This window comes from Pezoporus wallicus, unplaced genomic scaffold, assembly GCF_028554395.1.
Source record: "Pezoporus wallicus isolate ANWC-B61680 ecotype Strahan unplaced genomic scaffold, APGP_CSIRO_Pwel_v1 contig_3058, whole genome shotgun sequence".
In the NCBI taxonomy this organism is placed as follows: domain Eukaryota; kingdom Metazoa; phylum Chordata; class Aves; order Psittaciformes; family Psittacidae; genus Pezoporus; species Pezoporus wallicus.
The window spans coordinates 6,423,993-6,552,348 of record NW_026641153.1 but is presented as its reverse complement, the minus strand read 5'-3'; the positions used below and the strand labels follow the sequence as shown (position 1 = coordinate 6,552,348).

The window sequence follows — 128,356 nt, the reverse complement described above, 5'->3', positions numbered from 1 at the left end:
GGGGACCTGCAGGCAAGATAAGGTTTGTTAATAGGGATAGTCATTAATCCCCAGCCTTTGGATTTTTCTGCTTGGTCAGAATTACCTGCTGCTACTTGCAACCAGCAGAACAAAGTAACCCAGAAGTAGCTTTAGGATTCAAGAGGCCTAAGAAGAGCAGATAAACCAGCTGTCTGGCCTGAAGGGACAGCTTGGCTTCAATTTCCCTTCTGTTTGTGGGTCTTAGACCCTGCCCCTGAGCTTCAATGAATGTTTCATCAATGATTCAGGAATCCCAAAGGCATCTTGAGAGGTGCCCAAAGCTGCTCAGGCACTGCTATCGCAGGGTTGGGTGTCTGTATAACAAAGAAGTGCAGTGGCTACAGTGTCCTCATGAGGAACCAATGGAGCCCAAGTGTTCTGGGGTTTGGATTTTTTTCCCCTCATTGTTTTTAAACAGAAAAGTGTAATTCCTTCCCCAGTAAAGAACTTGATAAAAATGAGAACATTTGAGTTTAAAAAAAGCCAAATACACAAAAATCCTTTGCTTAACCATTGGACGGGGGTGCAGTTCCCAGTTCCCTATGGCCAGAGAAGAACCCTGTGGAGCTGCTGCCTGAGGTCCAACACAGCTATTTGCCCCTCTGCTTGTGACTGCTTCACCCACTGTGGTGTCTCCACCAGCCCTGCATCATTGTCACCTTGGCCACCCAGCTCTCAAACCAGCCCCTCCATGTGTTGAGCAGCAAAACACCCCATGGGGCAGGAGGCAGCAACTGTCTGATTGGGTCAGGAAATGCCGCTAAATGGTGCTTTCATTGCATAGAAAACTGCTGTCCACCTTCTACAACCAGCCCCGATGCGCTGCTGTAGTGCAGGAGCCAGAACATCCTTCCTCTCCCTTTCCTGGTTTGCAAGTGAAGTTGCTAAAAAAGAATTTGACCAGGAGACCAATGAGACAGGGCTGGCAACAGAAAAGGGATGTTTCACGCAGAGACCAGCCAGACGTACCAGAAGACCCAGCTCAGTGATTACTGCTGAACTTCACACTTATGTATATAGAACCATAGAATGATTCAGGTTTGAAGGGACCTTAAAGCTCCTCCAGCTCCAACCCCTGCCACAGGCAGGGACACCTTCCACTAGAGCAGGTTGCTCCAAGCCCCTGTGTCCAACCTGGCCTTGAACACTGCCAGGGATGGGGCAGACACAGCTTCTCTGGGCACCCTGTGCCAGTGCCTCAGCACCCTCACAGGGAAAGAACTTCTGCCTTATACCTATCCTAATTCTACCCTGTTTAAGCTTGTTTAAGTTAAATGTGCATCAATGCACAAAACTGCCCCCAAGCTCCCCCAGAAAGCGCACATCCACCTCCCAGCATCACCACACTCCTGCCAAGGCCTCCCATGGATGCCAGGGCAGGTCCCATCTCCTTATCCATGGCTTTTTCAGCCAAGGAGCAATGCAGGGCAGCTGTGTGTCCAGGCACAATCATCCTTCATGAACCTGGAGAACCAGCATAGAGCCTCAGAGCCCTGGGCACACTCATGCTCAGTGGCAGCTACCACAGCACCCTGCTCTTACCACTGCCCACGCAGGTCACTTCCCTCTCTGATTCAGCCTCAGAGCTCTCCTGTAACGGGATCACTCGTTTCCTCAGAGGTTTGGGGAGGTCAGCATCACCATCAGATGTTCCTGATGTACTTTTCCCTGTCATGCCAGCGGAAGCTCTCCACTCTTTGAGCTGTTGTTATTGTAAGCACCAGAAAACTGTGCAATCTCTTATCTGTCCTCTGCTTGCTTATCCAAGCCATGAGGAAGGGCAAAGGCTGTGCTTCCCAGCCAGGAACCAAGGACAATGATGTCAAACCAAGTAACAAAGAGCAGCGATGAGCCTGACCTTTGGTGCAGTCTGATGCACTGATCCTGAATCACGCTTCCTCTCCCAACACCACACCTACTGCTCCGGAGCATTTAACTGCCAGCACAGGAATAAACTCAGAGCCTGGAAGCTCAGACTCACGTGTTCAATGAGTTGTTCGTGCCCTGACTGAAGATAAGCCACACGTTGTACTGATGCTGAGGGTGGGATGACACCAGAAGGAAAAGAGCATTCACAGAATCTGTCACAGCAGGAGAGAGATTATTTCTTCATATTTAAGCATCTATTAGGAAACAGCTGTCAGTGCATCTCTATTTCCAATACACAAGCAGGCACAAAGGGTAGAGGATCAACAGGGTCTTCAGGCTTCACGACACAAACTTCATTACTGTGGAACATTTCCTGCCTCCTAAATGGATTGAGTTTGCCTGATTAGGTTTCACTTTTATTTATGGCATGAGTTTTCTAGCATGCTCAAGCCCAGGGAATGGCCCACACTGTCATTCCTGGTTCTCATGCAATAAACCCCTGGGCTCTGTCAAGAACAGAGACGCTCCTCTGCAGCAGTGATGCTTCCTCCGAAGCCAAACCTGGTTTAGTTTTATGTAAGGTGAGACTGTCATGGTTTAAACCCAGTCAGCCATAAATCACGCAGTCGCTCTCTCTCTCCCCCCCTTTTCTTCCCCCAGCTCCTGGAGGGATGGGAAGGAGAATTGAAAGAATGTAACTCCCACAGGTTGAGATAAGAGCAGTCCAGTAACTAAGGTATAACACAAACCACTACTGCTACCACCAGTAATCATAATGATAAGAGAAATAACAAGGGAAGAGAATACAACTGCTCACCACCTGCCGACCTATAACTCGCCCCACCCTGCCTGACCGAGCACCAGCCGATACCTCCTCCACCCCCACAGTCCTAGCCCTTCTGGGTAACTGCCCCCAGTTTATATACTGGGCATGACGTGCTGTGGTATGGAATACCCCTTTGGTCAGTTTGGGTCAGGTGTCCTGTCTCTGCTTCCTCCCAGCTTCCCCTCCTCCCTGGCAGAGCATGAGACTCACAAAGTCCTTGGTCAGACTAAACATTACTGAGCAGTAACTAAAAACACTGGTGTTATCAGCTCTGTTGCCAGGCTGAAAGTCAAAACCACAGCACTGCACCAGCTGCTAAGGAGAAAAATGACTGCTACTGCTGATCCCAAGACAAAGACTCACAGCCAGTAGTAAACCTGTAGTTTCATGGGGCATGGAACCTGAATAATAAACCACAATTACACTGCTCGGGCTTTACCATAGGAAAGGGAGAGTTTGTCTAAGTGCTGCTGTCGGGTCCATCTTTCCCCTGGAAAGGAAAGGCTGCTGCAGGAGGGATGAGGAACGTGTGTCAGCCTGGAACAGCCTGTCTGAACTCCCGGAGAGAAGTGGACTGGACTGATCCTCCCACCCAGGCCGACTGCCGGCCTTCCTCCCAGGAGAGGGCTCTTCCTGCCAGGAGCCCGAGGAGGAAGCCGGAGCTGCCGCCACGGCATGAGAAGGGATAAGAAAAGCCAAAGCCACCTGTGAGTTGCCTGTCACTGCTCCATTACCTGGGCTTCATTTCCATCACTCCAGGGATGCAGTTTAATAACCACTTACTGGATTAATGCACGAACACTGTGATCAAAAATCAAGCAAAATCAAGTCTCTCGTTACCACTGCTTCAGTGTTCCTTCTCCTGCAGTGAGATGACTACAGTCAGAACAACCCAATTCATGTGCTCACGTGTTTTTGTGCCCCAGCATACCCTGTCTGAGCCTCTGCTACCACAGAGAAGGACACAGGTCTACCCCAAGCCCCATACTGCATCTGCTTGTCCCACACAGACACTTTGGGTCACACATCCAGATGCCCCAGGCACCCACAGGATTCAGCTTCAGATGAAGGCCCCTGAATTTTGCTGCCATGCACAGATGGGACACCTGGTTCCCACTGCCACAACAGAGACCTCACCAATGACACCTGGGCACAGCAGCTGAGTTCATCCTAAAGAAAACACCTAGAAGCTGCTGAGGCTTCACCAATCCCATCTCCAGCAGCTGTGTCAGGACTCTGATGCCTCACACACATCACAGCCAATGTCCACAGTCAGGCACCCATGAGATACAAGAAGGAGCATGTGAACAACTCTGCATCTCTGTGAGGCTCTCTAGGTACCACGGGGCTTGTTTTTAGTGGAACCAGCAGGACACAACACATCACTCTCTGCAGCATCACTCCCTGACTGGCCACAGCACCTTTGGTGGTGCTGCCATACAGCTTTCTGCATTTTAAGGTCTTCTTCCAGTTCATTCCTATTTTGAGGAAGAGCAGTGCACAGGGGGAGTCTCCTCATGCAGACAGAGCTCAAATTCCAGCATCTGGGAAGGAAATTTACAGTCTCAGCTATCTAAGTGGGAGGATACAAACTCCTACAAGCTCTGTCTGCCCGAAGTGAGGCTCCTCACCTCTGCCACTGCAGGATGCTGATAGTGATAGAAGAGCAGGGATGACTGAACAACCATCAGACGATGGAGCTGACTTAGGACCAGGCAGCACAAAGAGTGTCTTAGGTGCAAAGATAACAGCCTGCAGTAGTGCCTGGAAGGGGAGTGATAAAAAAACCTCAAGGATTTCACACCATGAAGATAAACTTCAAGTTTGTATTTTTTCCCAAAACTTCAATAACTTACATGGAACCGATGGAGCAGAGCATGCAGCCAGGTCCCCACCACAGCCATGTGACCCAAAACAGACACCCCGCTGGTTTCCTCCTCGTGCTGCTGATACTGGAGCTGGATGGTACCTTCAGAGGAGAAGAGCATCACCAGCATTTGAGATTGATCCAGGTCTTGCTCATGAGCATTAGGGCTGTGAAACACATGAATAAGTGCACAACAGGGATGTCCTTCCCAGGACAACCCTAAGGTGCTACCAATAAACTGCAAAAAAGCCCCAAACTAGAACAATTAAATGGTAAATGTAGCCAAGTTTTCAAGCTCCTGGGCTGCCAACCAGGACTTGTTCCCAGCAGGAAATCTCAAAGAACAACTAAACGTCAGCAAACTCCAAATTTCTCCCTCCTTTTTAAGTGTCTTGACCATTTTTTAACTTCCTGATGGCTTGGATCCAGGTAATGGAGGGAAGGAAGGAAGGAAGGAAGGAGGGAGTCTTTTATTAAACCACTGTTTGTTCTTCCAACAACGGTCCTAACACCAACCGTTTTAATGGCACAATCATACCCCGACAATAATAACTTAAAAGCAAAGTTTATAGTTTGAACAATACAAGTAAATGTTTTGACGTGTACTCACTTGTTTGATTCTTGCCCAAATAGTTTCCTACTCCCAGTATGCTGGGATATCCTTAGGAGGGGTTGGAAAAAGCCTATTTATAGTTGAGTTCTGAGGAGAGACAGTGAAGCGTCGTCTCGGACGAGCATCTTCAGTGCAGCAGAACGGGATGTGGCTGAGGGAAAACCTCAGTGTGGAAAAAATCTGTGATGAAGCTCAAAAGGAAAGGGAAAAATAATGGATTTATTAGGGGCAACAGCAGGTTCATGGCATGGTTATTTTTGTATTTATTTTGATAAGTCGCTCACCTGGCTGGGCTGTGGGGTCTTAAAACTACAGCACCACTGTGGAGGGACAGTAGTGATTAGCAAGTTTATTTACTCACTTTTTCATTTGTCTGCTGTCATTTTACCCCCTGACATTAAAGCACAATGGCCATTTCAGCAACAAGCGTGTGGCCAACAGCAGCTCAGTGACACAGGTTGGACAGGGCTTGGAGCAACCTGCTCTAGCAGAAGGTGTCCCTGCCCATGGCAGGGGGCTGGAACCGGATGAGCTTTAAGGTCCTTTCCAACCCAAACCACTCTGTGATGCTCTGACCCAGCTCGGGCAGTGCTGACACTGCTGCCAGTCCCACCAGCACCGCAAGTCTTTCAGGTTGAACATGCGCTATGGACTACTAACTGCTCATCCTTGGCTGCAGCACTTCCGAGTTGGATCTGTGGGATGGGCTTGGAACAGCTGCACTGCCATCCCCCAGAGCCCATTCGGAACTATTTCCCAGGTCAGCACTTTTGATCAGTGCTGCATTTACTAAAGTCAAATGTATTCCCATGTAAAGAGAAAGCTGCATCAGCAAACTGCCGGAGCCTAACGCGGCAGCTCCTCGCAGCTCTCCCTGTGCTGCTCTGCCGAGCACACAATGATGGCTTTGCTGGAAAGGGCAAATGAAAGAACATGAAAACTGGAGCAAATCAGGCAATTTCCACAATACAGGTGGGGTTTGCTAAGCCTTAATATACATCAATTTACGTTATGTGTGTGTGCACTGCACTCTATGTGCAGCAATGGATTTGTATACAGTATTTTTAGCTCTATAACAGAAACAGCACAACGGGCTTCTTTCTCCCAGGGCCTGGAAAGTTAATAAAATTATAGCAAATGAAAACTCTGCAATTCATGGAAAAATATACATATTTATACCCTTTCTTCTTTATCACATTACAGCACTGCAGGGTAGAGGAAGATGGTTAACAGTGCCAGCAAGATGTTGCCTGAGTGCTGACATTTCTGGGTCAACTTTCTGATTTCAGAGCTTCCCAACCACCTTGGCTGCATCCTGGAGCATGGATGAACACAGTACCTTGGCCCAAACGGGCTGTCAAGTGATATGCCATACATCATATAATGGGTTGGGCTGGAAGGGACCTTAAAGCTCCTCCAGCTCCAACCCCTGCCACAGACAGGGACACCTTCCACTAGAGCAGGTTGCTCCAAGCCCCTGTGTCCAACCTGGCCTTGAACACTGTCAGGGATGGGGCAGCCACAGCTTCTCTGGGCACCCTGTGCCAGCGCCTCAGCACCCTCACAGGGAAGAACTTCTGCCTAAGAGCTCATCTCAATCTCCCCTCTGGCAGGTTAAAGCCATTCCCCTTGTCCTGTCCCTATAGGCCCTTGTCCAAAGCCCCTCTCCTTTCTTGCAGCCCCTTCAGGCACTGGAAGCTGCTCTGAGGTCTCCCCTTAAGGAGCCTTCTCTTCCCCAGGCTCAACAAGCCCAGCTCTCCCAGCCTTTCCTCACAGGAGAGGTGCTCCAGCCTCTGGGATGTCCCAGGGTGCATCTCATCAGGTCCCATGGAGTTATATTTCTTCAGGTTCCTCAGGTGGTCACAAATGTGATCTCCTACAACACGAGGGGCTTCAATCCCCCAGTCCCTGCCTTAAGCTTGAGAGATGCAGGAACAGATACTACCATCAAAAACTGAAGCAAGAAAATCACTGAGTACAATCACGCAGCACGTTCTCTGGTCGCCAGCAGGGCAGCTCAATGAGCCGCCCAGCAGTGAAGACGCAATTGCAAATGACCTGACTTTAGTCCAAATTCTTTCCAAAGAACGATAAGATAACAGAGATCTTTTACGCAATCAAGGACATGGAACAATTTCTCCTTCATCTATGTTCATTTTCCCTGATTTAACTACTTCCATGCAGGCTCAGGAGTGCTGCTTTGGAATAAGCCTTTGCAAGAGTGCCTTATTTTTAGACTGGAGCCTGAAGTCAGGGAAATCCCCAGCTGACCCCAAGCTCTTTTCAGCAAATAACTACATAAAGATATTCCCATTGATCCAAATTCCATCCAAGGCATTAGACTGACACATACAGAACAGGGCTAATATTTCATTTTTATGCAGTTATTCAATTTGGAAAATTAAATGCTTTTGAAACTAAGCAGCATGTTGAGAAAAGGAAGTTGACTTCAGCTTGAACCCCAATTAGATGCTTAATTCACCATTAGGAATTGACGAGCATTAATCATCTGGGAATAGACATTCCTGGAGGAGTGCAGTTACAAATGTGATTAAGAAATGTACCAAAGAAATTTGACATGGAAAAAAATTGATATGAAAAGAATCACACAAGACCTGAAACAAAGAGCTGGTCTGCCTACAACATGCTATTCACTGGAGGGCCTGTGCATCCCACAGCACTGAGAGCACCTCCTCCAAGCACAGGGACAACTGCACACGGAGACAGTTGTGGACATAGGAGTTTTGGGGTACTTGCTTCCTTACATGTGATGGTATAAAAACTTTGGGCTGCCCTCTGCAGACTGGAGCATGAGCAGCAACATCCTTGGACAAAATGTGTTCCAGCAACTCCAGAGCTTCTCAATCCTGCACTGCTGTTACAGCACGTTAACAATAGGAGCAGACCCAAAGCTGTACACCTGCAGTTTCTCCACTCTTGGTGCTCAATTCTGTGATTAAAGAACACAACTTTAAGTAGGTATCACAGAATCAGCCAGGTTGGAAAAGATCTTTAATATCTTCAAGTCCAACCATTACCCAGCACTGCCAAGTCCACCACTAACCCATGGCATTGAAGGCCTCATCTACATGGTTTGTGAACACTTCCAGGGATGTTGACTCCACAACTGCCCTGGGCATCTGCCCTGGTGCAACTTGAGGCCATTTCCTCTTATCCTGTCACTTGTTACTTGGGAGACCGACCCCCATCTTGCCCCATCCTCCTTTCAGGTAGTTGTAGACAGCGATAAAGTCCCCCTGGATTGTTCATGTGTGTTCTAAAACCTTGAATTCTCCTTTCAGAAGCAACACTCCTTGTTTTGACCCAGGCCAGTCTGGGGGTTTGTTTCACCACATGGCTGCACAAGCCCTGGCTCCACACAATACAAAGAGGGCAACACAAGGCTGTGGCAGGTGAGGTGGTGTTGATGTCCCATCTTTCATAGCAATTGTGTGCATACAACAGCTTATGCTACAGGAAAGGACAATTGCAGTTTCACAACTCCTTGCTAGACAGCAAGGAAATCTGGCATTTACTAAGCACATTTTGAGTGTTTATCTTGGGGCAGGAATCCTCCTGCCATCATAGAATGGTTCGGGTTAGAAAGGACCTTAAAGTTCATCCAGCTCCATCCCCCTGCCATGGGCAGGGATGCCCCACACTATACCATGTCACTCAAGGCTCTGTCCAACCTGGCTGTGAACACTGCCAGGGATGGAGCATTTGCCACTTCTTTGGGCAACCTGTTCCAGTGCCTCAACACCCTCAGTAAAGAACTTATAGTTGTGTCTGTGTTGCCTGTATGAAGCACTGTCTTGAGCTACAGCCCCACTATACACCACAAACTCTTCAAAACCTCATTTTAAAGAACATCATCAATGTGAAAAGGCAGACACCAATTGTAAAGTACAACACTTTATTGCAGCATTGGCAAAGGTCAGATTTCTGAAGCTGGTGAAGATCGGGCAGCATTTCTGTATGAAATGTTACAATTTTACAAGTCTCTTCCTACATGCAGAAACCCAAAACAGTGGTAAAAAGGATTTTAAAAGAGCTAGAAAAAAGAATTAGTAACATACAGATGAGCTCCTTAACTCAATTAACTACCTCTACCTGAAAGCAAACAAAAACCTATGCTAATAAATAACAGATTGTCAGAAACAGACCAAGAAACCTCATTTCTACTTAGAAAAAAATAAAAATCCTACTTGTTTCCAGACTTGAATCTTTTTTTTTCTTTTTAAACTTTTTTTGTTGTTTCAATAGACACAGAGGCTTATCAACCCATGAAGATCAACAAAATATCTGGATCCACCCCTTGACATCCTCCTGTTATGCTGACTGGCACGGTTTGGTTTTCAATGATACATACAATGGGCTCAACTACATCCTTGTCCTCAGGCTGGTGTCAGGCTGTTCCAAACAGTACGAGTCAACACCCTGTGCTCATCAACTTCACATTCTATTTTAAACCTCAACAGACATTTAACCTCCTTGGCTCTGAAGTGTTTCACCCCTCCCCACTCCCTCTTTCTTGCTCATCTGGCAGCAAAAGGGTATTTCTTAACCACAGACTTTCTCGCTGAGGAGTGTTTGATAAGAAGTTTTCCTCCGTGTCAGGGTTTTCTTTTAGACCTCACTGTTTGCTCTATGTTTTTCTACTGTAGCTTTGCAGCCCCCAAAGAAAATCCTTCCAACACAAAGCACTCGATTTGGAGATAACGCAACTTAAGTCAAGTTTAGAACTCTGCTCTCCCACATACTAAACTGGCAAAAGACCTTTTCAGTTCCAGTATAATCCATCTGAATTTCAGGTTGATCTTCGTTTTCACCGAGCTGCTCACTGGTCAAGTTAACCATCTCCTTCATTTACTTCTGCTCTCATGAGAAGATTGACCCTCAAGGTGGTTCCTGTAACAAAAAGCTGCTTTTTTTATATATTTTATTTTTATTTTTGGTAGGCCATGACTGGAAGCTTCCACTTGTTCCATGAGGGTTTGGGGGGGAAGAGGGGAGGCGGTTGTTCTGCCCCACGGCCCCAGCCTGTCCCATGTTTCGATTCTGAACGCTCTAGACTGACATGCTGAGATGTGTCCACTGCTCTCATTTAATCGCTGGAGGACTCCACTATCCACAACATCAGAGATACAGGACCTAATGAAATGACACTTGCTGCTGGATCAACGTCTCCTAAGAAGAAAAAGGAGAAGAAAAGAAATAATACAACATTAGATATCCAACACTGATGACCTCCCTCTTTTGTTTTTGTTTTAAAGAGTACAAGAGATAATTGAAAATGACGGCTAAAGATTGTGCAAGCTGCACAATGAACTAAGAGGTGGATCTGTGACTTCAAGACAGTGCCATGACAACACCAGAATGTCTGGATTGAAGTTAACGACAGTGACAGGCTACAACAACAAGCTAGACTCAGACCAACAGAGAAACTAGATTTATGCTGCTAAAGATTTCTGGTGTATCAGTAAGAAGTGAATTCAAAGCTTCAAAATATAATGGACACCAAGTACATAGTGGATGATGTATAAAGTGTGTTTATCCAGTAACTGAAACAGGAAATCATGTTAAAGTCACATTTCTCCTTATTATCCATACTCTGATTTTTCATCATTAATGCAATACTCTATTATAAGAATATGTTACTAATAAAATCCTAGCATCCTGTTATTAACCCTTATGCTTCATTTTTCTTTATTAAATGGGATAAAGAGAAGTCAGATGCAAATAGGAGAACTCAAACTACCAATTAAATGGAATATGATTTAGTTTGTAAGCTTATGTCTACATCCCAACCGGCCTTTTGACGCAGACAGGTCCCTCTTTCTTCACTATACTTTGAGAACAGCAGTGAGTTTTGAGGTCAGTGCTTTTAAAAAGGAGAGGCTTAACAAGATAATGAACCCCTTGGTAAGGCCTGTTCTCCATAGTCAGGTTTCTCACTGCAGTTACTTGATTCTTTCTTGGCAATCAATGTTTTTAAATAGATTTCATAAAATGTGGCTTTACTTCACTTTCTAAGCAAGCCATTTATATAAACCACTCTTTTGTGAACGACAGGCTGTTCTGCAGAACTGCAAAAAGGGTATTTCCATGTCAATCTCATCACTGAAAAGAATTACTTTTGTGAATGATGTGTTTCCTGAAGGGATCAGTTTAACAGCTCCATAGCCAAAGTCCTCTGTTAGGGCCTAAGTGCTACAGAACTGGAAGCAAGAGTGAAAACTGTTGCCTTCCCAGTTCTCCTGAAGCAAATCAAGGAACCCTACCTTTAATGGAATCACAGTAAGTTATCTTTAAGGCCAATCAGCCTTAAATGTATGAGTCCCAAAAACAATCTCCTTCTTGCAGGATTAGCAGGTCTTAAAACCTGAGGCTATACAAGGAAGTGATTATAAACAGCAATAAACTCCACTTTCTGATCCAGCATTTTACACATGCTAAATAACAAGAAATCTGACAAAGCCTGTGTATCTCCCTGCATTGAACTCAATACAGAAAAAGGACATTACTAGATAAAAAATAAACACTGCAAAAGATTTCTCTCTAGTTTAACAAAATGCATTCTGTACAGCCACAGCCACTACTTCATTCTTCCACTCACAGTGGGTTTATCATAGGCAAAGGAGGCAACACTTCTGTGGGGTTTTTTGGGGGGACTGTTTTGGTTTAACAACCCATTAGACTAAAACAGAATCACAGAAAACTTTAAGTTCCAAGAGCCCTCTGGAGGTCATCAGGTCCAAATCACAAGGCAAGACCCAGTTGTTCAAGGCCAAAACCATACAAGGACACCACGCTGCTTTCATCACTTTCTGAATCATCTGTTGTGATAAGTAGATTTAGATTTAACTTCCTAAAAGATACTTGAAACATGGTGCTTACGACATGTTTAGCAACACAAGAGTTCTCGGTTTGTGCATTACAATGGAATCAACTGGGAGGTGTAGTTACTCAGATGATTCCTAACCTCAGGAAATTTAGAATAAAAAGTTGCATACCTTAAAGAAAGTAACATGCATCACTACTTCCCATAAGTTTGAGTTACTACTGCAAGAAAACAACATATCTTCTTCATATACAAAGAAGAAACACCACAACACAGCTCACTCATCATCTAAGTGATAACATCTGTAATTATACAAATTGCTTCTATCACGTAGGAAAGGGAAAACTCCCAACAGATACTAAAATTAATAGCTCAGTTCCTATTTGCTCTTGGCAAATAGGAAGATACTCTAGTGCCCTCAGAGTCTGTGGGGTAATTTCTTCACTAAAACAGGAGGGCAGTCTGGGCAGGGACTGCAGTTCACACTTCAAAGTCAGAAGACAACCCTCAATATATCCTGTAAATCAGAAGCTGTATAACGTAGGTGACAGACAATCCATTTCAGATGTGGTAAGCCACAGACTCCAATAATATTATCTCTGCTAAAATGCCTAATTTCAGTTAGAGTTAAGAAAAGTAACGTTCCCTCAGTACAGGCTAAGATGGCTCAACTGAGGCATGACTGCAAGCCTGAGCAGTCACTATACAACAAATAAATATGCCTGCTAAAACAAACTTCCTGGTCCCTGCTTTAAGGAGCTTACAGATTAAATGGAACAAAGAGTGAATTACATAAAACAAAACTACATCAGAATTGCAAGTGCATGGCACAGCTATTTGAACAAGCAAACACTACTTAAACTGTTCACTGGACAATGCCTGACCTAGTTTACAGTGAACAGTTTAAGTCAAGTCCTAAATTATATTCTCCCAAAAGAGTTGAAAATGAAAAGCTTTCAAAAGAACTACATTTGAAGAAAAACAATCTGTAAATATCACATCTAGTGATATGGCTGCTGTATATAAAGAACAACTGCAGCGCTCTCCTTGTAAAGGTTGCAAGGCCTTTGGGAAAGACAAGAAGGCGGCAACTGTATAGTTATTTCTGAAACACCTGCAAGTATTACAGCAATTCGGTGTAACCAAATATTTTGTACTTCTATAACAGTATTGGGCCACAGTGGTATGAAACAACTAAATGTACAGCACTGCTCATTTTATTATTACATCTGGTCAATACTTATTTTAAACTGCAGTCTGTTTTCCAAAGAGGTTTTTTTTTGGGTACAGTCAGCACCTGTAGAGGGTCTCAGTGGACTGAGTGACCACCGGGAAGTTATTAAATGACTATAAGAATGTACCACAAAGTAGTAAAGAAGTTGGCAATGCTACTGTAGCGTAGGATTAGTACATTAACAAAGACAGACCCATTAGTAGGTAAACTCTCCCTTCCCAGTTGCTGCTTCTATCCAGCCACCTCCAAAATTAACTTGCAAAGAAAAGAGAAACATGAAAGCAGTCTCGTGTTTCACCTGAAACCATTTATTCAAATTTGTGCTGCAGGGCTAATTTAATGGCTTATTTTCAAGCTTACCCCAAGTGAGAAGAGACACACTGAGATATATTAAAGCTGTAAAATGTCTATTAGGCAATCCGGAATGACTCTTTTCATGTTAATACTGGTTTTGTTATGCTCTTGCACACCACATATCTAAGGTTCTCCTCCCCCTTCCCCACCTTTACTATATTTACTTTCCATTCAGAGCTTCGAATTCAGAGGTATAGCTCTCAAATTCACCAAACTGAAAAAGCACAATGGGAATTTCTCTGGATACTCAAAAATATCCTCTCCCCCTCTCACAGAGAAAGCAGGACTTGCATCTTTCACCCTACAAAAAGGCTCAGATGCTACCAGCCATTTAGCAACTGAAAGATAATCCTCTGGCTTCCAAACCTCAGTCTAGCAGGCATTTACAGACACTATGCTAGAAGCACAAACCACTGCTCAGTGTTTTAACTGAATGCTTTAGAAAGGAACCTACTACCAACCGCACTTGCATTACACAGATCATTACTGGTTTCCAACATGAAGGTAATTACTTACTTAGAACCAGAATTACCACAGTTAAAGGAATATTGTCCTACCTCCCACCAGTCTTAAAGATTAGATCCGCATTAGGTGCTCCCTTTGGATGCTGGTACCGAGGCCGCCGTTCACGATTAGTATTTGCTGGAGCTGGACGCTGTGCCAGAGACTGCAACATTTCTGTAAGTTCATAGAGAACAAAGTGAAATACATATTCTATGCATGAGGAATTTACACAAGCACATTTCACTGCCATAAAGAGACACCTTGTTTACACCTTGCTATGCTTCAGGGTAACACTCCTCAGTTTATTCCACAACAGCTAATTTTAAAAGAGTTACTAAATTGCACAGACAGCTTTGACGAATCCAAACTACCCCATAATGCAAACTTGCATTTCCAGGTGTTCTCTGGAACAAAAAGAACTGCCAGGGATGGTTTTTATCACAGGTGCTTAAGAAAGGGGCTGTGAACTTTTATTTCTAAAGATATCAGCCACCTCTTTCTTTATCAATGATCAGGGACAAATCTTCTCAGCAGTAAAAGAAGCCACAACATTAAACTACCCTGAAATAGTAACACCTGGACAATGTTGCTGCCAATTAAAGACTCAGCAAGAAACCTGTCCTAAAATTAGGGATTGAGAAGTCATTTATTTAAGCCTAAGCTACCCATAATAGGATCCTGTTACAGAGAAGGCAGACACCTGAAGATGTGACTCAGCTGACCTACATTACACTGTCCTGTGGATCACATTTTCACTTTATGATCAGTTGGGAAGAAACAGGTGGGTGCAGAAAGAAGCCTACGCTACACAGTTTAGCTCTGGATATCTAACTGTTGGGCAGTTTAAGCTAGGTAAGTATTGTATTTTGGCATTTAGTGCAACTTCATTTCTAAAATATGATTTAATGATAAAATGGTTCTTTATCAGGCCGAGTTACTGGTTATGAAGTACCCACTATAATTACAAACACATCATAGGAACTTCCATGTAACCCCTTGCCCATATGTTAGTGCATCTAATGAAAGTATTTCTGACAGCCCATCCTGTGCAGGAATCTACATTACTCAGCAAAGAGACAGATGGAATAAATGAAGAGGAAAAGCAGAATAAACTGTTAAACAGATTATGTTTGAAAGTCTGCTCTGTCTGGTTCTCTAATCTCTGGTAATCTCATTGGCAACACATACCCATCATCTGCTAGAAATGAACTTCCACTACTCTCACAATGACTTGCAGAACTAGAGACTAATGAGATTCTCTGACCACTTACGAAACAAAGTTTTTGGTAAGTTATCTACCCAATCTTTAAGGACACTGGGAATCTATGAATGACTTAATACACAATATTGGTGTCAACAGTTAATAAACCATGTATTCATGCTCTGTATATTCCTCTTTCAACACCTGGAAAAGGGCAAAGCAAGCCCTTCAACACACTGATAAGTCCAGCGTTGTAAACATCATGAAATACCATCCTTCAAAACAATTCTGTATGCCAAGGGAGAGCTCTGCTGGCAATGACAAGACTCAGTAAAAAAATGAGTTTATGGTTCATTGCCAGCCAGGTGCAATGAAGCATTAAGCATGTGCCTGCCTGTCTCTTGTTTTCCAAACTGCAGGTGAAAGAAAATATCAGGGTTTGTGAAAAGTCAGTAACTGAGAAGTTGAGTAATGGAGAAGATAACAGAAGGAAGACATGGCAAGGGAGGACCATGTATTAGCTCGGCTGAAGGCATGTCACCCATCTTTGGTTTTTGTGAAGAAAATAAGTATCTACACAGAAAAACACTAGTCTAGAGTCACCCAGTTCCAAATACTTCTTTAAGTTAGAAATGTTTGTAATACTAATAAACATTGCTGAAGTATAAAATAACCATCTGATACTACATTGAGTGGTGAATTTTCATCTATCAGCTACCTTGTGCAGATGAAAAGAAACCCCCAACCCAAATGTATGTGCAAATGATAGGACAACTCTGAGGCATTCTTTCAGAAATTAAGATTTCTTCCTCCCTTGCTAACTCCAAAGCTTGAAACAGAAATGTAAACCCAACTCTTTCTTTCAACGGGTACACGCCAACTACAGGAAAGCAACAGGGAACTGCACAAAACAGAAATAAAAAATAGCTTCAAAGAGGAATGTATTTTGGTCTGTTTAATTTAACCTGATTAAATGGTTCCTTTTAGTTTGGTTTTATTGTGTATTACCCAAATTACTAAAAACCAAATCAACAGCTGTTTTAAAAAATGGATGTCAATTATGGGAAAACCTACTTCTTCTATGTTGATTTTCCTCCTATTTTAATTCTTTGGACACAGCACCTGGAAAATCTATGAGAAAGTTAAAAAAATAAATGGTTTATTTGCAAGCTGACTTGTTCTCAATGGGGATCAGTTCCTGATTCACTTCTCCTGGACAAAACCAGTATGATCCTTGTTTTTGGATAAGAAGCACAATTGCTCACAATAAAATCTTATATTAAACAAAGCAATTTTAAAGATACCAACAAAGTCATATGACAAGGCAAAAAATCCAAATGCCCTGAGCAGCAGAAGTATCAGAAATACCATTAATGAGGAAAACCCACAACAAGCCTGAGAAAAGCACTGTAATGTCTAATTCTAGAGTCTACTGTTTCTTTTCCTTTTTCACAAGTGGGCTTTATTAGAGGGGAGTGCCTCAGAAAAGAAGTTTTTAAGCTGATTATAATGTTTAATACTAAGAATATATTGTGTTACCATTCCAGAGCTCTGTAGACACTCTGGAAAAAGACCCCTTTTTAGCTTACAAGTTTAGTTGTTGTACTATCCATGTTCTGAATAGATTCCATAGTGGCTTTAGAATTAGAGCTGTTTTAATTTAAATTTCCCATTTCTTGATGAATAATGACCTTTCACTAAATACCTTAAATGAGATTTCCTGCTAATGAACTACTTATACTGTAATTGCCACCTGACTGCAACACCTTTACCAAAACAGTGGAGATGTTAAATGGAAATGCTAAGAGCTGAATACCATGGGTTTTATTGGTCTGGCTTTTGTTTACTATCTGAGTAAGCCAGACAGTAAAAACAATACCAAAAAGCCAAAACAAACCACCCCACAACCAAACACAGCAAGCACACAAACCAGTTTAGGGCTGTATAATCTGTTGTATTAACCATTTGTGTCAGTCTGTTCAGGTTCCAAAATGCCAGACTTACCTATCTTTACAAATCAAATTAGGTCATATCAATTTGTATGAAACATTCACTCTGTTAATATAGCCTTGTGCTCCAGATTTGTAGCACCCCTACAATCTTTAGCAATAGGAAGCAGAGACAGTTTTTATTTCTCAGGTGAAGGTTACCTCTTAGTATCTGCAAGTCTCAGCAAGACTGATGAAGATCCTGAATACTATTAATATCTAAAATACCTATCAATATCTAAAAAGCAGAGCTTAAGTTGCACAGAATTAATTCCTCTTGTATCCTACTCAGCTGTCTTGCAGTAATGGAGACAATGCCACAAACATCAGATTAATTTTGTGTTATCTTATTTTTAAGGTAACAACCTCCCTTTTTCTCCTTTCCCAAAATAAATGGAAATGCTGAAATTTCAGGGCCACTTGAAAACTCAATTTCATGGAAGAGCTATACAAACTCCTTCAAGCACAGAGACAAGGGTGTAAATAATGAATGACAAACTAAAACACAGGTTTTCCATGAAGTATTACAAACCAGTGTTCAAAACTTGCACTGCTAATTATCACAAAGCGTATTTTCTGTAGATCTGCAAAAGTTCCTCAGAAAATAAAGATTAAAGACTTGGTAATGTTCTTACCCTGGTAGTCCTCTTGCTCTTGCCGTTCATTGATATCCAAAGTGAGCTTTTTCATCCTCATTCTCTCCTCCTGTTCAGCTTGCTGTTGGTTCCAGTGGTTTGCAGCGAGTTGGGAAGACATTGGTACATTTAGGATCTTAAACTGCAAGTGAAAATAAGTTTTAAAGTGCTCATCACAGAAAAACCCACAAACACAAAACAATCCAAAATACGGAAAGGTTATAGGTATTTCCAGGTTATTGGAATGAGATGCTTTCTACCGAAGTTTTACTGGAAAGTGTGTTGTTGGTTTAAAACTGTATTTCACATATGGATGCATGAGGAAATACAAGACATCCAGCCCTCCTAAAGATACAGAGAACATACACAAGGTTGATGCACCGCTAAGGCAAAACACTAGTACATACAGTATTTATAGAAAAAAAACCCTAACTTTCACCAGGAACACGTAACTATATGCTTACTTTCTTATATATTCATAGAACCCAATACCCTCAGAGTGAATTACATTGGTCTTGAGATAAAAGCACTGCAGCTGGCTCAAAGTTGCATCATCCTCCAAAGGTCTCTACCTTCCAAAGACATGAAACTCCTGAGCAGAGTTTCTACTGTTACCTCTTGTGGTAACAGAGGAGAAGTGTTTCAAGCATTTCAGATATCCCACAGCACTCCTTGGCTGCTACTTTTCCTTTTAGCAATGATTCCACCTCCACAGTGCTTATTAGTCTGGAAACAACTGTGGTGTCAAATTTAACCTTTTCTTCCTCCCCCACACTCAAACATCCACACTATACACTCAATACATTATCTGATTTGCCATAAGCTACATGAAAGGTAAGCTTGGCTCTACTCCTACAAAAGTACCCGCCACACAACATAGCTGAGATTTTCAGAGAGGAGTAGGGAAAATGCTTCCCCCCCCACCCCGACTCAGAAAATCCAAGTTTTTCTTTCCATAGAATTTTGCTTTTAATTGTTCAAAGAAAAAAAAAAAAAGCAGGGATTCTTAATCTTATTTGCAACTGAAAGAAGAGTTTTCAGAAACCCCTTAATGCTGAAGTTAGTGAACACACTTAGAAAAATGTAACTTCTTCATTCAGCTGCATGTCTACTAGAAATAAATATTTCCATGCTGTAAGCAGGGTAATGCATTTAAGGATAACTCAATATTCCATGAACTACTCTGAATCCTGCTGCTTGCTCTTGTCATCTGAAATCTGTTTCCATTGACATAAAAGTAGAGCAGATTTCTAAGTGTTCTTTTCTGCTACACTACCAAAAGCTGCAGACAGATACATTACGAAAACCTCTACTGAGAAGATTTATATTAAAAGCAAAATCCTCACTGCATATGGTTAGTGTTTAACACAATAATTAGTAAGCAGTTTCAAGGTATCTGTTATATAGTAGTGCCCCACTAGCAGCAGATGAATGATGAGCGTAGGACACCACTACTCAGACCCAGCATTTGAACATAAACTGTGGCTGAAACAGTTAAGACAGACTCTTGCAAAGACTTGAGATAACCCTGGGTACAGAAAGCCCTGCCAACTAGAAGATTTATCTAGATGAGACAAATCAGGCAAAAGATTACTTTTTGGGAGGTATCAGCATATTATATTGAACATAAATACAAACTTGTTATTAAGGTATGTAAGAATAAAAATGAAAGTTCCTGAAATTCCAACAGGAAAGCAAGCTTTAGTTACTTATTCTCGAGCACTCTATGCATGTTCTCAGGTCTTGTCGAATGAGCTTTTCACAAGCCACACAAATAACTGATTAGCAGCATTTCATGATAAAAAGAATTCCTTAGCTTCACCATGAAGCTCCTAATCCAGCTTAATATGTGCTTTACATTATATCTGTTCTACGGATTTACCATCTTAATGGGATTGGTGGATAAACCACAATGCCATAGTCTGATCTCCAATAACCATGCTCTGTTTTCCTGTTACTAGTTGTCAGTTCCATCATACAACTCTTTCTGTGGGTGAAAAACCCAGTGATCTACTGCAAGACATTGGCCTACCCACTATCCTTCCTACTGCCTGTTTCCGTAAATCACAGTATGACAATAAAGATAAAATATGGTGTCCCTGTTACTATGAGGCTGCAATGACTTTAATTCGGGTTACATGATGCTGGCCAATAACAGTCAGTTGTTTTTGTGTTTCTTAAAAGAACTCTAGTTGACAATGCTCCACTAAAACCTGGCTGAACACTGGCATGTGAACTGAGTGCTTAGTGACTGGACCTTAGCTACCCTCCTACCTCTGCAAGGAAGCACAGCACATGCCATTTCCATCAGCGACTACTTTCTTACAGTGAATGCTTCTAGCTTCAGCAGCAGCAGCACCACCGACAAAGAACAGAGACCAAACCAATTACTAACACAGCAACTCTGCACGCATTCTGCTCATGCAGATTGAAAATAAAGTACTGTAAGAAGGAATAATTATTTTCGTTTCAACTCCACCTCTTCTTTCTGCTCACTTTTTATTAAAACTGACTACTAAGACTTTTTTTCCCCTGGACACAGAATATGGACAAAGAAGCCTTTCACTGACTCAAGAACTGAAGTTGTCTATAAAGCAACTGTTTTCTACATTTCTAGAAACACTGAGAGGAGTTTGGGCAGGAAGAGCCTACTCCCAAAACCAAATACTGGGGGAGGAACAGGGAAAACTCCTGAACAAGTTCTGCTTTCTTTTTAAGCCACATGTTGGCAATATTTTCCCCTCACTCAGAAAATGAAGATACTAAAATTCCTGGTAGCTACAGATACTCCCAGTAAATTATCCTGAAGAAGCTGAAAAGCTTTTTTAAACAGCATTCTCTTAAATCTCTTTTTAGCCTAACAACAACAGTTAAAATTCCCCACTCAAAACTTCTGTAGAACTTTGTAGACAACATTCAAGTTCCAGGAAAACAGAGTAACTTAACTAATATAGTAGGGAAATCAGTTAATCATCACTAGTAAATGCAAGCATGTGTGTGCCCACTCAAGTAGGTATTGCCACTTACACAAAGCACTTGCTTAGCACAGCACACATTCACTAGTTCAAGTGTTTCATGAGATGAGACCATCTCACCTTCTACATGGAATTTTTGAAGTGTCTTTCATGTGAAGTAAGAGAAAGACTCTGCTTCATGTTCATACACCTCAACTGTTACACTACGGTCACAACCAAAGTACTACACAGATCCAAACACTTAAAGGCACAGATGCAGGGAACGAAACAATGCTTTGGGTTTGCTTACTGATTAAGCTAAATCATTAATTTTCATCACCAATTTATAGAACCAAAATGAAAAGTTTTTTTTAAAAACACCTAAACCATGATGAGAAATGTATCTGGAATGCGTTAGGTATTGATTTGTATACTATGCATCTGCTGACCTAGGAAAATTCAAATATGTACTAAAGAAAAGAGCCAAGACAAATATATAGCTTGGCTGCATGAAGCAAAGAGCTTATTTGTTTTATCAACCTGATTTACATTTGAGTTTCTCTGAGAGATTCACTCAGTGCATTCTGGAATAATCCCCTAAAAATCTTCAGAAATAACTATATTCTTTGCAAATTGAACAAATTCAGCCAAGTGGCAGTTACTTGGGAAATGGAATTTAGCAAACACCATAGATCTTGACTTGAAGCTGAAAGTGTTTTCAGAAAATCTGTAGAATTTTAAAGATTCTGAAATATTCCTTTTTTTCCTCCGACTCCTTTCAACATTCAGTTGCAGTCCACCAACTGCATCTAGTTATCTTCCACATCTGTATTTCAAATCCATGTAAGACATACCTCTGTCCTACTGGTGTAACTGCCAAACATGATTAGTAATGGTATAATTTAACCACAAAGCTTTTCTACATGATTTCTATTAGCAACCAAGATTCCAAGAAACTATATATGGTATTTTCTATGTATCAAAACTGTTTGTATCCCCTTCTGAGAAAAGGATGAAGAAATAAAAAATCCTGTGACTTCCAGTCACAGTGCGACTTTCAAAAGAGGTTTTGTTTATTAAACAATACCTTAAGTAAAACCTTACCTGCTGCTTGTTGCCTTTTCGTGTTAACATGACAAATGGCATTGTGTCTCCAGACTCAGATTCTCCTTCCCCACCTACAAGGGGGGGACCCTTCTTGAGCTGACTTTTCAGATGGAGAGGAATAGCAACATCCAGCTGATGTACTTTAACAGATTCACCACTCCGTTGCTATTATCAAAAGAAGTAAATTCTATGAATGATCAGATGCTAAACATGTCAGTCAGTCTGGTAACATTCTTATTTTCATGACTGAAAAAAGGTATAACCTTCCAGGAAAACAGTGTAATATATAAATACATATATTAGGCTTTATTACATTTTCCTTTGGTTTCCTTTTTTGTGAAGAAGAAAACTACAGGGACAGAATACTTCTTAAAGGAATTCTGGATAACAACTTTTTAAGGAAGGAAATCTAAAGAGTTGGTTAGACACACTTGTGAATGGACATTATACATTCAAGAGGGTTTTTTCGTAGCATCTTATTAATGCACTCCTCATCCAGGGCTTGCTTTACTCAAATATTTACCAAATGTGACTGAAACAAAACAAAAAAGGACTTGAAGGTTATGTGCATTTAAATGCAGATACATTATAAATATGTTAAAACCTAGGCTTGGATAGTCTAGGGTAAGGTCCAAAGCACTGCGCAGTATCTCATGGAGTTATTCATCCAGTAAAATATGTCAGCATGTCATATATTCACCGGGCAAATACAATAAACAGCTATTTTACTAAAAGCTACTTATCCAAATATGTCAACTGCAGAGAAGAGGCCACAATTAAGAGAAAAATCCATGTTCTCTAATATGGTAAGATAAGCATTAATCACTTATTTACTTAAATACAGTTAACTGGACAGCAGATTATATTAACTTTAGAAAATAAGTATTTATACCTGAAGATTTTCCAGCATCATTTTATCCAATGCCTGAATGAAGTCTTCATCTTCTGCGCAAGGGACATGCTTTAGTCCTCCTCCTTTAATCATTACCTCCTATTGCAGTGGGAAAAAAGCTTCTATTACAATAATTTCAGAAATATAAATATTCAGACTAGAAGTGGGAAAATATCAGTTTTGCTTCCCTGACATACAGAACCAAAATCTTGAAACAAAAACTGTTACAGTTTTCAGCCTGGATTATTTCCTTGAAGACATATTTTCTGATGTTTATAGCATCAATTATTACAAAGGCTGCCCACTCAGTATTCTGACATACAAGTGTGGGTGTATAGAATCACATGTACACATCCTAGATATGGCAACAATGTAAGGAAAATCCCTACCACAACTAATTTAACTAATTTTTTCATTAAGTTCCATAAAGTTAGATGGTCTTTTCAAGACAAAATATTGTCATTCTGTATCTGGAAAGCACAACATGACAGCAAAAATGTTTAAACACGTTCTATACTTTCGTTACTTTTCAACTGCAATTCAGGCTCAACCAGATGGGTTCCTTTGCTACAGATGTTACAATCTGCCAATCCCAAATTCACATTTTAGGAATTCTGAACTTCTTGGTTTACCTTCTTCTCAGTTTTGAGATCTAGTAGAGTATAAATAGTTTACCTTACTGTACCATATCAGTTTGCTACCACTGCTGGCATTGCAAAACCACCATTTATGCAATCTTTTTCCATTCTAGCTACCTGTGAAAGTGCACAGTCATGTGAAAACACGTTGTGGTAAAAGTTGAAAACATAAATATTTTCAACAGGTAACAACAGTAATTTGCAAAAAAACAAAAATAAGCTCTAAAATGTATTTGAAAGAACAGCAGGGAGTGTTCTAGCTGTGTTTTCCCACTCATAACAGCAGCACTGGCAAAAAACAGTCAGTAAAGACAACTAAAAGATTCAAAACTGAATACACTTATCTAAAGCTACAACACGTACTGTATTCTCCTCATCGGTTTCATTTTCCTTATTGGAGTCTGTAAGATAATCTGTGTTTTCTTCCTCCTCTTCTTCACCTTCTTCTTCCTCATTGTCTGAGCCCTCCTGAAATATTAGATGAACAGCTTATGACTATTTTAAACCAAAAAGACCACCTGCATCCCATTCCTCATACACATTCTCTGCACCTTTCTCTCCATCCAAACTTGTTCAGTTCAGTCTTTGTAAACTTGCTTATGTTTTGTAGTTAATGTTTCTGCCTGAACTCACTGGGCTTTATCCAGCATTTTCACAAACATATAGCAGAAAACTGGGAGTAGTGGCTGATGACCAGATGGTTGTGCTGCCACTCGGGGAATTTAATAAGCCGGAGAAATGGACTAACAAGAACTCCTGAAGTTCAACAAAGGGAAATGCAAAGTCCTGCACCTGAGGACTGATAATCTCATTCACTAGTACAGGCTAGAGGCTGCCCATCCAGAAGGCAGCTCACAGAGAAGAACCTGGGGTCCTAGTGGACAACAAACTGACCAAGAACCAGCAATGCACCCTTCCAGCAAAGGTAGCTGACTGCATCCTGGGCTGCACTAAGAATATGTGCTGTTGACACGTCAAAGGAGGTGATCCTGCCTGCTCAGCACTGGCAAGACTCATCTGAAGTCCTGCACTCAGTTCTGGGCTCTCCAGTACAAGACAGATATGGACATAGTAGAACAAGTCCAGCCACAAGCCATGAAGATGATTAAGGGGTTGGAGCACCTATCACAGGAGGAGAGGCTGAGAGAGATGGCCTTGTTTAACGTGAAGAACAGAAGACTCAGGGTGGGGGAGATCTTCTCAATTTGTGTAACACCTGAAGTGAGGGAGCAAAGGGGGAGTTGATCTCTTCTTGGTGACAGACACAGAGGCAATAGATACAAATTGAAAGATTTAATTTAAATTTAATAAAAAAAGGTGCTTCTTTACTATGATGGTGTTTTACCACTGCAACAGATTGCCTGGAAAGGAGCCTCCATCCTTAGGGATATCCAGAACTTGATTGGATTCAGGCAACCTGCAGTGGATGACCCTGCTTTGAGCAAGAGAGGTTGGATAAGATGATCTCCAGTTTCGTTCCCCACACCCCAGAATTTATGATTCTAATGATATTACTAATTTGTGGACAAAGGCAAAAAACCAGCATAATTCAGGAACATGAATGCTGAGAACAAACCAAACAAAACCAACCAACCCAAGCAGAAGGAGAAAAAGCGTTTCCTATTTCCTTGATGAACTGATTTTCTCATAACACAACCATTATCACATCAACTTTGGTGTGTCATAGTGACAAAGTAGAATTTCTATGTACAGGTCTTTCCTTTATTGGCTCCACCATTACTGATAGAAAATATTATTGGCACAGTAAACAAGGAAGGTTGTTATGCTCCATAAATCTTTTGTTTATTCACATTAAACAGTCATACTCTGAATATCTGTTGTTTTTCCAGCATGACTGCTTTGACATCTAGTCAATACATTTGCTCCTACAACAGATGAAGAAAATTATCTGAGCGTTTCCATGCCAGAAAATAACGGCATCTCTTTATTGAGAGGCTTAAATGCATTTATGCAAATGCACAGAGCATGGGGAACAAACAAGAGGAGTTAAGAGACATGGTATCATGCAGACATGGTGGGATGGCTCCTATGCCTGGAGTGGGGGAATGGAAGGACATAGGCTCTTCAGGACAGACAGACAGGGAAGACAGGGAAGGGGTGTTTCCCTCTGTGTCAATGACCAGCTGGAAGGGATGGGATGGAGTTCTGCCTAGAGATGGATAAGGAGCAACCAAGAGTTTATGGGTCAGGATTAAAGGGAGGGCATGAAAATGGGACATAATAGCGGGGCCACCCAACCAGGAAGACTGAGTAGATGAGGCCATCTACAGACACAGAGGAGCAGCCTCACATCCAGAAGACGCCACAAAGATGCTCAGAGGGCTGGAGCACTTCTATGAAGACAGGCTGACAGAGCTGGGTTTGTTCAGCCTGGAGAAGAGGCGGCTCTGGGGAGACCTTAGAGCAGCTTTCAGTTCCCAAAGGGGGCCTGCAAAAATTTTGGAGAGGGGCTTTTTACAAGGGTGTGTAGCAACAGGACAAGGGGGAATGGCTTTAAGCTGGAAGAGGAGAGATTTACATCAGACATGAGGAAGAAGTTCTTCCCTGTGAGGGTGGTGAGGCACTGGCATAGGGTGCCCAGAGAAGCTGTGGCTGCCCCATCCCTGGAAGTGTTCAAAGCCAGGTTGGACACAGGGGCTTGGAGCAAGCTGCTCCAGTGGAAGGTGTCCCTTGCTGTGGTAGGGGGTGGTGGAGCTAGATGATCTTTAAGGCCCGTTCCAACCCAAATCAACCTATCATCCTGAGTATCACATTCCTTGAGTAAAGTTGTCAGGTTAAAGCTTCTGACATAAGTTCTCTAGAATAAGCCTCAGATACTCTGTATTCAGTTTTCCATATATACAAAACTAGGATCTAAATATCCTCAGAGTACTGATTGGGCTGTGTACACCCACATTTCACCTTTTAACTCAGTGACATAGAAGGTATTGAGGAAGTGGTGTTTTCAATATTTTGATTACTCATTTTTATGCAAGGCAAGGTAAATTATTAAGTTTACCTCTTCTTCTGGCTCATTTACTTCACTTTCATTTCCAGATTGTTCCTCTGTCTCTGCTCCACCTTCTTCCTCCTCTTCATCCTCTTCCAGATTCTCTCCTTCTGTAATGGAGTCTTTGGAATCTTTGTCATTCACAATTCCTGAAATTTGAAAAAGAGAAAGAATTAGAACATTAGAACTCACATAACTGCTCAAGTTGTATGTGGAAGATCATCTTGAAAGTCCATTTTCACTGAACACTAAAGCTTCCAATGGGTCTTAATATTCAACTCCTAAATATAATAATATAATTTCTATATAGTCACCTTACCCATAAAGAGTAATAGTTTCCCTGCCAGAAAAGGAGGAAAGTATTATATAAAATATTTAAAATCTCCCACAGAACAGCAATCAAGAAGCTGTTCTATGTGAACTGCTTCAAGAATAGCCTCAAACTAAACATGCAACCTTACCGACACTTGCACTGAAATAGGAGCACTAAACTACAGACACTCTACAAAATCAGCATAACTCAAAAGATATCAATCCCCTTCAGTCTTGGATCCAGTACTTCACACTGCTGCTAAATAACAGTTTTGAAACCACTTTACAAACCCAATGGCTGTTGAGGATTTCAGTTCTGTATTAACACACTACTCCTCCATATTTCAGAAGTTTCAAAGCATTCTTCTTAGCTTCACTATTTTTAAACACTGTGCACTTCAAAATATGTGCTGCTCCATAATCATGCAAGATTCTTTTGAATCATTATATTCTCACCAGTACAAAATCACCAGAGCAGCACAGGAACAAACAATCAGTCCCCAGTGCAAGATCTGCAGGCAACAAACTACTGTTCTGCCTAGAATTCACTTCTGACTGACAAAGAGCAAAGCATATTATGGTCTTTAGCACAATAACTTCTCAGTGCTACTGTCCATGGGCAAAGAAACTGCAGGGACAAACTGATCAAGAACTGTGGGTTGACTAGAGCTTTTGCTGAAGTATTAAACACTTGCTTCCTTCAGATATGCTTGTACCTATCATCGTAACCTTCAAAGATAAGAAAGGTAGATGAGGATCTTCCTGAGATCACCTTCAGACAGTCCCAATAGGAGGACCAGAAACTGTTAAACTGACGTTTAACAGCAAGCCAGTAATATCAGTATCAAGAAGAGCAACACACTTGGGGGTGGATGGACATGACGCAACCCCCTACAGTAAAGGCTGTACTGTTGATGGGCTTTGCTTGTGCCAAAGCACACACAGTAAGATGTTCTCCAACACTCTCACATTTAGTGACCGCATATCTCCCCCTTAACTGCACCTAATCCAACTGCTGTAGTGGTAGCAAAGTTCTTATGATTTGTAGGAAGTGCTGAGTATCTTTCAGAAGAGTATTACTTCATGTAAATGGTTGTTACTACTTCATTATAATTTTGACAGCATAGAAGCTAGTAATTTACATCACACCATAAGGAAACTTTAATCTGCATTTCAGTTACTACATAGGTAATTTTAAGGCATGTCATTAAATGAAGGGCATATTAATAAAATAAATTCCTTCTAAAACAGAAGTTGCTACATTTTAACTGGCAATGACATGTCCTCATCATCACTCTAGATTAAAGGATTATTCTTAAAAGTTGAACTTGTGCAACTCTAAGTGCTATGAAGGCTCTAATTTACACAAAGTGTAAAATTTACACATAAAAACTTTTCATGAACAAGCTTGTCTTCAAATAAAAATGGAAGGTTTGAAAACAACTCAATTTTTTGAGAAATGAGCGCAACAGTATCTAATAATTGGTAAGAACTGATACGTACAAAAGGTTTAAAAATTAAGATGATAGTACATTTAGATACATGCCAACCAGTATCTTGTCAACTGAGCTGTGCTGCAAGACTTTTCTCCTGAAATTAACTGATTTGTAACACAGCAAGATCTATATTTTATTTATATATATATATATATCTTACTGTAATCTTAGCAGGAACTACAAGCCAGCATGCAACCTAGGTGACATACATTTTGAGAAGAAAAACCCTGCTTTAACTCATAAAAGTAAATTATCCTCTGGGCTCTACTGAAAGGTAAAGCCCATTCAGAATTATTCCAAAGGAAGTGTAAGGCTCAAAGTACCTGACAGTGTTTTAAAAGCAAAACACATTACACCTTTTACTGTAGTCTTACAATAACGCTTGCTTTGATAGAGCACTTTTAATCAGTAAGAACTGAGGAAGGAACAGAGTTGCAAGCAACTAATCTACCAAAATGACCAAGCTGCTTCCACCAGTGCTTACCAATCAACAGGCTGCAGTAATCAGGTGTGCAGATACTCCTTGCTTTTCATACTACACCATGCTTCCTAAATTCTTCTGATGAAATTTTATTTTCTTCCTCATCATTTGCACCTTACTAATCCACATACGAATATACACATACATTACTCTTCAAATACTACTGTATTACATGTGTACTATATATATGCACATTATATACTACTATACTAATAGTATTCATATTGACTTCTTTTTGAACACTCAATCACTTTAGAGTTATGGTTCTATATGATCTCTACGGTGATCAGAAAAATGCAATGTTGGAAAACTATGTTATGAGAATATAAAGGTTATATGAGAACAACAGTCATCATAACACAAAAGAAGTTTAACACAGGAATTGTCAAAAAGGCCTCATTTCTTTTGCACATTTTCTTACCTAATTTTATTAAGAATTCTCGTTCCAAATCCTGCACCTGTCTGACAGCTTCTTCCAGAGAATTGCAGAGCTTTATCTTTGGTCTCAACAGTTCCAGTGTATCACTGATCATATAGTCTATGTCTATAGGAAATGGGTGGTCTTTTGTCCAAACATCCAGACTTTTTTTCCACCAGACATACCGCTAGAATACAAAATATTCAAATAAATTACATCCACACTGGCATTTATAAACTATTTAACTTAGGAAATTTGCAATGCTCGCCCATGTTTGTACAACAGGAAATGCAAAAGACTTTACATCACTATTTTCCTATTTCATACAACTGTTACATATTTTGATATCACTAAACACTGTTTGATTCACTGGGTATCATAAATGAAGAATATGCTCCTTTTATTATAACAACTTAAAAGTATGAAGACTAAGCAAAAGAAAATAGCACTGAAAAGTGCCTTCTAAGAGTAGACACTTTCTATGAGAGATGTGCACTTCATCAGCCAGCTTTCAATTGAATTTTCAAGAAAATTAATTCTCTCCAAGGCACTTGCTTTTGCACTAATGGCGCAGAAGTTAATGTAATGTTCATACAGTTCAGGAGTCCCAGCTCCATTCCTGCAAAGCTGCTTTCTAAGTAGTCAGTGCCAAGCTATTTTGCTGCATGGAGCTTCTCCATCCCAACTAGAAGACCTGTTACCTTTGCTGGAACTAAGAAGGTTTCAGCCCATTCTTCCCATTGCTGAGACCACATGAAGGGGGAAACCTAAACCCTTCAGTGAATCAACTGCTACCCCAGTGCTCTGCAAGTTTGTTGGAACAACAACATCTACATATAACTGAACATATACATCACTTTAAAAGAAAAGTATCAGACAGGATTCTGAAAATTACAGTGCTAGAGAAGAATGTGAGAAATACACAACATTACATTAGCTTTTTTAGGAAATCTACAGAACTATATAAAATTTAGTTTAGAATACCTGAAAATATACAAGGAAGCAATCAAGTTTTCGTTTGCTGGATCCTCTGTCAAAATACTGCCCACAGGTATCAAGGATAGTACACACTAGTCTGATTCTGAAAAGGTGCTCTGGAGGGTCCAGTGGACTAGGACTACCATCAGGGTTCACACCAAACGATGTGAAAGAATAGAGAGTTCGAAATATTACAGCTGATTCCACCATTCGATAATTATAAAGCTCTCCTAAGAACTTTGCACTGCTGATCCGCCGCTGGTTAAACTTTGGCTGGTTCACCTTTATCAAAAAAAGGAACAAAAAATTCACTTTACCACACAGACCCAAGAGAATCTTTGTAAAAGGTTTGTTGTTTGGTAAAGAAAAAAGCAGTATAGAAAATTTGACAGAATTCATTATAATAAAAGTTGGTTATTTATGGCTACACACTTCACACAAAAAGTAGATATGAAAGCAGGGCAACTTATAGCTATTATAAAGTTTAAATACATTTAGCATAAACTCTTAAACTTGTGATGATTTTTCATTGTCCAGAGAATTCTTATAACATCTATCAAAACAAAGTTGCATGAATCTGACCACACTGAAGAATAAATTGTGTGCCCTTACTATGACAAGGGAGGGCAAAACAATCTATTGGGGTTTTTGGGGGGGTGGGGGTTTTAATTTAAAATAACCTACATAAACAACTGAGGTAGAAAAATCAGATAAAAATCCAAAATCCAAGGATTCCCTTCTTTAAGCAAGGTTGTTTTACTCTTTTCCTTTCAAAATAAGTACAGCTTATTGAGAACGTTGGTTGGTTACCTCCATTCCTAGTCGAATATCCTCTAGCACTCCATCCACCACATGGATTCCAACATCTTCCTGATAAAGGACCAACCCTGCTAAAAGGTTGGCTACACAGTGAATACTATTATATTTCACATTCCAGATGTTGATCATGCAGCATATAACATAGTCTTTTACTTCTGTGTCCTGCCAAGGCAACTTGCGCATCTGTCTCAGGACCTAAACCAAGTTTTAAGACAAGCTTAATAATGCAGCAAGCAAAATATGAAAACACTCAGTGTCATTCCCAGTCTCTCACTGTTGGGATGAAATCCCTTTAAGCACCTACAAACAACCTTTTTCTCTTTGTCAAGCATCCTCCAGATCTGCAGTAGCTACAGAAAACTTTATATATGAAACCCAACTGCTGTCCTCTAGCTACTAATCAAACTGTTCAAATCTGTTCCATAATTGCCTTGCTCTTACAGGATTTAACTATAGTCTTGTCTCTTACTAAGAGCACAAGATACTTAGCACAAGACTCTCACTTCATTCTCTTCATTCAGCACTAAATGCTCTGGCAAATGCAGGTCCATGACTGGAGCTTCTATGCATTACAATAAAAGAAATGAAACTATCCTGACTATCAGGGATACAAAAAAGATCCCTCTTCTTTGTAATTAAAACTGATAACCTTCCCCAAACCCTTCAGCAGTTAGTACTACATAATTTCCAGTAAAATCTGTATTAAAGATTTCAAAAGGATTTACCTTCTCTGTGGTGACCTTGGAGAGATCCTTGTAAAGGAGCTTACGAATATATTCTTGCAAAGGAGGTCGTTTTTTCTTCACAGTTTTTTCAGCTGGAGGAGGGTTACAGTAGTAATAGGCATTTTCTACCATTGTAACATAGCGTGCATCAAGATGCATTGCTTGTTTCTTTCTCATCATTTGCTCCTGGAAATAAATATAAATGATCATTTTAAAATAAAGATGTCACATTACATTTTCAAGCCAAAGGTCTTTATAGTTACATCTGGGATAAAGGAAACACGAAAGGTTGGAGAAAAGGAAGTTAAAAACTTCAGTAGAAAGAAGAAAAGGACAAAGCATATGGTTCTGTGTTGCTATTTCCAAGGTAATTTTTCTTTACAATCCTTGTTTTTATAATGCTTCACCTGTGGTGAAAAAGCTTCCAGAAAAGTATTTAAAGTTCAACTTGAAATCTAAATGTTACTGTTTAGATAAATGGTTAATGAGATTATGGGCAACTCTGTTCAAACCAGGATTTTATTTAACTGAAATAGCTGAAATCCTTATGTCTTGACACAAGCACAGTGAATCATCACAAGAGTGGCAATCTACTCTTTACATCAGCATGCAACTCCAGAGAGTTCACGGTTTTGTTTCAACATGAATTTTCAGTGTTTAAGGCAATGGCATTTCCCTTATTACATGTTCCATTGTTGCCGCTTACCCAAGCAGAACAGACTGCAGGAAAACCATCTGAAAACATCAGACAACTAAAAGGTTGCTACATCAACATTAATTACTATGCTTCACTGTCAGGATTGTCCTAGCTTCCCTCACAGAATACAACTTTTCCTCCATACTTCATTTTGGATACATACTTTCTTATTTTGTGGGGTTTGAAATTGTCTTGTATCTAAAAATTCTGTACAACTAAGGTAGCAGTTGTAAGCTGCTGCTTCTTACAGCAGAAGATGGGGGGATGAGCTTAACTCCATTACAAAAGAATTTTTTATATGCATGTGTGTATTTATGTAATTCTGTAAGTTGCATTAAAATTTTATGTATACCATATGATCCCACATATTCTAAATCACTCCAAGGTGGTCAAACAGGAAAAGAAACTGCACAGGTTTAGACTTTATTTAATAGAGGTTGGATACACAGTAAACTACAGCATCAAGCAGATGAACAAAACTAACACGGAAGTACTGTTTTATCACGGCACATCAGTGTTGGGATATACAATCATGCAGTGCAGTAAACTCATGTAAAGAGTCTAAACCTTCTTTGACCACTGGTAAAGCAGCACAACTTTTCATGCTGGTGGACTTTCCACTCAACTTGAATAATTTGAAGTTTCTTATACAAGGCAGTGGTTCAGTTCAATTGAAACGTAAACATACTCAAACAGCTCCTGAACCTCAAGTTTCAGCTGTTAATTCAATAAGGATGAGTAGGTTTGTGTAGCACAGTAACCCAACAAATAACATCATTTTCCTCCTAGATGGTATGAATCTATTGCCAGGAAGGTCTCAATCTGACATCAACCCTAAGGCATTTCATCTTAACCTTTTCCATGACACAAATGGCCTCCCCCTTGTTTCCTTAACTGAGACTGTTCCTTTCCAAATGGCAAATTTCTGCCAAGAAGTAGTAAGTTTACCTACAGGTACTTAACAGATGCACAGCACTTAACAATTGAGTATGTAAATTGTTTGATGTGGGGGGGAATAAACCCCAGCACTTACAGTAGACGGTACCAAAAGCTCACTGTGTCATGTATGTTAATACTGCCTTCAAATTTTAGACCTTTTCTAGATAGATCAGGAGAAAAAAACATCTTTGCTACCTTAGTGACATTTATCATGTTTTACTATAAACTAAGAAAATTAAGTGAAGCAAAGTAAAGCATAACAGACAATATGGCAAAAGGGCTTGCAAATAAAATTCACCCCCTCCTGAAACTACACAATTTGTATATTTGCCTGTTAAAAGAAGCTGCATGTTATGCTCTAAATAATGGGTTATAATTACGTTTCTTCCCAGAAGAGACAACATGCACTACCCCAAGACTCAAAATCACTGTCATTTATAATTTTTTGAGCAATCCCAAGTATGTATCCTAACTGTAAGTAGATGGTATTGGTATTAGTCTTAACCTCCACTAAAAATCATAAAAATTTTAAACAACTGTGTTTATTTCAACCCTTTTTCACTTAAGGCATCAAGTCAGATGGAGAGGCAGGAAAGAGAAACCATAGCAGTATACTGCCTAGAATAACAAGAACCTTTACAGATTTCAGAAGGAAAAAAAAGGCAAGATTTGCAGTCGAAAGCACTTTAACCTTTAACAACTTTGGGTCTCCATTTTACTAGGCTGAAATGAAGATTCACAAAGATAAAGCATTACATTTGAAGATTACGTTTCTGTTTTTTCCTTTGATAAAGAGAGATCACAAACAACATTGAAATGTCCAAGTCAAACGGTTTGTTTTTTCTTGGTGAGTAACAAAATCTCTCCTTTTGCAAAGCAGCACCAAAAAAAAAAAAAAATTATGTCAGTCATGCTGAAATGCTTTTCTGACTTGGGCTTTTTGATATTTCAGTTATCAGGCTGCAATAAGCTACTGAAACTGTTCAGCTCCTTCTCCCCTTTACTACCCTGCTACTTGTCCCAGCAGTACAAAAATCACAATTTTAAGTTTCTTGGAAGCACACTACTGTTACAGTGAATTAACACAGTCTCAATCTAACCACAATGACTCTGCCACAGCTTTTGTCCGTACAAACAATGCTCTCCCACAGTTTCAACTCCATCTATAAAAGGAGTCACCTTGAGAAACGAGCCACCATGGAGCTCTGTATGTACTGTATGTTTATAAATACAAACGATCTTGCCCTAAAAAAGACAATGTCACACAACTGTTTAAGTTAAAGGATTAAAAATGCATCAGAAAGTTCTTCAAGGAAGATTTGCAGGCTTGGTATTAACAAGATCAAAACAGCATGACATAAGAATTTGATATTTTAACATTCATTAGGGACTGTAGTGACAGGACAAGGGGTAACAGGTTAAAACTTAAACAGGGGAAGTTTAGATTGGATATAGGAAGTTCTTTACTGTGAGGGTGGTGAGGCTCTGGAATGGGCTGCCCAGGGAAGTTGTGAATGCTGCATCCGCGGCGGTGTTCAAGGCCAGGCTGGACAGAGCCTTGGGTGGCATGGTTTAATGTGAGGTGTCCCTGCCCATGGCAGGGGGATTGGAACTGGATGATCTTAAGGTCCCTTCCAACCCTAACTGTTCTATGATTCTACGATTACGTTACAGAAACGTAGATCAACATAATGCTGTTCTTCCTTCCAAAGCACCAATTCACATAATCCATTTATCAACAGACCAATCCTAAAGTCAAGTGAGTTTTACAGTAACATTCTAAATTACATGAAGGACACAAACTGTCAAAAGCTCGTCAGGAAGAATAATTAACAAACAGCATCGCTCTGATGAAAGAATTATTAAATCATTGCAAAACATGCCAGCAGTTCTACAGAACCAGAATGTGTTCATTAAATGTTTCTTTCCTGCTAAGTTTGAAGCACTCTTACAGCACTGCTTTACTACTTAATTTTCCCTTAGTTACTTTCAAAATAAATTCTTAGCTTTCTTCCACACCAGAAAAAGCAGTATTGTCTCTAACAGGAGACAAAGAGCCTGCTTGGCATACTATATCATCAGTATGTATTAAGTCAAATAATTATTTGGAAGATCAACAGACCTTAATCCTACCCCTAAGAATCATTAGTAAGATCAGCTTTACATTTACTTAGATTTGTACTACAAGATCCTAATTAGTGTGCTTTGGGAACAATCTTTTCTACAAATCACACTAACTGGTACCATAAGACTATGATCGAACTGGTATAAGACAATTTAAGTCAAAATTAATTGCTATAGTTTTTGTAGGGCAACATTAGAAGATTTAGCTATTAAGACGTTTGTAGAACATAAATCTATAGGCAATTATACATCTTAGTCAACAGATATTCCACACTTAGTGCCATCTCTCTTCTCCTGGTTCCTCAATGCATAAGAAAAAAATGACTTATACAAAACTGTGTGAAGTTTTGAGTTACTGAAACAGTGTTTGTGGTTTCTCTTGCACTTCACAGTTAAATCACATTTAGTGCTCATCCAGCAGGTTTCAGAAATATACAGATCAGTGGCTTTGTAGTGCATAGAAACAAAAGCAGTCAGTTACAAAAGGCAGCTTTAATAAAGGTACTTCATTTTTCCTGACTTCTAAAAAGTTTTAACAACTAACAAAAAACATGGCAGCAACAGGTAAAGTGTCTTTTAAAGATATTAGAACATTGTTTTCAGGGGAAAAATACTTGGTTATGGAAAGGAACATATTTAACAATAAAACCCATCAGCTGGCAAACCTTTACAAAATTGAGACATTCCAACCTTTCAAGACTCAAAGTACACTTCAACAAAAAGCATGAGCCAAGAACCTGCAGTTAATTTGCCCACCTCTTGTGACTAAACCACCACAATAAACGTTAACGACATTCAAACAGATTCAGAAAGAAACAGCATTTTGAGAGGAAGAAATTGTACAGCAACATAACCAAATGCGCAACAACCGCTTCTCCATTAACTAGAGCATGTGAAGAAAGACTATACATTCAAGAGAAAGGCCTGTCAAGAGTAAGCCTGTGCTCTGGTAAGAAAGCAGATAAATACAGCAGAGACAGTGATATTTCACAGCTTAAGAGCTCTGTTTTTAGGAAGAGATTCTAAACATTTAAATTGCTCCTTTCCAGAAGGGCAGACACACAGACTTTCTTTACTGCAGATGCGCACCTCTATTCTTTCTGCAGTACACAAATTTGAAGGGAATATTAAAACATCTAGTCAGGCTTCAAATACAATAACATGGTCTATTAGTTGGTCTGTATCTGCTTAAGCTGCTTTTAATCTAATGCCATTTCCTACTGCTAGTATCCATCTTTGAAGGATTTCTTCAATCATATTGGACTCAGTCTCTTGCCTTGGACACAAGAGATTTAGGATAGTCTCAAGCCAGTAAACATGTTATTCAGGGCTCATACACTAAAAAAGACTCAAAGATAACCCTTGTTATTTTTGAATCTAGACTTACAGATACCACTTCAACTCTTACCCTAATTACCGAGCTCTACTTCTAAAAGCTATTTCTGCAGTGTCTTCATGAACTTCTCCTTCAAATTTGGAACCCCAGATCATTACACAGCCACAGAAACCACTTCTTTCACAACTGTCTTCACCTTGAGTTGAAATATCTCCAGCTCCATTCACTACCATTTTCCCCCTCAAATAGCATTTCAGGCACGTACAGGTACACCTATTAGATTCTTTCAACCTTAGCCTCTGGTTTTGCTCTATCTCCAAATTATTTGTAGTTCAAAAGCAAAGTCTTTTGCTTCAGAAATTCAATTCTTTATTTTTTTTTTTTTAAGTCATGAACAGATTTATAGGTCAACTGGAGCTCTCCAGAATACTTTCAAATAGCTATTCTCACAGGAGGTGCAATCTCAGAGCTGAAACAACACTGGACATGCTATAAATAACAAGATGATACAAGTCCACAGGATTACAAAAAGCCTGATAGCATCAAAGCAGCCTAGGACTTGAACATAGGTAACACCAGTCCATCATTCCACAATGAGGAGGTGAGATTTCAGGATAACAGATTCATTGTCTTCCCATACTTGTCTGTTTGATACTATAAATGTTTGATACTGTCTGATACTATTAAAGTATCAAGAACTTTATCCTCCCTGAGCATTCAAGATAAAACCTAATGCAAGTTTTCACTTACTGTGCTTGAATGTTGTAACTGACAATTGAGATGTTAATCACAATCATCATTATGGTGAGACCACATCACAAAGCCAAAAAATAAAAGTAATCATTGGTTTAATTTGGTGCATGACACCCCACCCCATAAGACAACAGGTTTTCTCTTACCAGAAGAACACTGGTTCTTAAGTGAGATTCTGGTGATCTGAAGAGGAATCTTCCACAGGTTTCCAGCAGAGTACAAGCCATTTCAATATGGTGATGAGAAAAATCTGACAGAAGCATCTGGTATATATTTATATAAAAACACAGCATGTTAAACATCTTTTTCAACTGCAGAAAACAGTAAGTTACATCTACCATACAGTACACTACTATGGTGTTCCATGTTCTTTAAGGAAAAAAAATGCAAATTAATTTAACTGGTCAGATGTTAACAAAATTATAAATATTTCTCATTAAAAAGTATTATAAGAACAGTCTGGAACCCAAATTAAGGCTCCAGAAACCTGAAAAACAGGATGCTTCCTCAGCCTAGCATGAAGAGACTACAATATTGAAACAAACTCTTATAATCTTCCTTATACCCCTTCCAACTCTGTTACATCTGCTTTAAAATTCCTGTTGCTAGACTGGAAAACTACAAAATAATACTGCACAAGGACACAATAACCTCAACGCACATCTAAATTTAATTGCATTAAGTTAAGCAGCAGGTGAAAATTAACAAAGCTTTGCACTTTTCAATATTTTATAGATGGGAGAAAAAAAGAGAGATAATCAGATCTCTTTTTAAGAATTCAGCTTTGATACCTGAGTCAACAAACACAAACTCTTCCCACAAGAAGTGATCTTAACCCCTGTGAGTCTTCAACCACCTTTATAAAACATGCTTTTATCTTTTAAAACCCATTTTTAATCTGGGACTTGACCTCAAAGACAAGTTTGAATGTTTATCAGCATGCAAACTGAGATGATATGCCTGAAGGTTAATGCTTTCCAAAGGTTTAGTTTGTTCTTCAATGAACAAAAGCACCTGCTAAAATGGCATATAAGCCTCTCCTTGCATCACTGAAAAGCTTTCCATTCCTAATGCCTTCCTCTTACTGTTGTGCTCTCTGTAGAAACATTAATTGTAATCAACATAATGAAATCTTTGCAATGCATAGCAGATGAGTAAGTAGCAATGTTTCTACAATCACAACACTAACCTTTAAGCAGTGGAGAGTATCGTTTTTGGAGAACATCTTAAACTTGGTAAGCTCACCAATGAATCTCACAGTTTTATTCTTTGTTTCAATGTTGATCTGGTCCTTTTTTCTTACCTAAAAAAAGAATGCATTTGAATGCAGGCTCTTAAAAATACCCACCTCTTAGAATTTACTTCAACACAAATCTGTGTAATAGTTTAGGAATTAGGCAATGTTTGGTATTTGTTTAGTTCCTTATGCTCTACCTTTAGCTATCACCAGGTTTCTTAAAGTCTCTCTACAACCCTGTTTCTTCAAAAGCTTTCCAATTTCTTTCCCCATCCCTCCACTCCCCCCCCCAAGCCACCCACCACACATTAACCTGTCCAACCCTCTTTACCACAATGAAGTAGTAGTTATGTATTCTAGATTCTGTATTTTTAGAATCATTAAGTAGTCTCTAAATGACTAGGACCACCTAGTCCCTAAGAAAATATTAAATACTGACAGCTTTTCAAGTCTGGTTTAATAATGTGCAGACTACCCCTTACCCGTCCTTTCTTTTTTTTTCTTTTAAAATTACTGATATCCAGTATAATTTTATTACCAATGTACAAATCTATGTCTAAACATAACCCGTAAAATGCAAACCTGTAGTTCTCCCCAAAAGAAATAGCTTTTCCCGAGTACAAACAGTTAATTTCAGATAGTTAGACTTAAATAAGTCTGTATCTAAGAGCAATTCATACACATTCTAAATGTCAATATAAGAAAGAAAATCACCACAGTGATGATTCCTTCACTGGTTTCCAAGTTTCATGCAATATTTTTATGCCATATAAAACCTGGAAACCAGTGAATGAATCATCACTGTGCACCATAACTAATTTCATTAATAAACGTAGAACAAAATGAAAGAAACAACACTGAAAACGTGTTTGTGAGGAAAATTTTGGTTGATGAAAAGAGTAAAAAATAACTGACTTAAGCGCTACATTACAATAGTAAATACTAGATTACAGCAGTAACCTTGTAGTGGGGAAAGTTTTGTTAGAAAAGGTCAATTCTCATTTTAAATGCAAGTTATTAATTTACAGAAAACTCTTAACACAGTTGGAGCACAGTTTAACTTTTGCAATTTGGTTTAGCTGTTGTACAGCTCATTTTAATATATATATATACACACATAAATACATATGGTAAATTGTAAAACAATTTTGTTTTAAAATGTACAAATGCAGTATTTGAGAATAAATCCACTTGGATGATAGAAAAACATTCACTGAATTTCAAAATCAGCAAATTAGCACCTACATAATACCAAACATTATTTACTCCCCAAAGGATGACTATTATCAGATTGGTTAATCTGAATGCAAACCACTGAATCAACAAAACATACATGAAATCTGAAGTCCCCTTTCAGCATGGAACAAAGATCCTCTGCTACATCAGACATACAAGGATGCAGTGTGGCAACCAGTCTTGCATAAAACGGTAGCAAATCCAACCTGCAACAGAGGAGATGATAGAACAGACAAGCAATTCATAGACAAAAAGGTATTTATGTCTGTAAGTATGGTTACAATTTTACTTGTGAAAGGAATGAGTGTGCATATACCAACAGAACTACTGCTACACACAATTTTATGTGCTCACACTTCCAACTGCAATACTGTTTAAAAACAGCAATACAAGAAGGTATGTTACCCCATCCTACTGGCATCCTTCACAGCTCATTTCCTTTCAAAACTACTGCCTCGGGTGAAATGCCAAACACCATCTCAGCTACGGAATTTGACCTATAAGAAATTACCAGATACAAAGAGAATCCTGATGCCTCTCAACAAGCAAAATGAAAAGTTCTTACAGATGACTCCATTTGCTACTGCTTCTATTTCTCTTCTCTGAGTATCAGCAGACATAACCAGAAAGGTAAGAACATCTTTATTTTTAAGGCAGTGAACTTCTAAGTGAATGTAGTAGTTATTACATAAACCAAAGCTCAGCAGATGGTAATTTGTGCTCTCTTTAGGTTATACTTTGTTTCTTTCCATTAAAGACTATCTCATTGTAAAAACCAGATAAATGCCCTTAAACCTGGTTTGTGGCATCATGTAACAGGACACAGAATATAACACAACTGCTTTGCATAAATGTGCAGGTATCACTTTTAAATACAGAGAAACCAACTGCCCTCTGAGGCCTCATAACAGCATTTAACAAATTGAAGAAGGTATTTTTAGTTTACTTTCAGAACATAAGTAAATGCTGTCAACAGATGAACCATAAAACAAGTTTTAAGTGGAGAAACACATCTTAAATTTGCATGTTACAAGCGAGAAATTGCCTGTAAGGGAAAATGGATCTGGAATTTACACTTTATGAAGGGTTCAGGTTTTCCCTTACTGCTAGGGAAAAGAAATGAAAAAGAAAAAAAGGAAAAGAAGAACTCTAAAAGCACAGTTTTTAGATGTAAATACATCTTGCTCTGGCACAAAGTAAAACCAGAAAATCATCAAGTCAAAACTAAAGCATGCACAACTGCCTCCCTTCTCCTTTCTACAGCTATGCCACTAGAGCAGATTTCCAAGATCCCCTAATATCCACTCACAGCAAGAGGGCTAATTATGTTGATAATCTGTGGATCAGAAGAATCAGCATATACTGCCTGAAAGAGGCAGAGTTAAGCAGCCTCCTCGTAATCCCTAAAACTCCTGGTGAAACATTACAGGTATGCCAGTTACCTATTTAACCTTTTTCATTCTCTCTTGTTAATCGATAACTGAAGCAGTATTTACATTTTTCAAGCCTGTTGGAACACACAGTCAAGGGTGACTAGCCATAGCAAATTACTGTGATGTTATTAAGCATTTAGCCATTAACTCTTGGAGAAGGGAAAGTCTTATTACTTCACATAAACAAACAAAAGCTGAACTAGAGAAAGGACTTGGGCTGAAAGGAGGGGATTTCTGCATGGCACATCTTTTAAGACAAGTAGCAGAAAGCTTTATGCTGAACAAATACCTGCCTTCTGAGAGCTAATAATTTCATCTCTGTAAACTGAACATACCCAGGGGAAATTAAAGTCTTAGAGCACATTGCTGTTATTCACTCACAGAACACAAAAGGGTTCTTCATGGGAATGAATGCTAAGATTGGGTGCTTTGAAATAGATGAAATATAATAAGGAAAAACCTTGGGTCAATTACTGTGAAATTGGCAATCGGAGATGGAATCCATTCCCTTTCACAGGGGAGACAAAAATTCCTGCTCAGAAGCGGAGAGATTGCAGTATCAATGGCACCATCTACTGGTACCTGCATTAAAGCCAATCCACGTTTTCTATTTTCTCCAAAAGCATTTCTCTTTCTTGAGAAGTTGGGCAGAAATTAACTAGGATGACCACAAACCCCATAGTGTTGCTTTCTCTTCCTGCTCTTCTATGTTATGAAACAAGACCTAGCATCAGTAAACTATCACAGCAAAAGAACATTACTTCTGACCATTGCCATTTTGACCATATGCCTTGGATTGTAATCCAGTCAGTTCTGGACCTCTGGATCACATGGACTGCACTTCAGTGAAATACTTAAGAGCACATCTTTTAAAACCCAAACCACAAAACTTTGCTCAATTAAAGTCCTAGCTGCAAACTCTCTAGAATGGTTGCATCCAAAATTTTATACCTAGGAGTGAAGGGGGCATCTTGGACATTTATTAAATGGGATTCTACCAGAAAGACAGTTTAAAGTATGAGGTAATGGAGCAAGAACTGCTGCCTCACAAGCAAATCCAAATCCAGACAAATGCAGTGTATTCACTGGGCTTGAACAGGTACAAACTGCCATCAACAATGCTCAGTGAGAAGAGATGGATGTTGTGGAAGTGGCATGCTACCAGATAAGCACTTTTTCCTTTTGTTTTGTAGCTGTGGCATGAACTCTTTGATCTCCAGCACATCTCTCAATTTTATCATTGAATGAGACAGGCCACTGAAATACTGATAAGTTCAACTGAACAGAAAGGACCTTGCTACTGAGGATTCTCAGGATAAAGAGCTGAAAGGGGGTTTACAACTTCTGACTTAAAATGCTCAGAACTATTTAAACACTTAAGCTGCAGCCAACTTCTGAATTAAGAACCAAGGATAATGCTAAAACCTTCTGTAAGATGAACAACAGATCTCTTACTTAGTAAATGTGCAACTTCACAGATCACCATGAATGGGGATGGCAAAAAAATGAGAAGCTGCAACAGCTCCTATCTGCTGTTTAGCATTTGCTAGAATTGTTTAGAAGTTAAGGCCTAAAAAGAGATTTTAAACTGCAAACTGCAGTATGCAGCTAGACAGATCCATGTGTATCTGTAGAGGAAGATAATGCAGTTCAACAGCAAAGAAGTACACATAAATGCCTTAAAGCTGTGAGCAGTATATGTTAAATTACTGTGCTGTCACTTTAGTGCAAACTATATAGTCCTGAATTAAAAGGTTAATATTTAGTATTAAACCAACCCTCTAATACAAACCTGAAAGCCACTTGTATACTAGCACTGAGAAGAAATCTTTTTAAAAGGCTTTCTGTTCTGTTGAGTTAGAGGTTCAAATCACAGCTGAAAATGTAAATGCGATCCATTCATAAGTATTCAGCAGAGTAGTGCAATGATGTTGTTTCTAACACTAATCCACAGATAGTTGAGGAAAAAACATCCCCTTTTGTCAAATTAAATTTTCTGTCTCTGTATTTGTCCCAGTCAATCCAACTTTAGTGGAAGCAAGAAACTCTACAGCAATACTACATGACGACTTCAACTTTACAGTGTCTTCATCACTCCTCAAGCACGAAACCAGTTTGTACTTTCTTAGTAAAACTGTTGTGCCTGCATATATTATTTCCTAAAACTGATCTCTCAGGAGAAGAAACAGAACTTACTCTGTTACTGAAACATCTTCTTATGGCTGATAACATACTATCTAGACTTCAACAGCATTATCTGATACGCTTGAAGACTAAACACTTTTGGAAAATACACTGCTTTATCTACATCCTATAAGGATGCTGTTCCTCTGAACCTTTTGCAAAAGGAGCCCCAAGAATCCCCTAAAGAACACAACCACAAAAAGCTTTCTTCTCCAGTGGTATCCTGGAGAGAGACTGCAGAAACTACTTGAATTTATACTAAAAACTAGGATGCAACAACAATAATGGAAGGCAAAGTCGTATAATATGGCTCAGTGAAGAGATACACAAAGCAAAACCATAGTTAATGCAGAGTATACAAAGCTTAGAAGCAGTGTTTTATAATTTTCTAAATCAGTTTGTAGCATTTTATAGCAACCATTACTACCATGTGCCATATACACACCTGGAGTTTTTCCTACAAGGATTATAAACAGTGATTTCAAGACAGAAAGCAGAACTGCTCCTTCACCAACTGCAGAAATAAAGCTAATGTAAATATTAAGATAGACTGCCCTTTAAAATCATGTGCATCTATTGGCAATTCAGCTGGTACTTCCACTGCAACTGTTTGTGGCTCAGGACAAGAAGCTCAGTCAACATCCTATTTCTCCTGCTTAGTAGCCCAGAGATGGGCATCACTACTGCAGACAAGAGAAGAGGCAGATATACAAAACTGAACTTAAGATCTTACAGCTGGAAGCTGGAGTATTTACTAGCCCAGCAGGTCTCAGAGCAGACAGCAGAAAAAGATATTAAAAATAGAATTGTACATGAAATATTAATATTTCTTAATAGTAATAATTAATATTTATAAGAAAAACCATGAGCAATCAGCTGAGCCATTCGCTTCAGTATTAGTTCCAACTATGAGAGAACAGAACTGTCACAAAGCAGCTCCTTGAGGCAACCACACCATCTATACTAGTCTGAGTTCCTACAGAACTGTAGATGCCCTAGGCTATGAAAAATGTTCTCAAATTGTGTTTCGATGCATTTCATGGTTAACATTTCTATTTATTAGCCTGCTGGTATTTCCTCTACATCGTAAAACTGGACTGAAGAACACCTTGTTACCTCTAACACAGAAGATACTCAACTCCCTACCTCCTCTGTCAGTAACTCATTTTTCGGGCACAATCAGGCCCCTGTCAAAGTCTCCAAAGACTGAGGTGTCAAAACCGTAACATTTTAGAGAAAAGAATACATGAAGAGAAAAGATTAGTTGCAAAAGCTAGTATCAACATAGAGTCAGGTTAACGCATATAGTGAGCAAACAAACCACTGGTTTATACCCAGCAAAGAGAGCAATGCTACTAGCACAGCAGACCCTTATTACAGATGGGATGTACAAATAAGCTAGAATTAAGGTTGAAAACACAGTGCAAGAAGTGATTAAAAGTAATGAAAACAAAACACCAGAGACTGTTTATTCAAAGCAGTTTTCTACACAAGCCTTCAGACAACACAGACACTCAAACTGTACTTCCACACCCCCCACTAGTGTTAAAAGGCATGGAATCAAAGTGGTGTGAACTCTTAACAGGAAATACAAGATGATGATGAAACACTGAAACTAAAAGCAGCATCAAAACAACCTCCCAGGAGAAACAGGGTGAGGTGGAGCAAGAAAAGCAACTCCCGCGTAATTGCACCTATTTAAATTGCGCCTCTTTAAGGTACAAGTTTACCGGAGAGGAAAAAAATACATTATTCTTCCAATGAATTTAAAAGTTTCATTTTAATATTTGCACTCATTTTTGTAAGCAAGGCTATTTTTCTGTGTGTAGGGCCCTCACACAAGGAGAAATAGCAAAACTCTACAAGGACAAATCTACGTGGACAGAAGAGGCCAAGCTCCAGCTTTTATACTCGCTTTCTCTAAACTGGCTGGCCTAGAACCAGTGCTGCTCCAGAAGATGCAAGATACATATTCTAGAAGATACATAATAGCTATGTAATACATCAGAATTAGCGTATCACAAGAAATCCTCCTTCCCGAACTACATTGTGCTCTAACTATTCATAGGTTCTTACACAAAATAAGTGCAAGTTCTCCTGAACAAAATACATCCTCTTTTGCTACAAGGTAAGTTTTGCTGTTGTTTTCATGGTTAAAAAGTCATGAAAAGATCCACTATAAACACACAAGTACCAGAAGACAGAAACTAATATTTAAAAAAAGAAATTATTAAAGAAAATTTACACTGGTATGGCAAAATACTGTGGGGAATTCCTTGATCATTAATGCATAAATCAGTCCTGAAGTGCACCTCAGAAATGAACAAATGCAACTTGGAATATACACTGGTTTTCAGTAACTTAAACAGTTAAAAATCATATACATATATATGCTAAATAACCAAAGGGTGGAGCTATCTTATTCTCCTTCAGTTCTTACCTTTGCCTAGGAACTATGAAAAGTGCTCGTACAAGTTTTCTTCTGTTGGCTTTTGTATTCATATTCATGCAAAAATCCATTGCTGCCTGTAAAGAGGAAAGTCAATGAAACACTTCACCTTTACTGCAGTGTGTTTTTATTTAAAGTAATACAGCATGCTTTCCAAAAGCATCTTTATGGAGTTATTCCTGTTACATGCAGCTGCTTTATGAACAGCCATAAAGAAAAGCCTTCCTTTATGTCTAGAACTGACATATCTGCAAAACGAGTCCAGTTGATTTTTTGGACCAACACAAGGAAGAAAACAGCTTTAGGCAGATGGGGAGTAATCTGTCAGAGAGGAATGGGAGGAAAATTGGAAAAAGCCAAGTCTACTTCTAAACCAAACTGACACATAAGAAAACAGGCAGACAAAAAAATCAGTATCACATGGTGTCTTGGCAATTAGTGATTAAGTGAGGGATAAAAAGGTTTTCTCCAAAGTAATTACTTTAAATATAGTTCAGCTCCTGACAGACTCAAAAGCTTCAAATCTTTGCTTCCAATCTATTTGATCTAGCATTATCTTTAAGAGTAGATAAAAATGAAAACTATACCTTGTCTATGAGATCTCTGTTGACACAGTTTGGAAGCTGCTGAAGGAAAGCATCTACTATAAGTTTTAAATGAGATCCAGTACTGGCTTCTTCATCCTCTTGTTCTAACAGAGTGAAATAAACAAGCAGCACACATCTTTAAGCTATGAAATATTGCAATTTATGATCGTATCACCCAAACATTTGTAATGTTTAGCTGTTAAATATTCATTCACGGATTCAAACATATATATATAGGGATAATATATAAAGATGAATATAAAATATCCTTTTTAATGAAGAAAAAAAAAAATCCATTTATTGCTTTTGATAACAAAAGTAAAAAATAAACTTGTCTTCCTATTCATGAAGTTCCCTGCCTCCTACTTTATACTGTCAAGAGCAACAACAAATCTATATTCCTAGAAAATTATCATAATTTCTTTAGATGACAGAAGGATGATCACAAGAAGGCCCAAACATGGGGGAAAACAAACCAAACCACCTTAATGCAACTGTAGACTCTACATTTTCTGTATGTTTGTCCTGCAGGAGAAACAGGATTTTTGACCAAAAGCATCCATTAAGGCTTTCATCCAGTATGTTCTTGACATCTTTTCACTTTAGGCTGTAAAAGCTAGAGGCCAACTCAATTCCTTCAGCAGTGCTGAAAACAGAGCCTAGAACCATAAAGCAACATGGATGGAGGGCTGATCATGCAGCAGCTGCAAGACAAGTGGTAACTTGTTTTTCAAGCAGGTGCTTCTGTGGAATTCGCAACACAGGAAGCAGCAACAGTGACGTGCGTCTACTGATTGAGTCCCTAACACTACTCAAGTAGAAGACTGTAGGACAACTCTACCACTGGAATTCAGTTTTTCTGACATCTGCTCTGAAGACCTCACCAGAGCAATCCCCCTACAGTTATCCTCTAATTGCAAAATCTGTGGTATGCTTACAAAACTCTTCCAGATTTTAGTAAGTCCTAGAAAAGAGTTTAGTTTCCTTTATAGCACAACACAAGCCAAAACAACGAGCTGCAACACAAACACTTGGGAAAAAGTCTTCATTGGCCAAAGCAACACAGAAGAACGCTGCTTCCTGAAAAAGGAACATGATGAAGCTTGGGTTTGTTTCAGTTTGAGGATGTTCAGCAGTAACAGGAATACCCAGGAAAGCATTCATGTGGTGGAAAACACACCCAAGTAACCTACAAAATACCTGACACCTGGTAAATTCATTATGTCTTTAAAGGCTACATGGTAAGATAAACCAGCATGAAGACTCAAGTTCATTTTTCAAGTTGCTGAAAGGGAAGGAGATAACTGCTATAAGGGAAAAAGATGGTACATTGTAGGACCATTTTTTTTTCTTGTTCCTGGAAACTGTTAGGGGCAGGGGTTGAACTTAAGCAGAGAAATGCTAAAATCTGTTTCAAAGAACACTGCAAGCTACCCAGTCTTGAAGGTGCTAGAGGTTAAAGCAGGTGGCATCACTTCCTCCTCCTCTCTGACTAGAAGTCAGAAGAACAAGAGAAGGGTTCACTAAGAAAGGAGAGGGAAAAAAAAAAAAAGGAAGCTGTTCCAGATGCTCAACAAGAGGACCATGATGTTTTAAATGGTTAATGGAACCCTGACTCTCTCATCACCCATATACTCAGACTTCACTAGGATGCATACAACAGCTCAAACAAAACAAATTTTAGTAGCAAATCTCATTTTAATGCATTCTTCCATTTAGGTATTTACAGCCACACCTTACTGTCCGCCTCTAATGTTCTTTTATCTTCTCCTTTTTCCTTTACAGCAGTTAGCTGTCTCACCTCAATCTTCTATTCAAACTGACTCACGGTTCTTGAAATCAGTTTAAAGCAGTCTTTGACATTTCAGCCACTATTCAAGGCAATCTTTCAAAAGTCCCTGTTATCACACTGAATTTCAACAGTTCCCAAATGTATCTCCCCTTTCACTGGTCCTCTCCTTCACTGAGGGCCAAAGATACTCTCACATTGTATTTCTCATCACAGCATGTGGATCCTTTCTAAGTGGAAAGGCTCTTTTCTTTTAGTACCTGAAGCAGGTCTGAGACTTAAGACAGAGTTTTACAGTGACAGGAAATGAAACAGCCGGGGATTCCCAGTATGCAATTCATGTGAAAAAAAATCAGTTAATTTCTTGCTTTCACTTTGATCCTCTTGAGTTTCAGTTTTTCGGTAGCAGCACATTTCAAAACTGCATTACCTCTTTTAAAAATTCACTACAAGTAGTAATGTACAACCATTACTTAGACTATTTGTAATGGTCTATCTGGGTGCAGATCAAGTCATGCAGCATAATCACTGTAGACAATGAAAGAAAAATTGTGTTTAAACACCTTTATATTTACCAGAAATTGATGTAATGATGCAGTTTCCAGGGAGTAGAACTGAGGAAGCATCAGAAGATGCTAAGGACTTACTGAAGTAATTCTCCTGCAATGATTGGTACCAAACAATCTTCTGCTTCACCAAAACTAGTTGTTTGCCTTCCCCCCTCCCTACACACATACCTTCTGAGAGAGCCCTGGCTCCTTTCATGTCAACACCATCTTTTCAATTTACTGAACTATAACCCTGCAGAGGGCTTTCTCCTCAAAACCCCACTCTGCCTGAAAGGTTCAGTCTACTTTGTATAGTGTCACCCAGACAATGGAAACAAGGCAAGTGCTTTTGTAATGTCTGGAGCTATTCCTTTGTGAGACAAGATTCTGAAATGAATCTGATCACAGAGGAGCCCTCGCATCCTAATGGTACAAGCTAAAAACATGAGCAAATGGTTGGTTGGATCCCCCTCTCTGCACAACACTTGGCATAAGCATAGTGTTAAACATCTTGCTGAATAAAAGCCTGAGGAATGTATTCAGAATCTAGTCTCACAAGTCAAAAAAAGATTTCTTAGTTAATAACTTCAGATCTGTTTTTAAATTCCTGCTTTTCTGATAGGAACTCTGCTAGCTCTTTAAACAGTGTAGCAAAGTTAACAGGGTTGTCTTCATACTCACTTCTACACATTGTTTCTGCTGCTGACAAACCTTACAAAAACAGGCACTAGGTATGTATTAATATCAGATGAATCCTGCTCCCGGTACCCTTGATGGCTTCCACCCTGGCCATTCCTTACTTAACATCTTTGTCTCCATTCACACAGCTTCATGTTTAACATTTTATCTTCTCTTTCAAAAACAACCTCAAAACTCACTTCTTTCAGCATGTTTGAGGTGACTATTTGCAGCTCCGGTGCTATCTGCTCCCCTTCTCTTCCCTGAGCATATTGAAAATAAGAAAATTAAGATTCACTCAAAGTTAACACAATAGAGAAACAAAATAAATTACCTGAATTCCTAGTAAACAAACCTCTTCAACTAAGTGCATCATGTAAAACTTTCTTTTTATATGGCATACCTTAAACTTAGCTGATTATAGTCTCTGACCTTTAAGAAGTAAGTTTAGGCACAAGCACTCCAGTGCTGTGAAGGCTGCTACACCAACAGAGACCTGCTTTGAAAACACACGTTGGAAAACTGTCTTGTCTCCCTCATACTGAGCTTCTTCAGCCTGGAAAGGAGATGGCTCCAGGGAAACCTTAGAGCAGCTTCCAGTGCCTAAAGGGACTGACAAGGAATACAGAGAAGGACTTTTGACAAGGGCCTGTAGGGACAGGACAAGGGGGTATGGCTTTAAACTGAGAGGAGAGATCTAGATGAGATACCAGGAAGAAATTCTTTTACTGTGAGGTGGTGAGGCGTTGGCAGAGGGTGCCCAGAGAAGCTGTGGCTACCCTATCCCTAGTAGTGTTCAAGGCCAGGCTGGACAGGGCTTGGAGCAACCCACCCTAGTGGAAGGTGTTCCTGCCTGTGGCAGGGGGGTGGAACTGTATGAGCATTAAGGTCCCCTTCCAACCCAAATCAGTCTGGGATTCTATGACTCTATATTTGGACAGGCAGAAAAGACTGAAATGACAGAAGGTGATGCAGAAGTTACAAGAGATATGCAGTACCTACTATGTGACTAGATTGTCCCTCCTATCCTATTTCCCCATCTATAATTTACTTATTCCCTCTGCTAATGAAATCCACACCACCAAATTATCACAATACTCAAAACAACTTTTCTTCATCTTGGCCCTTGTGCCATGTTTGATGGGTCTCTGAGCAACTTGATCTAGTTGAAGGTGTCCCTCATTGCAGGGGGGTTGGACTAGATGAGCTTTAAAAGTCCCTTCCAACTCAAACCATTCTGATTCTATGATCTAAGTCCCTGCTATACCTCATGCATCCTTCCTTTCTACACTCAAGGCCCATGTCAACCCACAAATCCCCTGTTTTATGTCTGTATGTGTATAATGTGTGTAATGCAGTGGTTTCATTCTTCACTAGCTCTGCACAAACATTACTAACTTACCTCAAGTACAGATGGACAAAAAATTCAGTACATATGAAAAGAAGTTAAAGCGGTATTTTGTAGCTGAAGGACACCCCGTTTTCCTAACTTCGAACCCAAGGGAATTTTACTTAAGAAAAAGGCTGGGAAAAAAAGACATCTTCCAGTTCATTAGATGGAAACCCATTACAGAACTTGAAACACCATCTAAATTAAGATTTTTGTTAATTAAGTATATCTGGTGCTGCCAACAAGGGGTGTTCAGAATTACACACACCTCAAAACAATCATTGTGTTTTGCTGTATGTTTCAAGTAAAGTAACACTCACATGCTGCTAACTTACAGCCTAGTTTTCCAGCAGAACAAGGATTTACCAATTATATCTATTTTAGTTTCCATCATTCATTTCTGAAGTTACTTGCCAGTATCAAAGCAATTTGACAGGGTATGGAATTCCCAAAGACACTAAGTTTTCACCTGTTTCACAAAAAATAAACTCATGAGCAAAGACAACCAGGAAGCAGCAAGAAAAAGCCTACAGGCTGAACCAAACGATTTCACCTTCACAAGCTAGAGAGCAAAAGGCTTTCATAAACAGTTAGCTGTTTAATGAGAAAAAATAAACCCTATTCTGACATATTTTAGATTAACCTTTCAGATAAGAACATGTTTAATGCTTAGTCAACAGCTCATTTAAAAACAGAAACTAGTACTGATCATTGTTAACATATGATGATGAAACCTCCTATAATCAAGAGCATAACCATCAATTCCCTCTGAGCTACTCAAGCTGGTATTGCCTCCCAGAGACACTGGACCTTCTATATCTCATCTCATCTCCTGTTATTCCTTCCTCACTTCTATAGGATCTCACTTTCATGTTATTTGTCTTTATGTTCAAACTAATCTTCATCCTCCTATCAAGACAATAATCCCTTTCAAAAAAATCAAGAAATATTTGCATTCCTTTAGATGTCTATTGACAAACTATTTTGGTCTATCTAGCAGGCTGTGAGCAACCCAGAATGAGCTGCTCTTTTTCCCTTTGATTCCAAGGGAACATCTAGGTTTACCACCCTTACAGACCGTTAGAACTAAGCTCTTCACTGGTTTTCTCAAGATCTCTGACCAGAGGATAACAGCTCACTAAAGGTGAACATCCTGCAATTAAAACTTAAATTCTTACCCAGCTGAATGTGCTGATGGCTACTCAAAGAAGAAAATATATAAATAAAAGGGAAAATTCATCCAAGGAGGATAGAGCTTTTTCCAACCTGTCTGGGTAAACAAAGGAAAAATCTAAGGAAATACGTGATAGCTTTATCCTAACAGTTTTCCTTTCAGGAGGAGTCTGAAACAGTCTGACTCCAGAGCTGTCTCTTTTTTGAATTAGTGAGGTGGCACAGACGAGCAGAGTTCCAAGATCAAGTTCAGCTCAACTAACTTTCAGTACACAAGTCACCCAATTTGAAGATCCATATGCCTTAACCAATCCCTATTGTCAGCTGAGAGAGACTGGAACACTGAGGATTTGTTCAAGCCACTCTATGCCCAGACCCACAGATCCATGTATCAGCTTGATTCACTGAACCCATGTTTTGAACACCAACATGCAGTCTTTGCCAGACCTTAAGCTTCTTTGCTGTGGTATGAACTCCACAGCTTGAAGTTTTGGCTTTAACTTCTCAGCTTTTAAAGCACAATGCTGTTTTTCAAGCAACAGGATTGTTCTCACCAACGAGGGAGGGGCTGGTAGGGAATATGATGTGCAAGGGCAGCTTTAGCTGCAGGGACCATAAAACGGTGGAGGTTTTTGAAGCTTAAGGCAGTGAGGAAGGCATGCAGCAAGCTCACCACCCCAAGACTGCAGGAGAGCAGACTTTGGCCTCTTCAGGGGTCTGCCTGCTAGAGTAGCAGGGAATAGAGCCCTGGAGGGAAAAAGGGCCCAAGAACACTGGATAATGTTCAAGGATCACCTCCTCCAAGCTCAGGAGTGACACATCCTAACAAAGACGAAGTCAGGAAAAAATGCCAGGAGGCCTGTATGGATGAACAAGGAGCTCCTGGACAAACTCCACAGAAGGAAGCCTACAGGAGGTGGAAGCAAGGACAGGTAGCCTGGAAGGAATACAGAGAAATTGTCTGAGCACCCAGGGATCCAGTCAGGAAAGCTAAAGCCCTGACAGAATTAAATCTGGCTAGGAACATCAAGGGCAACAAGAAAAGCTTCTATAGGTATGTCAGTGATAAAAGAATAGGGAAAATGTGGGCCCTCTCCAGAAGGGAACAGGAGACCCAGGACAGAGAAAGCTGAGGCACTTAACAACCTTTTTGCCATGGCCTTCACCAGCAAATGCTCCAGCCACGCCACTCTCATCACAGAAGGCAAGGGCAGGGACTGGGACAATGAAAAACCACCCACTGTAGGAGAAGATCAAGTTGAAGACCATCTAAGGAACCTGAATGAGCACAAGTCCATGGAACCTGATGAGATGCATCCACGGGCCCTGAGGGAACAGGCAGATGAAGTGGCTAAACTGCTGTCCATTATGTTTGAGAAGTCATAGTCTGGTGAAGTTCCTGCTGACTGGAAAAGGGGAAACATAGCCCATTTTTAAAAAGGAGGAAAAAGGAAGACCGGGGAAACTACACACCAGTCAGTCTCACTTCAATGCCTGACAAGATCATGGGACAGATCCTCCTGGAAACTACACTAAGGTGCTTGGAAAATAGGGAGGTGGTTGGTGACAGCCAACATAGCTTTACTAAGGGCAAGTCATGTCTGACAAATCTGATGACTTTCTACAATGGTGTTATGGGGGAAGAGCAACTGACATCATCTACCTGGACTTGTGCAAAGCATCTGATGCTGTCACACACAACATCCTTGTCTCTAAACTGGAGAGCATGGATTTGATGGATGGAATAAAGAATTAGCTGGATGGTCGCACTTACAGAGTTGTGATCAATGCCTTAATGTCCAAGTGCAGACCAGTGACAAGCGGTGAAAACCGTTCTATGATTATCTTAGGAATTCCCTAGATCAGAAGTATTTTCAGTTTTAAGCCACAGAATCTCCAGCCAGTGCACTCCAGATGTGTTTTTTCTTCCCCCACATTCTAGACACTGAACAAGTTTCCTGCTTTAGAAATGAAAGAATCTGCATTGGTCCTTGGGAATGCAAAGTAAAACCACTGTGGTTTACAAATCTGGTTCAAAAACACTGCCTCACTTGCTCCTCTGAATTCGGCTTTTAACACCTGATGTTGCTTTTCCCACTAAAAGAAATTCATTACCACTAAAAGAAATACTTGTGATTCACAAGAAACCTTTCTCTGGTTCCCCTGGTAAAAGTAAAGCCAGAGTTCCACAGGTTTCATTTGCAGCCCTTTATGCACAATCAGAGGTTAGAATTCTTAAATCATGCTATGTAAAGCCATAACAAGACAGAAAGGTAGAGCTGAATCTTGCAGTTCAAGTTTAAAACAAAGTATTTAAATAATACCCTAAGCACATTTGATGATAAAATCATTTATGCACTGAAGTCTACATTCTTCTTTCTAGTCACTTTTCAGACCACTGCCTTCACATTTGATTATCTTTAAAAGCTAAAAGAATCGGTAACTATCATTACATAAACCTCCATATAATACTTTTCAGTTGTTTCGGAATGCCTTGTTAAAAATGTTGTTTTGACCACAGTCCTAACAGCTCCTAGCTACTAGTTTCATAAATAAATCATTCTTCTTCCTGAAGTTGATCTACTGACTAAAGCCATCAAGAAAAAAGCCCCAAAACAAAAAAACAAGTAATTCCTAAAGCCAATTCTTTTTACCTTGCTCATCAAGAAGCTTTTTTGTAAGATCTTCTGCCTCATCTCCACAGTCTAACTCCAGGGCATCATCATTAATATCCAGGTTCTCCAGCTCCAACTCCAAATCCTCACTCCCAGGTGCTTCCTTATTATCTTTGGCATCTTTTGAATCTATTTAAAAGTAGAAATATTAAATTATTAAATACATGCAGGCATCATTAGAATACAGGAAGACTCATGTTGCTAAACCTGTGTCTCTTTACTGTTTTAGTCTTGTTAAAAGGAATCAGGCAAAGAATATCTACTTCTTGAGAGTAGAATGTGGCATCTGTTAGGTCTCAGTGGTTTGAGATCCTTCATATAGCTTTACTCCAATGCCTGAAAACTGCAAACATTTACCTACATTAAGGTCTGTTAAGGATTGCCAACAGTTCTTCGTGCTTTGGTTTGGTCTGAACTATAGCTGGTACATCTTCAGTGGATGACATGCATATATTCAAATGGCACAAGATATTCAGAAATGTAGCAATTTAAGTCCAGAAGTGCTTAAAATGGATAGCCAGGCCACCACATGGGAAGTACAAGCAAAAAGAATTTGCATACTGGGAAGGTCAGATAGAAAAACAGTAACCTCCAAAATAATACCGCAAACATTATTCAAAAATAGCCATTTTCGAAGATAAAACCCCTAAGTTAATGTTTGCACTGCATATTCATCATAGATCAACTGAAAACAAAATTAAGCAAAGCAAACAAAGCTTTTACTTTGTTACAGACTGAGAAAAAAGGAAAAAAACAGAACAGGAGGAAGGTACCGATTAAAATATGTTATATAGAAGGTCAAATAAAAATCACATTTTCCTTGAAAACAAATAATTTGTGCATCTCTAGATGAAGATTCAGAAGGAATAGCTAATGTTTTTCTTGAACTACAACACTGGTCCAACATAGAGCTTTTTTTTTCAGGAGATTACCATTTTGTTACTCTTTCAGGCCTCCTTCAAAACTCATTTGCAGACTATGCTTCATTAAAAAAAATAGCATTTTCAAGGCAAATAACCTTATTAAAATACTTAAATTTTTCAAACAAAAACACGACAACTTCTAAGCAGTGCACACATCATAAGGAATTAAGTAGCAGACTCACAAAGCAGGCAACCTGGTTAAAATCAGAGACTAAATTAGTCTGGAATGGACACTGATGAGGTCTTCAGCCTTTTGCTCAAAGTGGATAAGCAATGTATTCACACCAAATTTCTCAGGTATTATTTTTGCAGTTGTCTTGAAAAATCTGTTCAAACAGAGATTCCAACCTCCCTGGGCCAATATCCCTCATTATCCTCACAGGGAAATTTCAGAGTTTAAAGATCAGAAAGAAGGCCACGAGTTCTAAAGTTTAAATTCCATTCATACTCAACACTGGCTTACTGCACATGTATTAGAAAATTGTGTAGTCTGTGTCTTCGTTGGCATTTCCTCAATGCCAAAACACTGCTGTGATGCAAATATACATCTTTTGTTACACTCTGAGCCAGTGATGGCGAATGTAATTTTTATCCTACTGTAACTAAAGTCTACCAATGCCTGGCTGTGAACCTGTGTCCAAAGTGAGGAACCTTCCAGACCTTTAAATCTACTGGAACTTTACAGCGAGACACAGTTAGCTATCATTAACAGTTTAGTGGAAAACACAGACTGAACACTAACATCTTGCAAAGATGATAAGCTTTTAGGTTTTGCACAGCAAAGTTAATATTTACTTACACTGGTTAATCTCCAATTATTTTAAACTTCAACTTCTATCAGTATTAAAATGCACTGACTTAAACTAGCTGTAACCTCTGACAATGCACCCTGTACTGAAAGCATCAGAAGATAAATGCCATAATTCCTAAAGCAGGTTACATCCCAGATATAATACTTACCCTACAGTTTCTTCCCTAAAAATTTCTCCAAACTGGTGTACTGACTTGCTCACCACAAATTATTTCATTAGAGACTCATTACTTCCATCAAATTTGCGTATCTGTTAGACAAGACATCTTTAATACTCATTGAAGCATTCTACCTTTTAATTCATCTTTGCCAGAATCCTTGTTCTGGGAACATTTTTCATTATCCTTAAACAAAATTGCTGGTACAAAAGCCTTTAAGTCGATGAGATTCTCATAGAAGTTTCTGGCATCTTCATCTTCCCAGATACCCCCCTCCAAGTCATATTCTCCAGGCTTTCCTGGTGTGAAAATATCAATGCCAGGTCCGTGTTCTGCAAAAACAGTGAAACCACAAGAAAGTTACTTACACAAATTTCTGATCTTCTAAAGGGAGGCACCTTTGAAGATTAAAACCAAAATGCTTTAAGAAACATTTATTACCACTGCTGTTTCAACTGAAATATTGTAATATGTACTTTAAAATGCTTTTAATTACCCAATTGTAATATTAGATGCATCAGTAAGTTATCTTAAAATTGCAAATTTTACATTGATAGAAAACACAAAGTCAAATCAAGTCAGTCAAGTGAAGTCAATCAGCACATTATGTGGTTTTAGAAAGAAAAGCTGTACCAGATTTTAACCACATTAACATAAGAAGTAATCACTGAGTATGTTGAACTGTACCCCACGGTATTGCAAGAACGGATGTTTAAAAATAATAATAATTTTAAATTTAGAGGCATTCAGGAAATATATTTTTTTTAAGCTCAAGATCACTTCAGACAAAAGGTGCACTCAACAACATCTCTGAATGAAAGATCTGAGATTTACAGCATTCAACAACTCTGCCAGTTAAAAGATGCACTTCTCAGCAGGTAGGAGAGCCACCTAGTGACGTATCTGGTTTAACAATATGTTCCTGCTCATAACATCATGACCCAAAATATACTTCAAACCCATTTTTGAACAATATCAGTATTTGAAACTCTAACATATACAGTCCTTCAAGTATTTAAAATGCATTAAATTAAATGGAAATTATTAGGTCAAAATAATTTTCCATTTATTCCTATATTACCTGAAACAAATCTAAAGGGATATTACTTAAATTACTGTAACTACATGGCATATACAATAGTTATGGTTACATGTCAGGTTTAATTACTTTAATTAAAATAATAATGTAATGTTCGTTCATTGTCATCCTTAAAGCGGAAAGCCTAACTAAAAAGAAATCAATGGAAAGAACACATCAGTAAGAAGGTTTGGTTGGCTTTCCCACCACATCCAAGCCAAGCCCAGCATTCCCTTTACTTCCTTTAGAAGATGGCCTACCCTCAGGTGCTGGTTTCTCTTGGGGAAGGTCAGGCATATTTTCATCCAAAAGATCAGCCAGAGATTGAGAATTTGCCAACAGCTTCTGATATGACATTGCAAATTCCTCATATTGCTTGTGCCGATCTTCACTCAGCTCTCCTTTGGAGTGAAGGATGCGCCTACAAAAATCAAGTGACAGTAAGGCAACTTTTCTTAAAATCTACTCAAGTTATGCTGAACTACTATCAATTTCTGTGAGCAGAGCTGACTTCTCTTCTGCAGAATTCTAGTTTAGACCACAGTAGCAAAAACTTAGAGCAACACAACTTTTTCTTCCAAACAACCATATTGAACTACTGACTTCAGTATCCTTGAGTTCAGTAGAGTTACAGAAGCTTTAACTTCAGTGTCCCAACAAGAAAAAGCAACTTATTTTTTGCCATGATTATCCTGTAATAGTCCTGCACTATGAAAAGACTTGCAGTAAATTAAAACATTCAACTGAGATGAAGGTTGGATAAAAGTTGCTTTACATCTGTAATAACACATTTCCATCATGTTCAAATGACTCAATGGGCAATCACTGCCAGAGTCTCAGACAAGTTGCATGTTAAAAGCACCCTGTTCACTTCCCAACAAATCAAGTTATTTCAAGACTACCAGTCCAAATGAAGAGCAGTTCGGGGTGTTTTTCCATTTGCTTTGTGTTTTCTTTTATGAAAATATCCATGCTTTCATTTTTAAAACTGAAATCTGTTCTCAAAAGCAACTTACATTTGAAAGAACAGATCACTGCTGACACACAATAAAGTACAACTCAATTTTCTTACCAAACTACAGTTAAGGCCATCTGGATTTTAAACAAAAATATCAAGAATTTTCATTAGTTTGAACCAAATATACAGAACAAGGTAATACTTGCTAGTACAAAGATTTTGCCTTCTACAGAAGACTGATTAAAGACTGTCATCCTTGATTTTGGGGTAACTAAGAATAAGCTGATTGCACAGTACCAATGTTCTAGTTTGTCCTCATCTTGGGCTCCTACTACTGCAAAGATACAAACAAGCTCAGATGAAACACAGGTTTTCAAAATAGAAAGCTTTTCAAAGGACAGAATGAGCTTGCCTAGCAAGATTCCAATGTGTTTTACAGTAGCTTGAATAATGCTGGTAACATTGGACTAATCAGCTGTAACCACTGACAATGCACTCTGCACTGAGATGAAAGCATGAGAAGAAGTTTGAAATAGGGTGCAAATGTCCTAATTCCTAAAGGAGGTTGTATCATTACATTACCTTTAGGCTTTCATTAAGCAATAAGTATACCATCATGTTCTTGCCAAAAAAAACAACTGTTTTATGGCATAAAACTTTCAGACTAGTTTAAGCAATGTAAGTTGAAGGATATCAGTCTTGGCTTTTGCCAGTTCCAGGTTGACTATAAAACAGAAGTCATCTTCATACACAACACATTCACAGGGCAAGCAACAAAATCCCTTGTATCTGCTCAGGATCAAAACTTGGCACATGTGTCTTGCTAGAGGGCAAGAAGCAAAAGTTCAATTTCTTGTCCCTCACACACCTATGTAACACATATCAACTGCTCCTGCAAAGTAGAACAAGAAAAATTAACAAATCAAATAACCTCTGATAATTTCTGAAGTGCAGTAGTGCAGTTTGGATTCAGGAAACACGCGAAGTGCCAATTCACAGCCTTTTCATGGATACAGCTATCCACTGCATACTTACTATGAGTTTAAAACAAAACAGAAGCCTCAAACAGGAGCACTGAAGCTGTGCTATTATTAAAAACCAAAAAAGCAAAGTGCTATAACAATAGTACAAGAACTTCAGTTCTCAGTTTCAGTTCCCAAAAGACAAGTGTTAACAAATCAAGGAAGCTAAAGCATCCTGAACAGATTTTAAAAGCACAATTGATTTTAATACAATTAAAAGTACAGCACACAGTATTTTTCTTACTGCATGTCTCTTCAGAACTTCAGGCAGTGCCACAATGCAAGTTCAGCAGATTTTAAAAACATTCTTTAGACCAAAGCAGCTTCTTTTCATATCTAACACTCATTTTTGAAAACTCCCAGCAGAATTTTGGAAACAAATGGTTCCTTCCAGTGACACAGCCTGCACAGACTTTGCTGTGCCCGCAGCTGTGTAACCAAAAAGATCACCAGGCTCTACTGTCAAAGCGTAACTCAAGGTAGTTCTAATTATCCACTTGCAGAAACCCTTGTGTCTAACAATGCTTTCATTTTACCTATGATTCAACAGATAACACAAGCACAACACAAAGCACTGCTGAGGCTGAAATTGTATCATAGAATCCCAGACTGGTTTGGGTTGGAAGGGACCTTAAAGCTCATCCACTTCCAAACCCTGCCATGGGCAGGGGGACACCTTCCACTACAGCAGGTTGCTCCAAGCCCCATCCAACCTGGCCTTGAATGCTGCCAGGGATGGGGCAGCCACAGCTTCTCTGGGTAACCTGTATCAGTGTCTCACCATCCCTTAGAGTTAGCATATTAATTTTCAACTCAACCAACAAACCTGCACAATTTATTTTACACTCTCCTGACATAGATAAACTCAAGAGGTATTTACCTGACAAAATATCACAACCTAAATATATGAAATTGTTGATGCACAGGAAGGAACAGTTTGCTCCCTCCCTGTTCACTTTATTAGCTCTGGACTAACAGTGGGCATAAAAGCTGTGGCTATCAGCAAAGTAGATCAGGTTTCAAATACACAGATGACTGTTTTTTCCAATAGGATTATTGCTTTTTCTTTTTAAAACAAACCAAAGGCAACCACACCAAACAACCAAAAACTAACACCCAAAAGAAACAAAAAGCAAGCAACCAACCAACCACACAGTCACAGTTTAGGAGTATTACTGTAATGTTCACAGACTTACTAGGCAAGTTTCTGCCCTGCACTTCCATAGCTGCAATGCCAATATCTGTTACAGACATGTTGTAAGCAAATAGAATTAGGCAAGAAACAGTTTTGATGTCTTGTTTCTTTAACAAAACTTATTCCCCGACTTTTATTAAACAGTTAAACACCTTAAAATTCAGATAAATAATAGGATTATCTTAATCCAGTGATAAATTATAGTTCTTCACATTCCTTTCCCAAAGCAAAGCTTTACACCCAGTTGATAGGGATAATTCAGAGGAGGTTCATGAAGAGGTCTCTAGTCTGATCTACTCAAATCAGGCTCACTGATGAGATCAGACCAGGCTTAGAGCTCTATCCAGTCATTCTTATCTAGTGTGCACTTAAATATTACCATGTATTTCCCTCTCCCAGATCACTCACATTCTTTCTTCATGGTCTCTTAACATTCTTTCTATGTCCTATAGTTTATTGCCTACTATACAAACTTTATAATACTCACTCAATAACATTCCAGCCAGAACCAATATGCCCAGAACCAACCATAATTCTGTATGCAAGTGTAAAAGTTATATCCATTACCTTAAAAAAAAACCTCCAACCAAACGACTAAGTCACAACAACACACTTTAAAGTAAAAGATATTTGCAGAATTAATAGTAGCTCCCAAGTCAGTTGATGGTCCTGTGAAATATAACACTTGACGCTGGACAGGACTGCAGAACAATACCAGTCCGCACAATGGATATGAGTTCAAAGCCTTGGTTTGGGAACACTAAATGTTAATGTATTCCACACATACATTTTGCTCTGGATTGATGTTCAGCTTTTTAGTTGAAACCTGGGCCTACACATGCAGTAACATGTTTATTTCTATCTGCCTGGAATGCTTCCAAAAGGATTTAATAATGACCGTGTTTCAAGACCAGCAGTTGGCTTTAGGCTGGCTCCAATAATGGCAACTCAGGATGCTTTAAGGAAATGGCAAACAATTATTAAACAATGTCATAATGGTAGAAATTACCCAGATCTCAAAGGTTTGTATACTCATACCCTTCAATATTAGTATTTCATACAGACATTTAAGAGGATTTGAATCAAACTGTCTATAAACTCCAATATTTTAATATGTATGAATTTGCCCACACTAAAGTGCAAGGGATACCTAGTTAATCTAACCTCATTTTTCCTCCATATTGGTACACTAGCAAAAAATAAGCCAAAGCCATGGTGGCATATGCTCCGTGTGGGTAGATCGTGCCAACTGGGAAAGGACAGCACCAGCTGGGGAAGGAGTGTCATTCTCAAGCTGCCAAGGAAACATCATTAAATTAATAGAGTTAAAAGAATTAAAGCCAAAGATCAGCCTCCTCTTTCTTTAAAGATATTGAAAGAGTCTGTTTGGGTTTTGCTTTTTAAGTATTCAGAGCAAATTTGTAACTTTTTCTTAGATGCACTGCAGAATACACTTCTATACACCGTTAACAGACTGTGTTTTTCAAATACCGCAACAAATCTGAACATTTCATAAATAAACTACTTTTTTCTCCATAAATAAAAAGCAACATTCAAGTGTCACCTGTTTTGTCTTTCAATATTTTGTAGCTCCCTGTGGTCCCTTTTCAGGTGTTTGGTCAAAGATGTAAAGTATTCCTTCAGCAAATTCTGGAAGGGCTGTTGTTTCTCTGGGCTAATTATCTCACTAGGAGGAAAGCTCAAATTAAACTTCTCTGCAACAGTTTTGACTTTCCTTGGTACCAAACCAGCAATGTCATCTCCACAGTGCCGACAAAAGCTGATAACCACAGAAACGTGAGTGTGGGATTCTCGATCAGCGTTAATAATGTTTTTAAGCTGCTCATAGATTAAAGACAGACCTTCCTTGTCAGTGAAAATCCCAACTATTGTCAATTCTGCAATGAAACGCAGATCAGTTCTTAACTTGGTAATGTTGGGAGTCTTCTCTTCTTTCCTTGCTTCAAAATGTTTTTTCCAAGCCTGAAGTAATGAAGGAGCAAAATCAGCATAGCGCTGGTGAAAGAGGGAACATAAGTGCACTGCACAGTTCACATCCGATATTTTCAGTTTGGCTTCCACAATAGAAGCTACTGCTTCTGCAATGTATTTGCTTAAATTCAGGCTATTAAAGTCATGGGACAAGGAGTCCCTTTGTTGCTCTGTAATGGTTTTGAGCTTCTTAACAAAAGCTGTGTTCTTCTTCAGGCTGGAATCCAGTCTGCTGAAGAAGTTCTCCTCAGGGCGGTTGTCTGGTGCATTCTGGTTTTTGCTGCGAAGCTCTTTCCTCGCCTGATGGCGCTCCCAAGCCTCTTGATGGAGCTGATGGGCTTCCTCTTTTTCTCTAAGAGAAATAAAAGTTAGTCATTTTCATTACAGAAACTGATTTCAGGTTAACAGTTCAAAGGAGAAAAAGGCTTAGTTGGAAACCTCTCAGTAGTTCTAAACATAATTTCCCCTTAATAGTTTGTTTTTAAATATTAAAAGTTAATCCCAGAAAGCTAAAGCACCTGCTAAATAATCTCTTTTTTTTTGCTTGTAACAAAGTGAAATTTATCAAGTATTTCTATGCAGAACATACTAATCCCAACAAATTTGAAGATACAAACATAAAACTCCATTTACTCCAGACAGAGAGGAAGTTCTTACAGAAGAGAATAACAACCCTTCTACAGGTTACTGAACTACACAGTGAAGGGAAATCTTTTATTCCCAGACTACTGAAAATCTTAAGTAGGTGAAATACATCTGTACGAGATAGAATTTGGCTATGACATTGCCTGACTCTTCGAAAATGATGTATTTCAAACATAAGAACATCCAGAAATTGGCTTTGCTGGCCTAAAGATGTTATCTTCAACACTGTAGTACCTTCTGATAACACACTGTGTCTTGGTAATAGGGCCCCTCCTAACTGGCCTACAGAGCTATCAAAGCCCTGTATTAGAGACTAAAGTAACAGAGGTTAGAGGTGAAAACTCAGAACTATGTGGAAGTCACAATGCATACTGAGCTAGCTATTTGGAACTTATAATGCTACATACAACTTACTGTAAGTCAAACAGTTCATCTCTTATAATTCTGCCTATAACCCTAACAGCAGGACTAGAGCATTCAGCACAATTAAACCATTAAACACAACCTACTTCAGTTGAGCAGCTGCTTCTTCTTGTTTCTTTTTCTCTTCCTCCTCTTGTTTCTTTTTCTCCTCTTCTTCAAGTTTCTTTTTTTCCTCCTCTTCTTTCTTCTTCTGCTCTTCTTCTGCCTTTACTTTGTCCTCTTCTTTTTTCTTCCGCTCCTTGTCTTCCTTTTTTCTTTTATCCTCTTCCAGTTTTTTCTTTTTGTCATCAGGAACCTTTAGAGTCTCTCTCTTCATGCCAACCTTGACATCTTCTTTTGGCTTTTCCCTGGTGCTCACTGGTCGCCTTTCAGTAAATTCTTTTTCTTTATTATTTAAGGGAGATTCTTTTTCTTCCATATTTGGTGGCTTTTTGCGCTCAGCTGGCATTGTGTTACCCAGGCAAGCCTACAGAAACACAGGAAAAGAAGTACTTTTAACTTATTTTTGATGCATTACTCTCTTCCACAGCCCATCCATATTCACTCGGTTCTTAACTAAGATAACTCATGAATGTCTGACTTACAAGAATAAAATAAAGGTTTCAGGCAAGTTTTCTTGAGCTAAAGAATGGACCTAGAATGTGTAAAAACTAATCATTTTGCCAGTGTTATATTTTCAGCATGAACTGTGATGTAAAAGCACCTGAAGTTTCTAAAACCAGGGGAATACAAGATCTTGGAACATGAATGCTCCATCCCTGGCAGTGTTCAAGACCAGGCTGGACGAGGCCTTGGGTGATATGGTTTAGTGTGAGGTGTCCCTGCCCATGGCAGGGGAGGTGGAACTAGATGATCTTAAGGTCCTTTCCAACCTTAACTGTTCTATGATTCTATGAATAGAATTCCATCTCACGAAACATCCTAGACTTTTGAAAGCACATGCACCTGAACCTCACTGACCTTTCTACATGTCACCTAAGAATGACTCCACTTCCACTACCTCTAGTTCGGATCACAGGACAGCACGCATTAGATGGAACCTCAAGTGGTTTAACCCCCTGCTCCAAGTAGGGTCAGCCATGAGGTCAGAGAAGACTGCTCTAGGCTTGAAAACTGTTCTGGTTTCAGCTAATTTTCTTCCTAGTAGCTGGTGCAGTGCTGTGCTTTGGTATTAGTCTGAGAATAAACTGATCACACACAGTTGTCGGTAATGAGTCCTTAGTTTAAGTCAAGGACTTTTCAGTCTCTCATGCTCTGCCAGTGAGGAAGAGCAGAAGAAGCTGGAAGGGAGCAGAGACAGGACACCTGATCCAAACCAGCTAAAGAGATATTCCACACCATAGAAAGTCATGCTCAGTATAGAAACTAGGTAGAGTTGGCTGGAACAGGCTGACCACTGGTTGGGAATGAGCTGGGCATGGGTCAGCAGGTGGTGAGCAATTGTATTGAGCATAACTTGCCTCCCTTGGGTTTTATTCCTGTATCATTTTATTATGATTATCTTTTATTTCCATTATTAAACTGTTCTTATCTTAACCCACAGGTTTTGCACCCCCCCCCAGTGAGCAACTGCCTGGTACTTAGTTGCCAGTTGGGGTTAAACCACAGCACAACTGCCAAGGAAGGACACTGCAGTACCCCTCTAGCCAGCCTGCTCCAGTGATTGACTGTCCTCACTATGAAAAGGCATCATCTTGATCCCCTCTTTCCTCATGCCTCCCAAGATCTCCCCAGTCACCTCAAACACTCTTCCATACAGCACAAGTAACAGCTGGCAGAGCACACTGTGCTAAGATGTATACACAAACCTCCCTGACAGCAGAATGAATGGAAATAATAGCTGATAGGCTACAATTATCAGGAGTTACCAAAGGCTCCAGTTTATATCTCTTTCTACTCAACCAATGTTCTTCTGGGGACTTGTAGGAGTTAATTTTGCATCTTTGGGGTTTCTAGCCCTCTAAGCTTTAGTTTCATTTGGCCCAGGATATAAAATTACAACATGCAGTGATGAACAAAGGGTAGACTCGCATAACAGTTTAGATTGGAAGGAAACTGTGAAGGTTACCTAGTTCAAGCCCTTGCTCCAAGCAGGTCCAGTCAAAGCAGGGGTTTGGCTAGCTAAATTCAGAGTATCTCCAAGGACAGAGATGTAACAGCCCCTTCTGTCCCCCTGCTCATGAATCCCAATAACAACACTGTGAAAAAGCTTTTCCTGATAACATGCCGAAATTTGCTACACCCTGTCTTTTGTCAGTTTCTTTCCATCCTATCCCTGTATAGCTTTGACAAGAATCCAGCTCCATCTTCTCCATACTCTCCTGTTAGGTTTTTGTAGACAGTAATAAGACTTTCTCTTCTCACAGATTAAGAACCCCAGTTCTCCAAGTCTCCTAATGATCTTGGTGGCCCTCCAATGGACTTCTCCAGCATGTCAATACCTTTCTCAGATGTGGTGTCCAGATACGGGTTTGTAAGTACCAATAGAGGGGAAGACTCATCTTCCCCAGCCTGCTGGGTAACTCTTATTACTATAGACTAGACTGTAGCTAGCCTTAATGCAAGGGCATTCTGCTGACTCATGTCCAGGATCAGAGAGGGACAGAGAGGAAAGAAGCAATTACTACCACCTAAACCTTATTTACTTCAGGCTAAATCATTTCTATTTGTAGAACCCAACATAAGGTAGAGCACTTCTAAGATTATTTTTAACTACTTTGAAAGCTATTTCTAGGTAAGATATCACACAAAAAAATCTCTGTTTCTAACAAAACAGTAGATCTATACACTGACTATATCCCATATGGAATGCTGTGTTACAAATTTGAAGATGCTTGTCCAGGTCTTCTGAAGAAAAAATTGTTTGCATAACTTCACAGGATATTCAGATATGGGCAGTGAGAACTTATCACTGGAAAACCTATTCAGGACTTGGCCTCCCTGACAGTAACTGGCAACAGCACCAGTGAAGAAATGTTTCTGACACTGATTAATGGAAGCTAGCCTAATCAAATCAGCATTTCTTTAACAACTACTGGCAATTTTGGCTCTCTAATGCATGTCTGCAATTAAAAAAATTCACAGCTCAACACCTCAGAACTACTTGGATTTTAAAAACACTGATCTACGTCATCTTAAAGCACTTTTATTATGAAATCAGTACTTATGGAATTGACAAAACCCAGAAAACTAACCATGTCCCCAAATTCCTTCATATTAAAGGTCTGAACTAATTTTTCTATCTCTGTAGGCCAGTTAGGTGGCACCTGTTCCTCACAGATGTGGGAGGTGCAAATCCTCTGCATGTTCTGTTTCAAACGCAACGATAACTATTTATTAATCTTTTTTCACTACAAATCCACATTGGAAGTTCCATCAGTTTGAGATGTCTAAACTATCTCTCTCTTACCACTTCTAACAAAACGGGTTTGAAAGGAAAGCATTCAAATATTTCCATGAGAACACTGCATGAGGCTCTCTAATAATTGTATTAAAATGTCTTTCACCAAGAAATCCATTAAAAAAACCCCACATTTATTAAAAAAAATATTTCCAATTCTAAAAGGCAAATTAGGAGCAAAATTTAAAAGAAAAACAAAGGAGAAAAGGGTTGGTTGATTAAAAGAATGCTGGAAAGGCATGTCACAATTGCAATGCTCCTGCTTTTACCTTTGTCCCTCAGCTGTTGTTAGTATTCTATTACAGTTTGGAAAAAAATAAACTAAACCAAACATCCAGCTACACATGTAACTTTTACCAACACCATTACAGTACTCCAACTCTTATGAGAGGTAGGAACTCGAAATTCTGTTTTAAAGACATATCTGACACTTGCTTGTATAAAGTCAAAATAGAGAAGAATTGAATAACCAGAAAAGGGATGGAATATAATTGGGTACATTGTGGTTTCCACAAGGCAGTATTATCCATGGCTCCCCCAAGAACACTGGTGACCAAAACCACCCCACAGTCTAGTTTATAATAGATTTATGTCCTGTATCACAGAATACCAGTGTTATAATGCTGCTCACTACCTGCTACGTACACAACTCCTTATCTCACAAACCCTTCTGATAAGGCTGCTAGTTCATTTATGTGTACCCACCACCGATGGCAGGAGGTGCAGTTGCTGCCTCCAAGCTACACACAGGGTGGTTCACTGGGCAGCACACAAGCGGTGGCCAACAGCACAGCCAGAACACAACTGTCCACTGAGCTGATGCTGTCACCCTTCCCTCATCAAGAATGGTAACTTAAGACCTTGGTACTTTGCCTCAGCTGTCAGTTATCCCAAGACCTGCAGAACATTTTGACCTTCAAAGCATCTGCTGAATTTGGCTGAAACTGGCCAAAAGGTTCAAAAGTTGTGGGAAGCAGATTAAAAAGGAAACAGAAGGCAGCAGGCTTGCCTGGGTCTCATTTCCATAGGCAATAAGGCTGAATATACACAGTTTGGGCCAGATTAAGGAACAGTAAGGAAACATTCAGAGAAAAGCATTAAGAGAACTTTTATTTAATAGATAATATGTGAATGCACCAATGAAAAGGCACAATAACAACATGAACTTCATAAGGTAATAGATACAAAGAACAGGCGCTTGCAGCTGAAACTGAGAAAGGACAGAGAAGACACAAGGGTCCATATTCATTTGGACTCTTGGCAGCCCATTTCCATAGTGACATTCAGATGCCTTTACACTCTTGTCATCTTGGTTTCATCACTTACACATATTATTTTCCAGGAGAAAATTATTTCTCTTGATTTTTCACTATTTAACCTACTTTAATTCAATCTTTGTTAAGAAATCTTTTATTGCTCCCAATTTCATCTTCCTGGAATTTGAAAAACTGACTGGATTGGGCTAATGAAACTCTAGGCCCATAAACTCAAGAAGCAGTGTTGCAATACAGGCAGCGTTTCGGGGGGGGGGGGGGGGGGAATCAATCTATGTACTTACTCTCAAGGAAATCAAAGACTCATATTAAGTATTCAGCATTATTAATCTAGACACTGTTCAGAATAAAAGGACAACTATCAACACCTTGGCCTGGTATGTCTAAATCCCCTCAAATCAATAAAATTAGCTTATTGTTATAAACCAGAATCTCAATCCTTGCAAATGCAAGTATGGGAGGGAAAAATTAAACTAAACACACTGAGATATTTCACATTCTTTTTTACTGCTACTGGACATTAAAACAATCACATAAACATTCCTTTATACAGCTACAAAAGACATAAAGGAAATAAAGAATGTAGGCAAGATGTCCCAGTCCTGACCAGCTGAAAACCTTCAAAGAACAACAAACTGCTCCATTGCTAGAAATTACACCCCGAGAAATACAAACATTCCAAGAAGTAAAATTCAATTAAGGTTTCTCTTAAATGGAAGGAGTATTATAAAAATACCAGTCAGGTCAATCAGTAGGAAACAAACTTAACCACAAGTACTGAAAGATGAGACACAGAGCAGTGCAGGAAATTCCAGTGCAGGTCAGAGACCCCTCTACAAGGTGCCCAACCAGCCGGGCACTTTTACTTTCGATACGTCTCGGAGAAGGTGTTTTGCTGTCAGATCTGTAGGAGCACGCTTCCCACTGAGAAAGAGGCCTACAGGCAAACCACTGACTGCACGCGGAGCAAAAGACTTCTCAGCTAACAGCTCGTCCCTCATGCCAGCCCGCACCCGCGGGCTTCCCCACAAGCCGGCACCTTCCGTGCTCTGCCCTCCTGGGACAAACAGCCACCAGTCCCTGCCACCGGCTCTCAGCGCGCTGCGGGTATTCCCACCCTCGCCCGCCCTCCTCCTTCTCCTCCTCACCCTCACGGCCCCTGTACCCCGGGGCGCTTCAGCCCAAACGAATCCGCGCCCCCTCACGGCCCCCACCTAGGGCAGGGCCCTGTACCCTTCCCCCGCCTTCCCCAGGCTTTCCTCCCCACAACACCACGGCACGGCCCCACCCTCCGGGTCGCCCTCACAGAAGGCCGGTGCCCCCCGCCTCAGGCCCGCTACCTGCGCCCGGCGCGGACATGGGCCCGGCCTCCGGGGAGCGACACCTCCTCCGCCAGCTGCGGCCCCTCCCGGCGCGCGAGGCCCCTTCTCTCCTCTCCCCTCACGACGCCCGCCGCGCTCCCTGCCGGGATGTCAGCCCTGCTGCCTGACCGACAGCACCGCCGCGACCGAGACAGGGACGCTCGCCCCGCGGCACCCAAGCGCGAATGGAAGAGCAGCGCCGCCGGATCGCACTGTCGCTACGGCCCCGGCCGGCTCGCCAAGCGGAGCTTCCGACTGGCGGGAGTCAGGCAGTGCAAGGGGCAGCCCGGGCTGGGGTCCTGGCAGCTGGCGGAGCTGCTCGGGTTATCGGGAGGCGACGGAGGCGGAAGTGGTGGGGAGGGGAAGGAAGCTTGGCGGCGGGTTGGCGCTGTTCAGGTGTTAGCGTGGTAAAATAGAATCACGGAATCACAAAAGCAACTCAGTTGGAAAATGCCGCCAATATCATCAAGCTCACCCGTTCTTCGAGCACGGCCAAGTCCACCATTTCCCCTAGCACCATATCTGCACGTCTTCTAGGCACTTCCAGCGATGGTGAATCCACGACTGCCTTGGGCAGCCTGTTCTAGTGTTTGACAACCCTCGTGGGGAAGAAATTGTCCCTAATACCCAGTCTAAACCTGCCCTGTTTCAGCTTGAGGCCGTTTCCTCTTGTCCCATCCCTTGTCCTGGCTCCGTCCTCCTGTCAGGCAGTTGCAGGGAGCGATGAGCCTTCTCCAGACTGAACCCCCCAGATCCCTCAGCCGTTCCCCATCACACTTGTGCTCCAGGCCCTGCACCAGCTCCGTTGGCCTTCTCTGGCCCTGTTCCAGCACCTCAATATCTCTCTTGCAGTGAGGGGCCCAGAACACAGTGGCATAATGATGAGTTATTAATAATTGGTGATTTAATTTCAGTCATCTGTTGTGTTTTGCAGTGTAAATCTAGGATCGCCACTTCATCCTGTCCAGTCAGTATTCTTGTCTGGACAACCAAAGGCATTTTACAATGGTAAATTTAGTTCAACAAAAAACTCTCAGGTTATGTGAAGTGCTCACAGCTGGAACACCCAAGCATGGTGTCAGCAATCGGGCAACTCCAAAGTCACCCAGGTTGGAAAAAGCTGTCACCATGCAGAATTTCAGAGTGAGAATCTGGTACTTATTTTACTTTTAGAATCCAGATTGTGGCAGAAATTCTTTTTTTTTTTTTTGGCGCGGGAAGGCATTTACACCCATCTAGACATACAGTGAACACACACAAGTATTTATTTTTAGCAGGGCCTGTTGTGCTAAGACAAGGGGTGATGGTTTTAAACTAAAAGATGCGACATTCAGGCTGGACACGAGGAAGAAATTCCTTACAATGAGCTTGGTGAAACACTGGCACAGGCTGCCCAGAGAGGTGGTGGATGCTCCATCCCTAGAGACATTCAAGGCCAGGCTGGATGTGGTTCTGGGCAACCTGATCTAGTTGAAGATGTCCATGATATTGCAGAGGGGGGGGATGAGCTTTGAAGGTCCCTTCCAACCCAACTATTTTGTGATTCTGTGATGAATGGTGACAGCAGGCACCGGGCTGGATGTATGTAATGAGATTATTTAGCTGTTAAAAGACATGTTTTATTCATAAGCAAGAGTCAGCCCAAATCTAAGACTCTTTTTACTGATGCAGAGTTTTGGGTGTTCTCTGCCAGATCATACAGGACCAGACTGTTTTTTTTTCCCCAGGAAAGAGCTCTCCTCCTTGTTGTTTAATGTTGTCACTCATTTTGCCAACATGCCCAAAAATCTTTCTAGAAAAGTTTGAAAGGAAGAAGTCATGCTTGTTATTGACACAGATCATTTAGGTGTCCCTACTACACAAAGATTTAATTTACTTGCCAAAGTATCTTGAGTCATTGGGCTGGTTAAACTGATTCACTAGAGGAGAGAAGATCCATGTGCTGAACACATAAAAAAGGGGGTTAAATGGGGAGAGGAACTCCACACTACTGTTGGTGCTGTGTTTTCCAAAGGCACCAGTCCTGCAGCCTGTCAATGGATGCCTTTGAATGATTCTTTTTTTGGGGGGTTGGTTTGAAAAAGTGGGCTCAGCATTATATTAGGCTTAAGTACCAGTTTCAGTGTCCTTATATCAAGAAATATTGGCTTATTTTCTTTTGAATCATGATATAGCTGACTTTCCTAATGTGAATAAGATGTGTTACCACTACAGTTTTGAAAGAAAACAAAATCTTCTGTATTTGTACCATGTTTATACCACATTAGACATTAGGAAGAAGTTTTACTGTGGTGAGACACTGGCACAGGTTGCCCTGAGACGCTGTGGCTACCCCATCCCTGGCAGTGTTCAAGGCCAGGTTGGATGGGGCTTGGAGCAACCTGCTCTAGTGGAAGGTGTCCCTGCCCATGGCAGGGGATTGGAACTGGATGAGTTTTAAGGTCCCTTCCAATCCAAACCACTCTGTGATTCTATGATTCCCCCATAGCTATGACTATGTTGAAACTGCTTTGTAAAGACCATGCAAGTAAACCTTGTTTTACCTTTGTCTGATAGCTTGGAACATTTCCTTATGAAGTACCTGTTTCATTTGTGTATGTATCCATTGAGTTTATCTACTAACATACCAAAATCAAAACCAGATAGGTCTCACTTCCTGAGTCTTGGTTATAAAGCATTGTCGTGGTTTAAACCCAGTCAGGTAATTCATTCGCTCACTTCCCCCCCTTTCTTGCCCTCCCGCTGCTCTCGGAGGGACGGAGAGGAGAATCAAAAGAATGCAACTCCCACGGGTTGAGATAAGAACAGTTTAGTAACTAAGGTATAACACAAATCACTACTGCTACCACCAATGATAATAATGATAAAGGAAATAACAAGGGAACAGAATACAACACCTCACCACCCGCTGACCGATAACTCGCCCCCCAAGCCCGACCAAGCTCCGACCGATACCTCCTCCAACCCTGCAGTCTCCCAGCCCTTCCGGCTAACTCCCAGTTACATCCTGGGCATGACGTGCTGTGGTATGGAATACCTCTTTGGTCAGTTTGGGTCAGGTGTCCTGTCTCTGCTTCCTCCCGGCTTCCCCTCCTCCCTGGCAGAGCATGAGGCTCACAAAGTCCTTGGCCAAATCAAAACATCACTATCAGCTCTGTTCCCGAGCCGAAAGTCAAAACACTGCACTGCACCAGCTACCAAGGAGGAGAAACATGACTGCTACTGCTGAACCCAGGACAAGCATGTCTGTCCTTCTTTTCATTCCTGAAGCAATTCTTCCCAGCTTTTTCTGTACGTTTCTTCAACTGCTGGCACCAAACATGCACACAGCATGCAGCAAAGAATCACAGCTGAGCCAAATACTGGCCTAATGTAAGATCTGTAGGTGTTCTCAGTATTTCCTTGCAGCCAAATCCATAAAATGATCTTTTTTTGCAATGTAACCTAAAATCCATGTAACTTTTTTAGACCAATCTGTTTTATTCCCATGATTTGAGATTATTTATAGTCACTGTTTCCTAGAAAGAAGCTACATTTGGTCCATATACTCTTTCATGGTGTACAACCTTGTGTCTTCCTGTTGAAATAAATCACATTTGCTTATATCCAGTCCACACTGATGCTCAGATCCAAGATAACCTCCCTTCACCACATAACTCCAGCTGACAGACTTTGTCAGGACTTAATCTGTGGGCAGTTTTTTCAGGTTGATGTAACGAAGTGTCAAGGACTACAATCCTTTTAGATATGCTCTCAGCTGATAATGATAGTCTACTTAAAATATTCACAAAATCATAGAATCACAGACTGGTTTGGGTTGGAAAGCACTTTAAGATCATCCAGTTCCAACCCCCTGACATGGGGAGGGACAATTTCCACTAGAGCAGGTTGCTCCAAGCCCCGTTCAGGCTGGCCTTGAACACTGCCAGGAATGGGGCAGCCACAGCTTCTCTGGGCAACCTGTGCCAGTGTCTCACCACCCTCACAGGGAAGAATTTCTTAATACCTAATCTAAATCCCCCTTCTGTCAGCTTAAAGGCATTCCCCCTTGTCCTGTCCCTATATAACCTTGTAAAATGCTCCTCTCCAGATTTCTCATCAGCCCCTTTATGCACTGGAAGCTTCTCCAAGTTCTCTCTGGAGCCTTCTACAGGTTGAACAATCCCAAATCTCTCAGCCTGTCTCCATAGTGGAGGTGCTCCCGCCCTCTGGTTATCTTCATGGCCTCCTCTGGATTTGCTCCTACGGCTCCACATCCCTCTTGTGTTGTTGCTCTCAAAGCTGGATGCAGGACTGCAGGAGGGATCTCATGAGAACAGAGTAGAGGGGGAGAATCCCCTCTCTTGACTTGCTGGTGATGCTTCTTGTGATGCAGCCCAGGATATGGGTGGCTTTCTGGGCTGCAAGTGCACAGTGCGGGCTCCTGTTGAGTATTACAAGTTTAGATCTGCTAGGTAGTCAGCCACATATGATTTAGGTAAAGCAACATAGATAAAACCTTGATTTTGAAGCATATCTAGTTTTCTTAGCCAGAACATCAGGTATTATTGAATTAACCTCACATGGGAGTATTCTCTAGGACAGGCCCTCTGTCCCAGAAGATTCAGGCCAGGAGAGTCCCCTTGCAGAGCATACGCCCTTAGCAGCAGTGTTTCTGCTGGCACAGGTGCCACTTTCTCACATTTAGACATGAGCTAAAGTCAACAAAACCTTTCATTGACCTACATAAGGTTACAGCAAGGCTTTTGCCGTGTGTTAGGTTCTACACACGATGATTATTCTGGCAAAAGTCTGAAAAGTACTTTGAATCTTTATTAACTGAATTTTGAATCACAGAAACAAAACCAAGTTGACTTGATGAGATATATATTCCATAAATCCATTCTTAGAATTGATGAAATGGGTTAGTGAATCAATATATACAAATAGCCCACTACTACTGTGAGATTCACATTGTGTGACTGAACCATTTCATTTAGTCTTTTGTAACTTTGGGAGATTTTTAATGTTTAATCCTATTCCTATCAGTGCTAATTGGGAAACATTCAACTACCTATCTGCTTTAACGCAAACCCACATCGATACCTGCTGTTTGACTGCTGTTTGCTTAAGAGCTGTGGAAATGTATTTCATCATCATGCAATCTGCCTGCAACATTTGTCTTTTTCTCCAAGCACAGAATGGAGATATTTAACCATATCACTTTTTCTGCCTCTCTACTGTGAACTCCACAAAATCATGTAATGTTGCAACATTCTTTTCAAGGTTCCTTTGTTCTAAAATACTTTGAAAACAGTCAATGTTTGAAGTCACAGTTGTACCATACTTTATTTTGTTGGCCACATCAGCTGTCCTTCTATGGCTGTATCTTTTTCTCTTAAAGGTCATTAACTTTTCTTTTTCTCCCAAATTGGCTTTTATAAATCTGCATAAAAACAACCACACAGGCCTCAAGGAACACAAGTAGCCCCTCTGCAAGAACTGTGAATATCATTAAATCCCTGGCCAAGTGAGTTGTCATAATCAATTTAGTTGTGAAATCCAGTTCCACCTGTTCCTAAAGCATTTAACTATGGTCTGATTTGGAGGAAAAATACTCTTTGAATTCCTCATTGTGAAAGCAGTCTATAAAATAGATTCATGAGCGCAACCAAACCTATGGAAAGGCAGCTTGCCAGTGTGCTTCCCACTTCTCAGGCCTGCATTCACACAAAGTTTACAGAACCATAGGATGGTTGGGGTTGGAAGGGACTTCCAGATATCATCTGGTCCAACATCCTGCTCAAGCAGGGCCACTTACAGCCAGTTGCCCTGGACCATGTCCACACAGCTTTTGAATCTCTCCAAGGATGGAGGCTCCACAACCTCCCTGGGCAACCTGTGCCAGTGCTTGGTCACCCTGACAGTGTCAAAGTGTTTCCTGATGTTCAGATGGAACCTCCAGAGTTTCAGCTTGTGCCCATGGCCTCTGGTCCTGTCACTGGGTACCACTGAAAAGAGCATGGCTCCATCCCCTTCGCACCTTCTCTTCAGGTATTTATATATGTTGATAAGATCCCCTGATCCTTCTTTTCTCTAGGCTGAACAGTCCCAGCTCTCTCAGCCCTTTCTCATGTGTGACGTGCTGCAATCTCTTCATTATCTTCATGGCCCTTCATTGGACTCTCTGAAATATGTCCATGTCTATCTTGTACTCAGGAGCCCAGAACTGGGTGCACGTGAAGGCAAGTGTGGCCTCATGTCCTGGGTTCAGCAGTAGCAGTCATTTTTTTCTCCTTCTTGGTAGCTGGTGCAGCGCCGTGTTTTTGACTTTCGGCCTGGGAATGGTGCTGAAAGCACCCATGTTTTTAGTTACTGCTCAAATGTTTGGTCTGGCCAAGGACTTTGTGAGTCTCATGCTCTGCCAGGGAGGAGGGGAAGCTGGGAGGAAGCAGAGACAGGACACCTGACCCAAACTAGCCAAAGAGGTATTCCATACCACAGCACGTCATGCCCAGGATGTAACTGGGAGTTAGCCGGAAGGGCTAGGGAACTGCAGGATTGGACTAGGTATCGTTCGGTGCTTGGTCGGGCTGGGGGCACGAGTTACCAGTCGGCTGGTGGTGAGGTGTTGTATTCTCTTCTATTGTTATTTTCTTTATCATTATTATTATTGGTGGTAGCAGTAGTGATCTGTGTTATACCTTAGTTACTAAACTGTTCTTATCTCAACCCATGCATGGGAGTTGCATTCTTTTCGATTCTCTTCTCTGTCCCTCCGGGAGTAGAGGGAGGGCAAGAAGGGGGGGAGTGAGTGAACGAGCTGCCTGACTGGTTTTAAACCATGACACCTCACCAATGCTAAGTAGAGGGGACCTGCTGGCAATACTTTAATGTAGCCCAGGATACCATTTGCCTCCTTAGCATCAAGGGCACATTGCTGGCTCCCATTCAACCTTGTGTCCCCGAGGATCCCCAGCATGTCCTATGAATGGGGTTGTTCCTCCCCAGGCACAGGACTTTGCACTTCTTTTTGAACTCCATGATACTGCTTTTGGCCCGTTTCTTCAGCCAGCTGAGGTCCCCCTGGATGGCAGCAAGAGGGATACCCTTTCATGTATCAGCCACTCCTCCCAGTTTTGTTACATCTGCAGACTCTGAGGGTACACTTTGCCCCATCATCCAGATCATTAATGAAGATGTTATACAGGACTGGACCGACTACAGACCCTCAGGGAACACTGCTAGTTTCTAGCCTCCAACTAGACTTTGCATTGCTGATCACCACTCCCTGAGCCAGCCATTCAACCAGTTTTCAGTCCACCACACTGTTTGCTCATCCATTCCACACCTCCACATTTTGTCTGTAAGGATCTTACAGGAGACAGTGTCAATGAAGTCCAAGTGGACAATATCCACTGCTCTCCCCTCTAGGCCAGTCACTTTGTTCTAGAAGGTTATCCTTGATCAGTTAGTTGGTCAAGCATGGTGAGGCCATGCTGATTATTCTTGGTGACTTTCTGGTCCTTCTGTGGTTGTTCATGGTCCTTCTGTGGTCTAGAGAAGAGAAGGCTCTAGGGAGATGTTAGAGAAGCTTCCAGTGCCTTTTAAAGAGGCAACAAGAAATCTGGAGAGAACCTTTTCTACAAGGGCCTGTAGGGACAGGACAAGGGGGGATGGCTTTAACCTGAAAGAGGGGAGATTGAGATTAAACATTAGGAAGAAATTCTTTACACTGAGGCACTGGCACAGGGTGCCCTGAGAAGCTGCCCGGCAGGGGTCTGGAACTGGAAAAGCTTTAAGGTCCCTTCCAACCCAAACCAGTGTGGGTGGGATTCTGTGACTCAATGAACTCTGATTCATGCGTTTGGAAATGGTTCACAGGCACCTGAAACCTTTAGATGAAGCTTTTAGATTTTGTTAAAACTTTGTTTCCCTATAACTCATGCGTTTTTTTGGTAATTTTCCAGAGGAGATGAGGTTATTATGTCTTTCCCAATCTAACCTCTCCCCAGCATACCATACACTGAGGATTAAGCTGTGATACATTTCAGGAGAGCGTTTCATAGGGAGCTTAGGCACTTTCAATGGGACATGCTGGAATGCGCTCCTGCAGGTGCTGAAGGGCTCCAAGAAGCACCTGGGCGGTCGGAGCTAGCGGACGTGCACACGGACCGGCCCCTCACGGGCCACCGCAGGTTGCGGGCGCGGGGCGGGAAGCGGCGGCTCCACCTCTCTTGGGGGTGGTGGCGGCGGCGCGGCCGGCCGTTGGCTGAAGGCAGCCATGGCGGCGGCGGGGTCTGTGCTTTGCGCTCTGTGGCGGGGCGGCCTGAGGCGTTGGTACCGCACCGAGCGCGGTGTCTACGGTTATAAGCCGCGGAAGGCGGTCAGCAGGCGGACGGCGGAGTTGCGCGGTGCCGGGGCGAGCGGCAGAGCAGGTCGGGCACTCCCGTCTCCAACTCCCTTCCCACCGGGACTGCGCTGAGGGGAGGGCGGTGGGGAGTGTCCCGGAGAGGGGGTGCCGCTTGTCCCGCCGCGTCTCGGAGGGAGCTGGGTTCCCACAGGGTGGGTCGGGCTCTGCTGGGCAGCCCCATGCTCGCCGTAGGGAGGCGACGGCCCCGCGGACCCTGGGGGGCCCCCGGTCCGAGGGCGTTGAAGCTTCGGTTTGAAGCGCTTTGTACTTAAGGGGCTGAGGGCGCCTGGATCCGCCCCGCGAAGCCACTGGCGTTGTTTCCCGGGAAGCCTGGTGGTACGGAGGCCAGCTCCAGGGACTGAAGTGAGTGTGAGTGCGCCCGCTGTGGGAGTTAGTTATGGGCTGTTGTGGAGTTTTACTGCTCCTAAAAGTACCCGTACCATGCCCCTATGGTTTTCTTTGTTTATATTAATAGAATCCCAGACTGGTTAGTGTTGGAAGGGACCTTAAAGCTCCTCCAGTGCCAACCCCCTGCCACAGGCAGGGACACCTTCCCCTAGAGCAGGTTGCTCCAAACCCCTGTGTCCAGCCTGGCCTTGAACACTGCCAGGGATGGGGCAGCCACAGCTTCTCTGGGCACCCTGTGCCAGCGCCTCAGCACCCTCACAGGGAAGAACTTCTGCCTAAGAGCTCATCTCAGTCTCCCCTCTGGCAGGTTAAAGCCATTCCCCTTGTCCTGTCCCTACAGGCCCTTGTCCAAAGCCCCTCTCCAGGTTTCCTGTAGCCCCTTTAGGCACTGGAGCTGCTCTAAGGTCTCTCCTTAAGGAGTCTTCTCTTCTCCAGGCTGAACCAGCCCAGCTCCCTCAGCCTGGCTCCAGAGCAGAGCTGCTCCAGCCCACTGAGGTGCTTGAACTAGCTGAGTATTTGAATAGCTGAGTACAGATAACTGTCTCCTGTTGATGCTTTCAGCTCAGTTTTATAGTAGAAAAATAACTTCAAGCAGAAAACTCTCAGGGGTAGGAGTGTCATCCCTGCATTAGCACTTCAGGAGGCTCTAGGAATTAAGCCAGTTGCACACAAGTAGGTGTGAAACCAGTTTGTTATCTCCTGGATGCTGAGTCCCATCTCTAAGCAGCCTCCTTGTTAAGCATGAAAAGGGTTAATATATTGTTAAATCAATAGTTCTAAATTGCTTTAAAGGACTTTCTTGCCGAGATGTTAAGGTGTTTTTGGCACATGGAAGATGTAAAGGTTCTGCTCTTAAATTGTAGAACATGTTAGGGAAAAGGACTAGATTTGAACAGGCTGACTGTGTGAATGTAATAGCTGCAGCAGAGTGCTAGCAACGGGAATACAAGTATCAGAGAAATAACTTTGTGAAGTGGTCTCAGAAATCACATTAGTTTGGAAAGTGAAAGTCTTCAGACCCAACACAGCACACTTTTTTATCAGCATAGACATTAGAAATGCTTTATTAACTGGTTCATATCATTGATTTGTAGCAGATTTTTGCTGTGATTGGTGTACAGTTTATTGACCTGGTCTGTGGTGTGTGCTCTGTGACAGTAACGTTGTGTACATGACCTTTCAGCTGGTTCAGTTTTGCGTATGTCAGTAGTAGTTTTGACGTTGATGTGAAATGGTTGTAACTGTGTGTTGCTGGTGTGTGTTGAAAAATGTCCACAAATTAGAGTTTTTAGTATGCCTGGCTCAGCACATGCATGTGCTGTTGGGTGGTGCCTTCTGAAGATGCAGGATTTTTTTTGTTGTTTGAATTCATAGGACCTGACTTATTGTTAAGACCTTATCCTCCTGTCAGCAAGGAACAGGGAAGCCTAAGTGGTATGATGGAGTTGGTTGATGAAATAAGACTTTGCAGTCTCGTAGTGTACCATTCTCAAGTTGGATGTACCTGTTGTAAAGAGATTCAAAGCAAGTTTCCTATGGATGTTCATATGAAGACAGGCTGAGAGTGGGGCTTGTTCAGCCTGGAGAATAAAAGGCTTCAGGGAGACCTTAAAGCAGCTTCCGGTGCCTAAAGGGGCTGACAAGAAATCTGTAGAGGGGCTTTTTACAAGGCCATGTAAGAACAGGACATGGGGAATGGCGTTAAACTGGAAGAGGGGAGATTAAGGTTAGATATAAGAAAGCAGCTCTTTCCTGTGAGGGTGCTGAGGCGCTGGCACAGGGTGCCCAGAGAAGCTGTGGCTGCCCCATCCCTGACAGTGTTCAAGGCCGGGTTGGACGGGGCTTGGAGCAGCCTGCTCTAGTGGAAGGTGTCCCTGCCTGTGGCAGGGGCTTGGAGCTGGATAAGCTTTAAGGTCCCTTCCAACCCAAATCAGTCTGGGATGCTATGATATGATTCTATGAAAATGACGTAGTTTTGCATATGTTTACAGGAGCTTAACTATGAGGGGAGCTGTGGGGGAAATCAGAGTGCACTCACTTGTGAATTGGATGGGTGAGCAGATTTAGCAGTTTGATGATGGGAGCTGTTGTGGGGTGATAAGGTAAAAACTGCTTAGAAGAACTTTCTTTGCAGCCAGAATCTTGATGATTATCAGCGGTCAGATTACTCCTGTATTCGTGCTGTAAATGGATGAAGTATGAGCATGTGTGTGGTACTGTTCTGCTTTCTTTTTGTTTCAGTCGACCATGCTCTTGCTCGTTTAATAACTGCATACACTGAACATGGCCACAAGGCAGCCAAAATAAACCCACTGTTTGCTGGCCAAGCTGTTATGAACACAGTACCCGAAATCCAGGAACTGGCTGATGTTCTTCAGGGGCCTCTCATTACTACAGGTATGTCTGCAGCCTTAGCACAGCAAGTTCTCTTCAGGGGTGATTTATTGAGAGGCTGTGGCCTCTGCAGAAGAGCCAAATACTGAGTGATGGTTCAATCAGTAGTGAACTGTTGGACTGAAAATTGTTAACCTGAGCTTATTTATATGTTGCAGAAATGGCGTGGCTACCTTCTAGCATCTTTGGAAATCATGAAAATTCTTTCTTGTTCTTACAGCTCCTGAGGTTACAGATTAATTTCTTTTGTTGCTGTAACATTCTGTGATTTACTATAATACTTAACACTGTAGTGAAGCTGTCAGGGCACTGGGGCAGAAGTCAAGCCTTGTGTTTTCTTGGATCTCTTAGATTCTTGCTGTGACCTTGAACAAAGGAGGGTCTCTGTGCTTTATTTTCTCCATCTGCAAAACAGGGCTTATGTACTTGTGATGAAGCTGGACTGGAGCTCATCTGTCTGTGCCATGAGTGCTGTACTGAGTCACACAAACAGGGGCTTTGGGTCATTCATAGTAAACTCTTTCAGAAAGACGTTTTGAGCACTTTACTCGTAATAATTTTGAGCATCTTATAAATAAGCATAATATAGCTCATGATTTTGAGTACCTTACTCATAAATAAGCAAGAGACCCTCATCTGAGTAACACTGAAGTGTGCACATAAAATGATTTGAGTTTTTTTTTTAAGTGAAGAAAAGGAAGACAAGACATTAATTTATACACTCAAAATGTTAATGTAATTGTAGGACAACAGTTTTTGTCTCGGTGCTTCTCCCTCCTCCCCCAAAATGCTAAAAACATTTATTTCCCACCAGGGCTTCTAAACATGGGAAAAGAAGAGGCTTCCCTAGAAGATGTGTTGGCTTACCTGGACCATATATTCTGTGGGCATATTTCCATAGAAACAAGCCAGCTTCCAACTTTGGAGGAGAGAGAATGGTTTGCTAAAAGGTTTGAAGAGCTAAAACAGGAAGCATTTACACCTGAAGAGAAGAAACACTTGTGCAAACTGATGTTGGAGTCCCAGGTGCCTTGTTCGCTGCTATTGGATTGTGATAGTCGTGAAGTCTGTAATGAGCTCTTTAATACTCCAGACATTATTCATGCAGGAAAAGAACAATCACTGTCCTGAAAGGCTTTGACAGAGTGTGCAAGAGGAGAAGTACAAGGTTTTGCTTGAAGAAGTGCTCTACACAAATGCAGTGTATAGCACTTAGTGGAGGTTGATGCTGTACCTGCTTAGCACCCATTATTGAAACAAATAGTGATACCTTTTGGTTTGTATTGATTACTTTGGAAATTATTTCTAGGAAAATATTTCCAGCCAGTTCCAAACCCCAAAGGCTTTTAGAACTAGTTAGAACATATATTGTGTGTAATATGGATTCTTGTAACACGTGGTCTTTATCATCCAGAGACACAAATAATGGCCCTCCAAACCCATGAGTAATCAGTCTTCAAAAGTGAGATTCTCTTAGGCTGATCTGACAGCTTATATTAAATATTACTGCTGGGAAGGGAAGGTTGAGCAGAGCTCTGTGACATTTTGTGCTTTAATGTAGCTGTTCTGTTTTCCTTTCACCCTCATGATAATCTGTTATACTACCTTTAAAGTATGATGTCTCTTAAGGTTTTGGGAGAACAAAACAAGAATTGGACAGAGTTTTTAGCCATGTAGCACTGGTAACAATGCTGTTTTTCTGCAAAGGAGCCTTTGTTCAATTCGTTCTGTACGGAAGTGAAAGAATTACGTACTTGCAAAATGTTTAGAGAAAATTTATTCAAATACTTCCGTAGTGTGAATGTTTTTCTTTCCCTACCCCCCCTCCCCCCCTTTTCTCCCTGTATTATCCAGAAGGACAGAAAGGTAGAAGAGCAGGATCTGTGAAGGTGTCCCTGTTTCCAGTTTTCCAAGTGGAAGGAGTGTTAAATGACTAAATATATGAAAAATATATGGCACATTTTGTATTTTTCTTGCCTCTTTGGCAGTTGGAGGAATTTGAGGGTGACACAGGAGGTTAAAACTGGAACCTTGATGAGCCCTATTTTGATTTCAGTATGTCCAGAAGTACACTTAAAGTGTAGAATTTAACCTTGACAGGAAAAACTGCTTCTATGTGTGATTAGTTTTGTATACATTATTCCTTAGAACTAAATGTTGCTTTAGTAGAAGGTGTTGAGCAGTTGGCTCAGATCTTTGGCTGTGGCTGAGTCTTTGCTTACAGACTTCGTTTATTTTCAGTCTTCAGTTGTAAAACACTACAGACACATCCAGTTCTTCCAAAATTTTGTCACTTAGAGAGCTCTCTAGGAGTAGATGAGTGAAGTGAGAGGAAGATGATGTAAATATAGATTAGTTTCTTCTCTCAAGCATCCTTTGACCTGTGTACTAAGGAATGTGTCTAATAGTAATCAACTGGAATGCTGTGCTTCCCAGCACTTTGCATCTCAGGATAGTTAAGATCTATACTGTAGAAGAATACCATTCCTTAATTTTGACCCAAAATAGCTAAACTATCAAGAAATTTGTAAATTGCTCTGGTGATGTGTTTGTTCATGCATCTCCTTCCATGTTAGAGAAAGTTTGGTCCTCAATCCAACATTTTTCTGCTCAAGAGAAGAGAAACACTGATTTCTTGTAGTCATCATGACTTCTGTTCTTAGACTGTGTGAGTGGAGAATGAGCTGAGACTTTCTAGGGGAATGCTTAGGTTTGAATGCCTTAAAGGTACACTATTCTATTTCAATTTTATAAATAGAAGACTGCTGCTTAAAATAGCCTAATGCTGAATCTTCCCTGGTTTTAATAGGAGTTTGATCACTTCTTAGCTACAAAGTTTGCCACAGTGAAGCGTTATGGTGGTGAAGGAGCAGAGAGCATGATGGGTTTCTTCCATGAGTTGTTCAAGATGTGTGCATACAGTGGGGTGACAGATATCATTCTTGGAATGCCTCATCGTGGAAGACTTAATCTTCTCACAGGTTTACTTCAGCTTCCACCTGAGGTAAAGATTTATAATCTCATTGACAGTTGTTTTATGTCAGGTTTATTTGCAATAAAATAAAACTCCAGAAGTTTGTTATGTTGCAAATGCTGGAGCAATAGAAGTTAGCTGTGTGAGAGTGTTTTCCCCTCCTGTCAGCACTTCAGCCAAATGCCTGCAGGAGACTGTTAACCCTAATGAAGGGATTTATGTGCTCTTACCAGAAGCATCCTGCAATTTCGCGAGTAAGTTCTATAAATGCTTTTCTTTCAATGTGTCAATGAATCTGAAAAGGCATTTTAACCAAATGTGTTTCCATGCAGCTCATGTTCCGGAAGATGCGTGGTTTGAGTGAGTTCCCAGATAATTCAGCAGCCATTGGGGATGTTCTTTCCCACCTGACGTCTTCTGTAGATCTTGACTTCGGTTCCCACAGGCCTGTGCATGTCACCTTGCTACCTAACCCCTCGCATTTAGAAGCCATCAATCCAGTGGCCATGGGCAAGACACGAGGAAGGCAACAGACTCTGCTTGATGGAGATTACTCCCTGGAGAGCTCTGCACAGCCTGGAGACAAAGTTATTTGCCTGCAGGTATTTTGCTTACAATTTGTAACTGATCTTTGTAAGACTTCCTGGACTAGCATGTGAAAGGAGGTGGTGTATACAGAAATATCAATCAAAAGTGAATTAGTGTAGAGTATCAAGAACTGGGATCCACTTTATGGAGAAAGAAGGGGGTGAGGAAGATTTCCAGGTGATGTGTGGTGACACTGGCATTTAAACAGTTCTACTTCTAGGTTTTCAGAAGAACTGATTCTACTACCTTCCTGTATTTTAATAATACTCTGCACTGAGAACCACATGTGCTTTTCCTCACAAACCACTTTTGCATTTAAACTACCACTGTTAACTGCCTTTTAAATTAAATGGGAGAAGAGCTATCACCAGGTGGGAGTAGGCGTTTAACTTTCAAGCAAAGCATGTAGTGAATGTTTTGGTGACTGGCTCTCTTTTGTTCAGTGGTCAGTGACTTGCTACTGACTGCTGCAGCTTTGCTATAGCCATGATACTTGCAGTCAGATGACTTCACTGGTGGGCAAGTACAACAGATTATAGGTCAGTTCCAGGCACGGATTACATCAGGCAGTCATGTACAGATGTTGACTGCTATGAACTTGTGTTAGCAATAAGCCTAAGTAAACTCTTAAATCATTAAAATGGAAGTCTGAAAGGGGTTAAGAAGTGCATCCAGCTGAAACTATATCTGTTCTACCTACTCAACTTAAAAGGTCTGTCTTAATGAGTTATGGATTTGATTTTCTGTTCCCTCAGTGTTTTCTAATGAGATTTTCCCATCTTCTTCCCTAATGTAGGTTCATGGTGACGCTGCCTTTTCTGGGCAAGGGATTGTTCCTGAAACACTGACCCTTTCTAATCTACCACATTTCAGAGTTGGTGGGAGCATCCACTTGATTGTTAATAACCAGCTGGGCTATACTACTCCTCCAGAGAGAGGAAGATCATCTCTGTACTGTAGTGATATTGGTATGTATAGTTGAATCAGAGTCATAGAATCATCATAGAATCACAGAATGGTTTGGGTTGGAAGAGACCCTGAAGCTCATCCAGTTCCAACCCCCTGCCATGGTCAGAGACACCTTCCACTACAGCAGGTTGCTCCAAGCCCTGTCCAGCCTGGCCTTGAACACTGTCAGGAATGGGGCAGCCACAGCTTCTCTGGCAACCTGTGCCAGTGTTTCACCACCCTCATAGGGAAGAATTTCTTCCTAATATCTAATCTAAATCTACCTTCTTCCAATTTAAAGCCATTCCCCTTTGTCCTATCTCTGCATGCCCTTGTCAAAAGTCCCTCTCCAGCTTTGAATTCATATTAGTGATGGCTTAGGAAAAGAAGGAAACAAAACTCCAATTCCCCACATACTCCATGCATATTAATAAGATGCAGGAACTGTGTAGAGAAAGTGTTGGGGAATTTAGTGCTGGTAAAAAAGTTGTGCTCAAACTATCACAAGTACAACAGTTTGAACTAACTGCACTTTCTCTCAGGGAAGACTCCTACAGCTTATCCTAGCTCTTGTCTTAGCATCTTTTGTAGATTTGTTTCTGTTAAATACACTCACATGAGTTGTCTGTAGTTTTTGGCAGAGTAGGTGTATGTCAGCTTTCTTTGGAAGGGGTTGGGTGCAATTACTGTTATGTTTTGATTCCCTGGCAGGTAAAATTGTTGGATGTGCAGTTATCCATGTGAATGGGGATGATCCTGAAGAAGTTGTCCGTGCCACACGACTGGCTGTTGAGTACCAGCGCCAGTTCCGCAGGGATGTGATAGTTGACCTGCTGTGCTACAGGCAGTGGGGCCACAATGAACTTGATGAGCCATTCTTCACAAATCCCAGCATGTACAGAATCATCAGGTAAGGGCAACATCATCACCTGATGGGGAACCCAAAACTTACCTGTGCCTACACCTGCTACTGCAATAGGAGGACTCCTATTGCAGTATAATGAAGATTCTTTGCCTTACTTACAAGTTATTTATGTAAGTGGAGGTACACTGTCAGCAGCCCTTGGCTAAGGTGGGAGTTCTTGAATATGAAGCTTGATGTCTCTTGGGGAGCAGTCTTGTACATAGCCCTTGAATTTCAAGCTCACGATTGCTAGTAGTCAGAAGGCAAAGACGTCTTGTGTGTCCCATTATCTTCTGTGTAGATAATGTGGAAGAGGGGGCAGGAAGCCAGTACAATGTTTGTCTCATCTTTGCCTGGTTCTGTTGATTCCAATGGGGACTCATCTTGACAAGTATTTAAATATATTCAGGTTCTTTCCTTATCCCCAGATTAAAATACACATGAAAATTTACTGGCCACTGAATTCTGGTGTTTTAGGTGAAGCGTTTATAGGATGGATGGCTTGATTCTCAGCCAATACTGAAATCCTACTGTCAATTTGCCTGAAGAAAATACGCATGGTAGCACAGAGTCAGTCTAACTGGGAGGGTTTGTTTGACTTCCTTTTACCTCTAACTGTCAACTACAGGCACTTTTTAAAATAAAGAACTGTAAAGCACATATCCAACAGAGAATTATTATCTTTCTGGAGGTGCCAGGAAAGCAAATTTGATGCAAATGAGTATAATGCACCAGGACATACTTTATTTTAGTTTTCTGCAGTACGTGACAGTAGTAAGATGGTATTTCCTTGTTCTGCAGTGATACTGTTTTCAGGATCAAAGTGTATGCAGTTTGTTTCCTTTCCTGATAGATCGCGTAAGAGTATCCCGGACACGTATGCAGAACACCTCATTGCTGCTGGGCTCATGACTGAGGTTGAAGTGTCTGAGATAAAGACGACATACTACTCTAAACTGAATGATCATCTCACCAACATGACTTTATATAGTCCACCTCCTACCAACCTGCAGGCTCAGTGGAAAGGCCTCATTGAGCCTTCTGCTACAATCACAACTTGGGACACAGGGATGCCTGTACCTCTGCTGCAGTTTATTGGAGCCAAGTCTGTAGAGGTGCCTGAAGAGCTCCAGATGCACAGCCATCTTCTGAAGACCTATGCACAGGTCCAGAGAGCATAATGATGCTTCTAGTCCCGATGCTCAAAGATACAACCTGTTATAGGAAAAACTCTAAACACTGCAAGGCTGCCAGTTAGAGAATAGCATAGTATTCTTTAGGATAAACAGCTTGCTTTCTTTTCAAAGCTGAGACTATGCCATTTTCCTTCTGGTTTTGAAGACAGACATGTCCTCTCCTCCAGATCTGATCACATACTTCTGTTATTTCAACCATATTTGGTTGCAATGAATAAAAAGGCTTATAGAAAACACAAATAATAGATGCTATTATGATCAGTTACTATCATTTATATAGTTATCTAGTTCATGTATATAGCTATCTAGTTGAAGATGTCCCTGCTTACTGCAGGGGGATTGGACTACATGATCTTTAAAGGTGCTTTCCAACCCAAGCCATTCTATGATTTTATGATTCTCTGATTCTCTGATGTACTCTATGATTATAATGAGTACTTTATGAGAGAATGAATCAGTAACTTGGTTACAGTGCACACAGTTCCTAAAGCCAGTGGTGAGTGTTCATGTTTTGTATATACAAATGTAAGCATAAACATCTGGTCAAGTTTGACAGACAGCTTTTGATAGCTGCTAAGTGAGTGTGCAGGAATTGGATTGGTTTAGGGATGTGAAAATTTCTCTTTGATGGGTGCTGACCACATGCAAGTGTCTGGTTGGCAGCTGCAAAGAGGCCGTGAGTTGGGTATTTGGGATGACTGATGTTCTTAACGATTTTTTTGCCTGCATTTCTGCAGGCGAGAACAGAGCAGAATACTGGAGACTGAAATACATAGGCCTGTTGTCTTTCCTCACTGCTAACCAGGGAAACCAAAAGCCTGTCAAGAGTGCACTCTGTGCTGAGATTTTTAGCAGTTTCAGACTAAGATCTCATTTGTCAGTTCACAATGTATTGACTGGTAAGTGAATACGGGAGTCATCCATGGCTCTGTGATCCTCAGGATCACAGAGGGCAACCTGCTGCAGGATGAGATGCACTAAGACTGTGTGTATACCATTCCTAAGGTAGCTGCAGGGATACAGCATTTCTCTCTATGGCATGTTATTTCTTTCTTAGCTTCTACTATTGATCTGTGTCACCAGAAGAGCTACAGTTGGAAAAAGGCAATAGAGTTAACTTTTCTGTGTTGTTTACTTGTTTAGTCAAGAGTTCAGAAAATGGAGGAAGGAAAAAAGCTGGACTGGGCAACAGCTGAAACTTTAGCATTTGGTTCTCTGCTGTGCCAAGGTAAGAGACACCGAGACAGCAGGCCATGTGCTTTGATGTCAATAAAGTCTAACATTATACTTCTTAGAGTGTTCTAAGTCTAAAGGTTGAGCTGATTGATATAAATTCGGCAATTAGCATTTGCATGGTGGTAGGAGAAGGTAAATATGAATCCTGTATGTCGCTAATTGTGGATTGAGTACTAAATGTCTTAATGAATTATTGCTGCCCCCAAAAACTCCCCCAAACCATCTATGTTTAGAGCTAAGCACATGAGCAGTGCAGCTGCCATCAATGGGGCCTCCCAGGTACTTCTAGAGGGTGTTTCATGCTGCTACTTCTTTTCCATCTGCTCTAGCCTGAATTCATATCTCCATTTACATATGATACAGAATACACACTTCTTGCAGTTTGCTTCGGTAAATTGAATCATTTATCACAAAATAATTCTTGGCTGTAGAGAGGAGAAAAGAGAAGTGTCTGAGCATCTCTGTAGGCACATCCCACATCTTGGGAGTTGGAGCTGCTGCTGGATAAGAATTCCATCTTGTATTTGATGTTGCCGATGAGGGGAAACCAAAGAAGAGACATAGCAAGAGAAGTAATGTTTTAGAAGTGGGGAGTTGTTGTTCTGTGTGTTTTCTTCTTAAATGACTTGCTAATCCACTGTTTTGTTTTATTGCTTGGCAAGGGTTTAATGTCAGACTAAGCGGACAAGATGTTGGCAGAGGAACCTTTAGCCAACGCCATGCAATGCTGGTTTGCCAAGAAACAGATGATACCTACATTCCCCTGAATCATATGTCCCCAGACCAGAAAGGTTTCCTAGAGGTAGGTTGTATGGTCCATAAGACAACCTGCTTCAAGTTATGCTGAAAGAGAATGTGTATATCAAAGCTGCTGAGACGTGTAGGTAGCCTGTATGTTCTGGCAACCGCCAGATACAGAGAGTAGAAACTGTCGGGGCCCCCACATTCTTTGTAGTTATCCTCTTTAACAGGGGGTTTTCCTTTTTCTTGAGAGATCAGCTATTATTCTTTTCCCCTCAGTGTCTTCATTCCAAAGCAAAACCAAGAGGTGACCATCAGTTGCCTTTAGGAGTGTATGTCCTTGGTGTGCTTAGCACTGATGTGCCTGGTTCCAAAGGTTCTTAACCTGGGGTTGTCTTCTTCCTCACCCACCCTTCCCACAATTTCCTTTTGTTAGGTGAGTAACAGTCCCTTGTCTGAAGAAGCTGTGCTTGGTTTTGAATATGGAATGAGTATTGAGAGCCCTAAGTTACTGCCAATTTGGGAAGCTCAATTTGGAGACTTCTTTAATGGAGCCCAGATAATATTTGACACTTTCATCTCTGGAGGTGAGTGGACAAGGAGCTAATATATTTTAAAATCATTTACTAAGCACATTTTTAGAAAATACTTCATCTTTAAAAGGGCACCATGTTGAGAAAAGAATTCTGTTTTCTGAAGAAGTCTTGTGAGCTTGTGAGTCCTGACTTCTGTGCAGCTTTCCTCTGAAGACAGTCCATCTAAAATGAAAGTCACCCACCCTTGGCAGAGACAGTCCTTCCAAAAGGACAGTTGATTATATTAACAGCCTTTCTTTCTCACACCCCCAGCTTTATTTTACTGTGTGTATATGGTCGATAGCTTTTTAGGCTGAACCTTTCCTTCACAAGGCATCTGAAAAATTTCTGAAGCAATACAGAAGGAAAATAGTGATTATTTAAAACAAATCAGCCCCACAACAATGCCTTACAACCGGCCTCTGAGTTTGACTGTAGCATTTTTCTGAGTGCTCAGATAGAAGATCTCTCTGAGCTGGAACATGTATGTAAGTTCCCAGAGTTCTGGAATTCCCTCTGTAATCACAGATGGAGACTCGGAGGCTGTCTTAGCCCGCCTGCCTTCACCATGTGTTTGAAGCTGGGATGAGTTACCTTCTGGATTGGAGTGTAATCCCTGAAGTAGCTCAGTCTTCTGGAAGCCCAAAGTTACATGATAATGTCAGGTTGTTCTGTATGTGCTGTTTCACTGTTGGGAATCCCATGGCAAAACACCAGCAGTGTGCTTCAGGCTTGTAGCTAATGATGTGGAAATTAGCTGAGTACTAAAACCGGAGTAGTTTATGCGAATTTATGTGTTTTGTGGCTGTATGTTCTGTGGAAATCATGTTTTTCTTCCTCTTCATTGTGTGTTTTCAGGTGAGGCAAAATGGCTTCTGCAGAGTGGGATAGTGATTCTACTTCCCCATGGCTATGATGGTGCAGGCCCTGAGCACTCGTCCTGCCGGATGGAACGGTTCCTACAGGTACCCCACCACACCTCTTAGGTTCGCATATCCCCCATCACAGCACTGGCAATCAGTGCTCTGTGAGTCTTGCTGCAAAATGTCCCAATCCTGATGTACATCAGAAGCTGGTGATATACCAGGATCATACCATCATGATGAGATAGGAACAGTCTGGGCTGAAAGTGGAGGAAGAGCAGGAACTGTGATGGAAAGTTGTAGGTCTAGATGTGGTGAGGAAGCAGCTTTGGTGTGTGGCAACATGAGGTTTCCTAACATGAGATCTGCATAGTGCTTGCAGAGGCACTGTACCCTCTGCAGACAGTCCTAGTGCCACTTGCATCAGTACTGCCCACTGTCCTTGTTCTCATTGCTGCTCCTCAGCAATGTTGCTGTTCCACAGAGTCCAGTAGCAAGCCAGAATTGCTGAACTGTGAACAGCAGACTTCTTATGAGCACTTCTGATAGAAAACATTTTGGGTGTTGGCATCAGAAACAGTCACCCTTTTGAGCAACCATTCACAGATCATACAAACAGATGCTGGACACTATTAAATATCAGTTAGTAAACCTGTGTCACATTTTAAAAAGCACTCAACTAAATGTCCACTGTTGTGCCCTTATAACTACAGTACGTAAATGAAATCCTTCTCATCTGAGTAATGGCTTAAGGAGGGGTTGAGCCTGTTTAAAGGAATGCTGCTGTTCTGAGGAAGAAGTCATGACCTCACCACTTAGGAAAACTGTCACGCCCTGGTTACAGTGTGCTGGAAGGAGGCAGTTCAGATACAATCTTACAGTTAGATGCTGAAGCCATTTCTTCTCTGAGGTTGTTCTTCCCTTGCAATCAATGTCTGAGTTGGGCTATTTGCTCTTCTACCCTAATGTTAGTTAGTGTGCCTTATGTGCCTGGATTCTCTCTTGTGTATTTGGCTCACTGCTTGCTTCTTGGCAAGGTATTGCTGTGTTCCCCTTGTACAGATGTGTGACAGCTCAGAAGAGGGAGTTGATGGAGACCAGGTGAACATGTCGGTTGTCCATCCCACCACCCCAGCACAGTATTTCCATTTACTCCGGCGGCAAATGGTCCGAAACTTCAGGAAACCTCTCATTGTTGCTTCTCCAAAAGTGTTACTCAGGCTCCCTGTAAGCTGAAAACTTTTTTTCATTTTGTTTTTCCTCTTCTTCTTCCTTCTTTCCTGTGTTCTCTTCCACTATGTTCTCTCTCTGTTTTGGGGTCAGATCAGTGCGGTTTTGCCTGTTTGGGGCTGGATAGGTTAAGTATTAAAGCTGGGTGGATGTGAGCCAGAAGTAAGGTTGACTCTAGATCTGGTGGCGTTCTTGAGAATCTTATTGTCTCAGCCTTCATCAGTGGGAATAAGAGGAAGAGGGAAGACACTATGTTTTGTACTTATCAAAATCCTGTCTTGGTATCCTCTCCCCAGCTGTGGCCTGAGGGAAGAGGCAGCAAGATTTGGTAACTTCCAGCTCTCGCCCATGCAGGCTGCTGTATCGAGTGTCGAAGAAATGGCTCCGAGGACAACATTCAAACCTGTCATTGGTGACTCCTCAGTAGATCCTAAAAGGTAGCTGTATTTCCTGAGAGGAAAAGCTCAGAAAGGATGTCCTTTCCATTTGTCTTACCTAACAGCTCAAGTCTGAAGTGCTATGAAAGAGGTGACTTCAGGGGAAAATGTTGTTTTACAGGGGGTGACTTAGTTTTACTTGTTTCTCTCCTTTTCTTCTGCTTACTTGTTGGTAGTTACCATATCTGTCTGCACACTAGTAAGGTGTCCTGGCCTTCAGCCCTTGCTGCTGCGGAGTTGTGACCATAGTTCTTAATCTGATGGTGCTGTTCCATGCCATGTCCATTAGCTGACAGTCACTGGGAACAGCTGTGATGTGATGTGATGAAGAGGTGCAGAATTCTTGTGCTGTTGGAACACCTGGGCTGATGAAGTGAAGGCAATAATAACTTTTGCCTGTGCATCTCCCTTCAGATATTAGAGAATCCGATTCACAGTGGGCAGTTGTGGCCTTTGGGCTTTTTTTACCTCCTAAGGTTCTTACCTGGTCCTTGTCCCGGTGGTACCCAAGTCTGACAGCATCCCTGGTGTTTGCATCCTCAGCCACAGCCAAAAGGCTGGAAGTATCTCAAGTGTCTTGATGTGGTGTGGTGAAGTTGTTTTTTAAGTTGCTCCTTGCTTTTGTCCAGTAAGGTCAGGCAGCCAGGAGCTCACCTATTGCTGGAGGGGTACTGTGTGTCTCCAGCAGGCATGGAAGAGAACTGTCCTTTGGAGGTGCTTCTCTCACTCTCTGGTTTATTCTGTACAGAGAGCACATAGATGAGTAGCTTCAACTAGGTGGTTAATTTTTAGGTTGTTAAAACTAAGAGAGATAAATCCCACTGTAAGGTAACTTTCTCATGACTGACAAAAAGGGACCTCTGGGCTTTGGCATACTGCTCCCAAAGGTTAGTTGGCCAGCTGTTGGAGGGGAGTAGGAGGGAGGGGAAGGTAAAGAAAAGATGGTCTAGGATAGCAGTAAAGTTGTCTTTAAAGTTTGGCTGGTTGTTTTGATTGAAAGAGTGAAAATGTTCTGCATAGAGTATCTGTAAAATGCTAAATTGGAAACATTCTTACTTCCCTTTAGTGTCACCCGCGTGGTGCTCTGTTCTGGTAAGCACTACTATGCTTTGGTGAAGCAGAGAGAGACACTAGGACAGAAACAGCACAATGTGGCTATTCTGAGACTTGAAGAATTGTGTCCTTTCCCCCTGGAAGCTCTACAGCAAGAGCTGGGCAAATACAGTCATGCAAAAGGTCAGCCAGATGGTTAACTTTGTGTTTCTACACTGCTTCAGCACTGAACTAAATCTGTTGCCTGCCTTTTAGGATGAAGAGTTGTAGTGGCTTTTACCTCTTTGATCTTTCCTCCCATACATTTAGTGTTTCTGGACTGAGATAATACAGATATTTACCACTTGTGCTAAAAAAACTTTTCGTTACCTTCCATAAAGCACTACTAAAAGTCCAGGAGAAGCATTTTGGGCAGCTTTTGCATTGGTCTTTGTAGTCCAGTCCTTTAAGCAGCTTTTGAAAATGGCAGTAGAAAAGCAGAATATATCCATACTATACCCTAATGGTGGACTTACTTTTGGTTTGACTTTAGCAAGCTGTGACCTGACCTGCAAGGGAATTTAATCTGGCAATCCTCGATTGTACAGATAATGCCAAAACAAAAAAGGCAGAAGTGCTACAAAAGACAAAGCTATTCTTCTTGAGCTGCTCAGAAGATAAAACTGAGTGTTTGTAATGTACCCTTGTCCTTCCTTTAGCCTTCATCTGGAGTCAGGAAGAACCAGAGAACATGGGCCCATGGTCCTTTGTGTCACCACGGTTTGAAAAGCAGCTGGGCCTTAAGGTAAGATGTCCCTATGGTGTTTTAGTTTTTAAAAGGAAGTTGGAAGTTCTCCTTGAATTGAAACTTTTGTGGTGCTTAAACAAACAAAAAAAAATAATCCTGATGCCTAAACCAAATTTGTGTTCTAATTTAAGCTGCTTCTAGAATCACATAAGAGTTTGGGTCGAAAGGGACCTTAAAGCCCATCTAATTCCAACCCCCCACCATGGGTAGGGACACCTTCCACTACAGCAGGTTTCCAAGCCCCGTCCAACCTGGCCTTGAATGCTGTCAGGGATGGGGCAGCCACAGCTTCTCTGGGCAACCTGTTCCAGGGCCTCGCCACCCTCACAGAGAACTTCTTACTAAGATCTAATCTAAGTCTCCCATCTGTCAGTTTACCCTTTATAGCATTATTTAGTGGTGGTGAGCAGGACTGGAGCTTTCTTTTACCCGCTGTTTAGTCAAAGTAGATGGAATAATGAAAGATCCCAGGTAGGAAACAACATGCTTGAAGTGAGTAGGAGGAGAACCCAAAACTGCTCTTTACTCTGGCAGAGTGTACTACAGTGTTCTTGGAACCATGGTCTTTGGGAGATGCAGGATAACTTCCTGCATTACTGCCAGCTGGGACTGCCCAGTATCTGACAGCAGGCACCACCACGGCATCAGAGGACCTTGAGATGTGATCCTGTGTTTATGCTTCATTAATAATTTCCTCCGGACTCCAATTACAGCTCCGCCTTGTGAGCAGACCTCCTTTACCAGCCCCAGCAGTTGGCATTGGAACCCTGCACCACCAGCAGCAGGAAGACATCCTTGCTAAGACATTTATCTAAGTCTTCAGTGGGCAGACAACTCCTGTGTCAGTCATGGTTGGTGCCTCCTCCTGTGAAGAACAAAAGCCAGACTCTTAAGACTCTTTAGTTCTCCAAAATGGAAAAAAAAAAAACCAAGTTCTTCAATAATTAAGCAGTTTTTCATACAGGGGAAGAGCTAGAGCTGAGAGGTGGTGCCTGTTACTGTAGATATTTCTCATTGTCTTGTAGTATTTTCTACCAATATCTTTTAAAAGTTTAAATAAATAAAAATAATCCAGTCTGGGGGGCAGATGGGTGAGGCTGGCTGTAACATACCTTGTGTCAGGTTGCTTACTTGCACTTGATGGTTTCCTGGGAAGTTGCATGTGTGGAAACAGTTGCTGTTTCCACCTCAGCGTTAGTGCTGATTGGTTCAATGAATGCTTCCCCATGCCTGGGAGAGAGACATTTCTCTAGCAGTGTTTCTTTTCCTATGGTCCAGGAATGAAATCTGGGCATAGCTGCTGGGTGTATGAGTGGTTGAAGCAGGATTCCTAGGGGGGACAGTGCTGGATGTCTCTGGAAGGCTTCAAGCACCACTGTTTTTCTCACGTGGAGAAGCAGTACTTTCACATCAAGCTTGCAGGGCTAAAAGCAGGCTGCAGGGATCGTGCCATGTCTTAGAACCATGTTTTGTAGAGGCCAAAGAAGTTTCTAGAGGCTTGGAGAGTGACACTACCTCCTACCTTGGAAGTTCTCCATTGGATGGATGTGCTGTGAAGCCCTCAGGCATGCCATTGGGAGGGAGAGCTTCAATGCAGCTTTTGTTGGTGTTGTTGATGCAGATTGCCTGCAAGAACACATTCTTCCATGATGGCTAACTGCTACCAGGAGCAAGCTAAAGCATACGTTGAGTTTGAGGTTAACTCTGTTTCTTCTGCTCATGGAGGACATGCACCAGGCAGTTTTCCACCTGGGTAACTGAGCAGGTCCCACTCCTTGGACAGAAGAGTTTTGGGAGCTATTAACCCAAGTAGAAGTGAAGCTTTACATGCTGTTAGATAGCAGAGAAGCTAACTAGGCAGACAGGAAGTGTTGCAGCAGTTATGCATTATGGGGGGTCCAGGTTTTCAGAGAGAAGTATGGGAATAGAAAAAAAAAGATATGGAAGGAATGAGATGTTAGGTTGAGCAGTTCATTAAAGACAGCAGTAACTTGGTGACAGGGAGAAAACACATCAGGAAACCAAGCATTTTGTAGAATCACAGAATGGTTTGGGCTGGAAGAGACGTTAAAGCTCAGCCAATTCCAATCCCTTACAACCCCTTCCACTAGCCTGGGTTGCTCCAAACTGGCCTTGAACACTGCCAGGGATGGGGCAGCCACAGCTTCTCGGCAACCTGGGCCAGTCTCTCACCACCACCAAGGAAACCTACTCTAACCTCCTAAGGATCCGAGCACGGCTGCGATCCAGAGTGAGGAAGAGACGATTTCCTTTTTCCAGGAGGCGGTCTGGCGTGGCCCAGGTCGCGCTGAGACGCTGTGGGGGGTAGCTGTGGCGGTGTGAGGCGGGGCTGTGGCGGTGTGTGGCGGGGCTGTGGCGGTGTGAGGCGGGGCTGTGGCGGTGTGAGGCGGGGCTGTGGCGGTGTGAGGCGGGGCTGTGGCGGTGTGTGGCGGGGCTGTGGCGGTGTGAGGCGGGGCTGTGGCGGTGTGTGGCGGGGCTGTGGCGGTGTGAGGCGGGGCTGTGGCGGTGTGAGGCGGGGCTGTGGCGGTGTGAGGCGGGGCTGTGGCGGTGTGAGGCGGGGCTGTGGCGGTGTGAGGCGGGGCTGTGGCGGTGTGTGGCGGGGCTGTGGCGGTGTGAGGCGGGGCTGTGGCGGTGTGAGGCGGGGCTGTGGCGGTGTGAGGCGGGGCTATGGCGGTGTGAGGCGGTGTGAGGCGGGGCTGTGGCGGTGTGAGGCGGGGCTGTGGCGGTGTGAGGCGGGGCTGTGGCGGTGTGAGGCGGGGCTGTGGCGGTGTGAGGCGGTGTGTGGCGGGGCTGTGGCGGTGTGAGGCGGGGCTGTGGCGGTGTGTGGCGGGGCTGTGGCGGTGTGAGGCGGGGCTGTGGCGGTGTGAGGCGGGGCTGTGGCGGTGTGAGGCGGGGCTGGGGCGGTGTGAGGCGGACAGCGCCGGTAGGCGGCAGAGCGTAGCGGCGACTACAGCGGCTTGCAGCGGAGGGGAGCGGCTGGCCCCGCCGCCATGGGCAGTGAGTACGGGCAGGGGGGCGGCCGGGGGAGCCGGCCCGGCCTGCGGGGCCGCTGCCTGCGGCAGAGCAGGACAGGACGCGGCCGGCCGCCGGCCCGGCGTGCCTGAGGTGCAGCGGGAGCGGGGCAGCCTCCTCCCGGGTGTAGGACTCGTGGTGCCGGGCGGAGAGAGACCAAGCACCGCTCGGCACAGTGTGGGGTGGGTTGGCTTGTTCCTCTGGTCTCGGTGTTTTAGCTTAGGAGCCGTCTGCTGCGGGGCGGGATGCGGGTTGTGGGTTGTGATGAGCTGTGCGGCGACTTGGAGTAAATACAGGGGGCATTTATCACCGCAACATGTGAAAGTAAACGTGACATTTGGACTGAAATGTTGATAAATTTGGCTTTCGGTGTAATAAATGCGTTTTCTTCGGAGACGTACTGATGATTGTTTTCTGTGGGTATCTGAATGTGTTGGGGCTGGGAATAACATGCAAGTTTTGGAGGACAGATGAACCGTCAAACAAATGAGAAAGAGCTCGAACTGTTGAGCTTTTCTGTGATGTTAAAGGAGAAACTGACAAAAGAGATGTACCAAACATTTTAATAAACACGCCCAAAGTTCTGATCGGAACAAGAGTTGCAGTGATTTAAATGATGATTCCTGAACATATTTTAGTGATCGAATTATTTTCTTAGCTAAATATTGGTGTAAAATATAACATACTCATCTCTACATGGATACTTTCTGATGTCAGTATCCTTTGCTTCTGTGTTTAACCAGCACAGGCTGATACTGGGTCGTTTATTTTTAGGTGGAATACAATTTAGTTCACTTCTGGTGGTGTGCACAGTGCCACATCTGAAATGATTCCAGCTGTAGAAAGAAGAATGGACCAAATTGATTAGAAAAAGAACTGTCTTTCCCTGTTTTCAGCTGTTTTAAGAAGAGGCCATCAGTTTTCAAACACCAAATTAGTGTGTGGATGAAATAATTCACTTACTTTATGTTTTCTCCTAGAAGTTTAATAAAGTTGTATGAAGCTTTCTGAATTCATAAATGTTCATTAATATATTTTTCTTTCTTTTTTTGTGTGTGTGTTTCCTGGAACAGTAAAATTTTTAGAAGTTATTAAGCCATTCTGTGCAGTATTACCCGAAATCCAGAAACCAGAGCGAAAAGTGAGTGCCACATTATGTTCTTCCTTTACTGGTTCACAGATATTGTGATATTTGAGTCCATGCTCCAGTATAAATACAGACAGTGGGCCCTGAAGTAGGACATATTCCTTGGAGGAGGGAAATCCATGTCAAGGTAAAATATTACCATGATGAGGAATTCTTAACAGCCTTCTGGTAACTTGTTCCACTTGGTAATTACAGATTTAGTTCTTCCTTTTCCACAAAATACTTTCTACTCCCCTACCTGTGATGGGGAAGTGATCTGTGACATAGGGCAGGTAATTGCTCCCTGTTCACCTACTGGATGTGACACTTGTCTTAGTTCTGAAATCAGAGAACTGAGTTCACTTGCAGCTGATCTCTGTTCCCTTAGGCCTAGAAATGCCTCCCATTTCCTCAGCACATTTTCTGGATTAAAATTAATGAATTTCTACAGATCAGGAAGAGACCTGCCTTGACAAAAAGCCCTCCCATAGCCACTGTTGCTTACTTTAAAAACTCAAGCAAGCACATAACATTTAGGTGGCAAAGGTTCTCATTGGAGTAACAAATTTGACTGGCATGAAAATTTATTAAGAGCTAACTGTTGACTTTTATATTCTTAAAAAGAAAATGCACATCTGGGAAGATGGCACCATCTGAGGGAATCTTCTTTGATGGATGAGAGAAGTATCATCTTTGTTTCTGCAGTGGTGAACCGTAGTGCAATCTCCTGGTGCTGATTTATGGCCTATCTGGGATTAACTGATCACATCCATCCCTTTTTTGTCTGGTGGGGTGGATGGGAAGAAGAAGCCAAGACAAATCTACAGACGCTGATGTTTCTGTAGAGCTCACTGGCAGTTGTGATTTTTCTCTTGTTTTTGGTTTCTTTTTTCCTCCTGCCTCTCTCTTTGCCAGAGAGGAACAGGGACTCGATCTGTCCATGTCCTCCAAGAGCAGATGAAGGATTCTCAGAGAGGTGCCAAGATTCCTGTCCTCTCTATTTGGGTCACTTTGTCTTTATTACTATCTAGGTCGCTGTCTGGGCAATGGCTGCCAGTTGCCAGCTTTGTCCCGATTTGAAGTGAAAATATAACTGAGAGCTTTCTTCTGACACTGAAGAGCCCTTTGACCATCTTAAGTGCTGTTCTTTGCTCACGTGTAGTTCATCAAGTGAGTTAGATCATTCTATCTAATTAATTCTTTGTTACTTACTGTTTTCTTGCAAGCTGGCACTGGCAGACATCATTAGTAATGGTTTAGTGGATTGGTTAAGGCCAGGACAAGAAATGAAGATAACAAAATAGAAAAATAAATCTATTTTGTCTACGCTGTACCAGTTATAGGAAGAAAATGAACTCTGTGCCAGCCGGCACCAGGGCATTAAGTGAAAGTGGAGTTTTGATTCAGTTGGGCTCTCACTGAGAGATGTTTTCTGTCAGTGGGGAGTGTTGCTTTTGTGTTCTGACCAACTCAATGAACAGAAGCAATTGCTACTTTTTAGTTAGTGATATCAGTTCATATTTCCCTCATAAGCACAGATTTTTCTAAGTAGAACACACTGTTCAGAACACCAAGTAGATGGAGCTTTAGTCCCTTCAATTTCACAAATTACAAGAAAAATGTCAAAGGAATAAAATGTCCAAGTGAATCTGATCGGATGATGAAATGTATCATCCCTGTGCTTGTTACCACTTGTGCTTGCAGTGTTTTTGTACCAGTCTGTATTTTGTTGTTCCTGGCATATGGATTCAGCTGCTTCCTGGGCTTATTTTCCCATCTTTTTGAATCAGAGAGACTGTTTTCCTTGGGAATAACTCTTGGGTGATGCAGAATCTCTCTTATGCTCATACTCAATGCACTTACAGAGAGAGCCAGGACAGTTGTAGAACGTGAGTGATGCCCTGGGAGCTGAGGTTAACAGTGGGGCTGCAGAGATCCTTTGATGAAGTGTTTTTCTTTTTACAAGTCTGTACTTAAAATCTGAACTGTAGAATTCAAACAGCACTTGGAAAAGTGGGTCAGCACTGCATAAAGTCGAACACAAGACACTGTCTGGATTTATTTGCTGCTGTCACTATTTGTCTTTTCTTATCTTTGTGCTCCTGTATTTTTAGCATCTGGCCTCTTTTAAAGGAGTGAGGCAGTATCAGTAAATAAATTGAATTAGAGGCATTATTTTACTTCAAAGTAAGTGCATGATTTAATTTATAAAGATACTATTGTGGGTTTCTCTTGCTTGAGAAGCTGTGCTGCTGCATCAGTTTGCAGTTTCTCATTTGTGGGTGTTCAGCACCAATAAAACCAGGCACTAATCTTTCTTCTTCTCTCCAGGCAGGTTCAGTGGTTGGAGGCAGAAAGCTTCTATTTCTGCTGTATCTGTCTTACCTGTTAGTTCATGTCATGTTCTAGTAGCTGCAGTACTCTTGCCTCCAGTGAGCACACTTATCCCAGTGTTTCTGGTCCATGGAGGAGAGGTGGGAACTTGAAGATAAAACAGCATCTTGGTGCTCTCTGGTCTCTTCAGGAGCATTTCTTTCTGCCTGATGCTTTGAGCAGTCCTCTGGTTCGAATTTAAATCTTGTGATTCCTCTCTTGTGCCTGGCACTAGTTACAGTTGCCTCGGATGTTGTGACCCTGAGATTCTCTTCAATGTATTAGTGACTAATGACCATTAATCTGACTTCCTTTTAAAAAGTAATATATAATCTGCATCAATAAAAGCATTTTGGGGGGGGGGGGGAAGAGTCTAAAAATGATTTTATGGTCTGTGTTCATGAAGATAATGGTGATTTTAAGCTTCTTCTAACACCCTTTGAAGAACTTAATTTTAAGCATTTTGAATTACTGCCAAAACATCATTGTTCTTCTGTTTCTTCTCACTTGTCTTCACAGCAGTTAGATCTCTTTAATAGTGCTTTAGTTTAGTAACTTCCAACCTTACAAAACAGTGCCTCCAACCTGTTGAAGCCTAGAGCACTAATCACTGAACATAAAAGGGGTTTTGCATTAATCTTTCGTGCTTGTTCTGGTATGTCTGTGTTTTTAGCTTTTCTTTAAATACCCACGGTATTACAATCCTATATAAGATACATTCTACTGACTGAGTCTCAGCTATGCTGTCTGCCAGAGCCCAGTTTCTCTGGCTACACAGAAGCCCATGACTGTCTCTATAAAATCTGAAATCATATTAAATTCTAATGAGGGATGATGCTTCTGGTTCAATATCTTTGCATTTAATTAATTTCATTAATTTTACTCTGCATTGTTTCTGCACAGTGAAAGTTCTACATCCAGTTAACACATTAACCTCTATGATCTGTTCTGTAGATCCAGTTCAGAGAGAAGGTGCTATGGACAGCCATCACACTCTTCATTTTCTTAGTATGCTGCCAGGTGGGTGTTGATGTTCCCTCTGTTCAGACACTGCGTGTTCTGTACATATAAGATAGAACGCTAAAAGGGTGAGAAGTTTGTGTTTGTGTTTCATGTTGATCTACTTCTTTATGATGAAGTATTTAATACTTCAGTTAAACCTGATTCTCTGAAGTAGTCTTTATTATGGATTACGTATGTTTTCACAGACTAATTTTTTCTAGTCATGTTTTTTCTTGTTATAGGAAGGCTCCTATCAGATGAGAATTCTGGCTGCAGGGTCAACAGCCGAGCTGGTTACACACTGAGCAGCATAAGCAAACTGAGCAATTTGATGTATTTTTTACCTTCTGCTCACAGCTAAATTGACATTTTAGCAGTGTGGAGTGAAAAAGAATTGACCTTTTACCTGATTCCTCTTGAACAAGCAGATGGGTTGTAAAGATTGCAGGAAAATGTTTTCCTGAGCTCTTTAACTTGACATTCAGAACTTGTTTTTTTGTGAATATACTGGCAAAGACATTAGCCAACCCCTCCAAAACAGAGCTCTTTGTAAACATTGACATGATCTTTATTACTCATAGTTGCAGGAGTTAGAATCATAGAATCATAGAATAGTTAGGGTTGGAAAGGACCTTAAGATCATCTAGTTCCAACCCCCCTGCCATGGACAGGGACACTTCACACTAAACCATGTCACCCAAGGCTTCATCCAACCTGGCCTTGAACACTGCCAGGGATGAAGCATTCGCAGCCTCCCTGGGCAACCCATTCCAGTGCCTCACTACCCTAACAAGAAAGAATTTCTTCCTTATATCCAATCTAAACTTCCCCTGTTTAAGTTTTAACCTGTTACCCCTTGTCCTGTCACTACATTCTCTAATGAAGAGTCCCTCCCCAGCATCCCTGTAGGCCCCCTTCAGATACTGGAAGGCTGCTATGAGGTCTCCACGCAGCCTACAGGCTAAACAGCCCCAACTTTCTCAACCTATCATCCTACAGGAGGTGCTCCAGTCCCCCGATCATCCTCGTGGCCCTCCTCTGGACTTGTTCCAACAGTTCCATGTCAGTTCCTAGAACCTGTACCTGGGTTGTAAACAGATAGTGTTGTTTTGCTGGGTTTCATCAAGAATCTGTGTATTACTTGATGCATAGCTTTTTAGAGCTTATTGACCTCTTAGACTGAACTGTATTTCATATTTTTATACTTAAGACGTACTGTTCACCTTCAGAATCAGGGGTTTTAAGTTATATTTATCAACTTACCAATTCCAGAATCTGGAGCAGTAGGTTAATAATGACTGTCTACAACACTGAAGGACTGTTGAAAGGCTAAAATCCAGCTCTTGTACTGACCTGTTTGTTTGGAAGGAGGAGGTGGGCATGATACCAGAGCTAGAACAACATGTAGTTTGTCTACCTGCTGGATATATGCATCATTAAGATTTTGAATCTATACAAAATATTATAGTAATTGAATAAGGAAATTGGATGGTGCAGATTCAGGAATAAATCTATAAGCTTGCCTGGGTTCCTGGTCTACTGCTTTCGTGATGCACAAGAGTTGTAAAGAGTTCAAAATCCCTCAGGATTGACATATAGGGAGGGTTTGTATAAACTTGGCTAACTTTGACAGTTCTGCGTGGGATATTTTAAAACACATCGCCAACTGTGGAATTTGAATGTTTAAACTTGCTGGAAGAAGGTACTTGCATCGTAATTTATACCTTTAATTTGTATGGGAAATAAATTCTACTTAGGACAGTTTAAAAGAAAGAATTAAAACCCTGCTTGCTTCTGTCATCTCCAGGATGCTTTGCTACAGTTTTCTCTCTCTTTATTTGAAATTCCAATTTGCTGCAAAGTTTTGGTGAAATAAGTAATGGCATAAGTAATCTGATGTTTTCCCCTGTTCTGTGGATGATCTGTGGTGGGTAACTGATTTTATGCTTTTTCTATTCTTTTGGGGAGTTGTAGTATTCCAGAATGATGTGTCATGCATTTACATCTTTAACTGCAGGAATCTGGTTTATGGGCACTGATTCTTTCTAGGGGTTTCTGCTTTTTCGTGTAGAAGGGTCTAAGTTTAGTACTCTGAGTCATACCCCAGTTGGGGGATTAAAATAGATGGTGTCAATGCCTCTGGTTTAATTAAAAAGAATTGGAATAAACGATTCTAGAGAGTGTAATAGTTGAACCATTGTGCACTAAGATTGTGCACATTGGATTAATGCATGCTGGCTTTGTGTATGTCTGACACTGTTGTGTGCTTTGACAGATACCTTTGTTTGGAATCATGTCATCAGATTCTGCAGATCCGTTCTATTGGATGCGAGTTATTCTTGCGTCAAACAGAGGTTAGTAGATTATTTCTTCCTCTGTTTTTATGGCTATAAACAGAGCAGGAAATAAATGGTTGGCTGTTAAATTTCATACAACCCAGATGTCATGTTGAAACACTGTAAAGTTCTTAACAGAGATGTAATTAAAACTGACTGATCCTCGAGGAGTTCTTTGTCTTGGGGATGGGGTTTCCTTTGACATGCAGATGAGATTAATCTTGGTTCTGAAGTTCTGGGATGATTATCTTTTGAATTGTAGAGCAGCCTCTTTCTGATTAATATATGGGACAGGGAATCTTCTGCCCCACCACTTACAGACAGCACTAATGTGCAGTATGAGAGTGTAGGCTAGAAACGTGCCTCATGGTATTTTGACAGCATTGTATGCGAGTAGTTTTGTAGATGAGAAAGTTAAGGGCAGAGGTGATAATGCTGATAGTTTAGCAAAGCCAAACTAACTTAGTTTAGAATAGACAAGTGGCTCCCAACCAAATGTATAAGAAGACTTAAACTAATTCTAGAAGTCTAAAACTCAGATGGGTGATCTCACATGTGACTCTGAATGGGGACACTGGCTTCATCTGTATAATGGAAATTGCTGGAACTAAGAAAATCAGTGGAACCCTCTAATGTGAAGGTATAAATTATTTAGGAATGGCTAATTTGGTCACACCAGTGAAGATAGCACATGAAGGTAAATAAGCTACCTGCTTCAGACGCTACTGCAGTATTTACATATAAAACTCTATGTCTCACTAGTAGATGCAAAATAAGCTGTTCGCTACCCAGACAGAAGATTAGAGAGACTGAAAGCACGAAAAACAGGAGTGGGAAGGTTACTTTTCACCTAAGTCAAGTGACTGGAGATCATTGGATGGGCGGTAAAAGCTGAAGGTTTTGACATCCTCATTTTCTTGCTGTTGGAGAAGTAGAGATTTGAATTTTTGAAAAGATAGAGCTGAAATGAAGACTACCAATGGTAGTTAGGCAGAAATGAAGACTCCAGACAATAAGGAAGATGCTCAAAACCCCTTTGTTGAATTCAGATGACTTATTAAAGGCTCTTCAGGAAATGAAGCTATTGAGGGATAAGAGGGAAAACCTCATGGCTTAAGTACGGGTTGAAAAGCTCAGAAGAAATGCCTGCACACATCTGTAAAGTGCCACGAAGTGAATATTGGGCAGTCCTAATCTGCCATGACACAAAGGATACAGTGGAACTAAAGAAACACTCAGGGAAAGGCATCAGGGAGCATCTAAGGTAGATAATCATCTATAGAAAGAGATAGGAGATCCTAAAAAAAAAATAAATAAGGATTCTTTGCCGTGGAATGTGCATATCCCAGATGTGTTCATCTCTGGAAAAAAGAGGCTAGGGGATGGATAGCCACTTTTTTCCTTATACTGTTAGAGGGAAGGGGCAGCCCCTGCTATTGTTAGGCAGCATAAGTCACTCAAAGCTTCTGAATAAATGACTGATGCATAGGAAAAGCCTGATACCTCCCCCCCCAGAGAAGGGGCCCCTTCCAGAGGTGGGGTGAGAGGACAGAGAAGCTGCTGGGCTGATCAGCTGTGCATGTACTGTTCCTTGATAGGCTATGCCAAAAAGCTGAGCTTCAGTGTACATTGACCTCTAGTGTTAGCATGGTTCCACAGAAGTATTTGAAGTAAAATGCTACACAGGTTTTTCATGCTGCCTTCAAAATGACAGATTTTAGCACAGCAGCCTTCTTTTGTGTGGAGATTACAGTCTTTCCTTTGATCATACCTGGGCTGGAATAGAATATGTTGGAAACATTATGAAAAGTGTTCCTTATAGCTCAGAAACGTTTCACCAGACCTAATATCCTCAGAGGAGAATTCTTTAGGAGAGGTGTTTGAATGGCAATTAGAATCATAGAATCAAGTAGGTTGGAAAAGACCATTAAGATCATCAAGTCCAACCATTACCCCAGCACTGCCAAGACCACCACTAAACCACGTCACTAACAATCTCATCTACATGTTTTTTGAACACTTCCAGGGATAGTGACTCCAGCACTGCCTGGGCAGCCTGTTCCAATGCCTGAGCACCCTCTTGGTGAAGAAATTGTTCATAATATCCAATTGTGTTAATATCCTAATATCTGATAGTGTTACTTTTTCTTCCTGTTCAGGTACTTTGATGGAATTAGGTATCTCCCCCATTGTGACTTCTGGTTTGATCATGCAGCTGCTGGCTGGAGCGAAGATCATTGAAGTTGGTGACACTCCAAAAGACAGAGCCCTGTTCAATGGAGCTCAGAAGTGTAAGCACTGTTCCAATGGAAAGCAGTGAGCACGTTTTTACTCTGGGGAAAGCAGCCTGCCTAAGGGATAGTAGCTCTGAGATTTCTTTGGTAGGTGATTGCAGCAAAGGATATTTAAAGGATTTGCTTTCTTTCTTGTTTTAGTATTTGGGATGATTATTACCATTGGGCAAGCCATTGTGTATGTTATGACTGGAATGTATGGAGATCCTGCTGAAATGGGTGCTGGAATTTGTCTTCTTATTATAATTCAGGTTTGTAATGAGCTATTTTGTGTGTAACTGAGACTGGTTGGATACAATGTAGCTGGAAAGAAAAATCCTTTTTATGTCTGGTTGCCTTTTATTTATTTCTTTTTAATGCTGTAAACCATCACCCTTTGTACCTGTCTATATATGAGATATCCTAAATATTCCATAAAGGAGGAGAAAGCTGGGATAGTTAGTATCAGAACTGTTTCAGATAGGAGTGGCTGTTTAACTCAAAGTAAAGGAATTAGTAGACTTTGAAGCAGTAGCTGCTGTTAAGTATCATGAAGGACTTCTCACTGAACAGCACAGATGCAGCTTTGAGACATTATCCTGTAGAGCAAAGCAGTAAATGCCCCAAATTCAGTGCTTACTGAGTAATCTGTTTGCAAGTGTCTGTGTTGAACAGTCACGGGGATTGTTGCCAGGTGAGATGTGCAGGCGTTTGTACATGAGAGGGCAGAAATACCGCAGGAATGATGTATAGGTAAAAAACTTCCTCAGCACACTCCAACATGATGAAATTACAGAAGCAGGGAATTAATACATAATTCTTGACTTGATTCACTCTTCTTTCTGCTCAGTTCTGTTCCTTTTCCCACAGCTGTTTGTTGCCGGTTTGATCGTGTTGCTGTTAGATGAGTTGCTACAGAAAGGCTATGGCTTGGGATCTGGTATTTCCCTGTTTATTGCTACCAATATCTGTGAAACCATTGTCTGGAAGGCCTTTAGTCCTACTACCATCAACACTGGCAGAGGTACGTGTGCTATTACAGTTAGTTATAATGTGTTTCAGTGCATGTGTACTTATACAGAAACTATCAGTGTTTATCTGATGGCTATTAAAAATGTTTTAATGTGTGATAAATATTATTAGGCTGAGAGAGCTGGGCTGGTTCAGCCTGGAGAAGAGAAGGCTCCCGGGAGAACTTAGAGCAGCTTCCGGTGCCTAAAGGGGCCAACAAGAGACCTGGAGAGGGACTGACAAAGGGGAATGGCTTTAACCTGATGGAGGGGAAATTTAGATTAGACATTAGGCAGAAATTCTTCCCTGTGAGGGTGCTGAGGGGCTGGCACAGAGAAGCTGTGGCTGCCCTGTCCATGGCAGTGTTAAGGCCACGGGGCTTGGAGAAACCTGGTCTAGTGGAAGGTGTTCCTGCCCGTGGCAGGGGTTGGAGCTGCATGAGCTTTAAGGTCCCTTCCAACCCAAACCATTCTATGATTGCCTTCTAAAGTTAAATGTCTAACACTGAAGATCAAAATTGGTCTGACTTATGTGAAGATGAATAAATAACCTGCAATTTTTCCTTTGCTGATTTGAATTGCAGCAGTTAAGGCCCCCTGACTGAAGATTTTGGATTTCCAAACCAAATTAATCTTGTTTCAGCATCATTTAGTCCCTAGAAGCAGATAAGATAAGAAATACTGCATTCAGAGGAGCTGGTTATGATCCAACCAGTACTGTGGCTATAGGATGCTTTTATAGTTAGTGCCTCCAAATTACTCTAAACGGTTTGATTCTTCCGACACTACCATCTCTTCATTCCTCAGCCAATCATTGACAGCATCTGGTTGTCCTGAGACCCTAGAAATAAGCAATCAAGGGGTTGACTAGTTTAATACATTTGGAGTCTGGAGCCATTATTTTAGTTTGCTTTCATTTCACCTTAGTAGCTTTGTTGTATTTTATTATGTCTTTTCTAAAGCTGTTTTCCTCGTTTTTTATTACTTCTAATCATTCTCCTGCCCCAGAAAAGAAAGGAAAAGTGTATTCTTTCATGTGTGTGACTTGGGGTTTTTGTTTGGTTGATTTGGGGATTTGGTTGTTTGTTTTAACCAGGAATAACATTTTGGTAGATTAATCTACAATCTATAAGCTAAACCAGAATCCTGTATTGTGATACATCTGTTGAAACAGGATTTATGTCCTATTGTATCAGATTTTACTGTGTCAAATTTCTAAAACAAAGATGCCATTTTTTTTAACAGGCTTTTAAATTACAGATTAAAATTCCTTGACTCTTTTGTTATGTGCAGGGACAGAGTTTGAGGGGGCTGTGATTGCCTTATTTCACCTTCTGGCTACACGAACTGACAAAGTCCGGGCTTTGCGGGAAGCTTTTTACCGTCAGAATCTGCCCAATCTCATGAATCTGATTGCTACAGTGTTTGTATTTGCTGTAGTCATCTATTTCCAGGTAAAATGAGCAATTCCTTGTAGTAGCTCTGCAGCTGCAGAGGTGGGAGTGCACAGACCCTGAACACTGCAGTCACTGGGGGGGAAACGCACAAGTTAAAGTCAAGTCTCTCTGAGCTTTGAGCAATGAACGCTCTTTGTTCCAGTACTGTTGTTCAGTAACATCCCTCTGGGACAGTGCTGCTGTTAAATTCGATAGCCCACATTCCATTAAATGCCATACACACTATGAGGGTATTTTTATTAAGAATGTCTTCTGGAATTGCAGTAGTTGTCACACAGATATGGTTGAATACTCATCAGTGACTTGGAAGAATATTCTTGGACACAGTAAAGAGCCTTCCTGCTTTGCGGTGGATATGTATGGATTTACTCTAGAAACAGCCATGTAATCAGTGCAGAGCTGATTTGGTTTTCCCCTCAGTTTCTTGACATCCTTAGGTAGCATTAAATTTAATTCTTTAAGTATTAACTGCTTAAGCTTATGCTTAAATACCAAGTATATAAGTATAAACTTTTAAGTATTTACTAAAGTGGACGCTAAAGCAGGATCCATAGGGTGATTTTCTTGTTTGTGTGTGTGGCTGAAATGTGATTTATTATTATTCTTTTTAAGCTGTTTAGTCAGTGGTGGCAGTAAAACTTGGGTTATGTGGTTTTCAAATCCATGTGGCTTTTCTTGGGTCTACTCAGCCAGAGGCCTGCCCCAGAGGAATGGACCTTATCACACAATTCCTGCTGATAACTGGCTACTTAAATTGAAGTCTTTTATTGAGCCGTATTCTATAAAGTGTATGTATAAAGGGATGTCATTTAGCAGATGAGAGATTATGTAAAAAGAGCTTAATAAAACCAAGCAGTAACACTTACAACTCCTTAAAGTTTCGATCCAGGCTGTGGCAGAAAACCTCCGGCTTTCACTGTCTCAGACCTTGCACTCCTTGTTTATCCAGCCAGAAGGCTGTGGTCAGGAATGGCTTTCTGGCATTTGAGGAACACCACCTGTGCTGGAAATAAGCCTGGTGTGTTTGTGTTCTTTCCATAGGGGTTTCGTGTTGATTTACCCATCAAGTCTGCACGCTACCGGGGACAGTACAGTAGCTATCCGATCAAGCTCTTCTATACCTCCAACATTCCCATCATTCTGCAGTCTGCCTTAGTTTCAAACCTCTATGTCATTTCCCAGATGTTGTCTGTTCGTTTTAGTGGCAACTTCTTGGTGAATTTACTAGGACAGTGGGCAGTAAGTATTTTACCACTTAAAATTAACTGTTTGTACGTATTACTTCATTGTGAAACTGATATTTAAGCAGTACTTTTGAAAAGTACTTAAGCAAGTACTTTTGAACACTCGTATATAAAAGCTCTTTTAAACTCTGAAGAGGAATTCTTGTGGAAATACAGGATAGTACTTTAAACTGACAGAGGGGAGATTCAGATTAGATATCTGGAAGAAGCTCTTTCCTGTGAGGGTGCTGAGGCACTGGCACAAGGTGCCCAGAGAAGCTGTGGCTGCCCCATACCTGGCAGTGTTGAAGGCCAGGTTGGACAGGGCTTGGAGCAACCTGCTCTAGTGGAAGGTGTCCCTGCCTGTGGCAGGGGTTGGAACTGGATGAGCTTTAAGGTCCCTTCCAACCCAAACCATTCCATGATAGCAATGTCAGAGGTCTGTGAGGAATCTCATAGAATACCAGCTTGGAATGACCTCAAGGATCATTTATTCCAACCTTTCTTGGCAAAATAACTTATTTCCTTTTTCTTCCCCTCTCACAGGACGTCAGTGGTGGTGGCCCTGCTCGCTCTTACCCTGTTGGTGGCCTCTGCTACTACTTGTCTCCCCCTGAATCCATGGGTGCAATATTTGAGGATCCTGTCCATGTCATAGTTTATATCATATTTATGTTGGGATCCTGCGCGTTCTTCTCCAAGACTTGGATTGAGGTGTCTGGCTCATCAGCGAAGGACGTAGGTGTTGTGATAAACCTGCCTAGATGTCTTTGTTTAGACCTGCCTGGCTAATCACTCATCAGTTACTCCTCTGACTAAATATCAGGTGACTATGAAACACTGCAGCAGTTCCATAAAACTCTCTTTTTTGCAGGTTGCCAAGCAACTCAAAGAGCAGCAGATGGTGATGAGAGGCCACAGGGACACTTCAATGGTTCATGAGCTGAACAGGTAAGAAAATGGTGACTTCCAACAGGGTGCTTGAGGTCCTGTCAGCTAGAGCAGGTGTTCTTGGAAACGTTGGAGACCTCTTTCCACTGAACATGTCCGGGTTCTTCCCTTTCAGCTGTTCTGGTAACACAGAAGGCATTTATAGCAGTAGATAAAAGGTTTACCTATAGCGCCTCTTGTGTAAGTGGCATAATGAGGGAATTTGGCCAAAACCTCTGCTGTGTTTGTACAAGGAAGATTCCTTGGGTTTTACAGGTGTTTAATTTACCATTCCTGAACTCAGCTGATGCTATAAAGTGGTATTTTATGCAGTACACACAGCCTGCTGGTCTGTATGGAAAGGTAGATGTATCCCTTTGTTTCAGTCAGAGCAGTTAATCCTGCTCCTGTGGAAGTTAGATAGCAATTCTCCGTACACGTGTGCTATCCTGTGCAGTGAAAAGCTTTGCCAGTGTTCAGTTCACACAGCTTTCCTCTTGGTGAATATCTATTTTAGTCTCTACTTTGTACAAATACAGAAGACAGCTCATGGCAGAGTCCCATTTGCAATGCTGAATTGCATAGAACATAGAATGGTTTCATCTGAAAGGGACCTTAAAGCTCATCCAGTTCCAGCCCCCCTGCCACAGACAGGGACACCTTACACTTGAGCAGGTTGCTCCAAGCCCCTGTGTCCAACCTGGCCTTGAGTACTGTCAGGGATGGGGCAGCCACAGCTTCTCTGGGCACCCCGTGCTAGCGCCTCAGCACCCTCACAGGGAAGAATTTCTTCTAATGTCTAATCTAAATCTCTCCTGGCAGTTTGAAGCCATTCTTCCTTGTCCTGTTTCTGCATGCACTTGTAAACAGCCTCTCTCTTGAGTCTGTATCAGTCCCCTTTAGGCACTGGAGCTGCTCTAAGGTCTCCCCTTGAGGAGCCTTCTCTTGTCCAGGCTGAACCAGCCCAGCTCTCTCAGCCTGGCTCCAGAGCAGAGCTGCTCCAGCCCTCGCAGCCTCTTCACAGCCTCCTCTTGACTTGCAACAGCAGCTCCACATTCTTATTATGTTGGGGGCCTCAGAGCTGGACGCAGGACTGCAGGGGGGGTAGAGGAGAAGAGGAGAATCCCCTCCCTCAACTTTTGTCACTCAATGCTCCAGTTGATTACTATAGTAGCAGATGCATTGTTTGAGCCCTTGGGTGAAGATTCATGATGCTGAATACTTTCTTTTCTCTTTCCCTGTGGTGCAGGTATATCCCTACAGCTGCTGCATTTGGTGGATTGTGCATTGGTGCCCTTTCAGTATTGGCTGACTTCCTGGGTGCCATTGGCTCAGGCACTGGCATTCTGCTGGCAGTCACTATTATTTATCAGTACTTTGAAATATTTGTAAAAGAACAGGCTGAGGTTGGAGGAGTAGGTGCGTTATTTTTCTAGATGTCCAAATATTTCATGGTTTGTGTGGAAAGGGAAAGTATTTTGACAACATGCATCATTTAATCCAACAATGCTATTTTCTTTTGACTTGTTTTCAAGTGCTGTGTGGCCCATTCCTGCAATGGGCACCGAGCAACGCCTGTGAGCAGCGTTAGTACCGGCTGCCTTAAGAATCCAGTTTACATTATCTATCTTGTTTATCTAGTGTTGCCTGTGATGCTGGAAACCAGTTCATCTACCTTGCTGTCCAAACGCTGCAGTGAGATGCTCAAATGTATCAGTTTGGTGTCAGTAAACACTTTTTGCACACAGCATTAAAATTTTAACTTTATTTCCCTGTCCTTAAGAGGAGAAAAATCTGAATTCAAAATTAACTGCCACGTGATAAAATGTATCTGGAGCTTGTATTTTATGTTAGTTTTTTATACTTTTTTAACTTGCATTTCCCCATCAGTAAACTGGGCACTCCGTCTTTTGCGCTGTCTCCACTCAAGCACCTCTCTCTTAGCTCTAAGGGTGGACAATCGTGTTTTACTAGAGACTGATACACATCTCACCGGGGAGCTGGTTCTGGGGCGGGGGTTGCTGCATCGCAGGGCCCAGGGCATTGGGATCTTGCCCTGCTGTGGGGGGGACAGTGTGGTGGCAGCTGCTGTCCCACTGGGAAGTGAGCCCCGCTGTTCCATTTCAACCTGTACTTGCGCGAGCTGTGCCACTAAAACTTCATGTCCACTTTGCTTCTGTGAGTTTAAAGAACAAGGCCTGGTTCCTCAAGCACTGTTCAGGGGAGGGAAAGGGAGAATGAGGAGTTCCTGCTGCAGACCTTTGTCGCGCTTTACAGCGGCAATGTACAACTGTAAACGTTAGACAATAAACTTATTTAATTAAGCTCTCTCCTGTCTCATCTGTGTGAGATGGAATTCAGCTGCAGGGTCTGATCTTTTCTAACATGCTTTGTTAGTGGGGGGGGGGGGGGGGGCTGGAAGGCTCCTTTTTTCTTCCTCATCCTTGTTCTAGAATATAATTCTGATCAGTTTTTAGCAGTTTTAATTAAAGCCTCAAGATTTCTTCCCTTCAAATCTTTGAGCTTTTCCACTTGGCTGTAACTAATTCCTTTTTCCCTTTGATTTGATGTTTTGATTTCTTCTGTCTTCTCTCATACTTAACTTGAAAGTAACTTTGCTGTTTGTTATGACAGGAAAATCTTAAGCAAGTTTTCTGCTTCATTTGTAAGGCAGGAAAGTCTTCCCAGTTATGCATGCTCACCCAAATTCATTTCAGAACAAGACTTTGATATGAGGATATGTTTGTTACAGCACTTAGATCCTAACCTTTAAGCAGTGGTGGTTGTTTGTGTAACTGGAAGCAGTCAGCTGTACACAGATGCACTGAAGATTCACCCGCAAGTAATGGGAGTGAGGGAATAGGCAGCCTGGGGACATGTGTGTGTGACATATAGGGGTGCCAGGCAAGTAAGTTCATGCCTCAGACAGAATTCCCTGGCTGGGTTATGGACCCTGGGATGTTGTGTTGGTGCCACAGCTGTGATTTTTGCAGCTAAACCAACGAATTTTCTGGATACTTTAGTTACAACTGGGACAAGGAAGCAACCCCCTCAGGTCTAAAGCATAAAAGGCAGTTTCAAACACAGCAGCCAGAGTGTGTCCCTGTGTCCCCATGCTGCTGCTCCTGTCGTGGAGGAATCACTGATGGCTGTTTTGCTGATGCTACTGGTGTGTGTGGATGAGAGATGAGGAAGATGGACACTGTTCTGCACCCACCTTGAGTTAACAGGCTTTGGTACAACACCAACCACAGTCACTTGAGCATCTTCCTTACACTGCACTGACAAACACAGTGAGGGATGAGCTGCTCTGAAAATTAAACAGCACTTTTATTTCCATTATTCAGTCAAGGCCTGACAGCCTGAGCAGTTAAAGGGACACTTTTTGTTAGTTACATAATTCCAGATAAAAATACCAGGGTTATTCCTACAAATACTTTTGCTCTACAAGTAAAGCAAATGACCTCTATTACAAGGAAAGTTAAACCTTCTGAGCCATCTGAACAGGGCAGTTTCCAACCACATTTCTCACTTCATAAAAGGGACTTGGAGCGGTTTTTCTGCCGCACGCTTGAGGGCCAGTGCATAGGTGTAAACCCTGGCATCCACTGCCAGGTGTTCTTCTGCCACCAGCTCTGGAAAGAAAGAAAAATACAATTATGAGATTGTTTAAACTCCTCCTCTATACAAATGCAAGTCCTGCACTACAACGAAGCTGAGCAGCATTCAAGACTTTAACTCTTCATGCCAGCACCTGATGCTGTCACTAACTCTTCCCTTGCTGAGCCTCTCACGGCTTTTTAAGACAGAGGTTTCTTGGATGAGAAAGGCCATGAGGAGGGAAGCTAAGGCTTTCTCAATGTGCATTTAGCATGTCAGCAAGCTCTTACCATCAATTCTTTGCAGTAGGTCGTTCTTTGGAAGTGAAATAACTTCCACAAATTCTAGGAGAGAACAAAAGTGTTACACACCTTTAAATCTGCAAACAGTAAAGGAAGTTACCTCAATGTCCTGTTTCTTACCGTTTAAAAGGGGAAAAACAACTGACTTAATGCTCATTGTCATCCAAAAGCTGCTGAGCCTGCACACATATCGCCAAAAGGCCAATTAAATGCGGGAAGTCCGGGACTGGGGTCATTAAAAAACAGGTCAGACAGAAAGAAACTGGGAAAAACAGTGCAGCTGACAGCCATGGGGGGTCAGAACCCTTCCAAAACAAGACCTTCTCCCTTCTAGAAATGGAAAATACACTGAAATGGACTCGTTTGATTTATACAGGTACAGTAATGGATTATAGATGCATTTGAAGACTAAAACAGCACAAAGATTTTGCTCTTGATAAATATGCGTTGACTTACACCTCCCCTGTCCACCTGAATTCATTGTCTTTGGGGCTTCATCTACACCTACTGTGGATTTAGTCATTTGTATGTTCTGAGATACTGGTGCTTTAGGTGCAATGCTTGAGAGAACTGATGCAATAATGTTCCATGTCTAGGCCAAAGTCAGTCTCATTCATGTTTTATTAGGGCCAGGAGATAACAAAGCCCAAATAAGAACCAGTTTTAACTGACGTTCTCCATAAAACTTGCCATATGTAGCTCACTCTCAACCTTGCTGTCAGTGGGAGCAGTTACCCAACATACCTCCATCATCTGCAAGGAAAGTAAAAAGGAGTAAGTTAAGGGGTTTGACATACACAGAGCTTACAACTAAAAAGCATTCTGATAGCTGACTGTGAGTGACACTGTAGTGATTTCCAAGGTCAAGCCACAACTAACAGGAATATCAGGGTTCACAAGGGCTTATGGCCCTCACTGAACTGTGGCACCCAGGTTTCTCCTTCTGGGTTTGACAACACCTGACACTGAACATTGAGGTCTTCCCAGGGAATTTAGCAAAGAAACACAGCTCTGCATATCCAGGCTGCAGGATATGATTTGAAGGATGTCCAGAATCTACATCAGCTGGGACAGAAGAGATGTCCCTACAGTGGTAGGGTCAGTTCTTTTAAACCCATTCTTTTGTTATCCTCTCTGAATTTTCAAACAAACAGTACAAAACTCACCCAGTTTTTGCTTAGGTCTTGTGTTCTTAGCCTCATCCCCATTAATGGTGACGCTCACAATGTGTGTGGTGCTGTTTGACAAACCTGGGTCCAAGCAGAGAGCTGCCAACAAGCGCAGGCAGAAGTTAAGTTGTCAAAAGCACAAGTCAGGCACCTTGACATTTTACCAAAAACTTTCACAGAAATGCATCCTGATACAAGAGGAGAACACGTATTTGACATACGTTCAGGCTGGAAAGGTTGTGAACAGTTTGTCTTCACAGGCTTTTAAAAGCAGTGTTTGTGTGCCTCTCAGTGCTTTTACAGATCCCTTGTAAGACCTGTTTTCCACAGCTAGGTTTACTTTGCATCCCATAGACTGCAGATTAAACTGTAAACTACAATTTCCTTATAGGCTTCTTCAGTCAAGTCTGGTTTTGCCACAACCTGTCTCCATATCAGTCCCCATCATGTTGTACCTGGTAATCAAGAGCCAAGTCTCAACTCTAATGACATTTACTTGTAATCCTAGGGAAGCTGCCTCACCTTTCTACCTTTTCAAGTTTAATTTGTGATGCTCATTTTGTCTTCATTTTGCTTTGCATTGGCAACAATCATGTTCCAAAGGTTCTCTGGATTTACTCCAATTAGTCTCTCCTTTCTGGCTGTAGAACCTGAGTGCTGTCACCTCCCCGCAGCGGCATGATGTGACCTCCACTCAGGCTGCATCACGTAGCTATTTTTTAATACCTAAGTTCACAAAAGCTGTTCACATTAAGTCCAGCAATTTAGACCTTTATACTAAAATGCCAAATCACAGCTTGAACAATTGGGTTTTCTGTCAAGGATCTTAGTTAAGAGCAAAGTTTTCCCCTATAGACATCAAACCGTCACTTCAGTTCAGCTAGCAACTCAGCAACAACGAGCCATGGGATACTGCTCTGTGCTGATCTGTGTAGACTTTCCTGCACAGCTCTTTTTCTTTTAGAGCATTTTAGACATTTAGAGTATCTGTCAAAGGCAGAATTAGCTTTGGGTGGGAAATAAAATACAAAGCAAAGACCTGGAGTACATTCAGTGACCTCCCCCTTGTACCCTGTTTCTTCCTCCAGCTCTCGCAATGCAGCGCTTTCTGCAGTCTCATTTTCCTCAATGAGGCCTGTGGGATAAATAACACACAGAAACAATTAAAAGCACACACTTGACCATAACACCCATCCCAGATTGAATCCAGCCTTATGGAAGAGGTGAAACATTCTCACTACACTTTTACACAGGGATAAAACTGAAGCATTAGGCAGGATTCCAGTTCCTGGACTCATCAGGCTGCTGTCCACGTCTTCATATGATTGTCTACAGAAGCCTTCCCAGGCTGATTATCTGCTACCTTCCCAGGTAACAAGAGTTTATATCCTCATAAGGGAAAGAAGCCAAATGCTTTGACTGTTAAGGAGTGGAGGGAAATGCAGTATTCTTCTACCAGACTGCTGTGCAAAATGTCTCCAATCTGCTAAAATGAGCCCATTTTGTATCTTTCATCACCAAATATTCCTGTTTGGGAATAGCACACTGAGCTACAGAGCTCACCATGGTTTTCTAGTTAGAGCTGCTTGAGATTGACACTCCCAGCACATCTAAACACACTTAACTGTCAGCTTTCTGTGACCCATCTTAATGCTTCAGACACTTACCTGCAGGAAATTCCAAGCAATAGCCATTAATTGGGGGCCTGAACTGTTTCACGAGGACAATGCAGTCGTAGTGGAGAGTTCTCTGTAGTACCGCTATCACTGCAACACCTACAGTCACAGAAGACACAAGTACATACAGTGTATAGCAGAAGGTACTTGGTGCTAGATCTGGAAAGAAATACAAGCACTGTTACTCTGAGCATTAAACGTTTAGATGCCTGCTCCAGAATCCTGAACTATGAATTTAACCTCATTCTGTTAGGCATGGTGAGAGGCAAAAACCCAAAATGGGATCTTCAAAGAGCAAACAAGAGGCACATGTACCAAACAAGACTGAGCCTCAGCCCACCAGTACTTAGGGGTGTGCTCTCTTGACTGCAGACTGTTTGGGAGCCAATGTATGGAACTCCCCTAAACGCTCCCTTCATGGCTAAATCATCTCCCAGAGACAGCTGTATCCCAAGCCCCTCACAGCAGACCCAACTGACCAATCTGTGAGCTACTCTCTACCAGGGCACCCAGGACATCTTTGAAATTGCTCCACTGTTCTGAAGTGAATAAAATGATCTTGGGAAAACACTCCTACCAGTAAGGTTCTGGCTCTTCGACACTGAAGACTGTATTTAATTAGCTCAAGGGTACAGCAAACATTGCTGACCTATTTGTTCCCCATCTTCCGTTCATTCATTGAATCCCAGACTGGTTTGGGTTGGAAGGGACTTTAAAGCTCATCCAGTTCCAGCCCCCTGCCATGGCCTTGAACACTGCCAGGGATGGGGCAGCCACAGCTTCTCTGGGCAACCTTTGCCAGCGCCTCAGCACCCTCACAGGGAAGAACTTCCTCCTTACATACACTCTAAATCTGTCCCCTTTTCAGTTTAAAGCCATTTCCCCTCGTCCTGTCCCTGCATACACTTGTAAAAAGCCCCTCTGCAGCTTTCTCGTCAGCCCCTTTAAGTACTGGAAGCTGCTCTAAGGTCTATGAGTTTGTCAGCTCTTTAACAGGAAAAAACGCAAACAAAACTAAGCACCAATGTCTTACCATCAGCTGAGATCCCCTTTTTGTTGCCAGTACGCTTTACAGTTTCCCACGTTCTGTTTAACACAGAGGAAAGAACAAATGGATGTGTAAGTCATCTTCTACCCTTGATACTTTCATTTAAAAGCAAAATACACTATCACACAGTGAGGGCCTATAAGAAAGCAGTCAGGCTTAGGCAGGCTCTGTCATATACTGGCACTTTGAAATGTCTGTAGTATAATTTTATTCAGCCTATTTGAAGAGGGAGAGAGAAAACAATTAATGACTGTTTAAGATCACTAAAAATAAGGGAAGGACATGAGTGATTGTCAAAAACAAGCAAGTCTTGTATAAGTGATCCTGGAAAAGTGCAAAAATAAAGCAATTCATACGTAACACTTGTCAGATTTTGAAAGAGTTTTGTAACAGGACCCTGTGCATTCCATCTTTTATCCTACTTTTGTGTAATTTTTATAGTGTAAGTTACTGTGAGCTCTCAGCTCAGTTACTTGAGCACATGAAGAGCACACATGTAGGAAAGACCAAAGCTTCCCTCTCAAAATAAGCAATGGGATAAGTAAACCCCCTAGATCCACCAGCAATAAAAATCCTTTCACAAACACTCCAATCTTGGCTATTTTTTAAAGAATGAATTGGGAGGCACTGGAGAAAGACAGCAGCAGAGAATCTAACATATTGAGGAAAGGAAAGTAAAGCCACATTGTCACATCTAGAAAAATACACAGAACTAAAGCACACAAAAGGACTGAACAGTGTGATAATACATGAGAGCACAGTTATTTGTCAGTAGTACACAAGATCCAGCACCATGAGCAGGCAAAAGGGAGGCCTCAGTGAAGAACCAGAAAACCCATGGGACAGACTCTGGACATTAGTCTAGTTGTGTGGCTACAACTTGCTTCTGCACAGTTGCAAGGCACTGGAAATGCCAAGTAAACCAGGATCCAGTGTGCCCAGGATTTAGGAGCCCAGTTCAATGCCACATGCCAGAATATCTGCTAGAGTAAGAGTTTATTTTTCTCTGAACAGTAAAAACTATAAAGTTATTAGAGAATGAATAACTCTCATCTTGCGTGGAGTAACAGGTTTGGAATGCTCCTGTTCTCTAGCCTGGGGCTATGTTGACTGGGAACAGTATAGAAGTCTGAGATGCCAGAGAAGCAGTTACCTGGTTTTACCAAAGGGATCAGTGTAAGTTGTTTCTTCAAATTTCAACCATTTCCTTTCTGCAATTACCTAAAATACAGAATTTTGATTAAATATGTTATAAGATTAATCCCAACTTGGGAACTAAGGGGAGAAACACCACCACTATTTTTGGATTCTCTTGAAGACAAAAATCTCAGCAGTGGAATACAGGCTGGAACATGCAACAACATTCCTGCAGCTAACCCAGAAAAACACATTTACTCCAAGTTCTTGACTAGGAACAGAAAATAAGCCCAGTAACTTTTCTTAACATGACTTTATAAGCAAGTTTCAATAAATTCACTGGGATTTTATGTACTGGAAAGTCCTCAGCTTTTTAGGAAGCCTCTGCACAGGTCATGTTGCAGCTGAAAAAGGGTGACTGGTCTGCACAGACTTTTGCTATGCTGGTGATCATGAGTGCCCACTTATCAGAGAGCATGGTCTTTACCTGAGCATGCAAGACTGAAAACCAGATTGTTCTGAAACTCTTCTTGCTGTGATCTCAGACTGTGGCCTTGTGGAACTGCTGTTTTCTGTAAGCAGTGATGCACACCTGCCCTTTTAGGATTTTGAGCTGCTGACTGAGTGCTTGGCATTGATGTTATTATAAAGTGTCTTTTCTGAGCTGAGTTTATTTTCCCTGGGTATTAGCCTAGCAATTTACTCAATGTAACCTGTATTTTAAGCTTTGCTGAAGGTATGGGCAGACAGGATTGTCTGCAGAATTTTGTATCAAGTTCGCAATAGATCTGACCACAGAAACCAGAAGTAATCAGGAAGATGAGCAAAGCACTTCCTATTATCTAATGAGACACACTACTGACAGCAACAGAACAAGGGTAAGCAAGTGGAAACCTCATGAAGTTCAGCAAGGGCAAGCGCAAAGTCATGTCCTGGGTTAAGGCAATCCCAAGCATAAAGATAGGCTGAGAGGAGAATGGATTAAGAGCAGCCCTGAGGAGAAGAACTTGGAGGTGCTGGTTGATGAGAAGCAAAACATGAACCAGCAGTGTGCTCTTGCAGCCCAGAAAGTCAAGTGTATGCTGGGCTTCATAAAAAATAACCTGACCAGCAGGTTGAGGGAGGTGATTCTCCTGCTCTGCTTTGCTTTCGTGAGACCCCCCCATGCAGTCCTGTGTCCAGCTCTGAGGCCCCCAACATAACAAGGACGTGGATCTGTTGGAGTGAGTCCAGAGGAGGCCATGAAGATGATCAGAGGGTTGGAGCAGCTCCTCTCTGGAGCCAGGCTGAGAGAGCTGGTCTGGTTCAGCCTGGAGAAGGCTCTGGGGAGACCTTAGAGCAGCTCCAGTGCCTAAAGTTCAGTACTTCAGTATGTCAGTACCTCCTAGAAAGCTGGAGAGGGACTTTTTACACAGGCATGTAGTGATGGGACAAGTGGGAATGGCTTTAAACTGAAAGAAGGAAGATTTAGATTAGATACTAGGAAAGAAATTCCTTACTGTGAAGGTGGTGAGACACTGGCACAGGTTGCCCACAGAAGCTGTGGCTGCTCCATTCCTGGCAGTGTTCAAGGCCAAGTTGGATGGGGCTTGGAGCAACCTGCTCTAGTGGAAGGTGTCCCTGCCTGTGGCAGGGGGGTTGGAACTGGATGAGCTTTAAGGCTCTTTCCAGCCCAAACTGTTCTATGATTCAATGATTCTATGAAATAAGAATGTGTGGAAAAAACCCACAACATAAAATTGTAGCAAAGAATGAAGTCTGAGAGGTCATTCACGTGGCTGGCAGACTGAAATGCTCTAGTGCAGGACAGGAGCAAATAGGGCTTGTGTGGCTATGCAGATCTTGAACTTTGAAGTGAGAGATTCACCGACTAAAAAAAGAATGTAGAGAAACAATATGTAGTCTATGATGCAGCTCTATTTAGGGTACACAAGCACAGTACAGCATCAGTTGGGGGCAGGAGGCAAATCTGAAGCGATTCAGATATCAAGGAAATTATAAGTGAGCTGGTTGAACTCATGTAATGTGTTCTTCCAAAGAACTGTTTGACAGGCAATTGAAATAACAGTAGCACTCCCATGGTTGTAAACCTGCTACATGCACTTTACATGTAGGAGTTTTGTATTTATTTTGGAAAGTATAATATTTCTCCATAATGGGAAATGGAAAAGGAGAGCTATGTGTTCTCAAAAGGGCTTTCTGATGGCTTTGTGGTCACAAAAACAGCAAGAAAGGAGATTAAGTATATTCTGCTCATTACAGAGACAAGAAGTAATTCAGTTTGGAAGCATTTAGGTATATTTTAAATAGCTTTGTATTCACTCTTAAATCACTGCAGAACTAGAGTACAGGAAGATCCAAAAGAGAAATAGAAGATCGTGTTCCATTGGTTATCCAAAGAGAGGAATATACTTCAGTGAAATAAACACAGCTAAATGTTTTGCGTTAATGAATGTCTTTAAACATTGCAGAGAACACAAAAAGGCAGATTACAGGTGGTCCAATATCACTGCAATGTTCAATAGAACTGGAGGATCATTCCCTCCCCCCAAGTTACTGCTAAGCAGAAATGGGAAAATGGCTGAAATGAGAACCACATCATTGTCTCCAGGAATCTTAAGAGGAAAAAGAAATCCCTGGTCTGTAAGTGTCGTGGTTTAAACCCAGTCAGGTAATTCGTTCGCTCACTTCCCCCCCTTTCTTGCCCTCCCCCTGCTCTCGGAGGGACGGAGAGGAGAATCAAAAGAATGCAACTCCCACGGGTTGAGATAAGAACAGTTTAGTAACTAAGGTATAACACAAATCACTACTGCTACCACCAATGATAATAATGATAAAGGAAATAACAAGGGAAGAGAATACAACACCTCAGCACCAGCCGACCAATAACTCGCCCCCCAAGCCCGACCAAGCTCTGACCGATACCTCCTCCAACCCTGCCGTCTCCCAGCCCTTCCGGCTAACTCCCCGTTACATCCTGGGCATGACGTGCTGTGGTATGGAATAGCTCTTTGGTCAGTTTGGGTCAGGTGTCCTGTCTCTGCTTCCTCCCGGCCTCCCCTCCTCCCTGGCAGAGCATGAGGCTCACAAAGTCCTTGGCCAAACCAAAACATCGCTATCAGCTCTGTTCCCGAGCTGAAAGTCAAAACACTGCACTGCACCAGCTACCAAGGAGGAGAAACATGACTGCTACTGCTGAACCCAGGACAGTAAGCAATGAGACCTGTCCACATTCCAAAAAGACAGAAGAAAAATAAAAGTAGATTTTATGCGTACAAAAGAAACAACATCAAACAAAATGTCCTGGTTTTAATCAGGTATTCTTAAGTACAGCTTTTGGCCTGTAATAGACCTCCCAGAAACAGGAACAATAAAACAAAATCAGCTCCACTTTGCTGGAAGAAGACTCTCCAACATCAGACCATGTAGCTACAGAACCACTTCTAATATAAGGGCCACTGGCAGAGGCACAGTAAATACTTTCCTGTATTAATCCTACAGGATGACTGAAAAAACTAAATAGTTTAAAACAGTAAAGGCTAATTCCAAACTTCCAATGACACCAGGCAGTACAACATTCCAAAGCAGAGGAACTAAGAGGTATTATGAAAAAAAAAGGACAAAATTAAAATGTTGCCTGCAAAAACCACAGGTCTTAATAGAAAACCCCAGATGCTTAAAAAAATGAAAGCCCTTATGCTTGAGAAATATTCACCTTACACAACCACCCCAGGGGAAGAGCCATAAATATATCCCAACAACACAAATCTAAAGTTTTTTATCTTGAAACCTAGAGAAATTACAAGCCTGTGCGTTCATTCCACACTGGAACACTGGATAAAAGAAACTACATTTGTGTTACAGCAACAGCATGATGCTGTTGCCACTTTAACACCAAGGGTTAACTTCTATGAATTTACTCAGGAGAGAAACAAATAGAGGCAGTTTAAGTTAGGGTGCTCCCGATAAACAAAACACCCAGAATTACCTCCAAATTCCTTCGTTAGTATCTTCTGAGTCTGTGAAGATGTGCACACAATATTATTTCAAAACTCTTACTACCTCCTTACTAATGTCTTTAGAACAGCAATCATCTAAATTCAGACCCTTTCAGAAAGCATCAAAGAAGGTACAATCCTCAATGTTAAGGCAACTCTTAGTGGTTCTTCATCTTGAAGGAATGGAAACCAAGGCTGAGCATCATGATCTCAGAGTTTACAGTCTCTGAGAGGTATCAGCATTACTACTGAACTGTGCAAACAGCCTGGATAGACAACAGAAGAAACAAACAAAGCCTCCCCCCCCCCCCAAGCAGCTTAAAATAATACAACACTGTAGATTCCTCTCTCCCCATTGATAATCATTATGATTATTTCAACAAAGAGAAATGTCACCTTTTTGAAACTCTCTGCCCATCAGGAAGAAGTGTTTTGTCTATTGAACAGATTCTTACAAACACACAGCATCTACAGCATTTCTTACTCTGCACTCACAAAACTCTGATTGGTCTCAACTCATTGTTATTTAAAAGCAAAAGGTGTCAAAGACAAGTGTTGTACCTCTTCTTTAAGGACGAATTGTCTAGCAGCTTTTCGAACTTCTGTGGACTTCTCAGCTGCCATTTTCAGGAATGTCAGGTTCTTCCCTCCTGATCAAAGTCCAGGTTACTATGAAACAAAGTCAATATTTGCTTTCAGAGAAAAGTTAAAAGGTTCTGCATTCTAAATTAACAAATAAAACTTGCTGGAGAAAGTTAGGGATGTGTGATGACAAGTCAGTTCAGTTTCCAGGTCCACCTGATGGTTTCAGAGTCAAATAAATCGAAGCAGAAGTAGAAGTTTGGGTCAGATCCCTGACTTACATAGTTGTGACAGTCCAATCAGCTGCCAATCAGCTATGCTGGCTGAAGACACCCTGCTTAACTATTCAAAGGTCAGACACACACAAAGCAAAACTGATCCATCCTGATGGAAACAAATTGTTTCATCCTGATGTGGTTGAAGTGCTCTGTCAACACAGCATTGCCACAACAAGCCTACGCACTCTACTGTCAAAGTTGGAAAAACCTTATACCCAGATTTTGGTGGCAAAAACTGTCTGCTATTAGAAAGATTCAAGACTAGAGCCTACCTCCACCTTCCATGCATCACAAACACATAAATGACTCAATCCTTCCCCAAAAAACAAGGTCAAAAAGTCACCTCTGTTGCAAGCCTAGGAGGCACATGGAGTTAGTGTGACCACAGCACGTCAGTCGTGCTTACTGGGAACGATGTGGCTAACACCGTGCAAAAGGCAACTGACCACGTGCCCAAGCAATGCTCTGCACCTGCAGCTCTGTTCCTCAGCCTGCATCTTAACGCTCTGCAGGCAGATGGTCCACTCCTTCTCTCAATCCAGTTGTAGTTGAAAGCCACACCAGTAAGCAATAAAATATATGCATTAGAGATTCACCATTAGCCCCTGTCTCACTGCAGAGCTATGGGGCACTTTCAGCACAGAAGCTCTTATTCCAAGGAAGCTAAACTCTGACATGAAGTCCTGAAAATCAGCATGAATCGTAAGTAAAAAGACAGTATAAAGAAGTAAACCAGTTTAAACACCAGGAAAGGTGGCCCGATCTTAAAGATATCTATCATTCTTAGCACTGATGGTTGTAAAGTTGCCATAAAGTCAACAGGAATTTTTCTGATGACTTCACACCAGAGTTTCTAGCAATGAACAGCATTAGAAGCAAGTAACCACCACCTCTGTCATACCCAACTATAGCACTTTCATCTCTTACTTCATCTTTATCCTTTTCTGGTAGTATCTACTCCACATTTGTGAAACATTTAAGAGCATGTAGCAACAATCAGCTTTCTTACATTATTAGATTTGCTTTTAATTCCACAAAGTAGTTAAAGAGAATAGGTCCTACAAAATATTCCCGGTTATCAGCAGGATTCAAACTAATGTTTAATGTTTTAATGCCATTTCCTCAGCATGTCCACAGGGCAGGCTCTATTTCAAGTCTCAGGACAGTCTTGTTGTATAAAGCAGGTCATAGTGGTCAAATGTTCAGGTTGTTTTTATGTGACATAATTCCTGAAAAGAAACCCTGACCTATTAAACCCAATTCTGTTCTTCCAAAAATCTGTTTTATAATCCTTTCTTAAAACAATGAAGCTCCATCTTATAGCTATGTAGGTTTACTACCTACCTTACTACTATTTGTATGAAAAACTGTTCTAGAACCTCACTTACAATTCAATTTCTATGCCACGTTAGTTAAGTTAGCCATTGCCAATTTGGTTTTGAGCCAGCGAAGTCTCCAACTCCCTTCACTCAGGATTTAAGAGCTGTAGCTGGACAATGGCCATGGTCCCCTGCTGTAACTCTCAAATACAGGATCAAGCTTTCCACAAAACCTATGCAAAAGAAGTCCAGCCCAGCATAGCAGTTCCAAGAGATTCCTGGTCATCCAGAGGAAAGAGTCAAAGGAGGCTCTGTGTGATGCCCAAAGTATACAGCTTTAAAACCAGAAACCCCTCACATAGATACTTACCACAAATTCACCTCCTGTTTGGAAAGTTTGACAGTATAAACATATCAAGAGAGTAGACAGCAAACCATACCTTTGTTAAACTCCCTTTTTTTATCAGGCTGCAGAAATCTTTGTCTTTTAGTCTCCCCTTGCAGGAAATCCTGCTCCAATGATCATACTAATCCTTCTACACAAGCTTGGAAGTATCAGTGCATCTTCCTCAAATGTGGATTAACCCCAGTTGTACCCTAAACCCCACAAGCTGCTATAGTAATGGTTTGTAGGACAGTATTAATACTTACCTATATCAGTTACAAAACCGTACTAGGACCTTCTCATGGCAGAAGTTGTTTTCCACACAGCTCCCTTCTGCAGTGGACAGATTCAAGGGTGGCTTGTGACTGGAAAGAACAAAATATTACACAGCTTCAGTGATTTGAATTATCACTAAAATTAAAACAGTGAGGTATTCACCTCCTGCAGCCCCTGTAGTTTTGATTTCCTCCACAAGTGGGTGCAATAACTCTACGTATGAGTGGCATTTTAAAAAGTTCCACCAAAAAAAGGGATTTTTCCCAAATTTAGTAGACTGAATAGAAGTGAGAATTTCTGCTGTTACAAAGCTGAAAAACCATTTGGTTAAATGAAGGCTGCAATTCTGATACCTCACATTAGTTATACTGTCAAGGGTGGCAACACTTTTTGTGCATAAACAAAAATTAGCTCCAACTGAAAATTAACACTACAGTGCAAGGTAGTGCCCTGTGTCAGGTTTCACAATAGACCCCATCTTGCAGCCCTCAGGCAGGAAGGTTCTTCTGCTGGCAAATCAGGGCTACTTGTTCCATTTCTTTCATGTGAGGGTCAAACTCAGACCAGAAAAGGGCATACCATTTATTCAAAGTATAACTTTATTCCCATGGCTTTTTACTTTACTGAGTGGTTTCCTTTCAATGAAAGATCCCACCATTCTACAGCTTCCAAATTATCCTTCCCAGGAATTAAAATCTTAAGCCAACTTGCAGCCTGTGAATCATCTTAGAGTGTAGCCAAGCTACCAGGGCTTTACCCTAAACTCCATCCAAGTCATGACAGAGGGATTAGCTTTTATAAATCACTTTTTAAAACCTACTGTCTGATCCGAACTCCACAACC

The 128,356-nt window shown here is 41.5% G+C and overlaps 4 protein-coding genes across 14 annotated transcripts; 2 read left to right on the top strand and 2 right to left on the bottom strand.

Moving 5' to 3' along the window:
- Window positions 1-9,095: 9,095 nt before the first annotated feature.
- On the bottom strand, window positions 9,096-70,379 carry UPF2 (UPF2 regulator of nonsense mediated mRNA decay). Of its 3 annotated transcripts, none has more exons than XM_057422436.1 (23): window positions 70,234-70,379; window positions 64,306-64,685; window positions 62,724-63,503; window positions 58,245-58,405; window positions 57,041-57,238; window positions 54,994-55,143; window positions 49,977-50,039; window positions 46,762-46,865; window positions 46,166-46,251; window positions 40,206-40,314; window positions 38,825-38,938; window positions 37,782-37,898; window positions 31,787-31,972; window positions 31,053-31,256; window positions 30,249-30,524; window positions 29,268-29,451; window positions 26,567-26,706; window positions 23,911-24,015; window positions 22,910-23,008; window positions 22,015-22,182; window positions 17,957-18,098; window positions 14,186-14,306; window positions 9,096-10,386 (listed from the first exon to the last, which is right to left on the bottom strand). In XM_057422436.1, the coding sequence occupies exons 2-23, from the start codon at window positions 64,665-64,667 to the stop codon at window positions 10,377-10,379; spliced, it is 3,879 nt and encodes a 1,292-aa protein (XP_057278419.1). In that variant the 5' UTR covers window positions 64,668-64,685; window positions 70,234-70,379; the 3' UTR covers window positions 9,096-10,376. The 3 variants fall into 3 exon arrangements, with proteins under 3 accessions (XP_057278419.1, XP_057278420.1, XP_057278421.1); XM_057422437.1 differs by lacking the exon at window positions 70,234-70,379 and adding an exon at window positions 69,178-69,520; XM_057422438.1 differs by lacking the exon at window positions 49,977-50,039.
- An 8,098-nt stretch (window positions 70,380-78,477) lies between these two features.
- On the top strand, window positions 78,478-96,232 carry DHTKD1 (dehydrogenase E1 and transketolase domain containing 1). Of its 2 annotated transcripts, XM_057422443.1 has the most exons (17): window positions 78,479-78,671; window positions 81,296-81,451; window positions 82,263-82,474; window positions 84,258-84,452; window positions 84,755-85,024; window positions 85,807-85,978; window positions 86,670-86,868; window positions 87,716-88,028; window positions 89,202-89,286; window positions 89,957-90,096; window positions 90,472-90,622; window positions 91,469-91,575; window positions 92,536-92,700; window positions 93,058-93,140; window positions 94,207-94,376; window positions 94,892-94,977; window positions 95,694-96,232. In XM_057422443.1, exons 1-17 carry the CDS (start codon window positions 78,518-78,520, stop codon window positions 95,793-95,795), a joined length of 2,760 nt encoding a protein of 919 aa, XP_057278426.1. In that variant the 5' UTR covers window positions 78,479-78,517; the 3' UTR covers window positions 95,796-96,232. The 2 variants fall into 2 exon arrangements, with proteins under 2 accessions (XP_057278427.1, XP_057278426.1); XM_057422444.1 differs by lacking the exon at window positions 94,207-94,376 and having other exon boundaries at window positions 78,478-78,671.
- Window positions 96,233-97,924: 1,692 nt separating this feature from the next.
- SEC61A2 (SEC61 translocon subunit alpha 2) lies at window positions 97,925-114,067 on the top strand. 5 transcript variants are annotated; one of them, XM_057422451.1, is made up of 13 exons: window positions 99,087-99,154; window positions 101,471-101,613; window positions 102,467-102,532; window positions 103,787-103,888; window positions 104,790-104,868; window positions 107,010-107,141; window positions 107,286-107,395; window positions 107,994-108,147; window positions 109,427-109,587; window positions 110,632-110,829; window positions 111,360-111,551; window positions 111,688-111,764; window positions 112,993-114,067. In XM_057422451.1, exons 5-13 carry the CDS (start codon window positions 104,808-104,810, stop codon window positions 113,177-113,179), a joined length of 1,272 nt encoding a protein of 423 aa, XP_057278434.1. In that variant the 5' UTR covers window positions 99,087-99,154; window positions 101,471-101,613; window positions 102,467-102,532; window positions 103,787-103,888; window positions 104,790-104,807; the 3' UTR covers window positions 113,180-114,067. The 5 variants fall into 5 exon arrangements, with proteins under 5 accessions (XP_057278431.1, XP_057278434.1, XP_057278432.1 ...); XM_057422448.1 differs by lacking the exons at window positions 101,471-101,613; window positions 103,787-103,888 and adding an exon at window positions 97,925-97,998; XM_057422449.1 differs by lacking the exon at window positions 103,787-103,888.
- A 987-nt stretch (window positions 114,068-115,054) lies between these two features.
- Window positions 115,055-127,575, bottom strand: NUDT5 (nudix hydrolase 5). Of its 4 annotated transcripts, none has more exons than XR_008973927.1 (8): window positions 125,235-125,432; window positions 120,692-120,759; window positions 119,524-119,576; window positions 118,482-118,589; window positions 117,854-117,949; window positions 116,803-116,913; window positions 115,634-115,687; window positions 115,055-115,378 (listed from the first exon to the last, which is right to left on the bottom strand). XR_008973927.1 is itself a non-coding variant. In XM_057422456.1 (8 exons), exons 2-8 carry the CDS (start codon window positions 125,295-125,297, stop codon window positions 116,364-116,366), a joined length of 525 nt encoding a protein of 174 aa, XP_057278439.1. In that variant the 5' UTR covers window positions 125,298-125,342; window positions 127,504-127,575; the 3' UTR covers window positions 116,047-116,363. The 4 variants fall into 4 exon arrangements, 3 of the variants coding, with proteins under 3 accessions (XP_057278439.1, XP_057278440.1, XP_057278438.1); XM_057422456.1 differs by lacking the exons at window positions 115,055-115,378; window positions 115,634-115,687 and adding exons at window positions 116,047-116,398; window positions 127,504-127,575 and having other exon boundaries at window positions 116,812-116,913; window positions 125,235-125,342; XM_057422457.1 differs by lacking the exons at window positions 115,055-115,378; window positions 115,634-115,687 and adding an exon at window positions 116,047-116,398 and having other exon boundaries at window positions 116,812-116,913; window positions 125,235-125,342; window positions 125,420-125,524.
- Window positions 127,576-128,356: the final 781 nt, after the last annotated feature.

Excerpts from the sequence above, each read along its gene's own strand:
- DHTKD1 (XM_057422443.1), top strand. The coding sequence starts at position 78,518 with ATGGCGGCGGCGGGGTCTGTGCTTTGCGCTCTGTGGCGGGGCGGCCTG. Across the intron at positions 91,576-92,535 it reads GGATGGAACGGTTCCTACAG|ATGTGTGACAGCTCAGAAGA; the intron begins GTACCCCACCAC and ends CCCCTTGTACAG. Across the intron at positions 94,377-94,891 it reads CAAATACAGTCATGCAAAAG|CCTTCATCTGGAGTCAGGAA; the intron begins GTCAGCCAGATG and ends TCCTTCCTTTAG.
- NUDT5 (XM_057422456.1), bottom strand. The coding sequence starts at position 125,297 with ATGGCAGCTGAGAAGTCCACAGAAGTTCGAAAAGCTGCTAGACAATTC. Across the intron at positions 120,760-125,234 it reads AATTCGTCCTTAAAGAAGAG|GTAATTGCAGAAAGGAAATG; the intron begins GTACAACACTTG and ends TCTGTATTTTAG. Across the intron at positions 116,399-116,811 it reads AAGACCTAAGCAAAAACTGG|ATGATGGAGGTATGTTGGGT; the intron begins GTGAGTTTTGTA and ends CTTTCCTTGCAG.
- SEC61A2 (XM_057422448.1), top strand. Across the intron at positions 99,155-102,466 it reads TCCAGAAACCAGAGCGAAAA|ATCCAGTTCAGAGAGAAGGT; the intron begins GTGAGTGCCACA and ends TCTGTTCTGTAG. Across the intron at positions 109,588-110,631 it reads CTGTAGTCATCTATTTCCAG|GGGTTTCGTGTTGATTTACC; the intron begins GTAAAATGAGCA and ends TTCTTTCCATAG.
- UPF2 (XM_057422436.1), bottom strand. The coding sequence starts at position 64,667 with ATGCCAGCTGAGCGCAAAAAGCCACCAAATATGGAAGAAAAAGAATCT. Across the intron at positions 30,525-31,052 it reads ATATTCGACTAGGAATGGAG|GTGAACCAGCCAAAGTTTAA; the intron begins GTAACCAACCAA and ends TTTTTGATAAAG. Across the intron at positions 18,099-22,014 it reads GAAAAGGCAACAAGCAGCAG|TTTAAGATCCTAAATGTACC; the intron begins GTAAGGTTTTAC and ends TTTCACTTGCAG.